The sequence below is a fragment of the Coenobita brevimanus genome, chromosome 44 (assembly GCF_032717465.1).
Source record: "Coenobita brevimanus isolate Jiangsu-jjx chromosome 44, ASM3271746v2, whole genome shotgun sequence".
NCBI classification, from domain to species: Eukaryota; Metazoa; Arthropoda; class Malacostraca; order Decapoda; family Coenobitidae; genus Coenobita; species Coenobita brevimanus.
Window position 1 is genome coordinate 13,723,775 of NC_136997.1, and position 144,179 is coordinate 13,867,953.

Genomic DNA, 144,179 nt, shown 5'->3' on the forward strand with positions numbered 1-144,179 from the left:
GCAGGGGCGGCGAGGGCAGCGAAGAGAGAGAAGCAGAGGCAGTGTTGTGTGTATGAAGGCGCCATGGCGAGTGACCACACCTGCCCTGCCACACCACCACCACACCGTCACAAACACCAGCACCTTATAGCCGGCACCAGGGGGCTTGGCGCAGGCGTGTGAAAGGAGAAAGAGGAAGGAGGAGAGAGAAGGAGGAGAGGGAGAGGAGTAAGGTGGGTGAGGAGAAGAGGGAGGATGTGGAAGTGGGGAGAAGGGCAAATTCACGAACGAACACATACGGTTGATTTCTTACTGTGTGATTTATAATATTAGTTTCTCAGTATTGTTATTGATAGTAGTAGAAGAAGTAGTAGTAGTAGTATTTCAGGGTTTGATAGACGTTTGTATATCTCGTATCTCCACCACCCACTCATGTCAGTACCACCACGTGAAGGGGTCCATCTCCACTCATGAGAAACACAAATTCCATGATAAACACGAATCCCAGTATTCCTGTTTGTCATTCTTATCAGGAGGATGTTTGTATAACCAGACAGGTGAGCCACCTAGTTACATCCGTGCCACCGCACGAAAGCCTCCCTCACCAGAGCCAGCAGAGTGGAAAACAATAAATTAAATAACTGAACGATTACTGCTGACATTTTCTTGATCGTCTGGTGCAAATGTGATCTTGTTTTGGGACACATGAGCCAAAGCAACAGCCGCATCAACTCAAAGGCTGACGTTCATATGCAAACAGCCAATTTTGTGAAGGGTTTATATGGAACACCTGCTGAGTATTTGATGGGGTGGGTTAGCCTGCATGCCACGTTTTAGACTGCTTTCAGCAGGGAGGTAGAGAAGCTGTTGCCTTCACTTAAGCATTGGATGTGGTTAGCCTGCATGCCACGTTATAGAGTGCGTTCAGCAGCGAGGTGCAACAGTCACACCTTAACACTTATCGTGGGTTCAAGCCCTTCAGTCCGAAAACGTATCACTGATTTTAATCCTGCTACCACCAAGCGAATTTATAGACGCTACTACAACTACTACTACTACTACTACTACTACTACTACTACTGCTGCTGCTGCTACGACTACTACTACTACTACTACTACTGCTGCTTCTGCTACTACTACTACTACTACTACTACTACTGCTGCTACTGCTGCTACTACTACTGCCGCCACCAGGGGGCTATAGCTAGCCACAGCTTGGAAGAAGCTCCTGCTTTTTTGCAACATTTTCCTTGTACCCTTGTGGTCTGTGATATTATGGATTATCTACATATATCGGTGAAGTATCCTGGATGACGCTCATGCAGTGGTTAAAGCGATTAATGTGAGAGACAGTGTATGTGACTCTTCTTTAGTGACGGGCTCTGATCCTAGGTACCTGAGAGGGAATATGGCGGCCATATTTTTTGGACAATAATCTGCGATAATAGTGACTGAGTGCTGTGTTGGTGTATTAGTCTTTGATGGAAATGATATGCTTGTTTTGTGAAATGAATTACTGTTGCCATTAAGTTAACTAATATTACGATCTACCAGATTTTGTAAGTGTTGTGATAAAAACTAATAGTTGCCACTGAACGAAAAACAATGGCTGAAAATGAATTTGTTGTGAACAGTCTCCTGTGTTTTCTTAACTCAGGAAGTAATGACTACCCGTATGATACTCTTTTGGACATTATTATATCCTTCTACTGTTATGAAGAAATAAACAAAGGTAAAGAATTATTAAGAGGAATTTTAAGTGAGGATGTATGTTGGAGGAGAGATCCAGACAAAAAACGTAAAGAAGTGAAAGATCTCATGGAACTCCATGAAAGAGTGAAGCAGTCTATGAAGCAAGTGAAGTTTGTAACAGACTCGCATGAAAGGATGCCACCAATCGGCCTGGAAAAGCTTGGTCCACTTCTTGCAAGCCTTACTGAGGATACAGTGAGTATTAAGGAATTTCTTCCGAAGGTTCTGGATGTAAAACCAGAAGTTATTAATATTGGTGATACGATACGCCAACTGAGTGCCGATGTAGTCGACTTAAATTCTAAATTCATGAGTGCTGTCTCGGGACTGGATGAAGCTGCTCGAGATATAACAATAAGTGAAGCAAACATTCTTGATGATCTATCTTCTCTGAGACACAAAAATGTTCATCTTATTTCTCCAACATCACAAATAAATCCTGAAAATAATAACAGTGGCAAAACGAGATATGATTCTCGAGTTAGCTGAACTCCATGTACTGGAGATAGAGAGGGCGGGAGTAACGGTAATCAGACGAAGAGTGGGGATGGGAGCGGAAGTGATGCTTATCTGGGGAGAAGCGGAGGAGATGACATGATTAATGCTGACCGAGGGAGAGATGTCGTGAATGATGCCGACCGGGGCAGAGGTGGACGCAGTGCTGGCAGGACGAGGAGAACCTACAGTGAGGTGATGCACCGGAAGAATGATGTTAAAGCTGGGGCTTCAGGATGTGACGGCGGCTCTACTGTGGTTGGCTGTGATGGTGATGGTGGTGTGGACTCTCATGCTTTGGCTGCCTCTTCGGGTATGGAAATGAGGATGGAAGGTGTGATGGGGATAAATGGGCCAGGGAGTGCCAGGGGCAGTGGTGTGCGGTTCAGTTCCCCAGTGCCACCTGTGCTTGACAGGAATACTGGTGCCATATCGAAGGTTGGTTGTTTCATCTCTAATAATATTAATTCAAAGGGCCCTCTTAATACTACCTCGGAGGATGAGGAATGGACACGTGAGTAAAAAAAGAATTAGGAAAAACAGTGATAAAGTTATAATGAGGGTGACCAGAATGGGTAGGAATGCTAGTTTTAGAATCAAGGCTGTTACGAGGTTGGCTGATATATTTATTGGGAGATTTGATAACGGTGTAACATGTGATGATATAAAGAAGTATATTTTGGATGTTTTTAAAGTTCAAGTTATGTCAGTAAGTAACCTGGTGATAAGAACTGATGAGCATAAAGCTTTTAAGGTGACATTGAAGCTTTCAGAGAGGGATTTGTTATTTAACCCTGAACTTTGGCCTGAGGACATCATTGTGGATAAATTTTTTAATAGACTTAAAGGCCAGGCCTCTTTAAGTACAGGAAATAAGTAACTTTATATATTTGTTGTAGCTTTTTCTTACCTTACTGTTTATTTGTCCATTTTAAAATGGCATCTGGTTTTACAAAAATATGTACTGATAATTGCTGCTCGCTGAAGAAAAATATAGACTCAGTTAGGAATTTGACATCATCAGGATATGATTTAATTTTCTTACAATAAACCTTTATAACTAATGATAAACTTGGTGTTTTAGATTATGTTGATGAAAATTATGAGTGTGTAGGAGTGGGTGCCATATTCTCCGATAAAGCTCTGGCCAGTATGAGTGGCCGGCCTGAAGGAGGTATAGCTATACTGTCGAGAAAGGACACTCGCATGAAAATTAATGAGGTAATTTTAGAGAAGAATATTATTGTTCTTAGTATTAATATTTTTGGTTTCAATGTTGTTTTTATGAATGTATATTTGAACAGTGATATTTGAGAAGTGGTTACTTTAAATAATTACCTGGAATCTCTTGGCAGACTAGACTACTTCCTTGATAGTTTGTATTATGACTGTATATTTTTACTTGATGATTTTAATGCTGACCCCTTTTATGGAAGAGCTTCGAGAAATCTGTCTGTTTTTATGGATAGAAATTGTTTAAAATGTTTCGACTTTGAGAATCTTGGGCATAAATCTTACAAGTTTATAGGTTATGGGAACTGGGTCTCGAGATGGCTTGATCATGTTATAGGCAGTGAACATAGGAACATCAAAACAGATAACATTAATATACTACAGAATATTATTGGTTCAGATCATTTACCATTGGCTGTGAGTTTGAGAATTACTGGTGGAGTATCTGTAATGCAGCCTCAAGTGTCCTCCAGTGAAACTGTCCATTCATCAGTCAGATGGGACAAACTTAAGGACCATGAGATAAACGAAATAAATCGTACAATTGATGTGCACTTGCAGGACTTTGGTTCATTGCCTGTACATGATTGTCATAAGACAGGTTGCCGAGCCCCTGAGCATCTATGAAATTATTACGAATACAGTTCAATATTGTAGGCAGATATATGAGGAGATGCATCAAAAAGAATAAATTTAGGGTAATCCCAGGATGGAACGGGTGTATTAAAGAAAAGCACAGTGTTGCCAGGGAAAAATATGTGAATTGGATAAAGCATGGAAGATTACGAGGCACACCCCTACATGAAGAGATGCTGTCTAGTAGAAAGGATTTTAACCCGCGGCGTCCCGTCGACGTACTTCCACGTCCTCACGTTATGTCACTGCCAATCCCGTTGACGTACTTCAACGTCCTGCAATTGCAAGGTTCATAATTTCCACAATTTTTAACATTCGAGCGAGATTTTCGATTCGCCCACGTACCCAAGCCTCCCCTACCTGCCCCCAGGCGGGCAGAGTCCCAGACCCCGTGTGATCTGCGCTCGCCCTTGTCTCGGTCACTCACCTGTTAGCAGTGACCCAGGTCAGACATGGCGCGTAAAGGTCTCTCAGACGACGAAATACAATCCGCCCTGGATGCCTTCACTGGACATAGTGATTCTCCACTTGATGATGATGTGGTGGATCGAGATTATGTGCAGCCTGAGGAGGAAATAACAAGCAGTGATGAGGAGGTCCCTTCGCCCCGGAAAAAGCGGTATGTCACGTATCGTAAGGCAAGGGAAGGCCAGCCTGCACCCAAAACACCTGCATGGACCTCTCTCCATCCCCTAGAGAGAGATTCTGATGAGGACGAGGATGAGGACGATGACGATGACGGCGGCTTAGGACGTGATGTTGCCTCGTGGTTGGGGAAGGAAAAAATCTCACCCCGAGGATCAGAAGGTGGGGCGAGAAGGCAAATAAAGTATGGCCTAGTGTTTTGTCTGGGGAAGGCAAAAGTGGTGTGGTGGGAGTGCGGGGTGAAAGGGAAGTGGTGTGAGGGAGGCAGCACGAGCACGTGGTGCACGTAGGCCTAGGGGAGAGGAGGTGGAGCCACTCCCCAGCACGTCTTTCGCCCTACAATATTCCCAAACTTCCTCCACACAGCCCCAGGATGTGGGAAAAGAAAGGAAAGGGAAGGGAAAGGGTAAAGGAAAAGGGAGAGGGAAGAGAAGTGCGAGTGATGAAAGGCGCTGCTCTCCACCTCCCCCACCACCACCAATGTTGCGTTGTGTCTTCAGCCATGTTTCAGAGAGTACCATAACTTCCTACACTACTGAAACTGTGTGGGATGGCGATATGATGCTCAGTATAATGGTAAGGCCAGTCAGTATGTGCCAAGTCTTATATAAACTTGAAACGGGTGTAATGTTTGCAGGAAAGTAATGTATAAGTTGAGAAATAGTGTAAGTTGAACGAAGTGATATGAAAACTACACCCATTGTATAAATCTGCGAAAATATGATGCTCAGTATAACACTCTGGTCAGTAAATATGTGATAGCAAGAATATAAAGTGGAAACGGGTGTAATGTTAGCATGAATAAAACGTATAAGTTGAAAAATAGTGTAAGTTGTAATAATTGATGTCACGAGTACACCCACTGTGTAAATCTGCGAAAATATTACACTTAGTAGAACATTCTGGTCAGTAAGTATGTGATAGGAATTATATAAAGTGGAATTTGTTGTAATGTTAGTAGTAAGGTAATTTATAAGTTGAATACTAGTGTAAGATGAAACAAATGATATCGCGATAACACTCACTGTGTAAGTACGCGATAATATGATGCTCAGTTGAATCGTAAGGTCTGAAATTATGTGATATCAATTATATTAAGTGTAAACATGTGCAATGTTAGTGGAGATTTATTATATAAGTACAAAAATAGGTTGTAAGTTGAAATAGTAGTCATAGCGACTTCACCGTGTGTGTTATTATGCGCTATTATTACGCTAAATATTTACATAAGGCCTGAAATTATCTCAAAACAGTTCTATAAAGCTGAAAAGTGTATAATGTTATTAGGAAAGTATTATGTAAGTAGAAAAAACACAATACGAGTTGAAACAACAGTCACAGCGAGTTCACTCACTACGTAAATAAGCGCTAACATTACGCTAAATGGTATCGAAAGGCCTGTGAATACGTAAAAACAGTTCAATAAAATGTAAAATGGTATAATGTTATTGTAGAAGTATTATGTTAGTAAAAAAAATGATATGTATCATGATTTTCGAATGTTAGCGATTCATCGTGACCAGTCTGCCCGATTTTGCTCGTTTCGCACGATGGTACAATGCTTATTTCAGCTCTATTTTTGTATAAAATCCAATTTACTCTTTTATCACATGTTTTTATGTTTGTAATAAATACATATCTACTTACTTTCATTGGTTTCCCAGACTTATAATACCATAGAAAACGTTAGAGGCTCAGACCGCCTACGGAGAACACGGGGCCAGGTGGAACCAAGGCATACCTGGTTAGGGTAATTATGGACCCCGGGGAACAATTTCTTTGCCACTGACCATTGTTTCTGACCAAGAGCAAAAGTTTTAGCAAAAAAAAAAAAGGGTCAAAAAATGGTCGGGATTGGGGGGTACCAGTGGTCAAAAAGTGGTCGGGACGGGGCGGGTTAAGAAGGCTCTTGACCCATCACGTCTCGAGGTTTTCCGCACCTCCGACATCCCCCAGTCCCGAGCCTTTTTGGAAATTTTTTTTTTCGGCTAAAACTTCCGCTTTGGTTGAGAAACGAAGGAAAATCACCAAGAAAGGGCCTACCGTGGTCTATAAGTGGTCAGAACGGGTGAGGTCCCCTGCGCCAGGTATCGTATTCTATCATTGGCGTGTCAGGTGCTCACGTTTTCTATGGTAGGGAATATTGGGAGAAACAACACACAACACCTCTATATTTATTGAATTTGAACTAATAAACAATAACAGTAGCAATATAATGGATTTCAGACACATATATATGAAAAATAAGCATTGTACCATCGCGGGAGCATAGCGAGTTAGGTCTGAGTCGTAACATGCTATATGCTAAGTTTCTTGTATCAATCAACATATCATTTTTCTACTTGTATGCTTCTGTTTCAATGACATTTTACCAATTTCTACTGTTTGTAAATGTTTTCAGATGTTTTCATTCATTATGATGACATGCAGCATAAGTTTAGTGCACATCGGCTTACTAAGCGCACTCACTATGACTCGTATTTCAACATAACCAATTGTTTTATCACTTTCCTATTATTTTTCCCTTTACATAGAACCTTTCCTCCACCACTGTAAATGTTTTCAATTATTTACATTCATTAAGAGGGCATTTAGCGATATGCTAGCACATATTCACGTAGCAAGCACAATCTTAAACACTCGTGTTTCATCTTCTACTTTATTTATTCACTCCAATTATACTTTCCCACTTACATTACACACGTTTACACCCCTATACTGCACTGTACATACTTACTGGCATTATTTATTCAAGTGAGCATCAGAATATCGCATGAAAATACCCTCGCAATGAATGTTTCAACCAACATAATACTCACACACTTATATACTAATTCTTCACATATATTACACACTTTCCCACTTGTTGACTTCTATTTTCATTATTACGGGCCTTATTCATTCAACTGAGCGTCAGGATATCGCATCTCTATACACACGCTGTGAATATTTTGACTTAGAATATATTTCAGCACTTACAATAATTTGAACTTATATTATACCCGTTAGCATTTCCAATAATAATAATTACATATTTACGGGCATTATTTATTGCACTGAGCGACAGAATATCGCATCATAAAACCCTCGCTATGTATGTTTCCGCTTACAGCATATTTATACACTTACATACAATTTTTGCACTTATGTTATACCCGTAATCACTTTATACTAATATCTGCAGATCAACATGACTGATAATTTCACTGAGCATCTGTTTGTCGCATTACTTCATAGTTTCAGCGTCCTATCGCATTCACACCATATCAGAATTGCATCAACGTGTGATATTCGCTGAAACATGGGTGAATACAGAGACCCACGTCACACTCGACGCACACATAGCGGGTGTCCTTCCTCTGTGTGGTGAGTCTCACCCGGGAATTGCAACACACGTGACACCTGCGTTGGGGCCTAGGTCTGTTTGGCTGGGGAGGGATAGGAGTGGGGAAATGGCAGCCGGATATTCTCAGGGGAGTTTGGGCAATAGGGGTAGTGCAGGTGCGATGTTGGGGCCTTTCAACAGCATACCGTGCAAACATCTCTCTTGTGAGCTTCCTCACAAACCCTTCAAAGGTTTCCTGAACTCCTGTTGTCATGGCGTGAAGGTGGTGGCAATTCAGAGCAGTGATGTCTAGCAAGTGAAAGAACAGTTTCTTATACCACTTCATCGTGGTCCTGGCACACTCTACCGTCGATATCATGGAGTCTGACTGGTCCACCAGGTGCATGTTTATGCTATAGTCCATGACACACTCAGGTTTCCAAATGTGACGCCTGTTCTCGCTCCGGTAATCAACGGAATCAGTACCGTGCATCAAGGGGCGGTGAACGATTGACAAGAGGCTTACTTCTCTATTATGGTTCCACACAGTTGCAAGGATGTTGTTGGCTTTGAAGAAGAAAACCTCATTCTTGGCAAGTTTCCGCCCTACATTGGCCATGTGACGCCAGTTCACCTTCACGGTTCCACAGACTCCTGTTTCATGCATGTGAAGATAGCGAGCGAGAAGAGGGCTAGTGTACCAGTTGTCCAGGTAGAGGACGTGACCACGATGAAGGTAGTCTTCTATCATTGTCTTTACCACTGCTCCCGACAGTCCAATACTCCGATCTTCTATTATGTCTGTCTGTGCACCAGTGTACAAGGCTATGGCTTGCACGTATCCAGTCCTACAGTCGCACATAACAAAGATCTTGAACCCAAAACGGTGCCTTTTGCTGGGTATATACTGCCTAAATGAAATATTACCTCTCCACAACATGAGGCTCTCGTCTATGACAAGGTATCTATAGCGATAAAATGACGAACGAAAAGTTTGCCTCAGGTGATCAAAGACCAACCTAATTCGCCTCATCTTATCTGTTGTCTTCGCATTTGCAGGATCATGAACATCATAGAAATGGAGGCAACTTAGAATTTGTTGAAACCGATTATGGCTCATCACTTGCCCAAATATTGGGGTAAACATAACAGGGTCCCTTGTCCAGTGAGCCAGAATTCTGTTCTTTCGTATAATACCCATCAAAAGGACCAGGGCAAAAAATAGGATCATTTCTGGAAGGGAGACAGGGTAATCATATATGATAGAATGCCTACTCCTTGTTCCCAATCTTTCACTCTCAAGGCGCTGGGTGCTTGCAAAAAGGTTGGTTTGGTAAACAATCTGCTCCACGAATGCCTCACTAAAAAACAGGTGGAAAAAATCCAACCTGGTGGAATTACGGTGAAATCTGGGAGCAATGCAGCCAGAGCGCCCCTGCTCAGTGAAGGGGTGAATGAGGGGAGAAAAATCACTCCCATCCTCCCAATTCCATCCCACAAATCCCTTGTCCCCATCATCCCCATCACCGCCTTTGTCTGGGTGGGGAGGAGATCCTGGTGGGGGAGGTTGGGGAGAAGGAGTGCGGAGGGCTTCCCCACTGTCACTCATCTTCCCTCTGCCTTTACCCTTTCCCTTTCCCTTACCCTTACGGCCTTGAGGAACATTAGGGGGCTGTGGGGATGAAGTAGGGGAATATTGGGGAGCATAAGACGTGCTGGGGAGTGGTTCCTCCCCACCTTCCCCCTCCATGACAACACCACGTGATTTTTCATGCACCCTAGCTTGACCACGTGTTAGGGGATACTGGGGAGCATAAGACGTGCTTGGGAGTGGTTCCTCCCCACCTTCCCCCTCCATCACAACCCCACGTGATACAGAACGCACACACACTCGCCCACGTGATACACTCCGCCGCCTCACACTACCTAGGGAGAGCAATGACTCACTCACTTCACTCTCACTTTCCATACTCCTCCCTGCACTTTCCCTTTCACTCCCCACTCCACGGCACTTCCTAACTCCCCAAACAAAATACTAGGCCCATACCTACTCGTCCGATGTGGTGTGCACTCTGGGCCACGATGAGTTATTACCTCACGTCCATACCACGTGGCAGCACGTCCCACGACTCCATCCTCGTCCTCGTCCTCATCATCGAAATCTGGTTCCACATCACGTTGGGGCTAGGCATAGGATGTTGCACGTGGTTTCTTGGCCGGCTGCCCCTCTCTAGCAGCACAGTAAGTCATGTACTGCCGCTTCCTGGGGGACGGGACTTCTTCATCACTGCTGGTGGTTTCCTTCTCCTCTGGCTGCACATAATCTTTATCCACAACCTCGTCATCCAGTGGGGAATCACTGTTGCCTGTAAAGACGTACAGGGTGGCTTGAATTTTGACCTCTGAGAGACCTCTCGTAGCCATGTCTGAGCAGGACAGTTGCTACCAGGTGAGTGGACGAGCCGCGGGTTAGCGCGGGTCGCACGGGGTCGCCGAGTGTCCCTGCCTCGTGGCAGGTAGGGGAAGGTCATACGAGGATACGTACCGCAAATCAAGCACGAAATTTGAAAATTGTCGAAATTATGCACTTTGCAATTGCAAAACGTACCGGTACGTCACCGGGACTGGCAAATGCAAATCGTTGCAATGTACCCATATGTCGACGGGACGGGGCGGGTTAAGGAATGTAAAATTAATGAGCAAAGAGAGACCTCCCAGTCAATAATGGAGAAATTTCATGAAAAAAAAAAAATTCTGGAATGATGTTATGGAAAAAAGGTCAATAAATAAGTTACCTAATGTTGTTGATGGTGAAAGTGGTCTATCTATCTATCTATCTATAGCCCGACGCCCTAATTCCGCAAAGGGTGGCCGCAGACAAAACACCTCCAAGTCACTCTGTCACCCACCATTTGACTACCCTCCCCCCAACTCACCCCCCCTCCCTCATATACCTCTCAACTCCATCCCTCCACCTCATCCTCGGTCTACCCCTCCCTCTCCCTCCCTCCACCTCACCTACATACACCCTCTTAGTCAATCTTTTATTCTCCATTCTCTCCACATGTCCAAACCACCTCAGTGTATTTCTCCTAATCTTCTCAACCACATCCACATCTACCCCACAACGTTCCTTCACTTCTTCATTCGTCAACCTGTAAAGTGGTGATGTTAATATTAATAATGTCTTTTACGAGAAATTTCTACTGAATCAACCCAATACCAATAATGAATCAGAAACAAACTTGTGTTGCATTAAGAGAGTTTGGCCTGAAGGAAAGAAACTGTATTTGCGTATATCCAGTGATACTCTTAGAAAACTTATACGGCGTCTTAAGGCTGGCCAGGGTCATGATTTGATTCATTCCTTTTATTTAAAAAATTCTTCTGAATATTTTTTTACGTAATCTTGCTAGTTTTTACAATTCGTGCTTTGTTCATTGTTACCTCCCTGGTAATCTTCTTAAAGGTACTATTACACCCGTAATAAAAGATACTAAGAAAAATGTTACCGACTCATCAAATACCGGCCAGTCATGCAGTCCTCATGCCTTTTAAAGATTTTAGAATTATTTATTTTAGATCTTTCATCAGAGAAGATTATAATTATTTTAGGCAACTGGGTTTTAGGACTGGTTCTTCAGCTACGGATGCTTGTTTCATCTTAAAAGAAGTCATGAGGAAGTATTTTCAAAGCAAAAGATCAGGCATGGGCACTTTTAATTATTTAAGTAAGGCATTTGACAGGGTAGACCATTTTATATTGGGGAAGAAGTTGCTTAGATGTTCTCTTCCTGTTGACTTGGTGCCGTTGATTTTGCATTACCTGAGGAACCAGCAGGTTAATATTAGATGGTTAAATTCATATAGTAATTATTGCTTCATAGAGAAAGGTGTGAGACAGGGGGGCATCTTGTCTCCGTTTTTGTTTAGTTTTTATATAAATGATATTATAAATGATATTTCGAACTCTGATTGTGGATGCTGGTTTGGGGACATTAGATGCAATATCCTAGCATATGCCGATGATCTGGTATTACTGGCAGGAAGAGCAGCTGAAATGCAGGTTCTGTATGGTAAACTTTAAAAATGTATTGATGAATATGTACTCACGATTAACAGCGACAAGACTAAATGTGTCATTTTAGTAACAGGCAAGATGAACCAAAGGAGACCATCGAGCTGAATGGTGATGTGCTGGTGGTAAAAGTATTTAAATACTTGGGCCATTATGTTTCTTTTAATTTCAAAGATAATGATGATATTTCTTTTAGACTTAGTAATTTTTATTCGTCTTTTAATAGCATTTTTAAAAATTTTAAATCTGTTGACAAATCCACCTTCTTATTTCTTTTTAACTCATACTCTTTACCAGACTATGAACTTCCATTATGGAATCATAGCATATCTTTTAATTCAAAAATTTTTAAGGCTTCTGAACCTGCCTTTAGTAAAGCCCTTAAACGTATCAGTAATGTTCCAATTTTGCCAGCAGTCACATTACGGCAGCTCGGTGTGATCAGCTGCTATTTAAGCACCACACTGCCTTGGTACAAGCGAGATACTGTAAAAGATTGTTAAAGTCAAAACACACTCTCATTAGAAACAATATTTCTTATATTAGCGAGTTTTTTTTTTTTTATGCAGTACCTGCTTAATCACTTTGAATATATATATAATGTCAGTCCAGTTCATGAAGAGCTAGATATTTTAAGATCAAGGATTGAATGGGTATAAAGGCATGAGGACAGGCTCGCTCCTTGTCTATTTTATGGCTACTAAATTTCATGTTTTACCCTGGAACGTTTTATGTTTTTATCGGTGCTAGCTTTTATATCTTATTTGCACCTTTTTATTTTTTATGGTTGTTGGCTTTTATATTTGCACCTTTTTATTTTTTATGGCTGCTGGCTTTTATATTTGGACCTTTTTATTTTTTATGGCTGCTGGCTTTTATATTTTATTTGGACCTTTTTATTTTTTATGGCTGCTGGCTTTTATATTTTATTTGGACCTTTTTATTTTTTATGGCTGCTAGCTTTTATATTTTATTTGGACCTTTTTATTTTTTTATGGATGCTGGCTTTTATATTTCACTTAGGACTTCTTTGTAGTTGTATTAATGACAACAGTTATTATTTACCTTGGACATTTTTATATAATGGACTGATGCTATTATTTTCCTAATAGGATAATAATATGTATGTGCACTGTCATGTCGTCAGGTCTTTATCATTACTTTTAATGGATATATATGTATATATGTGTATATGTGTGTATATGTGTATATATATGTTTATATTTTTTTATTTATATATATTTGTAAAGTACATCACCTACTATGTAGTATGCACGTGTACAGTCTTTTCTATATACAGTATATGTCTGCTCCTACTGTTGCTGCTTATACGGTGCTGCAGCTGCTGCTGCTGTGCTGCTGCTGCCTTTATGATGATGAAATGTATTAGTTGTTTTTTTCTATGTATCGAGAGATGAAATAAAGCCGACTGATTGATTGATTAACTACTACTACTACTACTACTGCTGCTACTACTACCACCACAACTACTACTACTACTACTGCTACGACTACTATTACTGCTACTACTACCACCACAACTACTACTACTACTACTGCTACGACTACTATTACTGCTACTACTACTACTACAGCTGCTACTACTACTACTACTCCCAATACTACCACTACTACTCCTACTTACTACTACTACTACTACTGCTACTTACTACTACTACTACTAGTACTACTACTACTACTACCACCACCACAACTAGTACTACTACTACTGCTACGACTACTATTACTGCTACTACTACTACTACAGCTGCTACTACTACTACTACTCCCAATACTACCACTACTACTGCTACTTACTACTACTACTACTGCTACTTACTACTACTACTACTGCTACTTACTACTACTACTACTGCTACTTACTACTACTACTACTACTACTACTACTACTACTACTACTACTACTACTACTTCTACAACTACTACTACTACTACTACTACACGTTTATCCACATTTATCGAATGGTGTACCTATTAACAGTGTTGTTTCCCTGTTCAGAAATGAGTATGAAGTGGATGTTCTTGGAGAAAGTTTGGATGTTTTAACCTCTCGTATAACTTGGGTACAGAGACATGAGGATAGAGGAAGGCACTGTATTTTCTATGGATTTTAGTGTACTTGTCATATGGGTGTGGAATTGATGTAGATTTTAATTTATTTATCTTTGTTAAATAGAGTTTTTATTTATTAGAGACATTAAAAAAAATAATTTAACGTAATATATATATATATATATATATATATATATATATATATATATATATATATATATATATATATATACATATTTTATATATAGTGTACCTGACATTGAACTTTTATAATTGTGCTTTTTAATATTTTTATTAATTTTATTATCTTTTATTATTTTATTGTTTTTTAATACATGACTTAGTTTTTAAAAACTTTTTTTTTTTTTTTGAAGCAAAATTTTAATGAATTGGGTACAATATTTTTAAAGCATTTTTTTTTAAATCTTGGTTTTGGGGATTATTTGTTATAATTAAACATTTCAGTATTATTTTTATTATGTGTGGAGTGATTAAAAAAATAATTGTCTTTTTATTCGGTAGCCTATTTATAATCTTATTTCTGTTATTCTTTTTAATATTATTTTTTACTGAATATTTTTAGCAGTTGTCAATCAACTTCCGCTTATGCATATATGGGTTACATGTCTTTGTAGAAAAGGAAATGAATAATAATTGTATATTGAAACAATGATGACAGTATAGAGGGATGCTGTGAAGGATATACTTTGGTACATACAGAATGTCATGGTATAAAATGATATCAAACTGTGTAATTATATTACGAAATAAAATGAATGAAATGAAATGAAATTACTACTGCTACTACTACCAATGCTACTACTACGACTACTACTACTACTACTACTAATAATAATAATAATAATAATAATAATAATAATACAATTACTACTATTACTACTACCGCTGCTACTACTACTACTATTACTACTACTGCTGCCAGTACTACTACTACTACTACTAGTACTAGTACTACTATACTGCTGATGCTGCTACTACTACTACTGATGCTACTACTACTACTACTACTACTACTACTACTACTACTATTACTACAACTGCTACTACTACTACTACTACTACTGCTACTACTGCTACTGCTACTACTACCATAACTACAACTACTGCTATTACGACTACTACTACTGCTACTATTTCTAACGCTGCTGCTACTATTATTGCTACTACTAGTACTACTACTACTGCTACTACTACTACTACTACTACTACTAGAGAGAGGGAGGAACAGCAGTGCAGGAGTTGGCATGAGTGGGGCACGAAGAGATGGTATGCATAATATGGATGTCGTTGGTGTTAAGGCCAGCAGCCCTGCAGCATGTGTATCAGATTCACGTACTGGTGCTGTGTCCAAGCGTACACAACTACGACCACAATCGGTAGTGCCACAGGTTCATTTCCCAATATGAGGCGGAAGTCCGGCAAATAACGAAAGCGATGTGGATGATGAATGGATTTTAGTTGATAGGAGGAAACAACGCACAAGGAAATATCAGTTTAAGGGAATTACAGGATCCATGAAAAGTGATTCCATGAACCTTAAAGCAGTCAAAAGAACATTAGATGTTTTCATGGAAGAGTTGATCCCGGAGTTTCAGTAGGTGGGTTAAAAGAACATGTTACAAAAGTATTTACTGTTGAAGTTATAAACATCACAAAGCTGGATATTAGGTCAGAGGAATTTAATGCATATAAATTACCGTGAATGCCAAGGATAGATAAATTATTTAATGAGGAACTATGACAAGAGAATGTAATAGTAGATGAATATAATAAATCAAAGAGGGTGACAGATAAAGAAGCTTTTTAGTATTGTTACATATACTTCACCTTTTTTAGTGTTTTTTATTTATTTATTCTATTTTTGAACACTTTTTATTTTGACCAGCTATTTTTTGATAGATCATTCCCCTTATATCATTGATTTTAGGGTAAGGTTATCTTATAGCTTGTTTTTTACTTGGTTTTTATTTTTTTGTACCATATTCTTTTTATTTGCATTGCCTTTAGTTGCTAAGGTTTTTTAAGCATCAGTTTTGTGTGTGTGTGTGTGTGTGTGTGTGTGTGTGTGTGTGTGTGTGTTTTATCTAGACCTCATTTTTTTTCCTTTTTGGTCACTGTATTTTTTTTTTTTTTAATATAATTTCATTGATTTCTGCTTCTGTAACATTTTTTAATATTTCTGAAAGGCTGATATTGCTCATTGGTTATTTTAGGAAAACTTGTTTTTTATTTATATTCCTTTTACTGGTTTTTGCTACTTGAACATTTTTGTCCTCTAATTTTTATTTTATTGTTTTAAAGTGGATACTGACTTATAGAGAACCTAACCTTTTCACTGAATAGTCTTGTTATTAACTGATTCGTGTCTACCTTTTGAAATTGTTGTATGAGTACTTTTATTGTACTTTCTTCTGTTATTTAATGTAATTTGATATTACTATTTTAGAAGCAATTCATTATATCCATGTTTATTACATTGATTTTTAATATTTACTCAGTCTTTTACCTTACTTTTTTTTTTGCCTGATACTGTTACCATTACTATTATTAGTTTTATTTTTTTGCTTGATTTATTTTATACATTTCTTGTTAGACACATGAAGATGGATATTAGGATTTGTACTTTTAACTGCTGTTCCAAAACGAAGAACATAGATGTCATCCGCTCTGTAGCAGATCAGCAATATGAATTAATTTTTTTACAGGAAACATATGTAACAGAAGACAAATTGGGTGATATTGAATTCATTGATGAAAGATATGAATGTGTAGGATCTCCTGCTAGATACTCTGAAGAGTCTCTTATTTCAAATAGAGGAAGGTATGAGGGAGGATTAGTTTGCGTGTGGAGGAAAGATCTACCTTTTACAGTAAAGATTTTATTAATTGACCCTAATCATATAGTAATGAATTTATCCATGGGACACTCTGTTATTCTTTTAATAAATACCTATATAAAAAGTGATATATGGGAGGACAGAACATTAGACCTATACCTGAAGGCACTGAGTAACCTGAAGTATATTTTAAATAATCATAAATTTAATGGGGTTTATATCATGAGAGATTTTAATGCTGATCCTTTTATTGGTAGGTCTTGGTTAAATCTTAACAATTTTATACAGAGAAATAAGTTAAAGTGCTTTGATGTTGAGGTGTTGGATGATCATACTTTTACTTTCATTCCTTACAGTGATTCCAACACAAAATGGTTGGATCATGTCATTGGAAAGGATACTATTTTGGCCAACATTTCCAATATTGAAGTGTTGTATTCTATGATTGGGTAGGATCATTTACCCATGACCGTTACAGTTAATATAAAATTCATGGATTCGTGCTTAAGTGTATGTCATTAAGATCAGAGTTCTGATGATGCTTTTCATATTGAATGGAATAAGATAAGTGATAAAGATATTTATTTAATTGAGAGATGTGTTAGTATGGAACTTAACAAATATATGAACTGTGAAGCGTTTACTTGCCAAGTGATGGATGTGTCTCAGTGGAGCACAGAGCCTAACTAGAACATTTTTATCAGTGGCCTTTTTTACACAAGGGTTTAGAAAGATGAGAAAGAAAAGATGCAAATTTAGGGTTATTCCTGGTTGGAACTGCTGTGTTAAAGAATTATATGCTAAATCAAGATATGATTATTTTAAATGGTTGGAAAATGGCCACCCCAAACTGGATTGAGGCGTCTGGCAATAGATAGATAGATAGAAAATGGAAGAAACAGAAATTCGGAGGAATACCAAAGAATGGTAGAGAGTAGAAAAACTTTTAAGAATGTGTTGTCCAGTTGTAAGCGCAATGAAATATCTGAGAGATCTAGAGCTGTGCAAGAGAAATTTCAGAGCAAGAATATTCTTTCTTTCTGGGGTGAAATAAGAAAGCAGAGTAATAAGATAAAATCATCTAAGATTATAGATGGTATGGTTAATGACAATAATATTATCCAGTTGTTTGGTGAAAAGCTGTCTAAGAATCAAGATGAAGAGGATATTCGGGAGGAAACAGAGTTTATGTCTAAATTAAAGGAAGTGTGGTATTCCAGGAGAAAAATGTGATTGGAATGTCAGTAGAAAGATTAAAACTTATAATGGGGAGGGTGAATTAAGACAGGTCATGATGGCATACACTCCACATTACTGATGCGTGGCTCTGAGGAAGTTTTAGGTGTACTGGTGCGTTTTATAAGCACTTGTTATAGTCTTTGTTACATACCAGTGGAAATGCTGAAGGGTAATGTTACTCCCATTATTAAAGACATAAAAGGAAATGCATCAGATTCATCTAACTATAGGCCAATAATGGTATCTTCATGTGTTTTAAAACTTTTAGAATTACATTTTTTAGATGTTTTAAATGGGAAAGGTGTTTTTAACTGTAGGCAGTTTAGATTTACGGAAGGACTGTCTACTGCTGATGCTTGCTTTTTATTAAAAGAAACTATCAGCGCATACACTAAAGGAGGCAGAACATCTTATGCAGTTTTTATGGATTCTGAAAAGCTTTTGATAATGTGAATCATTTTAAACTGGGGAACATTTTATTGGAGAGGGAATTTCCCCCTGTCATTATTTTAATTATTATGGATTATTTACAGAACACCGGTGCGAGAATTCTCTATCTGTCTATCTATTGCCAGACGCCTCAATCCCGTTCTGGGTCGCCACAAACAAATGGCCTCCACGTCGCCCTGTCCCCCGGCATTTCACTGCCCCGCTCCCAACACCCCCCTCTCTCAGATACCTCTCCACCCCATCCCTCCATCTCATCCTCGGCCTTCCCCTCCCTCTTCCCCCGTTCATCTCACTCATATACTGTGCACTTTCTTCGACAGTCTTTCACCCTCCATCCTCTCCACATGGCCAAACCACCTCAGTGTATTCCTCCTAACGCTTCCTATCACATCCACATCCATACCACAACGCTCCTTTATATCCTCATTTGTCAGCCTGTCTCTCCATGTGACTCCACAGGCTCCTCTTAAATAACTCATTTTCACTGCTCGCACTCTTGACTTGTGCCCTTCCAGCAACGTCCAAGCTTCACTTCCATACATTAGAGTTGGTATCACAATACTGTACTGTCATGTAGTAACTTTTTCACTTCCATGCTCACTTCCCTGTTTCTTATCACTGCTTTCAAGGAACCAACAACCTTTCTTCCTTGTTGTACCCTTTCAAGCACTTCACCCTCCAAACCTCCATCCTTACTCATCACACTACCCAAGTACTTAAATGTACTCACATTTTCCAATTCCTCACCATCCAACCTTTCTGTACATTCACTGACTTCACCTCTCTCAAAGACCATCTCTTCCCTACATTCACCTTTAGATTCCGTTTCTTACACACTCTCCCAAACTCATCCACCAAGCCTTGCAGCTCTCCTTTATCTTCACTCAACAACACAGTATCATCTGCAAACAACAGTACAGGGAGTTTCCAAACACTATCCTCTCTCACCAGGGTCACTACCCTACCTTGTACCTCTTTTATTACCCCATCCATATACAGATTGAATAACCATGGAGACATGACACATCCCTATTTCAACCCAACCTTCGATGAGAGAAATTCACTCAGTTCAACATCCACACACACTGCAGCCTTAGCACCATCATACATACTCTTCACAGCAGTCAACAACTTCCCATCTACTCCATATATTCTTAATACTTTCCACAATCCTTGTCTATCCACCCTATCATATGCTTTCTCCAAATTCATGAAAGCCATATACAACTTCTTTCCCTTCTCTAGAAACTTTTCCACTAAAGATCTAAGAATGAATATCTAATCTACACAACCTCTTCCCTTCCTAAATCCTCCCTGTTCTTCTCCAACTAATTCCTCTGTTCTTTCTCTAACTCTGTCAATAAGTATCCTACCATACACATTTCCTATTATACTAATAAGACAGATGCTCCTATGATTACCACACACGTCTTTTTCCCCTTTTCCTTTGTACAAGGGAATAATTATACCCGACTTCCAATCTTCCGGGACTCTACCTTCCTCGGAGGCCAATCTGCATATTTTCCACATCCATTCTACTACTATCTCTCCCCCATACTTCAGCGTTTCACCACACACTCCATCAATTCCTGGGGCTTTCCCCAATTTAACTTTCTTCATTGCCTTCACAACTTCTATCCTATTGATTTCTTCCTGTCTTCTCACCTCCCTCCTTCTCCCAGCCATTCCCCAGCCACTTATACTCGGATTACTTCCATCCTCTATGTTCAACAATTCCTTAACTCGCCCCGTCCCGACCACTTTTCGACCACTGGTACCCCGCAATCCCGACCATTTTTCGACCCTTTTTTTTTTTTTGCTTAAACTTTCGCTTTTGGTCAGAAACAATGGTCAGTGGCAAAGAAATTGGTCCCCAGGGTCCATAATTACCCTAACCAGGTATGCCTTGGTCCCACCTGGCCCCGTGTTCTCCCTAGGCGGTCTGAGCCTCTAACGTTTTCTGTGGTATTATAAGTCTGGGAAACCAATGAAAGTAAGTAGAAATGTATTTATTACAAACATAAAAACATGTGATAAAAGAGTATATTGGATTTTATACCAAAATAGAGCAGAAATAAGCATTGTACCATCGTGCGAAACGAGCAAAATCGGCCAACTTGGTCACGATGAATCGCTAACATTCTAAAATCATGATACATATAATTTTTTTTACTTACATAATACTTCTACAATAACATTATACCATTATACATTTTATTGAACTGTTTTTACGTATTCACAGGCCTTTTGATAACATTTAGCGTAATGTTAGTGCTTATTTACGTGGTTAGTGAACTCACTGTGACTGTTGTTTCAACTCGTATTGTGTTTTTTATACTTACATAATACTTTTCTAATATTATTATACAGTTTTCAACTTTATAGAACTGTTTTGAGATTATTTCAGGCCTTACGTAAATATATAGCTTAATAATGGCGCATAATAACACACACGGTGAAGTCGCTATGACAACTATTTCAACTTACAACCTATTTTTGTACTTATATAATAATTCTCCACTAACATTGCACATGTTTACACTTGATATAATTGATATCACATAATTTCTGAACTTACGATGGAACTGAGTGTCATATTTGTGCGTACTTACACAGGGAGTGTTATCGCGATATCATTTGTTTCATCTTACACTAGTATTCAACTTATAAAATACCTTACTACTAACATTACATCTTCCACTGTATATAATTCCTATCACATACTGACCAGAATGTGGGTGTACTCGTGACATCAATCATTACAACTTACACTAGTGTTCAACTTATGTTTTATTCATGCTAACATTACACCCGTTTCCACTTTATTTCCTTGCTATCACATATTTACTGACCAGATTTACACAGTGGGTGTAGTTTTGATAACAATTCTTTCCACTTACACTAATTCTCAACTTATACATTACTTTTCTGAAAAAATAACACCCGTTTCAACTTTATATTTGACTGAGCACCTACTGACTGGCCTTACCATTATCATGAGCGTCATTTCGCCTTCCCACACAGTTTCAGTAGTGTAGGAAATTATGATACTCCTTGAAACAAGGCTGAAGGCACAACGCAACATTGCACTCGACACACTCGTATCTTGTGTCTTTTCTCTGAGTGGATGGTCTGACTGTCGAGTGCCTACAAACATGGCAGCGATGCTGGGGTTTACGACGGTTTGGTTCGGAAGGGATTGCGCTGGGATAATGGCGTCCTGCAAGACGTAGGAGAGTCTGAGCAGCCATGGGGGTGCGGGTGCGGTGTGTGGGTCTGTCCTGGGCATGCTTGGCGATTATTTCACGTGCCAGCTCCCTTACAAACCCCTCAAAGGTCTCGGATACTCCGGTGGTCATTGCGTGCAGGTAGTGGGCGTTCAGGACCGTGATGTCGAGCAAGTGGAAAAAGAGTTTCTTGTACCACTTCATCGTGGTCCTGGCACAGTCAACACTTGAAATCATCGAGTCTGACTGATCAACTTGCCTCATGTTCAGATTATAGGCAAGTACAGACTCTGGTTTCCATACGTTGCGCCTCCTCTCGCTACGGTGATCCACGGAGTCTGTGCGGTGCATCAGGGGGCTGTGAACAGTTGATAGGAGGCAAACTTCCCTGTTGTGGTTCCACAGGGTTGCAAGGATGTTATTGGCCTGGAAGAAAACCACCTTGTTCTTGTCAAGTTTCCTCCCTATCTTGACCATATGGCGATGGTTTCTCTTGACTGTACCACAGACTCCGGTGTCGTGTTGGTGGAGGAACCTAGAGAGAAGAGGGCTAGTGTACCAGTTGTCCAGGTACAACACATGACCACGATGAAGGTACTCTTCTATCATTGTCTTCACCACGGCCCCAGAGAGTCCTATACTCCGATCTTCTATTATATCTGTCTGTGCGCCCGTGTACAAGACTATGTCTTGCACATAACCAGTCTTACAGTCACACATAACAAAGATCTTGAACCCGAAACGGTGTCTCTTGCTGGGTATGTACTGCCTAAAGGAAATGTTGCCTCTCCACAACACAAGACTCTCGTCTATGACGAGGTCTCTGTAGGGATAAAATGAGGAGCGGAACATTTCCCGTAAATGATCAAATACCAGCCTAATTCTCCTCATTTTATCGGTGTTATTTGCATTGGCTGGATCTTCTGCATCAAAAAAGTGGAGGCAGCCGAGAATATACTGAAATCGGTTACGACTCATCACCTTTCCAAAGAAAGGTGTGAGGATGATTGGGTCAGTTGTCCAGTAGGCAGGAATTTGGTTTTTCCTTACCACACCCATCAAGATAACCAGGGCCAAAAATAGGAACATCTCTGAAATAGTCACGGGATAGTCATACTGTTGGGAATGCCTGCTCGTGGTTCCCAAACGTTTCACGGCACTGTGATTGTGAAAAAATATTAGTTTGTTCAACTATGCGCCCCACAAACGCCTCACCAAAGAACAAGTTGAAAAAATCCACCCGTGACGAACCTGCATTTACACCTGGAGCCGTGCAACCTGACTGCCACTCCTCAGTGAAAGGGTGAATGATGGGAGTAAAATTACTCCCATCTTCCCAGTTCCACGTGACACCACCGTCTCCAGCCACGTCACCATCGTCCCCTTCATCAGGGTGGGGAGGTGAGGGTGGTGGGGGAGGTTTGGGAGGTGGAGAGTGGCGCCTCTCATCACTCGCACTTCTCTTCCCTCTCCCTTTTCCTTTACCCTTTCCCTTCCCTTTCTTTCCTTTCCCCACATCCTGGGGCTGTGGGGAGGAAGTTTGGGAATATTCAGGGGCGAAAAAAGTGCTGGGGAGTGACTCAACCTCCTCTCCTCTAGGCCTACGAGCACCATGTGCTCGTGCTGCCTCCCTCACACCACTTTCCCCTTCACCCCGCACTACCCCCACACCACTCTCACTTTCACCCCGCGCTGCCGCCACAACACTTTCCCTTTCTCCCAGCAATCCCACCACACCACTTGCCACTTCCCCAGACAAAGTACTTTCACCATACCTTATGTGTCGTCTCGCCCCACCTTCTGATCCTCGTGGTGATATTTTCTCTTTTCCCAACCACGCGGCGATATCACGTCCTAAGCCTCCGTCATCCTCATCATCCTCATCCTCGTCCTCATCAGATTCGGGATGGAGAGATAGCTGTGCACGTGGTTGGGGAGCAGGCTGGCCTTCCCTTGCCTTACGGTATGTCACATACCGCGTTTTTCGGGGCGAAGGGACCTCCTCATCACTGCTACTTATTTCTTCTTCTGGCTGGACGTAATCGCGATCCACCACATCATCATCGAGTGGAGAATCACTGTCTCCAGTGAAGGCTTCCAGGACGGATGCGATTTCCTCATCTGAGAGACCTTTCCGCGCCATGTCTGACCTGGGTCACTGCTAGCAGGTGAGTGACCGAGACAAGTGTGAGCGCGGGTCACGCGGGGTCTAGGACGCTGCCCGCCTGGCGGCAGGTAGGGGAGGCTTGGGTACGTGGGCGAATCGAAAATCTCGCGCGAATTTTGAAAATTGTGGAAATTATGAACCTTGCAATTGCAGGACGTTGAAGTACGTCGGCGGGATTAGCTGTGACACAACTTGAGGACGTGGAAGTATGTCGACGGGACGCCGCGGGTTAAAGTGTTCTCTCCATCTGCTCACTTTTTCTCCTTTCTCCACTAGTAATCTACCATTTTTATCTTTCACTCCCCTGCTAACTTCACTTCCACCCTGTCTTACTCTTTTCACCTCTTTCCAGAACATTTTCTTACAGTCCCTCCACTTTACACTCAAGTTCCTTCCAAATTCCTCATCCACTCTCTTCTTACTCTCTCTTACTAATCTTTTCACCTCTCTGTGTCTTTCTACATATAACTCCCTCTTCCGCCTCTCAACTTCTTCCACGCCCCTATTTCTCATCCATTAATTGTATGTTTTCTTCTTTTGTGCCACAGCCTGTCTCACCTCTTCATTCCACAACGCTGTTCCTTGCACACCCCTCCATATTCTCTTCATCCCACACACCACATCACATGCTGCACATATTTCTTCCGTAAATATCCTGCACAAACCTTCCACGTCCCCCATCTGCTCCAATTCATATTTGCCTAATCGTTCCTCCACTTCTCTCTTATACTCTGTCTTTTTCTCATCCTCTTGTAACCTTTCCACTCTCCATACAAATACTCCTTCTTCCCATCCTTCCCTTCTTGTATTTCTCCATATTAATTGGATCCTGTTATGGTAAATATTACCCTATCAATAGAGGTCTTCGACAAGGGAGAATTCTCCATTACTTTTTAAATTATACAATGATAATATAATTAAAACCTTATAGAAGGTGAATGTTGGATGTTGCCTTGGTATTTTTAGAGTAAATATCATTGCATATGCAGATGACATTGTAATTTTAGGTGATTCAAAAGAAAACATTGAGTTACTGTGTAAAACATTTGAGACTGAGGTAAATAATCTGGAGCTGAAAATTAACAGCAATAAATCAAAAGTTATGATATTTAATACAAGAAAAAATGAAAGGCACAGTATCCCTTGTATAAATCAGTATGAAGTAGTGAAGAAATATGAATATTTAGGCTAAACAATTGAAGACAGTTTTTCAGATAAATATGATATTGAGATAAGATTAAATCGTTTTAATTCTAAATTTAATTCTGTATACAGAAAATTCAAGAACATTAATTCACAAACGTTATTGTTTTTCTTTAAGGCATATTGTGTCCCTGACTATGGGTTATCATTATGGGACTTAAAGAAAACACAAAAAGGTCTGCTGTTTAGAACATTTGAGGTTGCATATGTTAATGCAATAAAGAAAATATATAATTTACCAAGAATAACTAGTAATCACAGTGTGGTCAAGGTAGCTGGTCTTCTACTAAGGCATCATGCAGCATTCACACTGGCAAGATATGTGAAATCTTTCTTAACAAAGAGGAATGTTTCACTTAGGATGAATAGTCCTGTTTTTACCGCTGGCCATCATTTTATCCAGCTTTGTAATCACGTTAATGAAAAATATGATATAAATATTATGAAAATGGAAACTGATATTATTAAATCAAGGATTGATTGCATTCAAAATCATGAGGAAACAAGAGGATTGCAAGTTACTGTGTGAACAGATAAAAAGAGGTGTGAGTTTGAGTTACTTGGGTGATATTGGGCTGTGATGTTGCTGCAATATGTAAATATGTATTAAAGTATTATGTACACTTGTATAAAGCAGTATATATGTGAAGATACTTGTGTGTATGGGAAAATAAGATAATTTAGCAACATAATAGAATCTTTTTTTTTTTTTTTTCTGAAATGATACATTAGTGGATATGTTTTTTATTGGTAAGAATGCTAGGCTGTTGTCCTTCCTACTGGTCATATGTATGTTAAATGCGAAATAAAGATGATTGATTGATTGATTGATTGATTGACTACTACTACTACTACTACTGCTGCAACTACTACTACTGCTGCTATTTCTACTGCTAATACAAATACTAATACTACCACTGTCGCTTCTGCTGCTATTACTACTACTACTACTGCTGCTGCTGCTACTACTACTACTACTATTACAACTACTACTACTACTACTACCGCTGCTGCTGCTGCTGCTGCTACTACTACTACTACTACTTCTACTACTACTACTACTACTACTACTACTACTACTACTACTGCTGCTGCTGCTACTACTACTACAACTAATACTACTACTGCTACAACTGTTCCAGCTAAACTCGCTTCACCTTAGCATGGACAGATTTTCGTCCTTCTGCAGCTGTTTTCACAAACCAGTGGAAGAAAAAGACATTGTTCAGGCTCAACATCCATTCCATGGCACATACTCGCGACTAGCAGCATGTTCTAGTAATAATTCTTGTTATAACCCACCTTTACCATGGCGGAACGATAATGTTTTTGCCAGCGTCTGTGTGTGTGTGTGTGTGTGTGTGTGTGTGTGTGTGTGTGTGTGTGTGTGTGTGTGTGTGTGTGTGTGTGTGTGTGTGTGTGTGTGTGTGTGTAATTCACCGGGTTGGTCAGGATCACTTGATGTTCGTGATCGTCAGCTTTTACCCTCCCGGAAGGGAGCTGAGAGCTCATGTAGTCCGATCTAAAGGCAAGGCTGTGACCTTCACATACGCACACACCCATCCCCTTGCTCATTGGGGACAGTAACCACCCACTTCATCAGTGAAACTTTTCGGAACCCGAGCGAGGCGTGAACTCTCGTCTACCAGATGGCAAGCGAGAACGTTAACACTGAGCCAGCGAGCGGTGTGATTGTGTGTGTGTGTGTGTGTGTGTGTGTGTTCTTACCTAATTGTATCTTTACAGGAATGAGTCAAGCTCATACTGTCCCGTGTCTTAACCCGTCACATCCCGAGCTATTTCGCACCTCTGACACCCCTCAGTCCCAAGGTATTTTTGAAAAAATTTTTTTTGGCTCAGAAACATCGAACATTCATAGAGAAATCGCTCACCTGAGGTTTAAAATACTCGATCCAGGTACCAGTACCTCCTTACCTGACTGGGTTGTCTAACAGGCTGGCACCAAAGAGAACGAGTTCTATGGGAGGGTAACTATTTCACACCACTCATAAACGGAATTTATTTATTTACTTGGTATGAATTTATATGTAGTACGAGAGTATATTGGTTTTCAAGCAGTAATATAGGCATTATAAGCATTGTTTCACTCACTAACTCATCACCATACCTGACCTTGTTTTGCCACATTACCTGATCATTATCTCTGACTGTTTCTTCCTCTAATGCTATGTAAACTTTGTCCTCCACATTGTCATCGATTGGGGAATCAGTCTGGCCCTGAATGTCTTAACTGGCCAGGTCACTGGTAACAGGTGAATTGCCGAGACAATGGTGTGAGGGGGGGAGGGGGGAGGATATGCGGTGTAAGGCATTGTCCCTGCTTGGCATCTTGTAGAGGAATAGAGGAAGGTGTCCCGTGTATACGTACGAAAAATCACGCGCGAAAATTGAAATTTGTGCAAATTAGGGACCTTTCAATTGCACGACAAACCAGTACGTCGCCGGGACTGGCAAATGCAAAATGTTGCAACATACCCATACGTCAATGGGACGGGGCAGGTTAAACTATATTTATTGTACATATCCTTAAATTTGTGAATTGTTTTGGCACATACTATTTCATTCGGTAGTGCATTCCATTGATCAGTTGCTCTGTATGGGATACTGAATTTCCTTATGTCTTTATCACCTCTCTTCTTATGCAGTTTTTTGCAGTGTCCTCTTGCTGATGCTTCCCCATATGTTAAGTAATCATTTATGTCTATTTTCTCCTTCCCTGATATGCACTTATATAGCATTATCATGTCACCTCTTTTCCTTCCCTCCTGTAGTGTTGGTAGATTCAGTTTATTTAGCCTTTCTTCGTAGCTTAGATCCCTTAAGCTTGGTATCCATCTTGTAGCGGCCCTTTGAACTTTTTCAATCTTGTCTGTGTTTTTTGAGATGAGGACTCCAGACTACTGATGCATACTCCAAGGTTGGTCTAATGAATGATGTTATTATCCTTCTTAGCATGTGTGTGTGTGTGTGTGTGTGTGTGTGTGTGTGTGTGTGTGTTGGTGTGTGTGTGTGTGTTGGTGTGTGTGTGTGTGTGTGTGTGTGTGTGTGTGTGTGTGTGTGTGTCTGTGTCTGTGTGTGTGAAATTTTAGTAAATAAGATAACTTGGCCAAATATTACCAGTTTAGGAAGCATTGTCTCTCAGGTCTATTTCTACGTTTTAAAAATCTAACTTTACAAAAAGTCCATTATACACACAAAAAAATGTTATTATGTTTGTAATAAATAAAACAAAACAAGAAAAAGGCTCCGTTGATATCTAATTTTGTATAGAAAGAAATTTTTTTTATCCATGTATTTATTTATTCCTCTTCCTGGTTAGATCGTGCATGTTGGATTAAGGTTCTTTTGTTCCGGCAGCCCTTAAAGCCTCCAAAAATCCAGTCTATTCCACTCTGGGCCACAGGATGGAGTTGGATCCTGTTAGATACCTCCCCGACCCTTATGATTTCCTCTTGAGAAAGGTGTTTAAGGGCACCCACGACCTCATCTTCTCTATTGATTACCTCGTTTATACAAGTTTTTTTTTTTTTTTGCTGTTTCTAGTCCTCCTGGGTGTCCTAATGAAGAATCTGACGGATGCCATTCTGGCACCCTTGGGCATTTGTTTTTTATTAACAGAAATTCAAAATAGCGGCCGGACCATATTTATCACTGTGGTACTGTGCAGAAGATCAAGAGGATACCTGCTTTAAATACTATGTACAAGCTGTCACTGCTATTATAATAACGTCTATAAGTTTTATTTAACATCATACACATTCATCATGACAATACATAGACATGGTATGGGCAAAAAGATACCAAAAGGTATAAAAATAGCATATAACAGCGACAAAATGTATGATGCCAGCAGTGACTAACATTCATCAGTAAGTTCTCTAGACTACCCTTCACCAAAATATTTAAATAAAGCTCTCTACACTTCACCACAATATATAAACTTTAAATATTTACATCCATAGCTCAAAACAGAGATCTATTCATCCAGATCGGATCTTGAATTTGGCTCTCTATTGAATTTTAATTTGGCTCTCTATTGTATTTTGTTTTTCTCTTGGAGGGAACTGTTACTGCGGGCTCATGGCCTTTGGTTCCTTCTTCCTCGCATTAAAAAAAAAAAAAAAAAAAATCATACTGTCTAATTCAAGAGGATCATCGAACATCTGCTTAACTGTATGTTCATTGTTGCACTTGTCCTCTGTTTGGCAGCTGCAGAATGTGGTGCAAGACATCTTTGCACTCTTACAGCCGCACTGCTTACGACTACATGATGTGCTGCTTGTGCATCCACATGCGATAACTTTCATCAGGTCTGAAGGTGCTACAGGCCTATACATTGTTACTGGATAGGGGACCCCATCTCTGTTATGCCACCCATAGTCTTCTGCATTCACATCTGGGGGTTGCTGCTCATCAGCAGCTTTCCACAACATTGCCTGAAGGTGAGCTCGCTTCATGTGGTGAGTGAGTGCCTCGTCTGTTGGCAGAAGAGAGCAGAGATTGGAACATTTTTCTCTCTTTGTGGTGAAGAGCTTGTGGCGAACTTCAGCCATGGTTGTGCAGATCTTGGCACCATACAAGAGGCAAAACAGACGACGACCAGTCTCCATCAAGACTTCTTCAGAAGTGTTGGTTGACCCGCTGGAGTAAGATCAAGGTTGTCATGCTTCATCATGACATTAATGGCAGATACTTTGCCTTTCTCAAAGGGGTATGAGGCTGTGTCACACCCGGTAATCACATGCAAGGGCAAAAGCTGCAAGCTTTTATTTCCAAGCTTTCTAGCTGTAGCAGTTATATCGATAACTGTTCCATCAAATTTCCTCATTGTGACCTTCTGGGAGAGGTGGCGCTTCCAACAAAAGTACACCAACAGCACAAACACATCTGTGTCCTCACTCAGTACCTGAATGTGTTCCCTGCTTTCCTCTCTTGCCAAAAGAAGAGTGTAGCTGATGATGTTGATATCGGCTTCTTCATGTCCAAATTCTTCATCCTCCTGACCAATCATCTTCACATGCACATCATCATCATCATGTGCTAAACAAAGAAGGCCGATGAGTTGCTTTTTGTTATTGACATTCTTCATTAGCACATTCCTAGCTGGCAGAGGAGTGGTCATTGTCATTTTGATGTCAGGGGGCAGAGCTCCAGGTGTACGTCTCTCACGTTCATGGGACCTAATGGATCCTTCCTGGTACCAGGCAAAGATAACGTACACCTCATGACTTCGAGATATTGATTTGCTGAAGTTAGCTGCCAGCTGTTCCATTGTTGCATCCTTTGGCCAGCAGACGTGGTACAGCATTGCATTACCATCAATGATTTCAACCTCGGGCTGAATGGTTGAATGCTTCAATACTGCAAGATGACTGACAAGAGAGGATTTGTTGCCTTTCCTCATATCACCATATTCATCGAATAGACTGAATGGGATGGGTGCCAGTTCATAACTGAGGACATCCTTTAAGTCAAGGCCTCTATGAGCGCTCGTCACGAGCGTTCTTGCATACAACCTTTCTGTGTCATAAACTGTCTTGTCTCCGACTCTGACTCCTTTCTTCACTGTCTCCATAGTGACCACCTCTTTTTTTCACTGGTTCATAGAAAACTCTAGGTAATTTGCCTAGAAACCTGGCAGCCATATTTTGCCCAATTGCAACAGCATTCTGGACATTGACCTTGCTGTCTGCAGTGCACCCATTGACAATGTTCACAAGCTTTTCATTGAAGGCTTTCAGAGGTTGGAAGCATTTCTGTAGTTCAGTCCGTATTTTCCGTCTGTCCATTACATCGAGCTCAACCCTTTGTGATCCTTCCTCCTTATGCCTTTTCTTTGACTGCTTCCCTTCCTCACTGATGCTATTTCATCCTTGAACATTGTATCCATAGACAAAGAAACCGTGTTGCAGACACCACATGAAAGGATCCATCGTCCCACCTGATCTGGCGAGAGGGTGATACCAACAAGTCCACCTCTTGCTTTTCCATACCGGATGTATGTCTGTTCCCCGAATTGGTCTGAAAACACAGCATTCCATGATCCTTCTTCATGGCGGCAGACATGCTTCCCTCTTAGGAACACATCTTCAATGACTTAATTTCAAGAAGATGAAACTGGGAGCAGTGTCTGAATGTTACAACGGCTGACCAAATCGCTTATAAAGGAGGGGGTACTTATTTGCCCCTATAAAAAATTTTGCCCAAGGGTGCCAGAGTGGCATCCGTCGAATACTTGTTCAGGACATGTGGGAGAGCAATAAACAACCAAAAAACCTTGTATATACCCTAAAGCAAGGTTCAGCTAAAAAACCCCACCCGTCTCCTGGACTAATAGGACCATATTCTCGTCAGTCATCCATATCCCCCTAAAACCTTCTCCGAAGCGATTGACGTCGGTCAAGGAATTCCCCTAACACCTTCTCTGAAGCGATTTATTTAGCTGATTAGTTATTATCCTCTTCTGTGTCCTTTAAATCATTCAAATATCAGCATACTCTGCATAAATAACATACAAAAGGATAGTAACCAAACATACAAAAGGATTTTCATCAGACATACGAGTATCCAAAAATATATCGCTAAGGAAAGGGTATTAGGGATCTTCCTTAACCGTTACATAATGTGAAGTCGGTGCAGTAAGAAAGCTTTTTTCAAAAAGACGATAAACAGACACTAAAACCTGTATCCTCGTCAGGTAAGGAAGCTCCCGAACACCTTTTTCATAAGGATTTATTTTTGGATGACTGGTTAGCATTCTTTTGTGCGTTATTTATGCAAAGTTTGGCGATGTTAGAAGGATTTATATAACACCGAATAGGACAGTAAGGTGTAATAAGCAAACTAAAGCGCTTAGGAAAAGGTGTTAGGGAGCTACCTTAACCAGCGAGATACAAGATTATATTGAAGTGGTGCAGTTGGTCAGAAATTTCCATTCCACACTTCGCTCGAAAAAATAAAACACAGATGATGACCATTGAAAATTCCAAATGATTCTCTCCCACGTTGATAAAACTGAATTCTTAAATTTGCTATATATAAGACTTCTTTAACATCATTATAATCTGGTGTATGATTTTTCTTATTAATTTGGTTTTCCTTCCTCTGCTCTGTTAGTATGAAAAGAGAAAGAAAGTACTGCTAACAATGCACTTTCAAATGATAACGGATTAATCATTTCGCAACATCATTAGTTTAGTGATCATTATGGATATTATAGGCCTTATCCAGCGCTATAAACATTTTCTTCTATATCGGTTGTATATTAGATTAGGTTAGAAGATAGAGAGTATTTCATATATTAAAATTTGTGAGTATATTTTGTGTACTTCTGAAGCGAGGATATATATTGTGTATCAAATCGAGATAGTGTAGTTCAAAAAACACATTTGAAATAACAATATTATGTTGTGGTATTAAAGCCTCTTCTTTAAAACTGGTAGGAGATGGTGGCGACTATCATCCACTCACTTGATGTAGTGCTGCCTACCTCTTCCTTCACCTTTTTCATTCTTTTTCTGCCTTTCTTCCTCTCTTCCTTTTCCTCCCATCTTTTCCGTTGCTTTTCATTATTCCTTTCCTCTCTTCAGGTGGCTTTACGTCGAATGACAAGCGTAATGGTTTCCTGTAAGCTAACTCAAAGGCAAGCGGCCACCCTTTAGGTGATTGTGGCGTCTGGCTATTGATAGACAAATAGATAGATTTTAAATTGTATTACCAGTTTTTGTAGCATCAAACATTCTCATAACATTTAGTAAGAAATTACTGGAGATGAATTTTAGAAGGTTCATCCCTGTTTTAAAAATTTAAAGACGAAAAAATTAAAGACATATTTTCTTTCGTGCATCTTTTACCAAATATAGGTGTACAAGAATATTACATTATTAACTGTTCTGTACGCGTAAATAGACCCAAATTTTATTACGCTCTCTCACAACTCTATTCGGCTTGATTATTTCTTGTGTTCGTATTTTACAGGCCAGTATTGTTATATAAGAGAGATTGGAATCCAGTGTTGAATTTTTATCATCATAGCTACGCATATAGGACATCCATCCATCCATCCGTCCATCCATCCATCCGTCCATCCAACCATCCATTCATCCAACCATCCCTTCATCCAACCATCCATCCATTTATCCGTTCATCCAACCATCCATTCATCCAACCATCCATTCATTTATCCGTCTATCCATCCATGCATCTATCTATCCCTCTGTCTACCTACTAATCAGCTTACTGTATATACCTACCTACCTACCTTCCTGCACACCTGCCCACATACCTACCTACCCAGCTTCCTACGTACTTAACTACCTATTTTCCTACGTACTTAACTGCCTACCTACCTACCTACCTTTCTTCCTACCTACATACTTACCTGCTTACAATTCCACCTACCTGCATACCTGCCTACCGACCTACCCACCTACCTGCCTACCTATCTTCTTATCTTCTTACATACTTACCTACCTTCCTACATACCTGCCTTCCTGCATACTTACCTACCTACCTACCTTCCTACATACTTACCTACCTACCTACCTACTTACCTACCTTCCTACATACATACCTTCTTACCTACCTACCTACCTACTTACCTAACTTCCTACATACGTACCTTCTTACCTACCTACCTACCTACCTAATCTAACCTAACTTAACCTATTCTAATCCAGCCGAACCCACACCTACTGAATCAGCGCATGTGCCTACCTTGCTACCTACCTACCTACATACATACATACTTACCTACTTACTCACCTACCTACCTACAACTTTCTCTACAGCTCTACAAGGAATACATAACGTGGTTCGTGCCCCGTAACATCCCCTACACTAGTCTCATCTCAGACCGTCTCAAGAGAATCATTGAAATTGGAATTCTGGGCAAGATATACAAAACTCACTCGGAAATCTTCACAGTTAGGAGCGCCAGGGTAAGATGGTTTTTACTCTGCTTATGTAGGGTGGTGTGTATATTGTGCTGGCTACGTTTTGTGCTCCTGGGACGGCTGGGATGGTGTAGGAAACGATATATTTCATGATTCGTGAAATTACAAGTTTGTTTGTTTGTTTTTTTTATAACAGAACAGAGAAAGGAAAAACAAATGAGTAAAAAAAATAATGTAGTCAGTTAAAAAAAAAAAAAAAAAAAGAGGGGGGGAGGGAAGGGAGGAGAGAATTTAGGAAAAAAAAAAAAAAAGGATTATGAGAAGAATGGATCCAAACCCGACCTGCTATCAGTAATGTCAGCCTTTATTCATTCCCGTAAATAGTTTCATATCGTTTTTGCAACCAATGACCGATTTTCTTTAGGTTTTTGGAAACTCCATAGAAAAGGAGTAAAACTGGCAGAATTTAATCTTCGAAATTATAACTTTCCACTTATAGGATATACAGTATATACAGGTGGTTGATTTTCTCCAAGACATACTTTTATTAACGTGATTGCAAGTTCGGCATTATATAACTTTCTTGCAGTGCTGTCTTGTTGTCTGATAGCTCGTTTTGCTTGTCTGATGGCTTGTATTGCTTGTCTGATAGCTTGGTTTGCTTGTCTGATGGCTCGTTTTGCTTGTCTGATGGCTTGTATTGCTTGTCTGATAGCTTGGTTTGCTTGTCTGATGGCTCGTTTTGCTTGTCTGATGGCTTGTATTGCTTGTCTGATAGCTTGGTTTGCTTGTCTGATGACTTGTATTGCTTGTCTGATAGCTTGGTTTGCTTGTCTGATGGCTTGTATTGCTTGTCTGATAGCTTGGTTTGCTTGTCTGATGACTTGTATTGCTTGTCTGATAGCTTGGTTTGCTTGTCTGATAGCTTGGTTTGCTTGTCTGATAGCTTGGTTTGCTTGTCTGATGGCCCGTTGTGCTTGTCTGATGGTTCATTTGGCTTGTCTGATGGTCCGTTTTGCTTGTCTAATGGCTCATTTGCCTTGTCTGATGGCTCATCTTGCTTATCTGATGGTTCGTTTTGCTCGTCTGATGGCCCGTTATGCTTGTCAAATGGCCCATTTTCCTTGTCTGATGGCCTGTTTTCCTCGTCTGATGGCTCGTTTGGCTTGTCTGATGGCTCGTTTTGCTCGTCCCTGAACCCTAGCGATGATTTCTCGGTAGACGGCCGTATCTTAGGTTCTCGTGGTTTTTGTGTTGTAGTTGTTTTACTTCGGATTCCGGAATTTATAACAAAGATTAAATTTCTGCAGAAGGGAAGAGAGACCTGGGAGGACTCTTGCTTTTTTTTTCCCTTTTTTCCTAATAAAAAAAAAAGACACAAACTGTCTTAAATTTATATGCGACACCTACAAAAACTATCTTAGCTCTCAAGGTCCCTATTCGTTCTTTAAAAATAAATCTTAGGGTCAAATAATTAAACCTGAATTCGGGAAGTAGGATGAAGACCCCCTCCCCCCATTTTTTTTGTTTAATCCTATATGGTTGCTGAGTGCGTTCTGTAATATGGGATGCAGACTAACCACACCTAATAACCAAGGGCGTTACTTAGAATGACCTTCAGTAATTAGAGCTTTGCATTCCACTTTGCAATAACCCTAGATAGGCAATCTTGATTTTGTTACTATATTGGGTAACGTGGGGTATGACGGATCCCACGGAAAAAAAAAAAAAAAAAATCTTCCGTTTGAGATATTTCAAAATGCTTCAATACACAAATAATTCAACCCCTTATCTTTAAATAGGGCCAGAAAAAATGAAGTTTAATTGAAAAAATATATATATTTTTTAAAGTTTATACAAAAATGATTAAATTTTAGGTATACAAATTTTAAATTTAAATCTTGCAAAACTGAAAAGTAATATCATGATTCCTTGGGTGGTCTGCAGTAGACCGATGTTGGGACCTTCTGTATAAAAAAAGAGAAAGACAGCAAATTGAAATAAAACAATCACAAGAGGGCTCAACTGAGGTTACATTATAGGTAATCTGGGGTCTAACATACCCCAATGGCTCTATAGAGCAAAATCAGAGCCAGATACAGCTATGACCCCATCATCCCCATGAAGAGCATCACTAGGCAGGAAGGTAATGAGACGGAGAGATCTGCAGACCTTATGCTCATATTTTTAAAAATTAAATTTCGGGGACTGGGGTTTCTGAGACCCCACATTACCTATCTAGGGTAAAGGAAGCATATGACCATATATTGCAAATTGACTGTGGTATTTTTTTTTTAATGCAAAGAAGGAGGAACCTAGGACTGGAAGCCTGCAAATTGTTCCCTCCACGAAAAAAACACAAGCAAGACAATAGAGAGCCAAATTCAAGGTCCGTTCATTTCGAGATGCCTGGACAAACTGCGTTTAAAACTCTGGAGGTCATAGGCAGTAGCAAATACAGAATATGACAGTTCCCGAGTTGACCTGTTGCATACATGAATGACTGGGGGTAACGGTTAACTCTTGCAATAGAGAGTTGGACAGAAAATGGATGAGAGTTTGCTGCTAGACAGGTGCTACATGCTCGCCTTAGTGGTGGAGGGTAATGTGCTTCATGTATGCTGTTCACTTTTGAATATCATACTTTGCACTCTTCATTAGTGGATATTAAAGTAAAATGTGCAGAATAAATCGATAAGGAAGAGGACTTAAGAGGTCTTCAGTGTCTCGTTTTTCCTCCTACAGGCTTGAGGTTATGATCATTAGTTACGAACTGACTATTCTAATGTGCGTCTTGTATGGCGCTCAGACAAGGGAATACTAATCAAATCTGCAGAATAAATCGGTAAAGCAGATGTGTTAAGGAGTCTCCAGTGCCTCTTTTTTCCTCCTACAGGCTCGAGGTACCGGAGTGCTTAGCCTAGACCATCTACAGGGGCCTTTATAGCACTGGACCTGGGTGCTGGTGCTGCTGGTGCTATGTTGGTGCTGGAGTGCTATGGAAAGGCCAGATCACCGCTGCCACATCTCCGCCATAAGAGCGGATGGTGAACAAATAACAGGATGAACAATAACAAGCAAGAACGTATAACGGGATGAACGAATAGTGTAACAGGATGAATAAGAACACATAACAAGATGAACAACACAAGCGCGAACACAAGGTGAATAACATACGCAAGAACACAACAAGAGGAAAAAGAACACATGCAAGAACAAACAGCACAGCAAGATGAACAATTACACAAGCAAGAACCTTGAACAGGATGAACCAATAGTGTAACACGGTAAAAAAAAAAAAAAAACATAATTGAACTCAGCGAACAATAACACAAGAAAGAACACGTAACAGGATGAACAACAACAACAAGCAAGGACATATAACAGGATGAACAACAACACAAGCAAGAACACAACAGGATGAACAACAACACAAGCAAGAACACAACAGGATGAACAACAACACAAGCAAGAACACAACAGGATGAACAACAACACAAGCAAGAACACAACAGGATGAACAACAACACAAGCAAGAACACAACAGGATGAACAACAACACAAGCAAGAACACAACAGGATGAACAACAATAAGCAAGAACAAATAACAGGAGAACAACAACACAAGCAAGAACACAACAGGATGAACAACAACACAGGCAAGAACACAACAGGATGAACAACAACACAAGCAAGAACACAACAGGATGAACAACAACACAAGCAAGAACACAACAGGATGAACAACAACACAAGCAAGAACACAACAGCATGAACAACAACACAAGCAAGAACACAACAAGATGAACAACAACACAAGCAAGAACACAACATAATGTACAACAAGAGACAAGAACAGAACAGGATGAACAACAACACAAGCAAGAACACAACAAAATGAACAACAACACAAGCAAGAACACAACAGCATGAACAACAACACAAACAAGAACACAACAACATGAACAACAACACAAACAAGAACACAACAACATGAACAACAACACAACCAGGAACACAACAGGATAAAAAATAAAAAGCAAGAACAAATAACAGGAGAACAATAACACAAGCAAGAACACAACAGCATGAACAACAATACAAGCAAGAATACAACAGCATGAACAACAATAAGCAAGAACACAACAAGATGAACAACAACAATAAGCAAGAACACAACAGCATGAACAACAACACAAGCAAGAACACAACAGCATGAACAACAATAAGCAAAAACACAACAAGATGAACAACAACACAAGCAAGAACACAACAGTATGAACAACAATAAGCAAGAACACAAAAAGATGAACAACAACACAAGCAAGAACACAACATAATGTACAACAAGAGACAAGAACAGAACAGGATAAACAATAAAACCAGCAAGAACACAACAGGATGAACAATAAACAAGTTGATGGTGTGTCAATGGGATCTCCACTGGGCCCCACATCAGCTAATATATTTCTAGGTTTTATGAAAGAAAATGGTTATCAGATTGTCCTCTAAGTTATAAACCAGTTTTTTTTATCGTAGGTATGTTGACGATTGTTTTTTATTGTTCAAAGAATCTGATCATGTTGTAAAGTTTCTAGACTAACAGAATTCCAAGCATTCTGATATTAAGTTCACTGTTGAAATTGAGATTAATAACTTACTCTCTTAGATATTCAGCTAACCAACTGTGGTAATTACTTAGGTACTTCTGTTTACAGGAAGGAATCATTCACTGTTTTGGATCTGAATTTCTTATCTTTTGTACCTAACATATATAAGCTGAATTCAGTTCGGACTTTACTTCATAGATGCTATGCACTTAGTTTAAACTGGACATCTTTTCATGATGAAATTGATTTCCTGAGTAAATTCTTCACCAATAATAATTACCCTACTATGTTGTTGCCTAGGATGGTAGAAGATTTTAAAAACCAGATATTATGTGGTTCTAGGAAGGCAGCAACTGCAGCTAAGGACATACATTATATTAGGTTTCCGTTTTAAGGTCACGTCAGTTATAATATTAGGAACCAGCTTTTGGAAATACTCAAGTGTGTCTATCCTCAAATCTCATTTAGATTTGTATTTGTAAATCCTTTTACTGCAGGTTCATTTTTTCGATGTAAAGATAAAATCCCAAAGCCACTATGCTCAAACATAGTATATTTATATGCCTGTTCTAGCTGTACAGCTAGATATATTGTGAGTTCAATTCGGAACCTCAAAATTCGTGTGTGTGAGCACAGAGGCTTGTCTCACAGAACATCTTTGCCACTGTCTAACCCAACTTTGTCAGAGATTAGTAACCACTGTTTCGATGTGGGCCATACTTGTGATATGGATAATTTCAATATTTTACATAGTAGTAATGACAGAATGGAACTGCGAATTTTGGAGTCTTTGTACATTCACAAACTTAAGCCTTCATTAAATAACTATGAATAATCAACAAAGTTGTATAACTTTAGTTTATAATGTTTTGTAGCTATGAATCAGCCTTTTGATACTTGGTTCATTGATTCTTTACTTGGTTCTTTTGCTTCACACTGGTTTAATGATGTCTCAGAAGCTTCATGATACTTTTCCTTATGAAACACTGTGTTCATGATTTTCAGTCTTAGCTCGACTTTGATGCATGGTCGTGAGGAGTGCAGACGTGTTTTCCATCTGCTCTCCTCTCTAGCTTTCAGGGCTGCCTCACCGGCAATTAGCTTTTTTTTTTTTCACCCTTCTGGTGACGTATAGGTTAGCTAGTTTCTAACTTTCCACCCTTCCCTATTAGTTTGGAACAGTAGGTGTCTGTTCCTATTTACTGAGATTACCTTTGCTTATCGCCCACGGAGGGTCCCCCCCACTGATCGCTCTGGGGCGTGAATTAACACGGTCGGGCCTCCCTGGAGTGGTTTGAGAGGGCAATTTCAGCTTTAGGTGTGTGGTCCCCTGTTGTTTGTCCCTTGTTCGTTTTTCCTCCTCCTTCCCACTTCCCCCGTTAGGGGGAAGTGGTCCCTATGGCGGACAACCCTACTGCCTCCCCCCCCCTTCAGGGGGGGAGGTGGTCCTGACGATACCCCGACAGATTCACGGACTGACCACCCGCAGACTGAACGGCCCCAGACACATCTCTTGGACATCCCTGTAAATAATGCCCAATATGTGACCCTACATGCTCTAGGTTCTACTCCCTTGAGCAGTCTCAATCCTTTCCTCATCAAGAAAGTGATTGATTACTGTGCTGGGGAGGTGGAACAAGTAAAAAAACTTAGTAACGGAGACCTCCTCATCAAAACAGTAAACTCATCCCAGGTAAAAGACTTGATGAAACTGAGTAAATTCCATTCATATGATGTCGAGCCGAAGATCCCGCACGCCATGAATTCCTGCAAGGGTGTCATCACCTGCAGGGATCTCATGGTTATGGAAGAGGACGAGATCATACGGGAACTTGCCCAGCAGAACGTAATCGGTGCCCGGTTTATCACTAGATTTTCCGAAGGCGTGAGGACGAAGACTGCCACCATTGTCTTGACTTTTGGAAAAGTGTCACTCCCAGACCATGTTAAAGTTGGATATGAAATTGTTAACGTCAGGCCTTATATCCCTAATCCACTTCGTTGCTTAAGGTGCCAATTGTATGGGCACGGTGATAAGACTTGTCGGGCTTCCCAGTCAGTATGTGGCAAATGTGGAACACAGGGACATGATGCTGAACGCTGCACATCGGAGACGGTACGTTGTTTTCACTGCAAGGGCGCACACTCCACTTCCTCTAGGGATTGTCCCAAGTGGAAGGAGGAGAAGGAGGTCTGTGCAGTGAAAGCAACTGAGGGCATTTCCTACTACGAAGCTAGGAAAAAGGTGAAGGAGTTGCATGCAACTCCCACGCCGAGTAGGTCCTATGCTTCGGCAGTAATGTCCCGTCCTGTCATGTGCACCGTGGAAACACAGACTGACCCTGAACCTGTTCCTCTTGCCTCACACTCTACCTCTCCATCTGAGCCTCCTGTCCAATCCACCTCTCAAACTGACACCCCTGTTGCACCTTCCTACTCTCAGGCTGCTGCTGCCTCTCAGTCAGTCAAGCCTAAGCCGAAGCCTGACAACTCTAGTAAGAAAAATATGACCACCCTCACCAAGTCACGACCTCATGTCCTTCCTGCTCCTGGTCCAGCGAGGGAGAGAAGAGTTAGCTCTTCCTCGGGGGGCTCTGGGAGCCTAGTTATTGATGAGCAACATATGGAGGTTTCCGTTAGTAAGCACCGGGATAGGTCCCCCGGTAGCCACTCGTCCGGCGGCGGGTGGCATAAAAAAGCTAAGCACACTGGCCCCTCTCGTAAATCTTAAACCGCCACGTTCACTGTGTTACAATGGAATTGTAGGACTCTTGGAAATAAATTCCACAATATAGCAATTTTGTTATCTATACACAGGCCAGATGTTTGTTTACAGGAGACGCGCTTGGTGGATCACCCAGATCCTCCACAGTTCAAACACTACCATTCGTATAGAAGATATGATGATCACGGAGTCGCCATATACACCCACAAATCACACCCACAAACGGAAGTGTTTCTAAGTTCTACTCTGGAAGCTGTCGCGTGCAGAGTAAAATTTAATAACACGTATCTGTCTATTTGTTCTATCTACTGTCCTCCCCGTGGTCCCATTGATGGTGATGCTTTCACTTCACTAATCCATCAACTTCCGGGTCATAAGTTAATTTTAGGCGATTTTAACGCCCATCGCTGTCAATGGGGAAGCTTGAGGAGTGATGGCAGGGGGGAGCAAGTAGCCGACCTCATACTGCAGTCAAATCTCTGTCTTCTAAACAATGGTAGAGAGACTCGTGTAGATGACCGCACTGGTAACATGTCATGTATAGATCTATCCTTGTCATCTCCCGATATACACACTAACATCTCTTGGGACCCATATGACGACTCGATGGGTAGCGATCATTTTCCAATCTGTCTTTCTTATGCACGCGACGATTCTCGGCCTCCTCCACCACCTAAATTTAACTTTAAGAAAGCAGATTGGGGGTACTACTCAAGGGTCGCCAATCTAGATATATCGGGAGATAACATTGACGAGAAAGTTTCACACCTACAGACTTCCATTATACACGCAGCTGAGGCTGCTATTCCCAAGACATCTACAATTCCAAACAAGCGCAGAGTTTCGTGGTGGACACCAGATTGCCGACAAGCACTCACAAAGCGCAATAGGAGATACAGGATTTTTGAGAAACAGCCAACAGAATCAAACTTTATTGCCTACAAAGCAGCTAAGGCTGAGGCAAGGAGGACAATTAAAGCAGCAAAACGGAATAACTGGCGTAGTTTTGTGTCCACGGTGAATCGCTCCACCCCACTAAGTCAGGTCTGGTCCACTATAAATGTACTAAACAACAAGTACACCCGGTCACCAATCACCACACTTGAGGTGGCCGGGAATGTCATTGACGATCCCGTGGATATTGCCAATACTATTGCCGACCATTTTGCCCAGGTAAGCAGCTCAGCCAACTATGATCCTCGCTTTCTCCACCATAAGCGTACGGCTGAGCTGCAAAACTTAGACTTTGCCACAGAAGACGGAGAGACCAGCTACAACTCCGAATTTACGTTAGATGAACTTCTCCTTGCCCTTAAATCCTGTAAAGGCTCCAGTCCCGGTCCATCCACCATTACGTACGGTATGATCCAGCATCTTACTCAGGCCAACCTGAGTAAGCTGTTAGCGGTGTACAATGAGATTTGGGCGTCTCGCACGTTCCCAAACTCATGGCACTACGCGCACGTCATACCAATACCTCGCCGAGACGGTCGCCTTACGAGTCCCAGCTCGTTTCAACCTATTGCGCTAACTGATTGTCTATGTAAGGTCTTTGAACGTATGGTTAATAAAAGGTTACTTTTTGTTTTAGAGTCGAAGGGTGTGTTAAATGATCAACAGAGTGGATTCCGTAAATACAGGTCCACTCTGGATCATTTAGTGCACCTGGAGCATTGCATAGCCGAGGTTTTTGCCAATCGCGAATTCATGATAGGAATTTTTCTGGATATTCATAAGGCTTATGATATGACCTGGCGAAACGGAATACTACGTAAACTCTACGCTTATGGTTTAAGAGGTAATTTGCCCATTTTCCTTCAGAACTTCCTTACTGACAGAATGTTTTCTGTCAGGTTACCCTGTAACGTAACTTCGGACATATTTGTCCAAGAGAATGGGATACCACAAGGAAGTGTGCTTAGCCCTACTTTGTTCAGCGTTGCCATTAATGACATTCTGTCGTCCGCTTCCGTCCCCAGGATGCTTAGATACTCACTCTATGCTGATGATTGTGCAATGTGGCACTCTTCCCGCAATGCACAATCCCCGCCACAGCAGATTCAACTGGCACTTGAATCTGTTCAGCGTTGGGCCCTGGAGTGGGGATTTAAATTTTCCGTCCTTAAGTGTGTCGGTGTTGTTTTTACTCGTAAACTTAACGTACCTCCTTTGCATTTAACTTTAGATAATCAGCCGATACCTTTTCAAAATTCAGTCAGATTCCTGGGTCTACATTTTGACAGTAGGCTCAGTTGGAGAACACACATTAATCATTTGCTTGCTTCTTGTAGTAAAAAAGTAAACGTCCTTAAGTTTCTTTCCGGTAAATCGTGGGGAGCAGACAGAACGTCTTTATTGATGGTGTATAAGTCCCTTATCCGTTCTAAGCTTGACTATGGCTCACAGGTGTATGGGTCGGCATCGGATGCTGTCCTCCGTAGACTGGATGTGCTTCAGAATGTATGCTTGCGTATATGTCTCAGAACCCTTCGGTGTACTCGTGTGGAGCGGTTGGAAGTGGAGGCTAATGTGCCTCCCCTCCGTCTAAGACGTGACCACCTGTTATTTTCTTATGGTATCACCACCCACCGTAAACGCTCACTTGGTCTTCCGACTTGTCGGATCCTCCTACAGTGGGAATACCTGCTGTATGCGGCCCTCAAGCCGGTGGCTGTGAGGCTTCACTTCCTCTGTGAGGCGTTAGGGTACGACCTTTCTAATGGGGATCAGGTTTTAACGTCAAAAATAGCGCCCTGGGAGTCACTTGCCACCACATTCAACACTGACTGGCTCCCCGTCGCAAAGTACAAGGCGCCGGAGGTGGAGGTACGACAGTTGTTCCGGATGATCCTCATTAGACACCTAGCGTCATTCCACTTGTACACCGATGGCTCTAAGATGGATGAATGTGTGGGTGCGAGTGTGTGGTCTATGGAGTGCCGCATCCGTTTTCGCTTGCCCCCCCGTACGTCTGTATTCACTGCCGAATTATTTGCCATAGATCAAGCTATAGACTTTGCTTTGCGTTCAAATCACAACAGTTTTGTCATTTTTTCGGACTCTAAGTCAGCCCTTCAGGTAATTCATTCATGTAGGACTGATTCACATGAGGTCCTGGGCCGCATTATCAATAAGCTGCATACATGTGCTAAATCCTTAACTCTGATCTGGGTGCCTGGTCATTGCGGTATTTACGGCAATGAGCAGGCTGACATACTAGCTAAATCAGCTGTAGAACTCGAGGAGACTTGGGACGTTCCTCGTGAGCTACAGTCTAGTCTCTCTTTCGGAAAGAAATCAATTAATCTTCTGTGGCAAAGTCAGTGGACCGACCTGGCAATTCCAAAAAGGACCATATGTGATTGGTCCAGTTCCTCTCGAGGAAACAGACGGGAGGAGGTCGCTTTAGCCCGCCTCCGCATGAATTCCACCCTAATAACACATATGTTACCATATATTAACAGACAATTTCCACCACGATGTACCGCCTGTGACGCGGTGTTATCTATTAGTCACATCCTTTTGTACTGCAGTAGGTATGCTGGGGAACGTACCTCTCCGGCTGCCTACTGTAGGACAAATGCGCTCCCTTTCACACTTGATTCTATCTTGGGTGATGGGGACGTTGGTGTGACTAATAAATTGATGACTTTCCTGAAAGAGACCAGATTACTCAGAGAGTTGTGATTTATTTTATGAACTTGGTTGTGGTTTCCTTATTTATTATATATATCTTTTTTTCTTTTTTTGTATATAGGGATATGGTTTTTGTACATATGTAAATACCTCAATACACTTTTATATATTTGTGAACTGCAGGAGGAGGTTACATTTATATAAATGTGTATTTTTTTTTTCTTTTGTTCAGGACCAGTAAATTTGATTGCTTTTTATTTTTTATTTTTATTTTTATTTTTTTTATTTATTTTATTTTTATTTTTCTTATTTATTTTTTTGTATATATATATATATATATATATATATATATATATATATATTTTTATATATATATATATATATATATATATATATATATATATATAAATTTGATAAGTATTTGATTATTTTGTTGTAGAATAGTAATGAGTCTACATATGATGTATAGATGGAAGTATTTGTCCTGGTACTATCCAAGTATACTGATGTATTCTTTATTACTTATTGTTTCATAATCATGAATAATAACTTAATATTGGTATGAAATAGATACAAATATTTCATATCATTATTTTGGCTTTCATGATTATCGATTCTTGCTGGCCTAATGTCCCTTCAGGGTGATGGCCAAATTTGTTATAAAAAAAAAAAAAAAAGTCTTAGCTGCCAACTCACAGAGGTAACACTCTCACTTTTATTTCTCGAGTTTGTTATATTTTAAAAATAGTTTCATATTTTGATTTTATAGTAATTAGGCATTGCCACATACTTTTTTTGGTAACCTTTTTTTTTTCTTATGGATATATTTTATCATTTGATCTAATTTGCAACATCTGTTTTAATGCTTTTAGGTCTGAAGTTGGGATATGAATCCCGAAATTAGTCACCTGGAATAAATATGAATTGGAAAATTATCTTGATTTTCCTTGGCTGGCTCTATAGTGTAGATTCCCCACGGGCACCTCAATTATTGATACATTTCTCTCTCTCTCTCTCTCTCTCTCTCTCTCTCTCTCTCTCTCTCTCTCTCTCTCTCTCTCTCTCTCTCTCTCTCTCTCTCTCTCTCTCTTCTGACAGGGCAAACATTAATTTTCTGTCTATGCCTAGCCTCCGTTTATTTACTGATCCATCCATCCATCATGCAATCCTTTGCCGCCCCATGAGGAGCGTAGGAGCCCGGGGCTAGTCAAGTTGGTCCTGACATTTGAGACGAGAGTGATCAGCCTCACTCATCCCTGAGTGACATTACTTCAGCAACAAACCCATACCACTCCTTGGATATAATCCTACACAGGCTCAATCCGATTCGAGCGCCTTAATTACCCACTAAACAACCAGGCGCCATAATTTGGGTATATGGTTACCACCCAGTGTAGAAAATGGTTTCCCGGTGTAGAGGAAACCATTTAGCTTGTCACTCAGTGTAGAGTCACCCATAGGCAGAAGGAAGAAAAAGAGTGAAGGAAAGAAAGAAGAGGGAGTGTAAAATCATCCGTAGGCAGAAGGTAGAGGAAAGAATGAGAGAAAGAAAGACAGAAGAGGAAGGAAGGAAGAGAGGAAAGGGCAGACATCCAAAGCAGCACTACATCGACTAAGTGGATGGTGAGCTCCCCCACCTACTACGTTATTTATTTTTATTTATTTATCTGGCGAGTCTAGGCGACTTCCAAATCTTAAATCCTCTGCATCTTGAATATATGAAATTCGATCAGCTGTAGATATGAGGTAAGAATGAGTCTCCTTGGTTACCAATTAAATCTGCCCTCAAAACTGACGAAATAATATGATTCGTAAAAGGTGTGGAGTGAGGAAGTCGGTGGACACCAGAACTGAAGAGAGTGTACTGAGATGGTATGGTCATGTGGAAAGAATGGATAACAACAGAGTGGTGAAAAAGGTATATTTGAGCGAATTTGAAGGAGGGAGAAGGTGAGGTAGGCCAATAAGAAGGTGGAGAGATATGGTGGATGAGTGTTTGAGGAAAAGAGGTTTGGAAGTCGGTGAGGCTAGGGAACTGACATGAGATCGAACTGGCTGGATGAATGTTGTGAGGAGAAGTTCATGATCAAGGATTTTGGCACCCCTTTTTAACGTGGCGGCTTCCGGATTGACTCAATCGGATATTTTTGTGTGAAGCTACAGAATGTGGTCAATGTTTTTGACGTATCCGATAGAGCCAGGATTCCGGGGGCTTGAATGATGAGTGAATGGAAAAATGGACCATTGGATTGAGCAAATTTGGGCTGTGTGGACATTGCTTCTCCTCACCCTGCCCTTGGGTCGGAAAGGAGGTCCTGATGATGATGATGATGTTTTTAAGTTCTTTCTATTATTCAAGTTCTCCATTGCGCTACCTGAAAATTTAGGCTACTACTTTTTCTCTTTAGTTCCGTACCTCTCTAGTGCTGTTTTGGTGCAAGTCGCATGGATTTTTCGTTCATCTGTTTTCTGTTTTCCTCTGTATCGTCCTCTAGCTGTAAGTAATATAATATATTTATCCTCTGACTCCCTATGCCCTTGCAGTTCAGTTGATGGTCTGGTGTAGTTAGATTGGAGGTTTGATTTGACTACTAACCAAGGAGATCCACTCTTAACTCGTAACACTCATTCGAATTTTATGCATCCGCGACTTGGTACTTGTCATGGGAGAGACTCAGTTCCTTTAAGTTAAAACGAACAATTAAAAAAAAAAACTTATATGAGGGAATACTTTCTGGGCAACGATATTTGCTAAAGACCCAGCAGGAATGGATTGACTAACTGTCTAATTTTTCTTAAGTTATCCAGGTACTTGACCTGTTTTCTTCTTGCCCATCATCACAGAAAACGTTTTAGTAGGTAACTAATCAATTTGCAAACTCCTCGTTCAAATTAAAAAAAAAAAAAAAATCGTTTCCCAACGGCAAGGTTAGGGTTATGGGTAAGGGGAAGTGCAAAGCCAAATTAAAATGGGGTGCCAGCCCCCCCCCCCAAGTAGCACAACACAAACTGCTACTATACCCAGTGCTGCTCCCCCCTCCCCCCCGACTGTTGTATGCCGTCGCACACACTGTACACCAGACAATGATGCCCCCCACATTTCAGCCCCGGCTATTGGTGATCCTGCTGCATCCAACGAATTGGAACAAATAAATTCATCAAGCTCGATGGTGCTCGTGGTGATGGTGATGATGATAGTGCCTCACACTTCCCAACAAAGGAGCGTGCTGAACTGGTGGTCACCAACCCAACATCCAGGCGCCAAGTTCCAAATACCCAGATCGACCCTCCACAATAAATTCCCAATCCTCATGTCCTGATGACCCTTCCCCTACCTTCACCACCCACACCCCTCCTGTGGCCCCATACCCCCCTCCCTGGCTCCAGTTGCCTCCTGTCATAACACGAGACCAATATATGCACCTGGTATTCCCCTCCACATGCACACCTGCTGCCCGTGGTGTCTGGTGCCAGTGTGCATCCACCCACCACCTCATCATTCAACACCCTGAAGCTGTTTGCCTTATGTCTCCTGCACCTAACATCTACGTCGACAAAAATTATTCCTATCTCATCCAGACCTTAATACTGAGGGGCTTTTGGGCATCAGATTTATACTTCATGATGCTCTAATTTCCTCCCAAATGATGCCGCAGTATTTATTCAAACGCCTGGCAGCTCACTATTCATTACAATCCTATTTGACATACCTGGTGTCGAGCAGGTATGTCGCCTGTACAACTCTTTGGGAGAACCCATCAACCATGCCATTGTTGTATGGGAGGGAGAGGACTCCCTCCCTCCCGGATACCACTATGAGCTACTCCTTCCCCCCTGTTCTTCGTAGAGGCCACGCCATCACAACCCTTGTGTTATCGCTGTTATAAGTTTGGCCACATGTCATGCTACTGCCGGTCTGCAAAACAGTGTGGTCTGTGCAGTGGCCCCCATTCAACCACAACCTGCAATGTCAGGCACTCCACCACTGTTCACTCTCCAAGTCACCGTGCACCTGACCCTCACTCCTCTGAGATCCTGGAACTGCCCCTACCACCCACACCACCAGCCTGGGCTAATCCCATGGCTGCCCACCCTTGTCTCTTACATTCACCGCAGTTTCAGTGCCCTCAGCGTGGGCATGTGGGTGTCACTGCTTGGCACCTGGACTGGCCAAGTCATCACTCAGCCTGCCTTGCCCCTACCCTCACCTGCACCCCTGCTCCTTATCATCATCCGATACACCCTCCCGCCGCTGGTTCTACATCATGCCCCCCTCTTCGATCCCCCTCAGCCCCTGCCCATCTCTGAGCCCCGACACAAGCTGCTCACCCCTCTCCCCCTCCCTCACTGCCCCACCCATCAGACCATCAACTGCAACTCCTGCAACAACAGTACAAGGAACTTTGCAGTAGAGAGGTGTATGGTATGTAGGTGGACTACTTGGCCTTGACAGCAGGTTGTGAAGCCTATGCCCAGAGTCAGACATTAAAAAAAATATATATATCAACTCTCTCACCTTAATATTCCTTCTTTGCCTACCCCACACCTCCCATAAACCAACTCAAGTGGAACTACCACACCTGCTGTTATCTCTGTTCCTTCCCTCCCTCCTGTCTCATCACCATCCAGCATTGTCTCTGCACCTGTGTCGCAGCCTCACCCTTTGACACAAGCCTTCTCTGGCTGGACTCCCTTACCCAATCCTTTCCCACATACATCCTCACCTCTCTGACACCCCCTCCCCTCCCCCTCCCTACCTCCACCTCCCTCTCCCCTGGCAACCACACATATGGGACCTCCCTCTCTCCTACCTCCCCATCCACTCTCCTTCTCCTTTCCCCCACTTCCCCAACCATCCATTCCCCAACCCTCTCATGGCACTTCTCCGTCTCCCTCCTCGTCCTAATGGCTCCTAAACCCAGACAATATAAAATGTTATTTTGGAACATACAGAGCGTCAACCTCCGCCTGGTTGACCTTTCTCATTGTGCTTCATCACAGCACCCTGCTGTTATCTGCCTTCAGGAGGCTTTCCCTCACTCTCGTTGCCCATGACCCCCACCCAGGCTTCGGGGATACTACTGCTGTCATACCCAATCTGGCCAAGGCCTGGTTATATACATTCGTCACTCTATTCTTCACACCCTCATTACCAAATCACATGCCTCTTCTCACTCCTCCCTCTTTCACTTTTTTTGCCTCACTGTCAACGATGCTTCTTTGTATGTATATATAACATTTATCTCAGTCCAACTGGGGGTGACCCCACCACTTTACCTAACCGCCACTCCTCACCTATCTTTTACATTGGCTATTTTAATGGTTCTCATCTGTCATTTGGTGGTTCCCGTGCTTCTCTTGCTAGTCATCATCTCAACGACTTTGCCAATAATCATCTGCATCCATTCCCCAGTCCTCATCCCACTCATGTTGGGGGAGGCTGTCTTGATCTCGTCCTTAGTAGCAACGTGGTACAATATGCTGTCACTATTGATATTGTCCCTACTCTTATCTCTGACCTCAATGCCATCCTTGCCACATATTTCATTCCCATAGTACACTCCCAGCACCGCCACGTCAGGAAAATGATAAATATCCCTGCTTTGCTGCAACCAACTTTCAAGGATATGATAACCAACTGATTTGCCAGTCATTTATTCACCAAATCAACTGAACTTTACGCCACCCTAGTTACCATAGTACAGACCTTCTGTGATCACTATGTGCTGCAACTCAACCATACGAAAACCTCTGTCCCAAGGCTGGGGATTGGGTTCGGGATTGCCGTCTATGTGACAGCGAGCTGGCAGTGTGGCGACCAGCGGCTGTGTACCATGCTGACCGCACTGCTGACAACTTACACTCTTATCTCACCACAGCCAGGTCCTCCCGTGACCTAAAACACAGTGTTTGCCAGGAGTATTGGCATGACTTTCTTCAGAATATTAACGCATACACTCCACCATCTAAGTCTTAGGGGCCTATTAACAGGTTTGCTCTGTCACGTTAGTCCCCCTCCCCTGCTATCCACCACAATCCTGAGGAATATGCCAATAACCTAGCTGACAAATGGTCAGCTCAATCTCAGTTGACATTCCTGCTTCCCCACATGAATGCTTGCCTCTTGGCTGCTCGTGGAAACAGGCTAGCACGTATTGCAGAAGCTAGCTCCACTCCCTTTCCTCTCAATGATAACTCCATCATCGGTGGTGAGTTGCACCTTGTGCTATTGCAAGGCACTGCAACTTCCTTGGGTGATGACTGGATTACCAGTGCCACACTGAAACTCATTGCTAGGGTCCCTGGCAATCCCTTTATCTCGCTCTAAACCTGAATCTTTCTGAAGGAAGTCTCCCTGCAGACTGGATCTGTGGCACTATCATTCCCATCCCTAAGCCTAATTCCTCTGATTTCTGTCCAATTTCCCTAAATTCTTGCATCTGCAAAGTCCACGAGAGAATTCCTTCAGCAAGGCTCTGCCATTTTCTTCAGGACCAGCTCTCTCCCCATCTTTTTGGTTTCCTCCCAGGCCAAAGCACACAACATTGCCTTGCAGAATTATTCACACACTTCCTGTCATCCTCCTGTGCAGCCTTCACTGACCTCAAAGCTGCATTCAACGTCACCTACTGTGATGTCATCCTTGACGAACTTGCCCACCTGGGTGTCTCTGGCCACTTGTGCTGCTGGCTGGAAAGCTACCTGTCCCATCATCACTCTCGGGTGTTGTTTTGTGTAGCGGTTAATGATTACAGACTCTTCAATCTTGGCACACCTCAGAGTGGGGTACTAGCCCCTTTCTGTTCAATCTCCTTATGAATAGACTCTGCCTTTTATGTGCTATCCCTGACTCTTCTCTGATTTGAACCTATGCAGATGATAGCTGCATCCATTCCCACTCTCCCTTTACTCTTCAATGTCTCCTAGTTAAGTTTGGTCAGGCTGCACATGCTTGTGAGTATATTACTTTCAACACGGCCAAAAATCAATCTGTTAACAAGATCCCTCACTCATAGGCTTGCTTGCACAACCATAACTCTCCTCAGCTCTCATCCTGGAGCAGTGCAGGAATATACTTACCTTGGAATTCCCCTCTTTTCCCTCTTTATCCTTTCTCAGTTTGTCTCCACTATCTGCACCCGCCTCCACTGTAGGTTTAAACTGATTGCCATGCTCACTTGTGACACATGAGTTTAGTATCACTGTCGTTCGATCATTTTTCCTGTTATATATTCGCTCCCTTGTTGATTATCATGCTATCCCTCTCTCTCTTGTCCTCTCAGCACAGCTCCGACAACTTGAAGTGGTACAAAATCGGGTAGTACGTCTCATTCTCTGCTGTCTCAGGTCTACCAGATTAGTCAACATGCTCCATGAACTCAATCTGTGTCCCATCACTGATCACATTCATATGTATAGTCTGCTTTGCCACACAGTGTCTGACCACGTTTGTCTCCTGCTTCATCCTTTTCCTCCCCAACAAGTTGACATTCTCTCAGATTCCACTCACCTAGATCGGATCCAGCCTACTCACGTGCCAGGCCTGGCATCCTTGCTAAAAAGAATTCGTTCGGCACTCAACTGTCCTCTCCAGCTTTCTGCCAGTGAACCGGCCAGTATCTGTGCTGATCTTGTCACTCCCATCCCTACTGACCCTTTGCCAGCTATCTGGATTCGTACAACTTCTGCTGTGCACTGCACACCTGCCACTGCTTCTGACCGTTTACCAATCCCGTCACAGCTCTCCATCACTGAAACCCTTAACTCCATAGCTCTCACCTATCCTTCCCATCCTATTCCCGTCTACACTGAAGGTTCTATCCTCGCTAACGGCCAGGGGGGAGCTGCTTGCATTCCCTTTACCAACTTTGCTTTCCCATTCTTGTCCACCTCCCACTGCCTTTCTAACTGGGCCAGCAATACTCTCTGTGAACTATCTGCCATACACTCTGCTCTTGATTTTCTTCGCTCTCATCACCTAGCAGGCAGGTCTCAGCATCAGCGATTCCCAAGCTGCCCTTGCCTTACTTCCCAACCTGCCCCCCCAATACACCTCCCCTCTCTTCACCTCTCTTTATTTCAGCCTCCATCAGGCTGATGTTCTTGGTCTCAGGGTTTCTTTTATATGGATCCCAGCCCATGTTGGTCACATCCGCCACGACCAGGTAGATCGCCTGGCCCGAGCTGCTTGTAACCTCCCCCTAGCTGCCATCCGCCTCTCATGTCCACGACAATTGTCAGGAGAAGCCTTCTTGAGGAGTCCAGGGAGGACCTAGACCTGCATACTGATGCTGAACGTCCCACTAGTGTCTCAATCCAGAACTATGATACCAACCGTGGCATGAGACACACATATGGCAAGGACCCCACCCTCACCTGCCGCTGTGATGTGGCCATCGCCCGTATTCACCTGGGGTATCGCTTCCCAGGGGCAATTACCGGACGACTAACCGTCAAAAGTTTATGTAATTTTTGTCACATATTGGTAACTGTCCAATTATTGCCCTCTCCAGACCCCCTGATCTCTTGTTTTCTGCTTTGTATACCTACTTCATCACACATCTTAATGTACTCGAAGATATTCTCTCTCTCTCTCTCTCTCTCTCTCTGTATATATATCTATATATCTATATATATATATATATCTATATATATATATATATATATATATATATATATATATATATGTATGTATATGTCAATATATATATATATATATATATATATATATATATATATATATATATATATATATATATATATATATATATATATATATATATATGTATATATATATATATATATATATATATATATATATATATATATATATATATATATATATATATATATATATATATGTATATATATATACTGTATGTATATATATATATGTATATATATATGTATATATATATATAATATATATATATGTATATATATATATATATATATATATATATATATATATATAGAGAGAGAGAGAGAGAGAGAGAGAGAGAGAGAGAGAGAGAGAGAGAGAGAGAGAGAATCACATTAGATAAGTCAAAAATATATTCATAAATAACATAGTAATGATTCGAACGTTAATTTAATAAATATAACTTCAGTTGAATAAGAAATTTAAACATTGTGCCCCAGTTTTAAATACACAGTTTTTATTAAATATAGTAGTAATAAGGGTAATTTTAATGTAATATCAATATAATGAGGCTAATGTAAATTCCATAAAATTATAAACTAAAGCTACTTCACCCTCTCAAAATTCTCTATCACAATCTTGTAATCAAAATAAATACTAACCAAACCTTGTTAATTCCAATTTACACTTCCGGACAGAAACTCGTTATACAGGGTAATCTGCCACTAGAGGTGAGATTAATCGCACACGTCTAACCCCCCTAACTTCCTCTCCTTACCCTCAACAAGACACTGATTCGTTAGGCTGATGGATCGGAGATATGAAGCTTCTCTCACTCACTTGCCTTGTCATCTGGACAGCCACATATGCACCCACCAACTAATCCACCTACCCACTCAACTCATCCAACACAACCAGCCGACCTCACCCCTGCCACCCACCCAGCCCATCGATCCCTGCTATTCACCCTGCTAACCCACGAATGCCACATACAAAGGTCACCCGACAATGCCACTCAACTCATTTACTCATTCACTTCTCCACCCTGAACCCATCCAGCCACCCAACCCAACTACCCACTTAGATCATCTCGACCACGCAATCGTCTCAGCCACCCTGGAGAGCAAGAGTGCCCACTCATCCTGGCGACTCACTTTGCCCACACATCCCGACAACCTATCTTGCCCTCCGACCCTCCCACCCACCCTCACCACTCACAGATTCCACTCACCCTTCCCAATCACGAATTCCACCCACCCTGATCACCCAACAATGCCATCCATCTCATCCATCCACACAACCCTCCCACCTCTCCCTGAACACTCCCCACCCACATCACCCTGCCCATCCAGTCCACCCACTCCTCCCACTAACCCACCCGCCCATCCACCCTTCTCACCCAACCCCATTCACTCCACCACGTCATTCACCTATTTGAACCCGACTTATCCATCAAATTTATCTTATCGAAACCGAACTTACCGACCCGTCCCCGACCACCCACATATCCAGCCACCTACCCACCCAGCCCACCAAACGATTCCACTCACTAACCCATTTACCCCTACAACCCACCCAAAACCACTCCACAACCAACCCCCAGCAACTGTCTCCCACCCCACCCCGCACTCCACCATTACCACTATCCACCCACCCAGGCGATGCACCGAACTACCACACCCACCAACTCAACCTCATCAACTCCACCCATCCAATCAATTGACTCACTCACTCACACACACACACACACACACACACACACACACACACACACACACACACACACACACACACACACACACACACACAATGGTAACGTTCTCGCTTGCCATCTGGTAGACGGGAGTTCGCGCCTCGCTCAGGTTGCGAAAAGTTTCACTGACGAAGTGGGTGGTTACTGTCCCCCTGAGCAAGGGGACGGGTGTGTGGGTGGGTGAAGGTCACAGCCTTGCCCTTAGATCGGACTATATGAGCTCTCAGCTCCCTTCCGGGAGGGTAAAATGCTGACGATCACGACCATCAAGTGATCCTGACCGACCCGGTGAATTACACACACACACACACACACACACACACACACACACACACACACACACACACACACACACTACCGCTACACCACACACCACCCTCACCCCTACACTGTAACGCCTGATGACCCATTACCAATAAACAAGGCTCCACAGTATTGCACCACACCCATTGGCCACCTATTTAACCCTTAAACAAAGAACCGTTGTGTTACTTCATATCCAACTTTAAATACATACTAGTATCAGATCAGTCAATTATTATTTGAAGACAAACTAATTAGATATTAACTGATATGCAAAACTAGAGAAAAACTAGCAAATTGCTTCAGAACTTCATCATATTATTTGCAAAAATAGAAGTAAAACAAGCACATTCTTTCTTTAAATCGAACCTAACTTTAAGAATCGTACAGTAAAACAAAAGTTCTGGTAACATTATATTTAATTTTCATTTTAAGGTACTACAAAAAGTAGCCATAATTATCTTTAATAATACTGTAGCACAGTATAAAAAGTTCATTAACACCATGGCCATGCCACAGTACTGTTGTCAATGCTCCAGTAGGCAGCATAAGTGTATCAGGTGCTCATGTGCAAGAAACAGGTCTCGGTGTACATACTGTAGGCTGGGACCTTTCTGTATATATGTGTTAGGGAATCACAGCCCAACAGAAGCGGCACTTGATCGCTTCCAACATGGCAGGCGACAGACTGGTGACATGGAAATTGATGGTGTGGTGACTATCAGACAACATGCACTAACCTGGGTGAACGCCACATAAAATGAAATAGTTGGATGATCGTCAAGTAACCTTTTGAACCTCCCACATGCAATTCTACAACTGACATGATCAAGGAAATCACTTGCCTGGTAGCCCATTACAAAAATAACACACCCATTCCCTCATTCTCTCTCTTAAGGTCCTTGCATTGATATCACATCTCTTCCTCAACAAGACCTGCCCAAGAGCCGGCATTGAAGAAAATATTAAGGCCATCCAAAGGCGGGTTGAAATATGGAAAAGAGGTGAAATCGACAACATACTTGAGGAAGCAAGGGCCTTGCAGATGAGAATAATCAACCGAGGCAGAGAAAAACAATACCAACGATGTGGCAGAGATTTTTGGCAGCAAGATGAGACAGGGGAAGGCCTCGATGGCAAAAGATCCGTGTCAGCTGAATCACCAAATGGAGTACTTGACCTGACAGATGAAACAATGCAACAACTCCAAGAAAAACATCCGACAGCACGACAAACAAATGCCCAGTCAAAGTTTGACGGCAATTACACTAAATCCCATCATATATGACAAGGTAACTGGCGATATGGTGTGGCGGAAGGCAATGCACACACAGGGAGGGGCAAGACCGTCAGGTTTGGATGCAAAATCTTGGGCGAGTAATCCTCATTAACATCAAGTTTGGGGAGGCAGCAACAGACCTGTGTAACACCATTGCCTCACTGGCGAGGAAGCTGGCTCCAAGTCAGTGCAGTAACACCGAAGCAATGACGGCTTGCAGACTAATCCCCCTTGATAAGAATCCTGGATGCAGGCCCATCGGGGTGGGTGAAGTCTTAAGACGGATTAAAGGAAAATGCATCATGGAGGTGGTGAAAGATGATGTGAAGCAGGCAGTTGGCAACCTCCAAGTGTGTGCAGGCCAGCAGGTAGGAGGTGAGGCAGCAGTCCACTCCGTCAGGAAAACATATGAGGAAGAGGACTGTCAGGCAATATTATTAGTTGATGCCACAAATGCATTTAATTCCATCAACCGGGAGGCAATGCTGCACAACATCAAGGTTATATGCCCAGCATTTGCCCAATATGTGGAAAACACCTACGAAGAACCAGCAGATCTCTACATTGTGGGTAAGACAGCTGCTCAATATGTCGGTGTAATCCAATCCATAGAAGGAACTACCCAGGGGGACCCTGTCGCCACGGCTATGTATGCCCTGGCTATGACAGTGCATAGAACAGATCAAATACGAGGCCACCAATGTAAAACAGGTAGCCTATGCAGATGATCTCACGGGTGCTGGCAAGATGGAGGATGTGAGGAAATGGTGGGACCTTGTAACATCTCATGGCTCTGAAATAGGTTACTATCCTAATGCAAGCAAGTCCATCTTGATCATGAAACCAGCTTACTATTAAGATGCACAGGAAGCATTTACAAGCACAAACGTGAGAGTGACCAAGGAAGGACAGGGGTATCTGGGTGCTGTGACTGGAACTAAGAAATTCAAAGACAAGTATGTGTGTCATAAGCTAAAGACATGGATAAAAGAAATTCATAACATTATCCAGCCACTCAAAAACAGAACCCGATGCAGCATACAGTGCATTTACCTATGATGTAAAGCACAAGTGGACCTTCGTGATGAGAACCATACCAGACATCGAGTTGGTGCTACAACCACTGAAGGATGCTATCAGGGATTCATCAGTCCCATCTATAACTAATGGCCAAATCCCCACACAAGAAGAGAAGGACCTTCTAGCACTACCATCCAGGATGGGAGGCCTTGGCATTATAAATCCAGCAGTCGTGGCAAGCTACGAAAACAGAATTTCACTCAGGCTCACCGAATCCTTGTCACAGAAGATCTGTGCCCAGGTTGAGACGAGTGAAATCGATCACAAAAGGCAGAAAGACATAAGGACACACATAAGCAAGGAGCATGATGTACGACAAAAAGACCAGCTCCAGCACATAATCGAACATCTAACACCAGATCAGTGCAGAAGAGTAGAAATTGCATAGGAGGTTGGGGCATCGAACTGGCTGACAACCCTGCCTCTCAAGGCAAAAGCCTTCCACTTGAACAAACAAGAATTTATTGGCGCCATAGCCTTGAGATATGGATGGCCAATAGAGAGCCTACCTCAACATTGTGCCTGTGCCAATGCCATTCACACAAATCTTGCAATGGTATGCAAGAAAGGAGGCTTTGTTTGCATCCGACGCGATGAAGTACACGACATCACTGCCAAAATGCTGCAGGAAATATGCCATGATGTCACGACTGAGCCAGCTCTGCTACCCCTGGACTGCGAGCACTTCACGCACAGACAAGCAAACAAATCAAATGATGCAAGAGTGGATGTCAGTGCTCGAGGTTTCTGGACGCGTGGGCAGAGGACGTTCTTTAACATCAGGATATTCGATCCTATGGCAGCATGTCATCGTGAACTGTCTCTCGAAGCTGCACACAAAAGGAATGAACAAGAAAAAAAAAAAACTATCAACAAAAGATCCAACATGTGGAAAAGGTCGATTCATTCCCCTTGTGTTCACAGCATCAGGTGGAATGGGTCCAGGGGCAGTGAGATTCTACTCGAGATTGGTAGAGGTTCTTTCTGAGAAGAAACGTCAACTGCGGAGTTCTGTTATGGCCTGGATGAGATATCGACTATCATTCTCCCTCATGAGGTCTGCACCGCTATGTCTCAGGGGCACAAGATCATCAGCCCTCAGGCCTGTCTCTCTTGTGGCTATGGATTACGAAGCTACAGTGGTCGAGAGTCACATAGACCAGCGACTCCAATAGTTGAATGTCTTTATTTACACTCTAATATCAATAAATGTAAAACAAAATAATAGTAATAGTAGATGGTTGGTAACCACAGACGTTGGCGTGCTTGAGACCAACGGATTGTAATATGAGGGTTAGTGTTAACCTTCATATTACAACTCCAAATGGTGAAATGTTTTAGAAAGGTTGGTTTTGATCTTCACAATATAATTCCCCAATGGATGGAGGTGATGTCTGAAAAAAAAAAAGTATTAGTATTAGTAGTAGCAGTAGTAGTAGTAGTAAAAAAAAAAAAGTATTATTAGTAGTAGTAGTAGCAGCAGCAGCGGTAGTAGTAGTAGTAGTAGTAGTAGTAGTAGTAGTAGTAGCAGTAGTACTAGTAGTAGTAGTAGTCGTAGTAGTACTGGTATTAGTATTAGTAGTAGTTGTGGTAGTAGTAGCAGTAGTGATAGTAGTCTTAGTAGAAGTAATAGTAATAGTAGTAGTAATACTAGATGGTTGGTAACCACAGCCGTTGGCGTGCCTGGGGCCAACGGATTGTAATATGAGTGTTAGTGTTAACCTTCACATTACAACTCCAAATGGTGAACTGTATTAGCAAGGTTGGTTTTGATCTTCACAGTATAATTCACCAATGGATGGAGGTGATGTTTCGAAAAAAAAAAAAAAAAAGTAGTAGTAGGAGTAGTAGTGGTAGTAGTAACACCTGAAGACCCATTACCAATATACAAGGCTCCACAGTATTCCATCACACCCATTGGCCACCTATTTAATCCTTAAGCAAAGATGCGTTGTTTTACTTCATATCAAACTTTAAATACATAACATTATCAGTTCAGCCATTTATTATTACAAGACAGACCAATAAGATATTAACTGATATGCAAAACTAGTAAAAAACGAGCAAATTGCTTCAGAACTTCATCATATTATTTGCAGAAACTGAAGTAAAACTAGCACATTCTTCATTTATGTCAAACCTAAATTTAAGAATCGTATAGTATAACAGTAGTTCTAGTAACATTATATATAATTTTCATTTAAAAGGACTACAAAAAGTAGCCATGATTATTACTATTAATACTGTACCACAGTATGAAAACTTTATTAACACCATATCCAATGTTGTCCATGCCACAGTATTGTTGTCAGTGCTCCAGAGGGCAGCATAAGTGTATCAGATGCTCATGTGGAAGAAACAGGTCACCGTGCACATACTGTAGGCTGGAACCTTTTTGTATGTATGTGTTAGGGAATTACAGCCCACCAGAAGCGGCACTTGACCGCTTCCAACATGGCAGGCGACAGATTGCTGACATGGAAATTGATGGGGCGGTCACCGACAATATGCATGATCACACAGACATGCGTGGTGGTGAAAGACGCCGTGGTGAAGCGAGGGTTAGGGATGGACTCCAAGATGCGAGAGATATGGAAGCGCTGAGTGGGTTAAATCACCATGGGGAAGTGAATAGTAGTGAAGTTGGGGGTGAGGAACATCAGGAAGTTTATAATAGAAATGAAACTCAGGATGAAGACCACCATAGAGGAGTGCATGAAAGAGGGAATCATCCAGGTATTATGCGTCCCCAGAACGGTAGTGACACAAACAACGAGGAAGCAGAACAGCCTCACAGTTCTGTGCGAGAAGGTCATCCCACATACTAGATGGGGAAATCCCGTGAAAATGCAGTAACCTGGGTGAACACCACATATAATGAAAAAGTTGGATGATCATCAAGTAACCTTTTTGAACCTTCCAAATGCAATGCTACAACTAACATGATCAAGGAAATCACTCGCCTGAGAGCCAATTACAACAATAACTCACCCATTGCCTCATTCTTTATGAAGGTCCTTGCACTGATACCACATCTCTTCCTCAACAAGACCCGCCCAAGAAAATATTAAGACCATCCAAAGGCGAGTTGAAACATGGAAAAGAGGTGAAGTCAACAACCTACTTGAGGAAGGAAGGGCCTTGCAGATGAGAATAATCAACCGAGGCAGAACAAATCAGAATACCAACGATGTGGCAAGGATTTTTGGCAGCAAGATGAAACAAGGGAAGGTCTCAATGGCAAAAAGATCCCTGTCAGCTGAATCACCAAACGGAGTACTTGACCTGACAGATGAAACAATGCAACAACTAAAAGAAAAACACCCGACTGCACGACAAGCAAGTGCCCAGTCAAAGCTTGACAGCAACTACACTCCTTCCAGTCCCATCATATATGACAGGATAACTGGAGATTTGGTGTGGCAGAAGTCAATGAACACACAGGAAGGGGCAGGACCGTCAGGCCTGGATGCAAAATCTTGGCGAGTAATCGTCAGTAACATCAAGTTTCGGGAGGCAGCAACAGACCTGTGTAATACAATTGCCTCACTAGCGAGGAAGCTGGCTTCAAGTCAGTGCAGTAACACCGAAGCAATGACGGCTTGCAGACTAATCCCCCTTGATAAGAATCCCATTGGGGTGGGTGAAGTCTTAAGACGGATTAAAGGAAAATGCATCATGGAGGTGGTGAAAGATGATGTGAAGCAGGGAGTTGGCAACCTCCAAGTGTGTGCAGGCCAGCAGGCAGGGGGTGAGGCAGCAGTTCACTCCATGAGGAAAATATATGAGGAAGAGGACTGTCAGGCAATATTATTAGTTGATGCCTCAAATGCATTTATTTCCATCAACCGGGAGGCAATGCTGCACAACATCAAGGTTAAATACCCAGCATCTGCCCAATATATGGAAAACACCTATAAAGAACCAGCAGATCTCTACACTGTGGGTAAGACAGCGGCTCACGATGTCTGTGCAATCCAGACCACAGAACGAACTACCCAGGGGGACCCCGTCACCATGGGTATGTACGCCCTGGCGATGACAGTGCTGCAACAACAGATCAAATACGAGGGCACCAATGTAAAACAGGTAGCCTATGCAGATGATCTCACGGGTGCTGGTTAGGATGAGGATGTGAGGAAATGGTGGGACTTTGTAACATCTAATGGCCCTGAAATTGGTTACTACCCTAATGCAAGTGAGTCCGTCTTGATCGCAAAACCAGCTTATTCTCAAGATGCACAGGAAGTATTTAGAGGCACAAACGTGACAGTGACCAAGGAAGGTCAGAGGCATCTAGGTGCTGTGATTGGAACTAAGGAATTCAAAGATAAATATGTCAGTGATAAGATAAAGACATGGGTAGAAGAAATTCATACACTAGCCAGCCACGCAAAAACAGAACCCCATGCAACATACAGCACATTGTGTAAAGCACAAGTGGACCTTCGTGATGAGGACAATACCAGACATCGAGTTGCTGCTACAACCACTGGAGGATGCTATCAGGGATTCTTTCCTCCCATCTCTAACTAATGGCTAAATCCCCACACCAGATGAGAGGGACCTTCTAGCAAAACCACGAAGGATGGGAGGCCTTGGCATTATAAATCCAGCAGCCGTGGCATGCTACGAACACAGAAATTCACTCAGACTCACCGAATCCTTGTCACAGAAGATTTATGCCCAGGTTGAGACGAGTGAAATCGACCACCAAAGGTAGAAACACATAAAGACAGAGATAAGCAAGAAGCGTGAAGGAAGACAAAAGGACCAGCTGCAGCACATAATCGAACATCTAACACCAGACCAGTGCAGAAGAGTTGAAATTGGACAGGACGTTGGGCCATCGAACTGGCTGACAATCCTGCCTCTCAAGGCAAAAGGCTTCCACTTCAACAAAGGAGAATTTATTGACGCTATAGCCTTGAGATATGGGTGGCCAATAGAGAACCTGCCTCAACACTGTGCCTGTGGCACTGTCTTTGATGCAAACCATGCAATGGTATGCATGAAGGGAGGGCTTGTTTGCATCCAGCACAATGAAGTACACAACCTCACTGCCAAAATGCTGCAGGAAATATGCCATGATGTCATGATTGAGCCACCCCTGATACCACTGGACGGCGAGCACTTCACCCACAGAACAGCAAACACATCAAATGATGCAAGAGGTTTCTGGACACGTGGGAAGAGTGCATTCTTCGACATCGGCATATTTGATCCTATGGCAGCGTGTCATTGCGAACTGTCTCTCGAAGCTGCACACAAAAGGAATGAACAAGAAAAAAACAGAATTTATCAAGAAAGGATCCAACATGTTGACCACGGCCGATTCACTCCCCTTGTCTTCACAACATCAGGTGGGATGGGTCCCGAGTCGGTGATATTCTACTCGAGACTGGCAGAGGTTCTTTCTGAGAAGAAACGTCAACCGCGGAGTTCTGTTCTGGCCTAGATGAGATGTCGACTGTCATTCTCCCTCGTGAGATCTGCTCTGCTATGTCTCAGGGACACAAGATCATCAGCACTCAGGCCTGTCTCTCTGGTGGGTATGGATTACGAAACTACTGTACAGTGGTCGAAAGTCGCATAGACCGGCGACTCCAATAGTTTAATGTCTTTATTTTCGTTGTACTATCAATAAATATAAAATAAAATAATAATAGTAATAGTAGATGGTTGGTAACCACAGCCGTTGGCGTGCTTGGGGCCAACGGATTGTAATACAAGGGTTAGTGTTAACCTTCACATTACAACTCCAAATGGTGAAATGTATTAGGAAGGTTGGTTTTCATCTTCACAATATAATTCCCCAATGGATGGACGTGATGTCTGAAAAAAAAAAGTAGTAGTAGTAGTAGTAGTAGTAGCAGCGGTAGTAGTAGTAGTAGCAGCAGCAGCAGCAGTGGTAGTATTAGTATTTGCATTAGTAGTAGTAGTGGTAGTAGTGGTAGTGGTAGTAGTGGTAGTGTTGTGGTTGTGGTTGTGGTTGTGGTAGTTGTAGTGGTAGTAGTAGTAGTGGTAGTAGTAGTGGTAGTAGTAGTAGTAGTAGCAGCAGTAGTAGTCATAGTAGTAGTCATAGTAGTAATAGTAGTAGTTGTGGTAGTAGAAGCAGTAGTAATAGTAGTCGTAGTAGTAATACTAGTAGTAGTAGTCGTAGTAGTAATACTAGTAGTAGTAGTCGTAGTAGTAATACTAGTAGTAGTAGTCGTATTAGCAGTAGTAGTAGTAGTAGTAGTAGTAGTAGTGGTAGTAGTAACACCTGAAAACCCATTACCAATAAACAAGGCTCCACATTATTCCATCACACCCATTGGCCACCTATTTAATCCTTAAGCAAAGAAGCGTTGTTTTACTTCATATCAAACTTTAAATACATAACATTATCAGTTCAGCCATTTATTATTACAAGACAGACCGATAAGATATTAACTGATATGCAAAACTAGTAAAAAACGAGCAAATTGCTTCAGAACTTCATCATATTATTTGCAAAAACTGAAGTAAAACTAGCACATTCTTCATTTATGTCAAACCTAAATTTAAGAATCGTATAGTATAACAGTAGTTCTAGCAACATTATATATAATTTTCATTTAAAAGGACTACAAAAAGTAGCCATGATTATTATTATTAATACTATACCACAGTATGAAAACTTTATTAACACCATATCCAATGTTGTCCATGCCACAGTATTGTTGTCAGTGCTCCAGAGGGCAGCATAAGTGTATCAGATGCTCTTGTGCAAGAAACAGGTCACCGTGCACATACTGTATGCTGGGACCTTTTTGTATGTATGTCTTAGGGAATCACAGCCCACCAGAAGCGGCACTTGACCGCTTCCAACATGGCAGGCGACAGATTGCTGACATGGAAATTGATGGAGCGGTCACCGACAATATGCATGATCACACAGACATGCGTGGTGGTGAAAGACGCCGTGGTGAAGCGAGGGTTAGGGATGGACTCCAAGATGCGAGAGATATGAAAACGCTGAGTGGGTTAATCACCATGGGGAAGTGAATAGTAGTGAAGTTGGGGGTGAGGAACATCAGGAAGTTTATAATAGAAATGAAACTCAGGATGAAGACCAATACAGATCAGTGCATGAAAGAGGGAATCATCCAGGTATTATGCGTCCCCAGAACGGTAGTGACACAAACAACGAGGAAGCAGAACAGCCTCATAGTTCTGTGCGAGAAGGTCATCCCACATACTAGATGGGAAAATCCCGAGAAAATGCAGTAACCTGGGTGAACACCACATATAATGAAACGGATGATCATCAAGTAACCTTTTTGAACCTTCCAAATGCAATGCTACAACTAACATGATCAAGGAAATCACTCGCCTGAGAGCCAATTACAACAATAACTCACCCATTGCCTCATTCTCTATGAAGGTCCTTGCACTGATACCACATCTCTTCCTCAACAAGACCCGCCCAAGAAAATATTAAGACCATCCAAAGGCGAGTTGAAACATGGAAAAGAGGTGAAATCAACAACCTACTTGAGGAAGGAAGGGCCTTGCAGATGAGAATAATCAACCGAGGCAGAACAAATCAGAATACCAACGATGTGGCAAGGATTTTTGGCAGCAAGATGAAACAAGGGAAGGTCTCAATGGCAAAAAGATCCCTGTCAGCTGAATCACCAAACAGAGTACTTGACCTGACAGATGAAACAATGCAAGAACTAAAAGAAAAACACCCGACTGCACGACAAGCAAGTGCCCAGTCAAAGCTTGACAGCAACTACACTCCTTCCAGTCCCATCATATATGACAGGATAACTGGAGATTTGGTGTGGCAGAAGGCAATGAACACACAGGGAGGGGCAGGACCGTCAGGCCTGGATGCAAAATCTTGGCGAGTAATCGTCAGCAACATGAAATTTCGGGAGGCAGCAACAGACCTGTGTATTACAATTGCCTCACTAGCGAGGAAGCTGGCTTCAAGTCAGTGCAGTAACACCGAAGCAATGACGGCTTGCAGACTAATCCCTCTTGATAAGAATCCTGGATGCAGGCCCATTGGGGTGGGTGAAGTCTTAAGACGTATTAAAGGAAAATGCATCATAGAGGTGGTGAAAGATGATGTGAAGCAGGCAGTTGGCAACCTCCAAGTGTGTGCAGGCCAGCAGGCAGGAGGTGAGGCAGCAGTTCACTCCATGAGGAAAATATATGAGGAAGAGGACTCTCAGACAATATTATTAGTTGATACCTCAAGTGCATTTATTTCCATCAACCGGGAGGCAATGCTGCACAACATCAAGGTTAAATGCCCAGCATCTGCCCAATATGTGGAAAACACCTATAAAGAACCAGCAGACCTCTACACTGTGGGTAAGACAGCGGCTCATGATGTCTGTGTAATCCAGACCACAGAACGAACTACCCGGGGGGACCCCGTCACCATGGGTATGTACGCCCTGGCGATGACAGTGCTGCAACAACAGATCAAATACGAGGGCACCAATGTAAAACAGGTAGCCTATGCAGATGATCTCACGGGTGCTGGCAAGGATGAGGATGTGAGGAAATGGTGGGACTTTGTAACATCTCATGGCCCTGAAATTGGTTACAACCCTAATGCAAGTGAGTCCGTCTTGATCGCAAAACCAGCTTATTCTCAAGATGCACAGGAAGTATTTAGAGGCACAAACTTGACAGTGACCAAGGAAGGTCAGAGGCATCTAGGTGCTGTGATTGGAACTAAGGAATTCAAAGATAAATATGTCAGTGATAAGATAAAGACATGGGTAGAAGAAATTCATACACTAGCCAGCCACGCAAAAACAGAACCCCATGCAGCATACAGCACATTTACCTATTGTGTAGAGCACAAGTGGACCATCGTGATGAGGACAATACCAGACATCGAGTTGCTGCTACAACCACTGGAGGATGCTATCAGGGATTCTTTCCTCCCATCTCTAACTAATGGCTAAATCCCCACACCAGATGAGAGGGACCTTCTAGCAAAACCACGAAGGATGGGAGGCCTTGGCATTATAAATCCAGCAGCCGTGGCATGCTACGAACACAGAAATTCACTCAGACTCACCGAATCCTTGTCACAGAAGATTTATGCCCAGGTTGAGACGAGTGAAATCGACCACCAAAGGTAGAAACACATAAAGACAGAGATAAGCAAGAAGCGTGAAGCAAGACAAAAGGACCAGCTGCAGCACATAATCGAACATCTAACACCAGACCAGTGCAGAAGAGTTGAAATTGGACAGGACGTTGGGCCATCGAACTGGCTGACAATCCTGCCTCTCAAGGCAAAAGGCTTCCACTTCAACAAACGAGAATTTATTGACGCTATAGCCTTGAGATATGGGTGGCCAATAGAGAACCTGCCTCAACACTGTGCCTGTGGGACTGTCTTTGATGCAAACCATGCCATGGTATGCATGAAGGGAGGGCTTGTTTGCATCCAGCACAATGAAGTACACAACCTCACTGCCAAAATGCTGCAGGAAATATGCCATGATGTCATGATTGAGCCACCCCTGATACCACTGGACGGCGAGCACTTCACCCACAGAACAGCAAACACATCAAATGATGGAAGAGTGGATGTCAGTGCTCGAGGTTTCTGGACACGTGGGAAGAGTGCATTCTTCGACATCGGCATATTTGATCCTATGGCAGCGTGTCATTGCGAACTGTCTCTCGAAGCTGCACACAAAAGGATTGAACAAGAAAAAAACAGAATTTATCAAGAAAGGATCCAACATGTTTACCACGGCCGATTCACTCCCCTTGTCTTCACAACATCAGGTGGGATGGGTCCCGAGTCGGTGATATTCTACTCGAGAGTGGCAGAGGTTCTTTCTGAGAAGAAACGTCAGCCGCAGAGTTCTGTTCTGGCCTGGATGAGATGTTGACTGTCATTCTCCCTCGTGAGATCTGCTCTGCTATGTCTCAGGGACACAAGATCATCGGCACTCAGGCCTGTCTCTCTGGTGGGTATGGATTACGAAACTACTGTACAGTGGTCGAAAGTCGCATAGACCGGCGACTCCAATAGTTTAATGTCTTTATTTTCGTTGTACTATCAATAAATATAAAATAAAATAATAATAGTAATAGTAGATGGTTGGTAACCACAGCCGTTGGCGTGCTTGGGCCCAACGGATTGTAATACAAGGGTTAGTGTTAACCTTCACATTACAACTCCAAATGGTGAAATGTATTAGGAAGGTTGGTTTTCATCTTCACAATATAATTCCCCAATGGATGGAGGTGATGTCTGAAAAAAAAAGTAGTAGTAGTAGTAGTAGCAGCGGTAGTAGTAGTAGTAGCAGCAGCAGCAGCAGTGGTAGTATTAGTATTTGCATTAGTAGTAGTAGTAGTGGTAGTAGTGGTAGTGGTTGTGGTTGTGGTTGTGGTAGTAGTAGTAGTAGTGGTAGCAGTAATGGTAGTAGTAGTGGTAGTAGTAGTAGTAGCAGCAGTAGTAGTTGTAGTAGTAGTAGTCATAGTAGTAATAGTAGTAGTACTAGTAGTAGTTGTGGTGGTAGTAGTAGCAGTAGTAATAGTAGGAGTAGTAGTAATACTAGTAGTAGTAGTCGTAGTAGTAATACTAGTAGTAGTAGTCGTAGTAGTAGTATTAGTATTAGTAGTAGTAGTAGTGGTAGTAGTAACACCTGAAGACCCATTACCAATAAACAAGGCTCCACATTATTCCATCACACCCATTGGCCACCTATTTAATCCTTAAGCAAAGAAGCGTTGTTTTACTTCATATCAAACTTTAAATACATAACATTATCAGTTCAGCCATTTATTATTACAAGACAGACAAATAAGATATTAACTGATATGCAAAACTATTAAAAAACGAGCAAATTGCTTCAGAACTTCATCATATTATTTGCAGAAACTGAATTAAAACTAGCACATTCTTCATTTATGTCAAACCTAAATTTAAGAATCGTATAGTATAACAGTAGTTCTAGCAAAAATATATATAATTTTCATTTAAAAGGACTACAAAAAGTAGCCATGAATATTATTATTAATACTATACCACAGTATGAAAACTTTATTAACACCATGTCCAATGTTGTCCATGCCACAGTATTGTTGTCAGTGCTCTCGAGGGCAGCATAAGTGTATCAGAAGCTCATGTGGAAGAAACAGGTCACCTTGCACATACTGTAGGCTGGGACCTTTTTGTATGTATGTGTTAGGGAATCACAGCCCATGCGGCACTTGACCGCTTCCAACATGGCAGGCGACAGATTGCTGACATGGAAATTGATGGGGCGGTCACCGACAATATGCATGATCACACAGACATGCGTGGTGGTGAAAGACGCCGTGGTGAAGCGAGGGTTAGGGATGGACGCCAAGATGCGAGAGATATGGAAGAGTTGGGTGGGTTAAATCGCCATGGGGAAGTGAATAGTAGTGAAGTTGGGGGTGAGGAACATCAGGAAGTTTATGATAGAAAGGAAACTCAGGATGAAGACCACCATAGAGGAGTGCATGAAAGAGGGAATCATCAAGGTATTATACGTCCCCAGAACGGTAGTGACACAAACAACGAGGAAGCAGAACAGCCTCACAAGTCTGTGCGAGAAGGTCATTCCACATACTAGATGGGGAAATCCCGAGAAAATGCAGTAACCTGGGTGAACACCACATATAATGAAACAGTTGGATGATCGTCAAGTAACCTTTTTGAACCTTCCAAATACAATGCAACAACTGACATGATCAAGGAAATCACTCGCCTGAGAGCCAATTACAACAATAACTCACCCATTGCCTCATTCTCTATGAAGGTCCTTGTACTGATACCACATCTCTTCCTCAACAAGACCCGCCCAAGAAAATATTAAGGCCATCCAAAGGCGAGTTGAAACATAGAAAAGAGGTGGAATCAACAAACTACTTGAGGAAGGAAGAGCCTTGCAGAGGAGAATAATCAACCGAGACAGAACAAATCAGAATACCAACGATGTGGCAAGGATTTTTGGCAGCAAGATGAAACAAGGGAAGGTCTCAATGGCAAAAAGATCCCTGTCAGCTGAATCACCAAACTTAGTACTTGACCTGACAGATGAAACAATGCAACAACTAAAAGAAAAACACCCGACTGCACGATAAGCAAGTGCCCAGTCAAAGCTTGACAGCAACTACACTCCTTCCAGTCCCATCATATATGACAGGATAACTGGAGATTTGGTGTGGCAGAAGGCAATGAACACACAGGGAGGGGCTGGACCGTCAGGCCTGGATGCAAAATCTTGGAGAGTAATCGTCAGTAACATCAAGTTTCGGGAGGCAGCAACAGACCTGTGTAGTACAATTGCCTCACTGGCGAGGAAGCTGGCTCCAAGTCAGTGCAGTAACACCGAAGCAATGACGGCTTGCAGACTAATCCCCCTTGATAAGAATCCTGGATGCAGGCCCATTGGGGTGGGTGAAGTCTTAAGACGGATTAAAGGAAAATGCATCATGGAGGTGGTGAAAGATGATATGAAGCAGGCAGTTGGCAACCTCCAAGTGTGTGAAGGCCAGCAGGCAGGAGGTGAGGCAGCAGTTTACTCCATGAGCAAAATAAACGAGGAAGAGGACTGTCAGGCAATATGATTAGTTGATGCCTCCAATGGATTTATTTCCATCAACCGGGAGGCAATGCTGCACAACATCAAGGTTAAATGCCCAGCATCTGCCCAATATGTGGAAAACACCTATAAAGAACCAGCAGACCTCTACACTGTGGGTAAGACAACGGCTCACGATGTCTGTGTAATCCAGACCACAGAACGAGCTACCCAGGGGGACCCCGTCACCATGGGTATGTACGTCCTGGCGATGACAGTGCTGCAACAACAGATCAAATACGAGGGCACCAATGTAAAACAGGTAGCCTATGCAGATGATCTCACGGGTGCTGGCAAGGATGAGGATGTGAGGAAATGGTGGGACTTTGTAACATCTCATGGCCCTGAAATTGGTTGCTACCCTAATGCAAGTAAGTCCGTCTTGATCGCAAAACCAGCTTATTCTCAAGATGCACAGGAAGTATTTAGAGGCACAAACGTGACAGTGACCAAGGAAGGTCAGAGGCATCTTGGTGCTGTGATTGGAACTAAGGATTTCAAAGATAAATATGTCAGTGATAAGATAAAGACATGGGTAGAAGAAATTCATACACTAGCCAGCCACGCAAAAACAGAACCCCATGCAGCATACAGCACATATACCTATTGTGTAAAACACAAGTGGACCTTCGTGATGAGGACAATACCAGACATCGAGTTGCTGCTACAACCACTAGAGGATGCTATCAGGGATTCTTTCCTCCCATCTCTAACTAATGGCTAAATCCCCACACCAGATGAGAGGGACCTTCTAGCAAAACCACGAAGGATGGGAGGCCTTGGCATTATAAATCCAGCAGCCGTGGCATGCTACGAACACAGAAATTCACTCAGACTCACCGAATCCTTGTCACAGAAGATTTATGCCCAGGTTGAGACGAGTGAAATCGACCACCAAAGGTAGAAACACATAAAGAAAGAGATAAGCAAGAAGCGTGAAGCAAGACAAAAGGACCAGCTGCAGCACATAATCGAACATCTAACACCAGACCAGTGCAGAAGAGTTGAAATTGGACAGGACGTTGGGCCATCGAACTGGCTGACAATCCTGCCTCTCAAGGCAAAAGGCTTCCACTTCAACAAACGAGAATTTATTGACGCTATAGCCTTGAGATATGGGTGGCCAATAGAGAACCTGCCTCAACACTGTGCCTGTGGGACTGTCTTTGATGCAAACCATGCAATGGTATGCATGAAGGGAGGGCTTGTTTGCATCCAGCACAATGAAGTACACAACCTCACTGCCAAAATGCTGCAGGAAATATGCCATGATGTCATGATTGAGCCACCCCTTATACCACTGGACGGCGAGCACTTCACCCACAGAACAGCAAACACATCAAATGATGCAAGAGTGGATGTCAGTGCTCGAGGTTTCTGGACACGTGGGAAGAGTGCATTCTTCGACATCGGCATATTTGATCCTATGGCAGCGTGTCATTGCGAACTGTCTCTCGAAGCTGCACACAAAAGGAATGAACAAGAAAAAAACAGAATTTATCAAGAAAGGATCCAACATGTTGACCACGGCCGATTCACTACCCTTGTCTTCACAACATCAGGTGGGATGGGTCCCGAGTCGGTGATATTCTACTCGAGACTGGCAGAGGTTCTTTCTGAGAAGAAACGTCAACCGCAGAGTTCTGTTCTGGCCTGGATGAGATGTCGACTGTCATTTTCCCTCGTGAGATCTGCTCTGCTATGTCTCAGGGACACAAGATCATCGGCACTCAGGCCTGTCTCTCTGGTGGGTATGGATTACGAAATTACTGTACAGTGGTCGAAAGTCGCATAGACCGGCGACTCCAATAGTTTAATGTCTTTATTTTCGTTGTACAATCAATAAATAAAAAATAAAATAATAATAGTAATAGTAGATGGTTGGTAACCACAGCCGTTGGCGTGCTTGGGGCCAACGGATTGTAATACAAGGGTTAGTGTTAACCTTCACATTACAACTCCAAATGGTGAAATGTATTAGGAAGGTTGGTTTTCATCTTCACAATATAATTCCCCAATGGACGGAGGTGATGTCTGAAAAAAAAAGTAGTAGTGGTAGTAGTAGTAGTAGCAGCGGTTGTAGTAGTAGTAGCAGCAGCAGCAGCAGTGGTAGTAGTAGTAGTAGTAGTAGTAGTGGTAGTAGTAGTAGTAGTAGTAGTAGTGGTAGTAGTAGTAGTAGTAGTGGTGGTAGTAGTAGTAGTAGTAGTAGTAGTAGTAGTAGTGTTAGTAGTAGTAGAAGTAGTTGTAGTAGTAGTAGTAGTAGTGGTAGTAGTAGTAGTAGCAGCAGTAGTAGTATAGTAGTAATAGTAGTAGTACTAGTAGTAGTTGTGGTTGTAGTAGCAGTAGTAATAGTAGGAGTAGTAGTAATACTAGTAGTAGTAGTAGTAGTAGTAGTAGTAGTGGTAGTAGTAACACCTGAAGACCCATTACCAATAAACAAGGCTCCACATTATTCCATCACACCCATTGGCCACCTATTTAATCCTTAAGCACAGAAGCGTTGTTTTACTTCATATCAAACTTTAAATACATAACATTATCAGTTCAGCCATTTATTATTACAAGACAGACCAATAAGATATTAACTGATATGAAAAACTAGTAAAAAACGAGCAAAATTGCTTCAGAACTTCATCATATTATTTGCAGAAACTGAATTAAAACTAGCACATTCTTCATTTATGTCAAACCTAAATTTAAGAATCGTATAGTATAACAGTACTTCTAGTAACATTATATATAATTTTCATTTAAAAGGACTACAAAAAGTAGCCATGATTATTACTATTAATACTGTACCACAGTATGAAAACTTTATTAACACCATATCCAATGTTGTCCATGCCACAGTATTGTTGTCAGTGCTCCAGAGGGCAGCATAAGTGTATCAGATGCTCTTGTGCAAGAAACAGGTCACCGTGCACATACTGTAGGCTGGGACCTTTTTGTATGTATGTGTTAGGGAATCACAGCCCACCAGAAGCGGCACTTGACCGCTTCCAACATGGCAGGCGACAGATTGCTGACATGGAAATTGATGGGGCGGTCACCGACAATATGAATGATCACACAGACATGCGTGGTGGTGAAAGACGCCGTGGTGAAGCGAGGGTTAGGGATGGACTCCAAGATGCGAGAGATATGAAAACGCTGAGTGGGTTAAATCACCATGGGGAAGTGAATAGTAGTGAAGTTGGGGGTGAGGAACATCAGGAAGTTTATAATAGAAATGAAACTCAGGATGAAGACCACCACAGATCAGTGCATGAAAGAGGGAATCATCCAGGTATTATGCGTCCCCAGAACGGTAGTGACACAAACAACGAGGAAGCAGAACAGCCTCATAGTTCTGTGCGAGAAGGTCATCCCACATACTAGATGGGAAAATCCCGAGAAAATGCAGTAACCTGGGTGAACACCACATATAATGAAACGGATGATCATCAAGCAACCTTTTTGAACCTTCCAAATGCAATGCTACAACTAACATGATCAAGGAAATCACTCGCCTGAGAGCCAATTACAACAATAACTCACCCATTGCCTCATTCTCTATGAAGGTCCTTGCACTGATACCACATCTCTTCCTCAACAAGACCCGCCCAAGAAAATATTAAGACCATCCAAAGGCGAGTTGAAACATGGAAAAGAGGTGAAATCAACAACCTACTTGAGGAAGGAAGGGCCTTGCAGATGAGAATAATCAACCGAGGCAGAACAAATCAGAATACCAACGATGTGGCAAGGATTTTTGGCAGCAAGATGAAACAAGGGAAGGTCTCAATGGCAAAAAGATCCCTGTCAGCTGAATCACCAAACAGAGTACTTGACCTGACAGATGAAACAATGCAAGAACTAAAAGAAAAACACCCGACTGCACGACAAGCAAGTGCCCAGTCAAAGCTTGACAGCAACTACACTCCTTCCAGTCCCATCATATATGACAGGATAACTGGAGATTTGGTGTGGCAGAAGGCAATGAACACACAGGGAGGGGCAGGGCCGTCAGGCCTGGATGCAAAATCTTGGCGAGTAATCGTCAGCAACATGAAATTTCGGGAGGCAGCAACAGACCTGTGTATTACAATTGCCTCACTAGCGAGGAAGCTGGCTTCAAGTCAGTGCAGTAACACCGAAGCAATGACGGCTTGCAGACTAATCCCTCTTGATAAGAATCCTGGATGCAGGCCCATTGGGGTGGGTGAAGTCTTAAGACGTATTAAAGGAAAATGCATCATAGAGGTGGTGAAAGATGATGTGAAGCAGGCAGTTGGCAACCTCCAAGTGTGTGCAGGCCAGCAGGCAGGAGGTGAGGCAGCAGTTCACTCCATGAGGAAAATATATGAGGAAGAGGACTCTCAGACAATATTATTAGTTGATACCTCAAGTGCATTTATTTCCATCAACCGGGAGGCAATGCTGCACAACATCAAGGTTAAATGCCCAGCATCTGCCCAATATGTGGAAAACACCTATAAAGAACCAGCAGACCTCTACACTGTGGGTAAGACAGCGGCTCATGATGTCTGTGTAATCCAGACCACAGAACGAACTACCCAAGGGGACCCCGTCACCATGGGTATGTACGCCCTGGCGATGACAGTGCTGCAACAACAGATCAAATACGAGGGCACCAATGTAAAACAGGTAGCCTATGCAGATGATCTCACGGGTGCTGGCAAGGATGAGGATGTGAGGAAATGGTGGGACTTTGTAACATCTCATGGCCCTGAAATTGGTTGCTACCCTAATGCAAGTGAGTCCGTCTTGATCGCAAAACCAGCTTATTCTCAAGATGCACAGGAAGTATTTAGAGGCACAAACTTGACAGTGACCAAGGAAGGTCAGAGGCATCTAGGTGCTGTGATTGGAACTAAGGAATTCAAAGATAAATATGTCAGTGATAAGATAAAGACATGGGTAGAAGAAATTCATACACTAGCCAGCCACGCAAAAACAGAACCCCATGCAGCATACAGCACATTTACCTATTGTGTAAAGCACAAGTGGACCTTCGTGATGAGGACAATACCAGACATCGAGTTGCTGCTACAACCACTGGAGGATGCTATCAGGGATTCTTTCCTCCCATCTCTAACTAATGGCTAAATCCCCACACCAGATGAGAGGGACCTTCTAGCAAAACCACGAAGGATGGGAGGCCTTGGCATTATAAATCCAGCAGCCGTGGCATGCTACGAACACAGAAATTCACTCAGACTCACCATTTGGAGTTGTAATGTGAAAGTTAACACTAACCCTTGTATTACAATCCGTTGGCCCCAAGCACGCCAACGGCTGTGGTTACCAACCATCTACTATTACTATTATTATTTTATTTTATATTTATTGATAGTACAACGAAAATAAAGACATTAAACTATTGGAGTCGCCGGTCTATGCGACTTTCGACCACTGTACAGTAGTTTCGTAATCCATACCCACCAGAGAGACAGGCCTGAGTGCCGATGATCTTGTGTCCCTGAGACATAGCAGAGCAGATCTCACGAGGGAGAATGACAGTCGACATCTCATCCAGGCCAGAACAGAACTCTGCGGTTGACGTTTCTTCTCAGAAAGAACCTCTGCCAGTCTCGAGTAGAATATCACCGACTCGGGACCCATCCCACCTGATGTTGTGAAGACAAGGGGAGTGAATCGGCCGTGGTCAACATGTTGGATCCTTTCTTGATAAATTCTGTTTTTTTCTTGTTCATTCCTTTTGTGTGCAGCTTCGAGAGACAGTTCGCAATGACACGCTGCCATAGGATCAAATATGCCGATGTCGAAGAATGCACTCTTCCCACGTGTCCAGAAACCTCGAGCACTGACATCCACTCTTGCATCATTTGATGTGTTTGCTGTTCTGTGGGTGAAGTGCTCGCCGTCCAGTGGTATCAGGGGTGGCTCAATCATGACATCATGGCATATTTCCTGCAGCATTTTGGCAGTGAGGTTGTGTACTTCATTGTGCTGGATGCAAACAAGCCCTCCTTCATGCATACCATTGCATGGTTTGCATCAAAGACAGTGCCACAGGCACAGTGTTGAGGCAGGTTCTCTATTGGCCACCCATATCTCAAGGCTATAGCGTCAATAAATTCTCCTTTTGTTGAAGTGGAAGCCTTTTGCCTTGAGAGGCAGGATTGTCAGCCAGTTCGATGGCCCAACGTCCTGTCCAATTTCAACTCTTCTGCACTGGTCTGGTGTTAGATGTTCGATTATGTGCTGCAGCTGGTCCTTTTGTCTTGCTTCACGCTTCTTGCTTATCTCTGTCTTTATGTGTTTCTACCTTTGGTGGTCGATTTCACACGTCTCAACCTGGGCATAAATCTTCTGTGACAAGGATTCGGTGAGTCTGAGTGAATTTCTGTGTTCGTAGCATGCCACGGCTGCTGGATTTATAATGCCAAGGCCTCCCATCCTTCGTGGTTTTGCTAGAAGGTTCCTCTCATCTGGTGTGGGGATTTAGCCATTAGTTAGAGATGGGAGGAAAGAATCCCTGATAGCATCCTCCAGTGGTTGTAGCAGCAACTCGATGTCTGGTATTGTCCTCATCACGAAGGTCCACTTGTGCTTTACACAATAGGTAAATGTGCTGTATGCTGCATGGGGTTCTGTTTTTGCGTGGCTGGCTAGTGTATGAATTTCTTCTACCCATGTCTTTATCTTATCACTGACATATTTATCTTTGAATTCCTTAGTTCCAATCACAGCACCTAGATGCCTCTGACCTTCCTTGGTCACTGTCACGTTTGTGCCTCTAAATACTTCCTGTGCATCTTGAGAATAAGCTGGTTTTGCGATCAAGACGGACTTACTTGCATTAGGGTAGTAACCAATTTCAGGGCCATGAGATGTTACAAAGTCCCACCATTTCCTCACATCCTCATGCTTGCCAGCACCCGTGAGATCATCTGCATAGGCTACCTGTTTTACATTGGTGCCCTCGTATTTGATCGGTTGTTGCAGCACTGTCATCGCCAGGGCGTACATACCCATGGTGACGGGGTCCCCCTGGGTAATTCGTTCTGTGGTCTGGATTACACAGACATCGTGAGCCGCTGTCTTACCCAAAGTGTAGAGGTCTGCTGGTTCTTTATAGGTGTTTTCCACATATTGGGCAGATGCTGGGCATTTAACCTTGATGTTGTCCAGCATTGCCTCCCGGTTGATGGAAATAAATGCATTTGAGGCATCAACTAATAATATTGCCTGACAGTCCTCTTCCTCATATATTTTCCTCATGGAGTAAACTGCTGCCTCACCTCCTGCCTGCTGGCCTGCACACACTTGGAGGTTGCCAACTGCCTGCTTCACATCATCTTTCACCACCTCCATGATGCATTTTCCTTTAATCCGTCTTAAGACTTCACCCACCCAAATGGGCCTGCATCCAGGATTCTTATCAAGGAGGATTAGTCTGCAAGCCGTCATTGCTTCGGTGTTACTGCACTGACTTGGAGCCAGCTTCCTCGCCAGTGAGGCAATTGTACTACACAGGTCTGTTGCTGCCTCCCGAAACTTGATGTTACTGACGATTACTCGCCAAGATTTTGCATCCAGGCCTGACGGTCCTGCCCCTCCCTGTGTGTTCATTGCCTTCTGCCACACCAAATCTCCAGTTATCCTGTCATATATGATGGGACTGGAAGGAGTGTAGTTGCTGTCAAGCTTTGACTGGGCACTTGCTTGTCATGCAGTCGGGTGTTTTTCTTTTAGTTGTTGCATCGTTTCATCTGTCAGGTCTAGTACTCCGTTTGGTGATTCAGCTGACAGGGATCTTTTTGCCATTGAGACCTTCCCTTGTTTCATCTTGCTGCCAAAAATCCTTGCCACATCGTTGGTATTCTGATTTGTTCTGCCTCGGTTGATTATTCTCCTCTGCAAGGCCCTTCCTTCCTCAAGTAGTTTGTTGATTCCACCTCTTTTCTATGTTTCAACTCGCCTTTGGATGGCCTTAATATTTTCTTGGGCGGGTCTTGTTGAGGAAGAGATGTGGTATCAGTACAAGGACCTTCATAGAGAATGAGGCAATGGGTGAGTTATTGTTGTAATTGGCTCTCAGGCGAGTGATTTCCTTGATCATGTCAGTTGTTGCATTGTATTTGGAAGGTTCAAAAAGGTTACTTGACGATCATCCAACTGTTTCATTATATGTGGTGTTCACCCAGGTTACTGCATTTTCTCGGGATTTCCCCATCTAATATGTGGAATGACCTACTCGCACAGACTTGTGAGGCTGTTCTGCTTCCCCGTTGTTTGTGTCACTACCGTTCTGGGGACGTATAATACCTGGATGATTCCCTCTTTCATGCACTCCTCTATGGTGGTCTTCATCCTGAGTTTCATTTCTATCATAACCTTCCTGGTGTTCCTCACCCCCAACTTCACTACTATTCACTTCTCCATGGCGATTTAACCCACCCAACGCTTCCATATCTCTCGCATCTTGGCGTCCATCCCTAACCCTCGCTTCACCACGGCGTCTTTCACCACCACGCATGTCTGTGTGATCATGCATATTGTCGGTGACCGCCCCATCAATTTCCATGTCAGTAATCTGTCGCCTGCCACGTTGGAAGCGGTCAAGTGCCGCTTCTGGTGGGCTGTGATTCCCTAACACATACATACAAAAAGGTCCCAGCCTACAGTATGTGCACGGTGACTTGTTTCTTCCACATGAGCTTCTGATACACTTATGCTGCCCTCTGGAGCACTGACAACAATTCTGTGGCATGGACAACATTGGACATGGTGTTAATAAAGTTTTCATACTGTGGTATAGTATTAATAATAATAATCATGGCTACTTTTTGTAGTCCTTTTAAATGAAAATTATATATAATGTTACTAGAACTACTGTTATACTATACGATTCTTAAATTTAGGTTTGACATAAATGAAGAATGTGCTAGTTTTACTTCAGTTTTTGCAAATAATATGATGAAGTTCTGAAGCAATTTGCTCGTTTTTTACTAGTTTTGCATATCAGTTAATATCTTATTGGTCTGTCTTGTAATAATAAATGGCTGAACTGATAATGTTATGTATTTAAAGTTTGATATGAAGTAAAACAAAGCTTCTTTGCTTAAGGATTAAATAGGTGGCCAATGAGTGTGATGGAATAATGTGGAGCCTTGTTTATTGGTAATGGATCTTCAGGTGTTACTACTACCACTACTACTACAACTACTACTACTACGACTACTACTACTACGACTACTACTACTAGTATTACTACTACGACTACTACTACTCCTACTATTACTACTGCTACTACTACCACAACTACTACTAGTACTACTACTATTACTACTATGACTACTATTACTACTACTACTACTGCTGCTACTTACTACTACTACTACCACTACTACTACTACTACCACAACCACAACCACAACCACAACCACTACCACTACTACCACTACCACTACTACCACTACTATCTACTACTACTACTAATGCAAATACTAATACTACCACTGCTGCTGCTGCTGCTGCTACTACTACTACTACCGCTGCTACTACTACTACTACTACTACTACTACTTTTTTTTTCAGACATCACCTCCATCCATTGGGGAATTATATTGTGAAGATGAAAACCAACCTTCCTAATACATTTCACCATTTGGAGTTGTAATGTGAAGGTTAACACTAACCCTTGTATTACAATCCGTTGGCCCCAAGCACGCCAACGGCTGTGGTTACCAACCATCTACTATTACTATTATTATTTTATTTTATATTTATTGATAGTACAACGAAAATAAAGACATTAAACTATTGGAGTCGCCGGTCTATGCGACTTTCGACCACTGTACAGTAGTTTCGTAATCCATACCCACCAGAGAGACAGGCCTGAGTGCCGATGATCTTGTGTCCCTGAGACATAGCAGAGCAGATCTCACGAGGGAGAATGACAGTCGACATCTCATCCAGGCCAGAACAGAACTCTGCGGTTGACGTTTCTTCTCAGAAAGAACCTCTGCCAGTCTCGAGTAGAATATCACCGACTCGGGACCCATCCCACCTGATGTTGTGAAGACAAGGGGAGTGAATCGGCCGTGGTCAACATGTTGGATCCTTTCTTGATAAATTCTGTTTTTTCTTGTTCATTCCTTTTGTGTGCAGCTTCGAGAGACAGTTCGCAATGACACGCTGCCATAGGATCAAATATGCCGATGTCGAAGAATGCACTCTTCCCACGTGTCCAGAAACCTCGAGCACTGACATCCACTCTTGCATCATTTGATGTGTTTGCTGTTCTGTGGGTGAAGTGCTCGCCGTCCAGTGGTATCAGGGGTGGCTCAATCATGACATCATGGCATATTTCCTGCAGCATTTTGGCAGTGAGGTTGTGTACTTCATTGTGCTGGATGCAAACAAGCCCTCCCTTCATGCATACCATTGCATGGTTTGCATCAAAGACAGTGCCACAGGCACAGTGTTGAGGCAGGTTCTCTATTGGCCACCCATATCTCAAGGCTATAGCGTCAATAAATTCTCCTTTGTTGAAGTGGAAGCCTTTTGCCTTGAGAGGCAGGATTGTCAGCCAGTTCGATGGCCCAACGTCCTGTCCAATTTCAACTCTTCTGCACTGGTCTGGTGTTAGATGTTCGATTATGTGCTGCAGCTGGTCCTTTTGTCTTGCTTCACGCTTCTTGCTTATCTCTGTCTTTATGTGTTTCTACCTTTGGTGGTCGATTTCACACGTCTCAACCTGGGCATAAATCTTCTGTGACAAGGATTCGGTGAGTCTGAGTGAATTTCTGTGTTCGTAGCATGCCACGGCTGCTGGATTTATAATGCCAAGGCCTCCCATCCTTCGTGGTTTTGCTAGAAGGTTCCTCTCATCTGGTGTGGGGATTTAGCCATTAGTTAGAGATGGGAGGAAAGAATCCCTGATAGCATCCTCCAGTGGTTGTAGCAGCAACTCGATGTCTGGTATTGTCCTCATCACGAAGGTCCACTTGTGCTTTACACAATAGGTAAATGTGCTGTATGCTGCATGGGGTTCTGTTTTTGCGTGGCTGGCTAGTGTATGAATTTCTTCTACCCATGTCTTTATCTTATCACTGACATATTTATCTTTGAATTCCTTAGTTCCAATCACAGCACCTAGATGCCTCTGACCTTCCTTGGTCACTGTCACGTTTGTGCCTCTAAATACTTCCTGTGCATCTTGAGAATAAGCTGGTTTTGCGATCAAGACGGACTTACTTGCATTAGGGTAGTAACCAATTTCAGGGCCATGAGATGTTACAAAGTCCCACCATTTCCTCACATCCTCATGCTTGCCAGCACCCGTGAGATCATCTGCATAGGCTACCTGTTTTACATTGGTGCCCTCGTATTTGATCGGTTGGTGCAGCACTGTCATCGCCAGGGCGTACATACCCATGGTGACGGGGTCCCCCTGGGTAATTCGTTCTGTGGTCTGGATTACACAGACATCGTGAGCCGCTGTCTTACCCAAAGTGTAGAGGTCTGCTGGTTCTTTATAGGTGTTTTCCACATATTGGGCAGATGCTGGGCATTTAACCTTGATGTTGTCCAGCATTGCCTCCCGGTTGATGGAAATAAATGCATTTGAGGCATCAACTAATAATATTGCCTGACAGTCCTCTTCCTCATATATTTTCCTCATGGAGTAAACTGCTGCCTCACCTCCTGCCTGCTGGCCTGCACACACTTGGAGGTTGCCAACTGCCTGCTTCACATCATCTTTCACCACCTCCATGATGCATTTTCCTTTAATCCGTCTTAAGACTTCACCCACCCAAATGGGCCTGCATCCAGGATTCTTATCAAGGAGGATTAGTCTGCAAGCCGTCATTGCTTCGGTGTTACTGCACTGACTTGGAGCCAGCTTCCTCGCCAGTGAGGCAATTGTACTACACAGGTCTGTTGCTGCCTCCCGAAACTTGATGTTACTGACGATTACTCGCCAAGATTTTGCATCCAGGCCTGACGGTCCTGCCCCTCCCTGTGTGTTCATTGCCTTCTGCCACACCAAATCTCCAGTTATCCTGTCATATATGATGGGACTGGAAGGAGTGTAGTTGCTGTCAAGCTTTGACTGGGCACTTGCTTGTCATGCAGTCGGGTGTTTTTCTTTTAGTTGTTGCATTGTTTCATCTGTCAGGTCTAGTACTCCGTTTGGTGATTCAGCTGACAGGGATCTTTTTGCCATTGAGACCTTCCCTTGTTTCATCTTGCTGCCAAAAATCCTTGCCACATCGTTGGTATTCTGATTTGTTCTGCCTCGGTTGATTATTCTCCTCTGCAAGGCCCTTCCTTCCTCAAGTAGTTTGTTGATTCCACCTCTTTTCTATGTTTCAACTCGCCTTTGGATGGCCTTAATATTTTCTTGGGCGGGTCTTGTTGAGGAAGAGATGTGGTATCAGTACAAGGACCTTCATAGAGAATGAGGCAATGGGTGAGTTATTGTTGTAATTGGCTCTCAGGCGAGTGATTTCCTTGATCATGTCAGTTGTTGCATTGTATTTGGAAGGTTCAAAAAGGTTACTTGACGATCATCCAACTGTTTCATTATATGTGGTGTTCACCCAGGTTACTGCATTTTCTCGGGATTTCCCCATCTAATATGTGGAATGACCTTCTCGCACAGACTTGTGAGGCTGTTCTGCTTCCCCGTTGTTTGTGTCACTACCGTTCTGGGGACGTATAATACCTGGATGATTCCCTCTTTCATGCACTCCTCTATGGTGGTCTTCATCCTGAGTTTCATTTCTATCATAACCTTCCTGGTGTTCCTCACCCCCAACTTCACTACTATTCACTTCTCCATGGCGATTTAACCCACCCAACGCTTCCATATCTCTCGCATCTTGGCGTCCATCCCTAACCCTCGCTTCACCACGGCGTCTTTCACCACCACGCATGTCTGTGTGATCATGCATATTGTCGGTGACCGCCCCATCAATTTCCATGTCAGTAATCTGTCGCCTGCCACGTTGGAAGCGGTCAAGTGCCGCTTCTGGTGGGCTGTGATTCCCTAACACATACATACAAAAAGGTCCCAGCCTACAGTATGTGCACGGTGACTTGTTTCTTCCACATGAGCTTCTGATACACTTATGCTGCCCTCTGGAGCACTGACAACAATTCTGTGGCATGGACAACATTGGACATGGTGTTAATAAAGTTTTCATACTGTGGTATAGTATTAATAATAATAATCATGGCTACTTTTTGTAGTCCTTTTAAATGAAAATTATATATAATGTTACTAGAACTACTGTTATACTATACGATTCTTAAATTTAGGTTTGACATAAATGAAGAATGTGCTAGTTTTACTTCAGTTTTTGCAAATAATATGATGAAGTTCTGAAGCAATTTGCTCGTTTTTTACTAGTTTTGCATATCAGTTAATATCTTATTGGTCTGTCTTGTAATAATAAATGGCTGAACTGATAATGTTATGTATTTAAAGTTTGATATGAAGTAAAACAAAGCTTCTTTGCTTAAGGATTAAATAGGTGGCCAATGAGTGTGATGGAATAATGTGGAGCCTTGTTTATTGGTAATGGATCTTCAGGTGTTACTACTACCACTACTACTACTACTACTACTACTACGACTACTACTACTACGACTACTACTACTAGTATTACTACTACGACTACTACTACTAGTATTACTACTACTCCTACTATTACTACTGCTACTACTACCACAACTACTACTAGTACTACTACTATTACTACTATGACTACTATTACTACTACTACTACTGCTGCTACTTACTACTACTACTACCACTACTACTACTACTACCACAACCACAACCACAACCACAACCACTACCACTACTACCACTACCACTACTACCACTACTATCTACTACTACTACTAATGCAAATACTAATACTACCACTGCTGCTGCTGCTGCTGCTACTACTACTACTACCGCTGCTACTACTACTACTACTACTACTACTTTTTTTTTCAGACATCACCTCCATCCATTGGGGAATTATATTGTGAAGATGAAAACCAACCTTCCTAATACATTTCACCATTTGGAGTTGTAATGTGAAGGTTAACACTAACCCTTGTATTACAATCAGTTGGCCCCAAGCACGCCAACGGCTGTGGTTACCAACCATCTACTATTACTATTATTATTTTATTTTATATTTATTGATAGTACAACGAAAATAAAGACATTAAACTATTGGAGTCGCCGGTCTATGCGACTTTCGACCACTGTACAGTAGTTTCGTAATCCATACCCACCAGAGAGACAGGCCTGAGTGCCGATGATCTTGTGTCCCTGAGACATAGCAGAGCAGATCTCACGAGGAGAATGACAGTCGACATCTCATCCAGGCCAGAACAGAACTCTGCGGTTGACGTTTCTTCTCAGAAAGAACCTCTGCCAGTCTCGAGTAGAATATCACCGACTCGGGACCCATCCCACCTGATGTTGTGAAGACAAGGGGAGTGAATCGGCCGTGGTCAACATGTTGGATCCTTTCTTGATAAATTCTGTTTTTTTCTTGTTCATTCCTTTTGTGTGCAGCTTCGAGAGACAGTTCGCAATGACACGCTGCCATAGGATCAAATATGCCGATGTCGAAGAATGCACTCTTCCCACGTGTCCAGAAACCTCGAGCACTGACATCCACTCTTGCATCATTTGATGTGTTTGCTGTTCTGTGGGTGAAGTGCTCGCCGTCCAGTGGTATCAGGGGTGGCTCAATCATGACATCATGGCATATTTCCTGCAGCATTTTGGCAGTGAGGTTGTGTACTTCATTGTGCTGGATGCAAACAAGCCCTCCTTCATGCATACCATTGCATGGTTTGCATCAAAGACAGTGCCACAGGCACAGTGTTGAGGCAGGTTCTCTATTGGCCACCCATATCTCAAGGCTATAGCGTCAATAAATTCTCCTTTGTTGAAGTGGAAGCCTTTTGCCTTGAGAGGCAGGATTGTCAGCCAGTTCGATGGCCCAACGTCCTGTCCAATTTCAACTCTTCTGCACTGGTCTGGTGTTAAATATTCGATTATGTGCTGCAGCTGGTCCTTTTGTCTTGCTTCACGCTTCTTGCTTATCTCTGTCTTCATGTGTTTCTACCTTTGGTGGTCGATTTCACTCGTCTCAACCTGGGCATAAATCTTCTGTGACAAGGATTCGGTGAGTCTGAGTGAATTTCTGTGTTCGTAGCATGCCACGGCTGCTGGATTTATAATGCCAAGGCCTCCCATCCTTCGTGGTTTTGCTAGAAGGTCCCTCTCATCTGGTGTGGGGATTTAGCCATTAGTTAGAGATGGGAGGAAAGAATCCCTGATAGCATCCTCCAGTGGTTGTAGCAGCAACTCGATGTCTGGTATTGTCCTCATCACGAAGGTACACTTGTGCTTTACACAATAGGTAAATGTGCTGTATGCTGCATGGGGTTCTGTTTTTGCGTGGCTGGCTAGTGTATGAATTTCTTCTACCCATGTCTTTATCTTATCACTGACATATTTATCTTTGAATTCCTTAGTTCCAGTCACAGCACCTAGATGCCTCTGACCTTCCTTGGTCACTGTCACGTTTGTGCCTCTAAATACTTCCTGTGCATCTTGAGAATAAGCTGGTTTTGCGATCAAGACGGACTCACTTGCATTAGGGTAGTAACCAATTTCAGGGCCATGAGATGTTACAAAGTCCCACCATTTCCTCACATCCTCATCCTTGCCAGCACCCGTGAGATCATCTGCATAGGCTACCTGTTTTACATTGGTGCCCTCGTATTTGATCTGTTGTTGCAGCACTGTCATCGCCAGGGCGTACATACCCATGGTGACGGGGTCCCCTTGGGTAGTTCGTTCTGTGGTCTGGATTACACAGACATCGTGAGCCGCTGTCTTACCCACAGTGTAGAGGTCTGCTGGTTCTTTATAGGTGTTTTCCACATATTGGGCAGATGCTGGGCATTTAACCTTGATGTTGTGCAGCATTGAATCCCGGTTGATGGAAATAAATGCATTTGAGGCATCAACTAATAATATTGCCTGACAGTCCTCTTCCTCATATATTTTCCTCATGGAGTGAACTGCTGCCTCACCTCCTGCCTGCTGGCCTGCACACACTTGGAGGTTGCCAACTGCCTGCTTCACATCATCTTTCACCACCTCCATGATGCATTTTCCTTTAATCCGTCTTAAGACTTCACCCACCTCAATGGGCCTGCATCCAGGATTCTTATCAAGGGGGATTAGTCTGCAAGCCGTCATTGCTTCGGTGTTACTGCACTGACTTGAAACCAGCTTCCTCGCTAGTGAGGCAATTGTATTACACAGGTCTGTTGCTGCCTCCCGAAACTTGTTGTTACTGACGATTACTCGCCAAGATTTTGCATCCAGGGCTGACGGTCCTGCCCCTCCCTGTGTGTTTATTGCCTTCTGCCACACCAAATCTCCAGTTATCCTGTCATATATAATGGGACTGGAAGGAGTGTAGTTGCTGTCAAGCTTTGACTGGGCACTTGCTTGTCGTGCAGTCGGGTGTTTTTCTTTTAGTTCTTGCATTGTTTCATCTGTCAGGTCAAGTACTCCGTTTAGTGATTCAGCTGACAGGGATCTTTTTGCCATTGAGACCTTCCCTTGTTTCATCTTGCTGCCAAAAATCCTTGCCACATCGTTGGTATTCTGATTTGTTCTGCCTCGGTTGATTATTCTCCTCTGCAAGGCCCTTCCTTCCTCAAGTAGGTTGTTGATTTCACCTCTTTTCCATGTTTCAACTCGCCTTTGGATGGTCTTAATATTTTCTTGGGCGGGTCTTGTTGAGGAAGAGATGTGGTATCAGTGCAAGCACCTTCATAAAGAAGGAGGCAATGGGTGAGTTATTGTTGTAATTGGCTCTCAGGCGAGTGATTTCCTTGATCATGTTAGTTGTAGCATTGCATTCGGAAGGTTCAAAAAGGTTACTTGATGATGATCCAACTGTTTCATTATATGTGGTGTTCACCCAGGTTACTGCATTTTCTCGGGATTTCCCCATCTAGTATGTGGGATGACCTTCTCGCACAGAACTGTGAGGCTGTTCTGTTTCCTCGTTGTTTGTGTCACTACCGTTCTGGGGACGTATAATACCTGGATGATTCCCTCTTTCATGCACTCATCTGTGGTGGTCTTCATCCTGAGTTTCATTTCTATTATAAACTTCCTGATGTTCCTCACCCCCAACTTCACTACTATTCACGTCCCCATGGTGATTTAACCCACTCAGCGCTTCCATATCTCTCGCATCTTGGAGTCCATCCCTAACCCTCGCTTCACCACGGCGTCTTTCACCACCACGCATGTCTGTGTGATCATGCATATTGTCGGTGACCGCCCCATCAATTTCCATGTCAGCAATCTGTCGCCTGCCATGTTGGAAGCGGTCAAGTGCCGCTTCTGGTGGGCTGTGATTCCCTAACACATACATACAAAAAGGTCCCAGCCTACAGTATGTGCACGGTGACCTGTTTCTTGCACAAGAGCATCTGATACACTTATGCTGCCCTCTGGAGCACTGACAACAATACTGTGGCATGGACAACATTGGATATGGTGTTAATTAAGTTTTCATACTGTGGTACAGTATTAATAGTAATAATCATGGCTACTTCTTGTAGTCCTTTTAAATGAAAATTATATATAATGTTACTAGAACTACTGTTATACTATACGATTCTTAAATTTAGGTTTGACATAAATGAAGAATGTGCTAGTTTTAATTCAGTTTCTGCAAATAATATGATGAAGTTCTGAAGCAATTTGCCCGTTTTTTACTAGTTTTGCATATCAGTTAATATCTTATTGGTCTGTCTTGTAATAATAAATGGCTGAACTGATAATGTTATGTATTTAAAGTTTGATATGAAGTAAAACAACGCTTCTTTGCTTAAGGATTAAATAGGTGGCCAATGGGTGTGATGGAATAATGTGGAGCCTTGTTTATTGGTAATGGGTCTTCAGGTGTTACTACTACCACTACTACTACTACTACTACTACTACTACTACTACTACTACTAGTATTACTACTACTCCTACTATTACTACTGCTACTACAACCACAACTACTACTAGTACTACTACTATTACTACTATGACTACTACTACTGCTGCTACTACTACTACTACCACTACTACTACTACTACTACTTCTACTACTACTAACGCTACTACTACTACTACTACCACTACTACTACTACTACTACTACTACTACTACCACAACTACTACTACTACTACTACTACCACTACTACTACTACTACTACTACTACTACTACTACTACTACTACTACCACTGCTGCTGCTGCTGCTACTACTACTACTACTGCTGCTACTACTACTACTACTACTTTTTTTTTCAGACATCACCTCCATCCATTGGGGAATTATATTGTGAAGATGAAAACCAACCTTCCTAATACATTTCACCATTTGGAGTTGTAATGTGAAGGTTAACACTAACCCTTGTATTACAATCCGTTGGCCCCAAGCACGCCAACGGCTGTGGTTACCAACCATCTACTATTACTATTATTATTTTATTTTATATTTATTGATAGTACAACGAAAATAAAGACATTAAACTATTGGAGTCGCTGGTCTATGCGACTTTCGACCACTGTACAGTAGTTTCGTAATCCATACCCACCAGAGAGACAGGCCTGAGTGCCGATGATCTTGTGTCCCTGAGACATAGCAGAGCAGATCTCACGAGGGAGAATGACAGTCGACATCTCATCCAGGCCAGAACAGAACTCCGCGGTTGACGTTTCTTCTCAGAAAGAACCTCTGCCAGTCTCCAGTAGAATATCACCGACTCGGGACCCATCCCACCTGATGTTGTGAAGACAAGGGGAGTGAATCGGCCGTGGTCAACATGTTGGATCCTTTCTTGATAAATTCTGTTTTTTTCCTGTTCATTCCTTTTGTGTGCAGCTTCGAGAGACAGTTCGCAATGACACGCTGCCATAGGATCAAATATGCCGATGTCGAAGAATGCACTCTTCCCACGTGTCCAGAAACCTCGAGCACTGACATCCACTCTTGCATCATTTGATGTGTTTGCTGTTCTGTGGGTGAAGTGCTCGCCGTCCAGTGGTATAAGGGGTGGCTCAATCATGACATCATGGCATATTTCCTGCAGCATTTTGGCAGTGAGGTTGTGTACTTCATTGTGCTGGATGCAAACAAGCCCTCCCTTCATGCATACCATTGCATGGTTTGCATCAAAGACAGTGCCACAGGCACAGTGTTGAGGCAGGTTCTCTATTGGCCACCCATATCTCAAGGCCATAGCGTCAATAAATTCTCCTTTGTTGAAGTGGAAGCCTTTTGCCTTGAGAGGCAGGATTGTCAGCCAGTTCGATGGCCCAACGTCCTGTCCAATTTCAACTCTTCTCCACTGGTCTGGTGTTAGATGTTCGATTATGTGCTGCAGCTGGTCCTTTTGTCTTGCTTCACGCTTCTTGCTTATCTCTGTCTTTATGTGTTTCTACCTTTGGTGGTCGATTTCACTCGTCTCAACCTGGGCATAAATCTTCTGTGACAAGGATTCGGTGAGTCTGAGTGAATCTCTGTGTTCGTAGCATGCCACGGCTGCTGGATTTATAATGCCAAGGCCTCCCATCCTTCGTGGTTTTGCTAGAAGGTCCCTCTCATCTGGTGTGGGGATTTAGCCATTAGTTAGAGATGGGAGGAAAGAATCCCTGATAGCATCCTCCAGTGGTTGTAGCAGCAACTCGATGTCTGGTATTGTCCTCATCACGAAGGTACACTTGTGCTTTACACAATAGGTAAATGTGCTGTATGCTGCATGGGGTTCTGTTTTTGCGTGGCTGGCTAGTGTATGAATTTCTTCTACCCATGTCTTTATCTTATCACTGACATATTTATCTTTGAATTCCTTAGTTCCAGTCACAGCACCTAGATGCCTCTGACCTTCCTTGGTCACTGTCACGTTTGTGCCTCTAAATACTTCCTGTGCATCTTGAGAATAAGCTGGTTTTGCGATCAAGACGGACTCACTTGCATTAGGGTAGTAACCAATTTCAGGGCCATGAGATGTTACAAAGTCCCACCATTTCCTCACATCCTCATCCTTGCCAGCACCCGTGAGATCATCTGCATAGGCTACCTGTTTTACATTGGTGCCCTCGTATTTGATCTGTTGTTGCAGCACTGTCATCGCCAGGGCGTACATACCCATGGTGACGGGGTCCCCTTGGGTAGTTCGTTCTGTGGTCTGGATTACACAGACATCGTGAGCCGCTGTCTTACCCACAGTGTAGAGGTCTGCTGGTTCTTTATAGGTGTTTTCCACATATTGGGCAGATGCTGGGCATTTAACCTTGATGTTGTGCAGCATTGAATCCCGGTTGATGGAAATAAATGCATTTGAGGCATCAACTAATAATATTGCCTGAGAGTTCTCTTCCTCATATATTTTCCTCATGGAGTGAACTGCTGCCTCACCTCCTGCCTGCTGGCCTGCACACACTTGGAGGTTGCGAACTGCCTGCTTCACATCATCTTTCACCACCTCCATGATGCATTTTCCTTTAATCCGTCTTAAGACTTCACCCACCCCAATGGGCCTGCATCCAGGATTCTTATCAAGGGGGATTAGTCTGCAAGCCGTCATTGCTTCGGTGTTACTGCAATGACTTGAAACCAGCTTCCTCGCTAGTGAGGCAATTGTATTACACAGGTCTGTTGCTGCCTCCCGAAACTTGTTGTTACTGACGATTACTCGCCAAGATTTTGCATCCAGGGCTGACGGTCCTGCCCCTCCCTGTGTGTTCATTGCCTTCTGCCACACCAAATCTCCAGTTATCCTGTCATATATAATGGGACTGGAAGGAGTGTAGTTGCTGTCAAGCTTTGACTGGGCACTTGCTTGTCGTGCAGTCGGGTGTTTTTCTTTTAGTTCTTGCATTGTTTCATCTGTCAGGTCAAGTACTCCGTTTAGTGATTCAGCTGACAGGGATCTTTTTGCCATTGAGACCTTCCCTTGTTTCATCTTGCTGCCAAAAATCCTTGCCACATCGTTGGTATTCTGATTTGTTCTGCCTCGGTTGATTATTCTCCTCTGCAAGGCCCTTCCTTCCTCAAGTAGGTTGTTGATTTCACCTCTTTTCCATGTTTCAACTCGCCTTTGGATGGTCTTAATATTTTCTTGGGCGGGTCTTGTTGAGGAAGAGATGTGGTATCAGTGCAAGCACCTTCATACAGAAGGAGGCAATGGGTGAGTTATTGTTGTAATTGGCTCTCAGGCGAGTGATTTCCTTGATCATGTTAGTTGTAGCATTGCATTCGGAAGGTTCAAAAAGGTTACTTGATGATGATCCAACTGTTTCATTATATGTGGTGTTCACCCAGGTTACTGCATTTTCTCGGGATTTCCCCATCTAGTATGTGGGATGACCTTCTCGCACAGAACTGTGAGGCTGTTCTGTTTCCTCGTTGTTTTTGTCACTACCGTTCTGGGGACGTATAATACCTGGATGATTCCCTCTTTCATGCACTCATCTGTGGTGGTCTTCATCCTGAGTTTCATTTCTATTATAAACTTCCTGATGTTCCTCACCCCCAACTTCACTACTATTCACGTCCCCATGGGGACGTGAATAGTAGTGAAGTTGGGGGTGAGGAACATCAGGAAGTTTATAATAGAAATGAAACTCAGGATGAAGACCACCACAGATGAGTGCATGAAAGAGGGAATCATCCAGGTATTATACGTCCCCAGAACGGTAGTGACACAAACAACGAGGAAGCAGAACAGCCTCACAGTTCTGTGCGAGAAGGTCATCCCGCATACTAGATGGGGAAATCCCGAGAAAATGCAGTAACCTGGGTGAACACCACATATAATGAAACAGTTGGATGATCATCAAGTAACCTTTTTGAACCTTCCGAATGCAATGCTACAACTAACATGATGAAGGAAATCACTCGCCTGAGAGCCAATTACAACAATAACTCACCCATTGCCTCATTCTTTATGAAGGTCCTTGCACTGATACCACATCTCTTCCTCAACAAGACCCGCCCAAGAAAATATTAAGACCATCCAAAGGCGAGTTGAAACATGGAAAAGAGGTGAAATCAACAACCTACTTGAGGAAGGAAGGGCCTTACAGATGAGAACAATCAACCGAGGCAGAACAAATCAGAATACCAACGATGTGGCAAGGATTTTTGGCAGCAAGATGAAACAAGGGAAGGTCTCAATGGCAAAAAGATCCATGTCAGCTGAATCACCAAACGGAGTACTTGACCTGACAGATGAAACAATGCAACAACTAAAAGAAAAACACCCGACTGCACGACAAGCAAGTGCCCAGTCAAAGCTTGACAGCAACTACACTCCTTCCAGTCCCATCATATATGACAGGATAACTGGAGATTTGGTGTGGCAGAAGGCAATGAACACACAGGGAGGGGCAGGACCGTCAGGCCTGGATGCAAAATCTTGGCGAGTAATCGTCAGTAACAACAAGTTTCGGGAGGCAGCAACAGACCTGTGTAATACAATTGCCTCACTAGCGAGGAAGCTGGCTTCAAGTCAGTGCAGTAACACCGAAGCAATGACGGCTTGCAGACTAATCCCCCTTGATAAGAATCCTGGATGGAGGCCCACTGGGGTGGGTGAAGTCTTAAGACGGATTAAAGGAAAATGCATCATGGAGGTGGTGAAAGATGATGTGAAGCAGGCAGTTGGCAACCTCCAAGTGTGTGCAGGCCAGCAGGCAGGAGGTGAGGCAGCAGTTCACTCCATGAGGAAAATATATGAGGAAAAGGACTGTCAGGCAATATTATTAGTTGATGCCTCAAATGCATTTATTTCCATCAACCGGGAGGCAATGCTGTACAACATCAAGGTTAAATGCCCAGCATCTGCCCAATATGTGGAAAACACCTATAAAGAACCAGCAGACCTCTACACTGTGGGTAAGACAGCGGCTCACGATGTCTGTGTAATCCAGACCACAGAACGAACTACCCAGGGGGACCCCGTCACCATGGGTATGTACGCCCTGGCGATGACAGTGCTGCAACAACAGATCAAATACGAGGGCACCAATGTAAAACAGGTAGCCTATGCAGATGATCTCACGGGTGCTGGCAAGGATGAGGATGTGAGGAAATGGTGGGACTTTGTAACATCTCATGGCCCTGAAATTGGTTACTACCCTAATGCAAGTAAGTCCGTCTTGATCGCAAAACCAGCTTATTCTCAAGATGCACAGGAAGTATTTAGAGGCACAAACGTGACAGTGACCAAGGAAGGTCAGAGGCATCTAGGTGCTGTGATTGGAACTAAGGAATTCAAAGATAAATATGTCAGTGATAAGATAAAGACATGGGTAGAAGAAATTCATACACTAGCCAGCCACGCAAAAACAGAACCCCATGCAGCATACAGCACATTTACCTATTGTGTAAAGCACAAGTGGACCTTCGTGATGAGGACAATACCAGACATCGAGTTGCTGCTATAACCACTGAAGGATGCTATCAGGGAATCTTTCCTCCCATCTCTAACTAATGGCTAAATCCCCACACCAGATGAGAGGGACCTTCTAGCAAAACCATGAAGGATGGGAGGCCTTGGCATTATAAATCCAGCAGCCGTGGCATGCTACGAACACAGAAATTCACTCAGACTCACCGAATCCTTGTCACAGAAGATTTATACCCAGGTTGAGACGAGTGAAATCGACCACCAAAGGTAGAAACACATAAAGACAGAGATAAGCAAGAAGCGTGAAGCAAGACAAAAGGACCAGCTGCAGCACATAATCGAACATCTAACACCAGACCAGTGCAGAAGAGTTGAAATTGGACAGGACGTTGGGCCATCGAACTGGCTGACAATCCTGCCTCTCAAGGCAAAAGGCTTCCACTTCAACAAACGAGAATTTATTGACGCTATAGCCTTGAGATATGGGTGGCCAATAGAGAACCTGCCTCAACACTGTGCCTGTGGCACTGTCTTTGATGCAAACCATGCAATGGTATGCATGAAGGGAGGGCTTGTTTGCATCCAGCACAATGAAGTACACAACCTCATTGCCAAAATGCTGCAGGAAATATGCCATGATGTCATGATTGAGCCACCCCTGATACCACTGGTCGGCGAGCACTTCACCCACAGAACAGCAAACACATCAAATGATGCAAGAGTGGATGTCAGTGCTCGAGGTTTCTGGACACGTGGGAAGAGTGCATTCTTCGACATCGGCATATTTGATCCTATGGCAGCGTGTCATTGCGAACTGTCTCTCGAAGCTGCACACAAAAGGAATGAACAAGAAAAAAACAGAATTTATCAAGAAAGGATCCAACATGTTGACCACGGCCGATTCACTCCCCTTGTCTTCACAACATCAGGTGGGATGGGTCCCGAGTCGGTGATATTCTACTCGAGACTGGCAGAGGTTCTTTCTGAGAAAAACGTCAACCGCGGAGTTCTGTTCTGGCCTGCATGAGATGTCGACTGTCATTTTCCCTCGTGAGATCTGCTCTCCTATGTCTCAGGGACACAAGATCATCAGCACTCAGGCCTGTCTCTCTGGTGGGTATGGATTACGAAACTACTGTACAGTGGTCGAAAGTCGCATAAACCGGCGACTCCAATAGTTTAATGTCTTTATTTTCGTTGTACTATCAATAAATATAAAATAAAATAATAATAGTAATAGTAGATGGTTGCTAACCACAGCCGTTGGCGTGCTTGGGGCCAACGGATTGTAATACAAGGGTTAGTGTTAACTTTCACATTACAACTCCAAATGGTGAAATGTATTAGGAAGGTTGGTTTTCATCTTCACAATATAATTCCCCAATGGATGGAGGTGATGTCTGAAAAAAAAAGTAGTAGTGGTACTAGCAGCAGCAGCAGCAGTGGTAGTATTAGTATTTGCATTAGTAGTAGTAGTAGTAGTAGTAGTGGTAGTAGTGGTAGTGGTAGTGGTTGTGTTTGTGGTTGTGGTTGTGTTTGTGGTAGTGGTAGTAGTAGTAGTGGTATTAGTAGTGGTAGTAGTAGTAGTAGTAGCAGCAGTAGTAGTATTAGTAGTAGTCATAGTAGTAATAGTAGTAGTACTAGTAGTAGTTGTGGTAGTAGTAGCAGTAGTAATAGTAGACGTAGTAGTAATACTAGTAGTAGTAGTCGTAGTAGTAATACTAGTAGTAGTAGTCGTAGTAGTAATACTAGTAGTAGTAGTCGTATTAGTAGTAGTATTAGTAATAGTAGTAGTAGTAGTAGTGGTAATAGTAACACCTGAAGACCCATTACCAATAAACAAGGCTCCACATTATTCCATCACACCCATTGGCCACCTATTTAATCCTTAAGCAAAGAAGCGTTGTTTTACTTCATATCAAACTTTAAATACATAACATTATCAGTTCAGCCATTTATTATTACAAGACAGACCAATAAGATATTAACTGATATGCAAAACTAGTAAAAAACGAGCAAATTACTTCAGAACTTCATCATATTATTTGCAAAAACTGAAGTAAAACTAGCACATTCTTCATTTATGTCAAACCTAAATTTAAGAATCGTATAGTATAACAGTAGTTCTAGTAACATTATATATAATTTTCATTTAAAAGGACTACAAAAAGTAGCCATGATTATTATTATTAATATTATACCACAGTATGAAAACTTTATTAACACCATGTCCAATGTTGTCCATGCCACAGTATTGTTGTCAGTGCTCCAGAGGGCAGCATAAGTGTATCAGAAGCTCATGTGGAAGAAACAGGTCACCGTGCACATACTGTAGGCTGGGACCTTTTTGTATGTATGTGTTAGGGAATCACAGCCCACCAGAAGCGGCACTTGACCGCTTCCAACATGGCAGGCGACAGATTGCTGACATGGAATTTGATGGGGCGGTCACCGACAATATGCATGATCACACAGACATGCGTGGTGGTGAAAGACGCCGTGGTGAAGCGAGGGTTAGGGATGGACGCCAAGATGCGAGAGATATGGAAGTGTTGGGTGGGTTAAATCGCCGTGGGGAAGTGAATAGTAGTGAAGTTGGGGGTGAGGAACATCAGGAAGTTTATGATAGAAATGAAACTCAGGATGAAGACCACCACAGATGAGTGCATGAAAGAGGGAATCATCCAGGTATTATACGTCCCCAGAACGGTAGTGACACAAACAACGAGGAAACAGAACAGCCTCACAATTCTGTGCGAGAAGGTCATCCCACATACTAGATGGGGAAATCCCGAGAAAATGCAGTAACCTGGGTGAACACCACATATAATGAAACAGTTGGATCATCATCAAGTAACCTTTTTGAACCTTCCGAATGCAATGCTACAACTAACATGATCAAGGAAATCACTCGCCTGAGAGCCAATTACAACAATAACTCACCCATTGCCTCATTCTTTATGAAGGTGCTTGCACTGATACCACATCTCTTCCTCAACAAGACCCGCCCAAGAAAATATTAAGACCATCCAAAGGCGAGTTGAAACATGGAAAAGAGGTGAAATCAACAACCTACTTGAAGAAGGAAGGGCCTTGCAGAGGAGAATAATCAACCGAGGCAGAACAAATCAGAATACCAAGGATGTGGCAAGGATTTTTGGCAGCAAGATGAAACAAGGGAAGGTCTCAATGGCAAAAAGATCCCTGTCAGCTGAATCACTAAACGGAGTACTTGACCTGACAGATGAAACAATGCAAGAACTAAAAGAAAAACACCCGACTGCACGACAAGCAAGTGCCCAGTCAAAGCTTGACAGCAACTACACTCCTTCCAGTCCCATTATATATGACAGGATAACTGGAGATTTGGTGTGGCAGAAGGCAATGAACACACAGGGAGGGGCAGGACCGTCAGCCCTGGATGCAAAATCTTGGCGAGTAATCGTCAGTAACAACAAGTTTCGGGAGGCAGCAACAGACCTGTGTAATACAATTGCCTCACTAGCGAGGAAGCTGGTTTCAAGTCAGTGCAGTAACACCGAAGCAATGACGGCTTGCAGACTAATCCCCCTTGATAAGAATCCTGGATGCAGGCCCATTGGGGTGGGTGAAGTCTTAAGACGGATTAAAGGAAAATGCATCATGGAGGTGGTGAAAGATGATGTGAAGCAGGCAGTTCGCAACCTCCAAGTGTGTGCAGGCCAGCAGGCAGGAGGTGAGGCAGCAGTTCACTCCATGAGGAAAATATATGAGGAAGAGGACTGTCAGGCAATATTATTAGTTGATGCCTCAAATGCATTTATTTCCATCAACCGGGATTCAATGCTGCACAACATCAAGGTTAAATGCCCAGCATCTGCCCAATATGTGGAAAACACCTATAAAGAACCAGCAGACCTCTACACTGTGGGTAAGACAGCGGCTCACGATGTCTGTGTAATCCAGACCACAGAACGAACTACCCAAGGGGACCCCGTCACCATGGGTATGTACGCCCTGGCGATGACAGTGCTGCAACAACAGATCAAATACGAGGGCACCAATGTAAAACAGGTAGCCTATGCAGATGATCTCACGGGTGCTGGCAAGGATGAGGATGTGAGGAAATGGTGGGACTTTGTAACATCTCATGGCCCTGAAATTGGTTACTACCCTAATGCAAGTAAGTCCGTCTTGATCGCAAAACCAGCTTATTCTCAAGATGCACAGGAAGTATTTAGAGGCACAAACGTGACAGTGACCAAGGAAGGTCAGAGGCATCTAGGTGCTGTGATTGGAACTAAGGAATTCAAAGATAAATATGTCAGTGATAAGATAAAGACATGGGTAGAAGAAATTCATACACTAGCCAGCCACGCAAAAACAGAACCCCATGCAGCATACAGCACATTTACCTATTGTGTAAAGCACAAGTGTACCTTCGTGATGAGGACAATACCAGACATCGAGTTGCTGCTACAACCACTGGAGGATGCTATCAGGGATTCTTTCCTCCCATCTCTAACTAATGGCTAAATCCCCACACCAGATGAGAGGGACCTTCTAGCAAAACCACGAAGGATGGGAGGCCTTGGCATTATAAATCCAGCAGCCGTGGCATGCTACGAACACAGAAATTCACTCAGACTCACCGAATCCTTGTCACAGAAGATTTATGCCCAGGTTGAGACGAGTGAAATCGACCACCAAAGGTAGAAACACATGAAGACAGAGATAAGCAAGAAGCGTGAAGCAAGACAAAAGGACCAGCTGCAGCACATAATCGAATATTTAACACCAGACCAGTGCAGAAGAGTTGAAATTGGACAGGACGTTGGGCCATCGAACTGGCTGACAATCCTGCCTCTCAAGGCAAAAGGCTTCCACTTCAACAAACGAGAATTTATTGACGCTATAGCCTTGAGATATGGGTGGCCAATAGAGAACCTGCCTCAACACTGTGCCTGTGGCACTGTCTTTGATGCAAACCATGCAATGGTATGCATGAAGGGAGGGCTTGTTTGCATCCAGCACAATGAAGTACACAACCTCACTGCCAAAATGCTGCAGGAAATATGCCATGATGTCATGATTGAGCCACCCCTGATACCACTGGACGGCGAGCACTTCACCCACAGAACAGCAAACACATCAAATGATGCAAGAGTGGATGTCAGTGCTCGAGGTTTCTGGACACGTGGGAAGAGTGCATTCTTCGACATCGGCATATTTGATCCTATGGCAGCGTGTCATTGCGAACTGTCTCTCGAAGCTGCACACAAAAGGAATGAACAAGAAAAAACAGAATTTATCAAGAAAGGATCCAACATGTTGACCACGGCCGATTCACTCCCCTTGTCTTCACAACATCAGGTGGGATGGGTCCCGAGTCGGTGATATTCTACTCGAGACTGGCAGAGGTTCTTTCTGAGAAGAAACGTCAACCGCAGAGTTCTGTTCTGGCCTGGATGAGATGTCGACTGTCATTCTCCCTCGTGAGATCTGCTCTGCTATGTCTCAGGGACACAAGATCATCGGCACTCAGGCCTGTCTCTCTGGTGGGTATGGATTACGAAACTACTGTACAGTGGTCGAAAGTCGCATAGACCGGCGACTCCAATAGTTTAATGTCTTTATTTTCGTTGTACTATCAATAAATATAAAATAAAATAATAATAGTAATAGTAGATGGTTGGTAACCACAGCCGTTGGCGTGCTTGGGGCCAACGGATTGTAATACAAGGGTTAGTGTTAACCTTCACATTACAACTCCAAATGGTGAAATGTATTAGGAAGGTTGGTTTTCATCTTCACAATATAATTCCCCAATGGATGGAGGTGATGTCTGAAAAAAAAAGTAGTAGTAGTAGTAGTAGTAGTAGTACCAGCGGTAGTAGTAATAGTAGCAGCAGCAGCAGCAGCAGTGGTAGTATTAGTATTTGCATTAGTAGTAGTAGTAGATAGTAGTGGTAGTAGTGGTAGTGGTTGTGGTTGTGGTTGTGGTTGTGGTAGTAGTAGTAGTAGTGGTAGTAGTAGTAGTAAGTAGCAGCAGTAGTAGTAGTAGTAATAGTAGTCATAGTAGTAATAGTAGTAGTACTAGTAGTAGTTGTGGTAGTAGTAGCAGTAGTAATAGTAGGAGTAGTAGTAATACTAGTAGTAGTACTCGTAGTAGTAATACTAGTAGTAGTAGTCGTAGTAGGAGTAGTCGTAGTAGTAGTAGTCGTAGTAGTAGTAGTAGTAGTAGTAGTGGTAGTAGTAACACCTGAAGATCCATTACCAATAAACAAGGCTCCACATTATTCCATCACACTCATTGGCCACCTATTTAATCCTTAAGCAAAGAAGCTTTGTTTTACTTCATATCAAACTTTAAATACATAACATTATCAGTTCAGCCATTTATTATTACAAGACAGACCAATAAGATATTAACTGATATGCAAAACTAGTAAAAAACGAGCAAATTGCTTCAGAACTTCATCATATTATTTGCAAAAACTGAAGTAAAACTAGCACATTCTTCATTTATGTCAAACCTAAATTTAAGAATCGTATAGTATAACAGTAGTTCTAGTAACATTATATATAATTTTCATTTAAAAGGACTACAAAAAGTAGCCATGATTATTATTATTAATACTATACCACAGTATGAAAACTTTATTAACACCATGTCCAATGTTGTCCATGCCACAGTATTGTTGTCAGTGCTCCAGAGGGCAGCATAAGTGTATCAGAAGCTCATGTGGAAGAAACAGGTCACCGTGCACATACTGTAGGCTGGGACCTTTTTGTATGTATGTGTTAGGGAATCACAGCCCACCAGAAGCGGCACTTGACCGCTTCCAACATGGCAGGCGACAGATTGCTGACATGGAAATTGATGGGGCGGTCACCGACAATATGCATGATCACACAGACATGCGTGGTGGTGAAAGACGCCGTGGTGAAGCGAGGGTTAGGGATGGACGCCAAGATGCGAGAGATATGGAAGCGTTGGGTGGGTTAAATCGCCATGGAGAAGTGAATAGTAGTGAAGTTGGGGGTGAGGAACATCAGGAAGTTTATGATAGAAATGAAACTCAGGATGAAGACCACCATAGAGGAGTGCATGAAAGAGGGAATCATCCAGGTATTATACGTCCCCAGAACGGTAGTGACACAAACAACGAGGAAGCAGAACAGCCTCACAAGTCTGTGCGAGAAGGTCATTCCACATACTAGATGGGGAAATCCCGAGAAAATGCAGTAACCTGGGTGAACACCACATATAATGAAACAGTTGGATGATCGTCAAGTAACCTTTTTGAACCTTCCAAATACAATGCAACAACTGACATGATCAAGGAAATCACTCGCCTGAGAGCCAATTACAACAATAACTCACCCATTGCCTCATTCTCTATGAAGGTCCTTGTACTGATACCACATCTCTTCCTCAACAAGACCCGCCCAAGAAAATATTAAGGCCATCCAAAGGCGAGTTGAAACATAGAAAAGAGGTGGAATCAACAAACTACTTGAGGAAGGAAGGGCCTTGCAGAGGAGAATAATCAACCGAGGCAGAACAAATCAGAATACCAACGATGTGGCAAGGATTTTTGGCAGCAAGATGAAACAAGGGAAGGTCTCAATGGCAAAAAGATCCCTGTCAGCTGAATCACCAAACGGAGTACTTGACCTGACAGATGAAACAATGCAACAACTAAAAGAAAAACACCCGACTGCACGACAAGCAAGTGCCCAGTCAAAGCTTGACAGCAACTACACTCCTTCCAGTCCCATCATATATGACAGGATAACTGGAGATTTGGTGTGGCAGAAGGCAATGAACACACAGGGAGGGGCAGGACCGTCAGGCCTGGATGCAAAATCTTGGCGAGTAATCGTCAGTAACATCAAGTTTCGGGAGGCAGCAACAGACCTGTGTAGTACAATTGCCTCACTGGCGAGGAAGCTGGCTCCAAGTCAGTGCAGTAACACCGAAGCAATGACGGCTTGCAGACTAATCCCCCTTGATAAGAATCCTGGATGCAGGCCCATTGGGGTGGGTGAAGTCTTAAGACGGATTAAAGGAAAATGCATCATGGAGGTGGTGAAAGATGATGTGAAGCAGGCAGTTGGCAACCTCCAAGTGTGTGCAGGCCAGCAGGCAGGAGGTGAGGCAGCAGTTTACTCCATGAGGAAAATATATGAGGAAGAGGACTGTCAGGCAATATTATTAGTTGATGCCTCAAATGCATTTATTTCCATCAACCGGGAGGCAATGCTGGACAACATCAAGGTTAAATGCCCAGCATCTGCCCAATATGTGGAAAACACCTATAAAGAACCAGCAGACCTCTACACTGTGGGTAAGACAGCGGCTCACGATGTCTGTGTAATCCAGACCACAGAACGAACTACCCAGGGGGACCCCGTCACCATGGGTATGTACGCCCTGGCGATGACAGTGCTGCAACAACAGATCAAATACGAGGGCACCAATGTAAAACAGGTAGCCTATGCAGATGATCTCACGGGTGCTGGCAAGGATGAGGATGTGAGGAAATGGTGGGACTTTGTAACATCTCATGGCCCTGAAATTGGTTACTACCCTAATGCAAGTAAGTCCGTCTTGATCGCAAAACCAGCTTATTCTCAAGATGCACAGGAAGTATTTAGAGGCACAAACGTGACAGTGACCAAGGAAGGTCAGAGGCATCTAGGTGCTGTGATTGGAACTAAGGAATTCAAAGATAAATATGTCAGTGATAAGATAAAGACATGGGTAGAAGAAATTCATACACTAGCCAGCCACGCAAAAACAGAACCCCATGCAGCATACAGCACATTTACCTATTGTGTAAAGCACAAGTGGACCTTCGTGATGAGGACAATACCAGACATCGAGTTGCTGCTACAACCACTGGAGGATGCTATCAGGGATTCTTTCCTCCCATCTCTAACTAATGGCTAAATCCCCACACCAGATGAGAGGGACCTTCTAGCAAAACCACGAAGGATGGGAGGCCTTGGCATTATAATTCCAGACAGCCGTGGCATGCTACGAACACAGAAATTCACTCAGACTCACCGAATCCTTGTCACAGAAGATTTATGCCCAGGTTGAGACGAGTGAAATCGACCACCAAAGGTAGAAACACATAAAGACAGAGATAAGCAAGAAGCGTGAAGCAAGACAAAAGGACCAGCTGCAGCACATAATCGAACATCTAACACCAGACCAGTGCAGAAGAGTTGAAATTGGACAGGACGTTGGGCCATCGAACTGGCTGACAATCCTGCCTCTCAAGGCAAAAGGCTTCCACTTCAACAAACGAGAATTTATTGACGCTATAGCCTTGAGATATGGGTGGCCAATAGAGAACCTGCCTCAACACTGTGCCTGTGGCACTGTCTTTGATGCAAACCATGCAATGGTATGCATGAAGGAGGGCTTGTTTGCATCCAGCACAATGAAGTACACAACCTCACTGCCAAAATGCTGCAGGAAATATGCCATGATGTCATGATTGAGCCACCCCTGATACCACTGGACGGCGAGCACTTCACCCACAGAACAGCAAACACATCAAATGATGCAAGAGTGGATGTCAGTGCTCGAGGTTTCTGGACACGTGGGAAGAGTGCATTCTTCGACATCGGCATATTTGATCCTATGGCAGCGTGTCATTGCGAACTGTCTCTCGAAGCTGCACACAAAAGGAATGAACAAGAAAAAAACAGAATTTATCAAGAAAGGATCCAACATGTTGACCACGGCCGATTCACTCCCCTTGTCTTCACAACATCAGGTGGGATGGGTCCCGAGTCGGTGATATTCTACTCGAGACTGGCAGAGGTTCTTTCTGAGAAGAAACGTCAACCGCGGAGTTCTGTTCTGGCCTGGATGAGATGTCGACTGTCATTCTCCCTCGTGAGATCTGCTCTGCTATGTCTCAGGGACACAAGATCATCGGCACTCAGGCCTGTCTCTCTGGTGGGTATGGATTACGAAACTACTGTACAGTGGTCGAAAGTCGCATAGACCGGCGACTCCAATAGTTTAATGTCTTTATTTTCGTTGTACTATCAATAAATATAAAATAAAATAATAATAGTAATAGTAGATGGTTGGTAACCACAGCCGTTGGCGTGCTTGGGGCCAACGGATTGTAATACAAGGGTTAGTGTTAACCTTCACATTACAACTCTAAATGGTGAAATGTATTAGGAAGGTTGGTTTTCATCTTCACAATATAATTCCACAATGGATGGAGGTGATGTCTGAAAAAAAAAGTAGTAGTAGTAGTAGTAGTAGTAGTAGCAGCGGTAGTAGTAGTAGTAGCAGCAGCAGCAGCAGTGGTAGTATTAGTATTTGCATTAGTAGTAGTAGTATTAGTAGTGGTAGTAGTGGTAGTGGTTGTGGTTGTGGTTGTGGTAGTGGTAGTGGTAGTGGTAGTAGTAGTAGTAGTAGCAGCAGTAGTAGTATTAGTAGTAGTCATAGTAGTAATAGTAGTAGTACTAGTAGTAGTTGTGGTAGTAGTAGCAGTAGTAAAAGTAGTCGTAGTAGTAATACTAATAGTAGTAGTCGTAGTAGTAACACTAATAGTAGTAGTCGTAGTAGTAATACTAGTAGTTGTAGTCGTAGTAGTAGTAGTAGTAGTGATAGTAGTAACACCTGAAGACCCATTACCAATAAACAAGGCTCCACATTATTCCATCACACCCATTGGCCACCTATTTAATCCTTAAGCAAAGAAGCGTTGTTGTACTTCATATCAAACTTTAAATACATAACATTATCAGTTCAGCCATTTATTATTACAAGACAGACCAATAAGATATTAACTGATATGCAAAACTAGTAAAAAACGAGCAAATTGCTTCAGAACTTCATCATATTATTTGCAAAAACTGAAGTAAAACTAGCACATTCTTCATTTATGTCAAACCTAAATTTAAGAATCGTATAGTATAACAGTAGTTCTAGCAACATTATATATAATTTTCATTTAAAAGGACTACAAAAAGTAGCCATGATTATTATTATTAATACTATACCACAGTATGAAAACTTTATTAACACCATGTCCAATGTTGTCCATGCCACAGTATTGTTGTCAGTGCTCCAGAGGGCAGCATAAGTGTATCAGAAGCTCATGTGGAAGAAACAGGTCACCGTGCACATACTGTAGGCTGGGACCTTTTTGTATGTATGTGTTAGGGAATCACAGCCCACCAGAAGCGGCACTTGACCGCTTCCAACATGGCAGGCGACAGATTGCTGACATGGAAATTGATGGGGCGGTCACCGACAATATGCATGATCACACAGACATGCGTGGTGGTGAAAGACGCCGTGGTGAAGCGAGGGTTAGGGATGGACGCCAAGATGCGAGAGATATGGAAGCGCTGGGTGGGTTAAATCGCCATGGGGAAGTGAATAGTAGTGAAGTTGGGGGTGAGGAACATCAGGAAGTTTATGATAGAAATGAAACTCAGGATGAAGACCACCATAGAGGAGTGCATGAAAGAGGGAATCATCCAGGTATTATACGTCCCCAGAACGGTAGTGACACAAACAACGAGGAAGCAGAACAGCCTCACAAGTCTGTGCGAGAAGGTCATTCCACATACTAGATGGGGAAATCCCGAGAAAATGCAGTAACCTGGGTGAACACCACATATAATGAAACAGTTGGATGATCGTCAAGTAACCTTTTTGAACCTTCCAAATACAATGCAACAACTGACATGATCAAGGAAATCACTCGCCTGAGAGCCAATTACAACAATAACTCACCCATTGCCTCATTCTCTATGAAGGTCCTTGTACTGATACCACATCTCTTCCTCAACAAGACCCGCCCAAGAAAATATTAAGGCCATCCAAAGGCGAGTTGAAACATAGAAAAGAGGTGGAATCAACAAACTACTTGAGGAAGGAAGGGCCTTGCAGAGGAGAATAATCAACCGAGGCAGAACAAATCAGAATACCAACGATGTGGCAAGGATTTTTGGCAGCAAGATGAAACAAGGGAAGGTCTCAATGGCAAAAAGATCCCTGTCAGCTGAATCACCAAACGGAGTACTTGACCTGACAGATGAAACAATGCAACAACTAAAAGAAAAACACCCGACTGCACGACAAGCAAGTGCCCAGTCAAAGCTTGACAGCAACTACACTCCTTCCAGTCCCATCATATATGACAGGATAACTGGAGATTTGGTGTGGCAGAAGGCAATGAACACACAGGGAGGGGCAGGACCGTCAGGCCTGGATGCAAAATCTTGGCGAGTAATCGTCAGTAACATCAAGTTTCGGGAGGCAGCAACAGACCTGTGTAGTACAATTGCCTCACTGGCGAGGAAGCTGGCTCCAAGTCAGTGCAGTAACACCGAAGCAATGACGGCTTGCAGACTAATCCCCCTTGATAAGAATCCTGGATGCAGGCCCATTGGGGTGGGTGAAGTCTTAAGACGGATTAAAGGAAAATGCATCATGGAGGTGGTGAAAGATGATGTGAAGCAGGCAGTTGGCAACCTCCAAGTGTGTGCAGGCCAGCAGGCAGGAGGTGAGGCAGCAGTTTACTCCATGAGGAAAATAAACGAGGAAGAGGACTGTCAGGCAATATTATTAGTTGATGCCTCAAATGCATTTATTTCCATCAACCGGGAGGCAATGCTGCACAACATCAAGGTTAAATGCCCAGCATCTGCCCAATATGTGGAAAACACCTATAAAGAACCAGCAGACCTCTACACTGTGGGTAAGACAGCGGCTCACGATGTCTGTGTAATCCAGACCACAGAACGAACTACCCAGGGGGACCCCGTCACCATGGGTATGTACGTCCTGGCGATGACAGTGCTGCAACAACAGATCAAATACGAGGGCACCAATGTAAAACAGGTAGCCTATGCAGATGATCTCACGGGTGCTGGCAAGGATGAGGATGTGAGGAAATGGTGGGACTTTGTAACATCTCATGGCCCTGAAATTGGTTGCTACCCTAATGCAAGTAAGCCCGTCTTCATCGCAAAACCAGCTTATTCTCAAGATGCACAGGAAGTATTTAGAGGCACAAACGTGACAGTGACCAAGGAAGGTCAGAGGCATCTAGGTGCTGTGATTGGAACTAAGGAATTCAAAGATAAATATGTTAGTGATAAGATAAAGACATGGGTAGAAGAAATTCATACACTAGCCAGCCACGCAAAAACAGAACCCCATGCAGCATACAGCACATTTACCTATTGTGTAAAGCACAAGTGGACCTTCGTGATGAGGACAATACCAGACATCGAGTTGCTGCTACAACCACTGGAGGATGCTATCAGGGATTCTTTCCTCCCATCTCTAACTAATGGCTAAATCCCCACACCAGATGAGAGGGACCTTCTAGCAAAACCACGAAGGATGGGAGGCCTTGGCATTATAAATCCAGACAGCCGTGGCATGCTACGAACACAGAAATTCACTCAGACTCACCGAATCCTTGTCACAGAAGATTTATGCCCAGGTTGAGACGAGTGAAATCGACCACCAAAGGTAGAAACACATAAAGACAGAGATAAGCAAGAAGCGTGAAGCAAGACAAAAGGACCAGCTGCAGCACATAATCGAACATCTAACACCAGACCAGTGCAGAAGAGTTGAAATTGGACAGGACGTTGGGCCATCGAACTGGCTGACAATCCTGCCTCTCAAGGCAAAAGGCTTCCACTTCAACAAACGAGAATTTATTGACGCTATAGCCTTGAGATATGGGTGGCCAATAGAGAACCTGCCTCAACACTGTGCCTGTGGCACTGTCTTTGATGCAAACCATGCAATGGTATGCATGAAGGGAGGGCTTGTTTGCATCCAGCACAATGAAGTACACAACCTCACTGCCAAAATGCTGCAGGAAATATGCCATGATGTCATGATTGAGCCACCCCTGATACCACTGGACGGCGAGCACTTCACCCACAGAACAGCAAACACATCAAATGATGCAAGAGTGGATGTCAGTGCTCGAGGTTTCTGGACACGTGGGAAGAGTGCATTCTTCGACATCGGCATATTTGATCCTATGGCAGCGTGTCATTGCGAACTGTCTCTCGAAGCTGCACACAAAAGGAATGAACAAGAAAAAAACAGAATTTATCAAGAAAGGATCCAACATGTTGACCACGGCCGATTCACTCCCCTTGTCTTCACAACATCAGGTGGGATGGGTCCCGAGTCGGTGATATTCTACTCGAGACTGGCAGAGGTTCTTTCTGAGAAGAAACGTCAACCGCAGAGTTCTGTTCTGGCCTGGATGAGATGTCGACTGTCATTCTCCCTCGTGAGATCTGCTCTGCTATGTCTCAGGGACACAAGATCATCGGCATTCAGGCCTGTCTCTCTGGTGGGTATGGATTACGAAACTACTGTACAGTGGTCGAAAGTCGCATAGACCGGCGACTCCAATAGTTTAATGTCTTTATTTTCGTTGTACTATCAATAAATATAAAATAAAATAATAATAGTAATAGTAGATGGTTGGTAACCACAGCCGTTGGCGTGCTTGGGGCCAACGGATTGTAATACAAGGGTTAGTGTTAACCTTCACATTACAACTCCAAATGGTGAAATGTATTAGGAAGGTTGGTTTTCATCTTCACAATATAATTCCCCAATGGATGGAGGTGATGTCTGAAAAAAAAAGTAGTAGTAGTAGTAGTAGTAGCAGCGGTAGTAGTAGTAGTAGCAGCAGCAGCAGCAGTGGTAGTATTAGTATTTGCATTAGTAGTAGTAGTAGTAGTAGTGGTAGTAGTGGTAGTGGTAGTAGTGGTAGTGGTTGTGGTTGTGGTTGTGGTTGTGGTTTTGGTTGTGGTAGTGGTAGTGGTAGTGGTAGTAGTAGTAGTAGTAGCAGCAGTAGTAGTATTAGTAGTAGTCATAGTCGTAATAGTAGTAGTACTAGTAGTAGTTGTGGTAGTAGTAGCAGTAGTAATAGTAGTCGTAGTAGTAATACTAGTTGTAGTAGTCGTAGTAGTAATACTAGTAGTAGTAGTCGTAGTAGTAATTCTAGTAGTTGTAGTCGTAGTAGTAGTAGTAGTAGTAGTAGTAGTAGTGGTAGTAGTAACACCTGAAGACCCATTACCAATAAACAAGGCTCCACATTATTCCATCACACCCATTGGCCACCTATTTAATCCTTAAGCAAAGAAGCGTTGTTGTACTTCATATCAAACTTTAAATACATAACATTATCAGTTCAGCCATTTATTATTACAAGACAGACCAATAAGATATTAACTGATATGCAAAACTAGTAAAAAACGAGCAAATTGCTTCAGAACTTCATCATATTATTTGCAAAAACTGAAGTAAAACTAGCACATTCTTCATTTATGTCAAACCTAAATTTAAGAATCGTATAGTATAACAGTAGTTCTAGCAACATTATATATAATTTTCATTTAAAAGGACTACAAAAAGTAGCCATGATTATTATTATTAATACTATACCACAGTATGAAAACTTTATTAACACCATGTCCAATGTTGTCCATGCCACAGTATTGTTGTCAGTGCTCCAGAGGGCAGCATAAGTGTATCAGAAGCTCATGTGGAAGAAACAGGTCACCGTGCACATACTGTAGGCTGGGACCTTTTTGTATGTATGTGTTAGGGAATCACAGCCCACCAGAAGCGGCACTTGACCGCTTCCAACATGGCAGGCGACAGATTGCTGACATGGAAATTGATGGGGCGGTCACCGACAATATGCATGATCACACAGACATGCGTGGTGGTGAAAGACGCCGTGGTGAAGCGAGGGTTAGGGATGGACGCCAAGATGCGAGAGATATGGAAGCGCTGGGTGGGTTAAATCGCCATGGGGAAGTGAATAGTAGTGAAGTTGGGGGTGAGGAACATCAGGAAGTTTATGATAGAAATGAAACTCAGGATGAAGACCACCATAGAGGAGTGCATGAAAGAGGGAATCATCCAGGTATTATACGTCCCCAGAACGGTAGTGACACAAACAACGAGGAAGCAGAACAGCCTCACAAGTCTGTGCGAGAAGGTCATTCCACATACTAGATGGGGAAATCCCGAGAAAATGCAGTAACCTGGGTGAACACCACATATAATGAAACAGTTGGATGATCGTCAAGTAACCTTTTTGAACCTTCCAAATACAATGCAACAACTGACATGATCAAGGAAATCACTCGCCTGAGAGCCAATTACAACAATAACTCACCCATTGCCTCATTCTCTATGAAGGTCCTTGTACTGATACCACATCTCTTCCTCAACAAGACCCGCCCAAGAAAATATTAAGGCCATCCAAAGGCGAGTTGAAACATAGAAAAGAGGTGGAATCAACAAACTACTTGAGGAAGGAAGGGCCTTGCAGAGGAGAATAATCAACCGAGGCAGAACAAATCAGAATACCAACGATGTGGCAAGGATTTTTGGCAGCAAGATGAAACAAGGGAAGGTCTCAATGGCAAAAAGATCCCTGTCAGCTGAATCACCAAACGGAGTACTTGACCTGACAGATGAAACAATGCAACAACTAAAAGAAAAACACCCGACTGCACGACAAGCAAGTGCCCAGTCAAAGCTTGACAGCAACTACACTCCTTCCAGTCCCATCATATATGACAGGATAACTGGAGATTTGGTGTGGCAGAAGGCAATGAACACACAGGGAGGGGCAGGACCGTCAGGCCTGGATGCAAAATCTTGGCGAGTAATCGTCAGTAACATCAAGTTTCGGGAGGCAGCAACAGACCTGTGTAGTACAATTGCCTCACTGGCGAGGAAGCTGGCTCCAAGTCAGTGCAGTAACACCGAAGCAATGACGGCTTGCAGACTAATCCCCCTTGATAAGAATCCTGGATGCAGGCCCATTGGGGTGGGTGAAGTCTTAAGACGGATTAAAGGAAAATGCATCATGGAGGTGGTGAAAGATGATGTGAAGCAGGCAGTTGGCAACCTCCAAGTGTGTGCAGGCCAGCAGGCAGGAGGTGAGGCAGCAGTTTACTCCATGAGGAAAATAAACGAGGAAGAGGACTGTCAGGCAATATTATTAGTTGATGCCTCAAATGCATTTATTTCCATCAACCGGGAGGCAATGCTGCACAACATCAAGGTTAAATGCCCAGCATCTGCCCAATATGTGGAAAACACCTATAAAGAACCAGCAGACCTCTACACTGTGGGTAAGACAGCGGCTCACGATGTCTGTGTAATCCAGACCACAGAACGAACTACCCAGGGGGACCCCGTCACCATGGGTATGTACGTCCTGGCGATGACAGTGCTGCAACAACAGATCAAATACGAGGGCACCAATGTAAAACAGGTAGCCTATGCAGATGATCTCACGGGTGCTGGCAAGGATGAGGATGTGAGGAAATGGTGGGACTTTGTAACATCTCATGGCCCTGAAATTGGTTGCTACCCTAATGCAAGTAAGTCCGTCTTGATCGCAAAACCAGCTTATTCTCAAGATGCACAGGAAGTATTTAGAGGCACAAACGTGACATTGACCAAGGAAGGTCAGAGGCATCTAGGTGCTGTGATTGGAACTAAGGAATTCAAAGATAAATATGTTAGTGATAGGATAAAGACATGGGTAGAAAAAATTCATACACTAGCCAGCCACGCAAAAACAGAACCCCATGCAGCATACAGCACATTTACCTATTGTGTAAAGCACAAGTGGACCTTCGTGATGAGGACAATACCAGACATCGAGTTGCTGCTACAACCACTGGAGGATGCTATCAGGGATTCTTTCCTCCCATCTCTAACTAATGGCTAAATCCCCACACCAGATGAGAGGGACCTTCTAGCAAAACCACGAAGGATGGGAGGCCTTGGCATTATAAATCCAGACAGCCGTGGCATGCTACGAACACAGAAATTCACTCAGACTCACCGAATCCTTGTCACAGAAGATTTATGCCCAGGTTGAGACGAGTGAAATCGACCACCAAAGGTAGAAACACATAAAGACAGAGATAAGCAAGAAGCGTGAAGCAAGACAAAAGGACCAGCTGCAGCACATAATCGAACATCTAACACCAGACCAGTGCAGAAGAGTTGAAATTGGACAGGACGTTGGGCCATCGAACTGGCTGACAATCCTGCCTCTCAAGGCAAAAGGCTTCCACTTCAACAAACGAGAATTTATTGACGCTATAGCCTTGAGATATGGGTGGCCAATAGAGAACCTGCCTCAACACTGTGCCTGTGGCACTGTCTTTGATGCAAACCATGCAATGGTATGCATGAAGGGAGGGCTTGTTTGCATCCAGCACAATGAAGTACACAACCTCACTGCCAAAATGCTGCAGGAAATATGCCATGATGTCATGATTGAGCCACCCCTGATACCACTGGACGGCGAGCACTTCACCCACAGAACAGCAAACACATCAAATGATGCAAGAGTGGATGTCAGTGCTCGAGGTTTCTGGACACGTGGGAAGAGTGCATTCTTCGACATCGGCATATTTGATCCTATGGCAGCGTGTCATTGCGAACTGTCTCTCGAAGCTGCACACAAAAGGAATGAACAAGAAAAAACAGAATTTATCAAGAAAGGATCCAACATGTTGACCACGGCCGATTCACTCCCCTTGTCTTCACAACATCAGGTGGGATGGGTCCCGAGTCGGTGATATTCTACTCGAGACTGGCAGAGGTTCTTTCTGAGAAGAAACGTCAACCGCAGAGTTCTGTTCTGGCCTGGATGAGATGTCGACTGTCATTCTCCCTCGTGAGATCTGCTCTGCTATGTCTCAGGGACACAAGATCATCGGCATTCAGGCCTGTCTCTCTGGTGGGTATGGATTACGAAACTACTGTACAGTGGTCGAAAGTCGCATAGACCGGCGACTCCAATAGTTTAATGTCTTTATTTTCGTTGTACTATCAATAAATATAAAATAAAATAATAATAATAATAGTAGATGGTTGGTAACCACAGCCGTTGGCGTGCTTGGGGCCAACGGATTGTAATACAAGGGTTAGTGTTAACCTTCACATTACAACTCCAAATGGTGAAATGTATTAGGAAGGTTGGTTTTCATCTTCACAATATAATTCCCCAATGGATGGAGGTGATGTCTGAAAAAAAAAGTAGTAGTAGTAGTAGTAGTAGTAGTAGTAGTAGCAGCGGTAGTAGTAGTAGTAGCAGCAGCAGCAGCAGTGGTAGTATTAGTATTTGCATTAGTAGTAGTAGTAGTAGTAGTGGTAGTAGTGGTAGTGGTAGTAGTGGTAGTGGTAGTAGTGGTAGTGGTTGTGGTTGTGGTTGTGGTTGTGGTTTTGGTTGTGGTAGTGGTAGTGGTAGTGGTAGTAGTAGTAGTAGTAGCAGCAGTAGTAGTATTAGTAGTAGTCATAGTAGTAATAGTAGTAGTACTAGTAGTAGTTGTGGTAGTAGTAGCAGTAGTAATAGTAGTCGTAGTAGTAATACTAGTAGTAGTAGTCGTAGTAGTAATACTAGTAGTAGTAGTCGTAGTAGTAATTCTAGTAGTTGTAGTCGTAGTAGTAGTAGTAGTAGTAGTAGTAGTAGTGGTAGTAGTAACACCTGAAGACCCATTACCAATAAACAAGGCTCCACATTATTCCATCACACCCATTGGCCACCTATTTAATCCTTAAGCAAAGAAGCGTTGTTGTACTTCATATCAAACTTTAAATACATAACATTATCAGTTCAGCCATTTATTATTACAAGACAGACCAATAAGATATTAACTGATATGCAAAACTAGTAAAAAACGAGCAAATTGCTTCAGAACTTCATCATATTATTTGCAAAAACTGAAGTAAAACTAGCACATTCTTCATTTATGTCAAACCTAAATTTAAGAATCGTATAGTATAACAGTAGTTCTAGCAACATTATATATAATTTTCATTTAAAAGGACTACAAAAAGTAGCCATGATTATTATTATTAATACTATACCACAGTATGAAAACTTTATTAACACCATGTCCAATGTTGTCCATGCCACAGTATTGTTGTCAGTGCTCCGGAGGGCAGCATAAGTGTATCAGAAGCTCATGTGGAAGAAACAGGTCACCGTGCACATACTGTAGGCTGGGACCTTTTTGTATGTATGTGCTAGGGAATCACAGCCCACCAGAAGCGGCACTTGACCGCTTCCAACATGGCAGGCGACAGATTGCTGACATGAAAATTGATGGGGCGGTCACCGACAATATGCATGATCACACAGACATGCGTGGTGGTGAAAGACGCCGTGGTGAAGCGAGGGTTAGGGATGGACGCCAAGATGCGAGAGATATGGTAAATCGCCATGGGGAAGTGAATAGTAGTGAAGTTGGGGGTGAGGAACATCAGGAAGTTTATGATAGAAATGAAACTCAGGATGAAGACCACCATAGAGGAGTGCATGAAAGAGGGAATCATCCAGGTATTATACGTCCCAAGAACGGTAGTGACACAAACAACGAGGAAGCAGAACAGCCTCACAAGTCTGTGCGAGAAGGTCATTCCACATACTAGATGGGGAAATCCCGAGAAAATGCAGTAACCTGGGTGAACACCACATATAAGAAAACAGTTGGATGATCGTCAAGTAACCTTTTTGAACCTTCCAAATACAATGCAACAACTGACATGATCAAGGAAATCACTCGCCTGAGAGCCAATTACAACAATAACTCACCCATTGCCTCATTCTCTATGAAGGTCCTTGTACTGATACCACATCTCTTCCTCAACAAGACCCGCCCAAGAAAATATTAAGGCCATCCAAAGGCGAGTTGAAACATAGAAAAGAGGTGGAGTCAACAAACTACTTGAGGAAGGAAGGGCCTTGCAGAGGAGAATAATCAACCGAGGCAGAACAAATCAGAATACCAACGATGTGGCAAGGATTTTTGGCAGCAAGATGAAACAAGGGAAGGTCTCAATGGCAAAAAGATCCCTGTCAGCTGAATCACCAAACGGAGTACTTGACCTGACAGATGAAACAATGCAACAACTAAAAGAAAAACACCCGACTGCACGACAAGCAAGTGCCCAGTCAAAGCTTGACAGCAACAACACTCCTTCCAGTCCCATCATATGTGACAGGATAACTGGAGATTTGGTGTGGCGGACGGCAATGAACACACAGGGAGGGGCAGGACCGTCAGGCCTGGATGCAAAATCTTGGCGAGTAATCGTCAGTAACATCAAGTTTCGGGAGGCAGCAACAGACCTGTGTAGTACAATTGCCTCACTGGCGAGGAAGCTGGCTCCAAGTCAGTGCAGTAACACCGAAGCAATGACGGCTTGCAGACTAATCCCCCTTGATAAGAATCCTGGATGCAGGCCCATTTGGGTGGGTGAAGTCTTAAGACGGATTAAAGGAAAATGCATCATGGAGGTGGTGAAAGATGATGTGAAGCAGGCAGTTGGCAACCTCCAAGTGTGTGCAGGCCAGCAGGCAGGAGGTGAGGCAGCAGTTCACTCCATGAGGAAAATATATGAGGAAGAGAACTCTCAGGCAATATTATTAGTTGATGCCTCAAATGCATTTATTTCCATCAACCGGGAGGCAATGCTGCACAACATCAAGGTTAAATGCCCAGCATCTGCCCAATATGTGGAAAACACCTATAAAGAACCAGCAGACCTCTACACTGTGGGTAAGACAGCGGCTCACGATGTCTGTGTAATCCAGACCACAGAACGAACTACCCAAGGGGACCCCGTCACCATGGGTATGTACGCCCTGGCGATGACAGTGCTGCAACAAAAGATCAAATACGAGGGCACCAATGTAAAACAGGTAGCCTATGCAGATGATCTCACGGGTGCTGGCAAGGATGAGGATGTGAGGAAATGGTGGGACTTTGTAACATCTCATGGCCCTGAAATTGGTTACTACCCTAATGCAAGTAAGTCCGTCTTGATCGCAAAACCAGCTTATTCTCAAGATGCACAGGAAGTATTTAGAGGCACAAACGTGACAGTGACCAAGGAAGGTCAGAGGCATCTAGGTGCTGTGATTGGAACTAAGGAATTCAAAGATAAATATGTGATGGATAAGATAAAGACATGGGTAGAAGAAATTCATACACTAGCCAGCCACGCAAAAACAGAACCCCATGCAGCATACAGCACATTTACCTATTGTGTAAAGCACAAGTGGACCTTCGTGATGAGGACAATACCAGACATCGAGTTGCTGCTACAACCACTGGAGGATGCTATCAGGGATTCTTTCCTCCCATCTCTAACTAATGGCTAAATCCCCACACCAGATGAGAGGGACCTTCTAGCAAAACCACGAAGGATGGGAGGCCTTGGCATTATAAATCCAGCAGCCGTGGCATGCTACGAACACAGAAATTCACTCAGACTCACCGAATCCTTGTCACAGAAGATTTATGCCCAGGTTGAGACGAGTGAAATCGACCACCAAAGGTAGAAACACATAAAGACAGAGATAAGCAAGAAGCGTGAAGCAAGACAAAAGGACCAGCTGCAGCACATAATCGAACATCTAACACCAGACCAGTGCAGAAGAGTTGAAATTGGACAGGACGTTGGGCCATCGAACTGGCTGACAATCCTGCCTCTCAAGGCAAAAGGCTTCCACTTCAACAAACGAGAATATATTGACGCTATAGCCTTGAGATATGGGTGGCCAATAGAGAACCTGCCTCAACACTGTGCCTGTGGCACTGTTTTTGATGCAAACCATGCAATGGTATGCATGAAGGGAGGGCTTGTTTGCATCCAGCACAATGAAGTACACAACCTCACTGCCAAAATGCTGCAGGAAATATGCCATGATGTCATGATTGAGCCACCCCTGATACCACTGGACGGCGAGCACTTCACCCACAGAACAGCAAACACATCAAATGATGCAAGAGTGGATGTCAGTGCTCGAGGTTTCTGGACACGTGGGAAGAGTGCATTCTTCGACATCGGCATATTTGATCCTATGGCAGCGTTTAATTGCGAACTGTCTCTCGAAGCTGCACACAAAAGGAATGAACAAGAAAAAAACAGAATTTATCAAGAAAGGATCCAACATGTTGACCACGGCCGATTCACTCCCCTTGTCTTCACAACATCAGGTGGGATGGGTCCCGAGTCGGTGATATTCTACTCGAGACTGGCAGAGGTTCTTTCTGAGAAGAAACGTCAACCGCGGAGTTCTGTTCTGGCCTGGATGAGATGTCGACTGTCATTCTCCCTCGTGAGATCTGCTCTGCTATGTCTCAGGGACACAAGATCATCGGCACTCAGGCCTGTCTCTCTGGTGGGTATGGATTACGAAAGTACTGTACAGTGGTCGAAAGTCGCATAGACCGGCGACTCCAATAGTTTAATGTCTTTATTTTCGTTGTACTATCAATAAATATAAAATAAAATAATAATAGTAATAGTAGATGGTTGGTAACCACAGCCGTTGGCGTGCTTGGGGCCAGCGGATTGTAATACAAGGGTTAGTGTTAACCTTCACATTACAACTCCAAATGGTGAAATGTATTAGGAAGGTTGGTTTTCATCTTCACAATATAATTCCGCAATGGATGGAGGTGATGTCTGAAAAAAAAAGTAGTAGTAGTAGTAGTAGTAGTAGTAGTAGCAGCAGCGGTAGTAGTAGTAGTAACAGCAGCAGCAGCAGTGGTAGTATTAGTATTTGCATTAGTAGTAGTAGTAGTAGTAGTAGTGGTAGTGGTAGTGGTAGTGGTAGTAGTAGTTATAGTAGTAATTGTAGTACTACTAGTAGTAGTTGTGGTAGTAGTAGCAGTAGTAATAGTAGGAGTAGTAGTGATACTAGTAGTAGTAGTCGTAGTAGTAGTAGTAGTAGTTGTCGTAGTCGTAGTAGTAGTAGTAGTAGTAGTTGTAGTAGTGGTAGTAGTAACACCTGAAGACCCATTACCAATAAACAAGGCTCCACATTATTCCATCACACCCATTGGCCACCTATTTAATCCTTAAGCAAAGAAGCGTTGTTTTACTTCATATCAAATTTTAAATATATAACATTATCAGTTCAGCAATTTATTATTACAAGACAGACCAATAAGATGTTAACTGATATGCAAAACTAGTAAAAAACGAGCAAATTGCTTCAGAACTTCATCATATTATTTGCAAAAACTGAAGTAAAATTAGCACATTCTTTATTTATGTCAAACCTAAATTTAAGAATCGTATAGTATAACAGTAGTTCTAGTAACATTATATATAATTTTCATTTAAAAGGACTACAAAATGTAGCCATGATTATTACTATTAATACTGTACCACAGTATGAAAACTTTATTAACACCATATCCAATGTTGTCCATGCCACAGTATTGTTTCAGTGCTCCAGAGTGCAGCATAAGTGTATCAGAAGCTCATGTGGAAGAAACAGGTCACCGTGCACATACTGTAGGCTGGGACCTTTTTGTGTGTATGTGTTAGGGAATCACAGCCCACCAGAAGCGGCACTTGATCGCTTCCAACGTGGCAGGCGACAGATTGCTGACATGGAAATTGATGGGGCGGTCACCGACAATATGCATGATCACACAGACATGCGTGGTGGTGAAAGACGCCGTGGTGAAGCGAGGGTTAGGGATGGACGCCAAGATGCGAGAGATATGGAAGCGCTGGGTGGGTTAAATCGCCATGGGGAAGTGAATAGTAGTGAAGTTGGGGGTGAGGAACATCAGGAAGTTTATGATAGAAATGAAACTCAGGATGAAGACCACCATAGAGGAGTGCATGAAAGAGGGAATCATCCAGGTATTATACGTCCCCAGAACGGTAGTGACACAAACAACGAGGAAGCAGAACAGCCTCACAAGTCTGTGCGAGAAGGTCATTCCACATACTAGATGGGGAAATCCCGAGAAAATGCAGTAACCTGGGTGAACACCACATATAATGAAACAGTTGGATGATCGTCAAGTAACCTTTTTGAACCTTCCAAATACAATGCAACAACTGACATGATCAAGGAAATCACTCGCCTGAGAGCCAATTACAACAATAACTCACCCATTGCCTCATTCTCTATGAAGGTCCTTGTACTGATACCACATCTCTTCCTCAACAAGACCCGCCCAAGAAAATATTAAGGCCATCCAAAGGCGAGTTGAAACATAGAAAAGAGGTGGAATCAACAAACTACTTGAGGAAGGAAGGGCCTTGCAGAGGAGAATAATCAACCGAGGCAGAACAAATCAGAATACCAACGATGTGGCAAGGATTTTTGGCAGCAAGATGAAACAAGGGAAGGTCTCAATGGCAAAAAGATCCCTGTCAGCTGAATCACCAAACGGAGTACTTGACCTGACAGATGAAACAATGCAACAACTAAAAGAAAAACACCCGACTGCACGACAAGCAAGTGCCCAGTCAAAGCTTGACAGCAACTACACTCCTTCCAGTCCCATCATATATGACAGGATAACTGGAGATTTGGTGTGGCAGAAGGCAATGAACACACAGGGAGGGGCAGGACCGTCAGGCCTGGATGCAAAATCTTGGCGAGTAATCGTCAGTAACATCAAGTTTCGGGAGGCAGCAACAGACCTGTGTAGTACAATTGCCTCACTGGCGAGGAAGCTGGCTCCAAGTCAGTGCAGTAACACCGAAGCAATGACGGCTTGCAGACTAATCCCCCTTGATAAGAATCCTGGATGCAGGCCCATTGGGGTGGGTGAAGTCTTAAGACGGATTAAAGGAAAATGCATCATGGAGGTGGTGAAAGATGATGTGAAGCAGGCAGTTGGCAACCTCCAAGTGTGTGCAGGCCAGCAGGCAGGAGGTGAGGCAGCAGTTTACTCCATGAGGAAAATAAACGAGGAAGAGGACTGTCAGGCAATATTATTAGTTAATGCCTCAAATGCATTTATTTCCATCAACCGGGAGGCAATGCTGCACAACATCAAGGTTAAATGCCCAGCATCTGCCCAATATGTGGAAAACACCTATAAAGAACCAGCAGACCTCTACACTGTGGGCAAGATAGCGGCTCACGATGTCTGTGTAATCCAGTCCACAAAACGAACTACCCAGGGGGACCCGTCACCATGGGTATGTACGCCCTGGCGATGACAGTGCTGCAACAACAGATCAAATACGAGGGCACCAATGTAAAACAGGTAGCCTATGCAGATGATCTCACGGGTGCTGGCAAGGATGAGGATGTGAGGAAATGGTGGGACTTTGTAACATCTCATGGCCCTGAAATTGGTTACTACGCTAATGCAAGTAAGTCCATCCTGATCGCAAAACCAGCTTATTCTCAAGATGCACAGGAAGCATTTAGAGGCACAAACGTGATAGTGACCAAGGAAGGTCAGAGGCATCTAGGTGCTGTGATTGGAACTAAGGAATTCAAAGATAAATATGTGATGGATAAGATAAAGACATGGGTAGAAGAAATTCATACACTAGCCAGCCACGCAAAAACAGAACCCCATGCAGCATACAGTGCATTTACCTATTGTGTAAAGCACAAGTGGACCTTCGTGATGAGGACAATACCAGACATCGAGTTGCTGCTACAACCACTGGAGGATGCTATCAGGGATTCTTTCCTCTCATCTCTAACTAATGGCTAAATCCCCACACCTGATGAGAGGGACCTTCTAGCACAACCACGAAGGATGAGAGGCCTTGGCATTATAAATCCAGCAGCCGTGGCATGCTACGAACACAGAAATTCACTCGGACTTACCGAATCCTTGTCACAGAAGATTTATGCCCAAGTTGAGACGAATGAAATCGACTACCAAAGGCAGAAACACAAAGACACAGATAAGCAAGAAGCGTGAAGCAAGACAAAAGGACCAGCTGCAGCACATAATCGAACATCTAACACCAGACCAGTGCAGAAGAGTTGAAATTGGACAGGACGTTCGGCCATCGAACTGGCTGACAACCCTGCCTCTCAAGGCAAAAGGCTTCCACTTCAACAAACAAGAATTTATTGACGCCATAGCCTTGAGATATGGGTGGCCAATAGAGAACCTGCCTCAACACTGTGCCTGTGGCACTGTCTTTGATGCAAACCATGCAATGGTATGCATGAAGGGAGGCTTTGTTTGCATCCAGCACAATGAAGTACACAACCTCACTGCCAAAATGCTGCAGGAAATATGCCATGATGTCATGATTGAACCAGCTCTGCTACCACTGGACGGCGAGCACTTCACCCATAGAACAGCAAACACATCAAATGATGGAAGAATGGATGTCAGTGCTAGAGGTTTCTGGACATGTGGGAAGAATGCATTCTTCAACATCAGGATATTTGATCCTCTGGAAGCGTGTCATCGCGAACTGTCTCTCGAAGCTTCACACAAAAGGAATGAACAAGAAAAAAACAGATATTATCAAGAAAGAATCCAACATGTGGACCATGGTCGGCTCACTCCCATCAGGTAGGATGGGTCCAGAGGCGGTGAGATTCTACTCGAGACTGGCAGAGTTATTTTTGATAAGAAACGTCAACTGCAGAGTTCTTTTATTGCCTGGATGACATGTCGACTGTCATTCTCCCTCGTGAGGTCTGCATTGCTATGTCTCAGGGGCACAAGATCATCGGCCCTCAGACCTGTCTTTTCGGCGGGTATGGATTACGAAGCTACTGTGGTCGAGATTCGCAGAGACCAGCGACTCCAATAGTTTAATGTCTTTATTTACACTGTAATATCAATAAATATACAATAAAGTAATAATAGTAATAGTACATGGTTGGTAACGACAGCCGTTGGCGTGCTTGGGTCCAACGGATTGTAATATGAGGGTTAGTGTTAACCTTCACATTACAACTCCAAATGGTGAATTGTATTTGGAGGGTTGGTTTTGATCTTCACAATATAATTCCCCAATGGATGGAGGTGATTTTGGTAGTAGTAGCAGCAGTAGTAGTGGTAGTGGTAGTAGTAATAGTAGTAGTAGTAGTAGTAGTAGTAGTAGTAACGTCTATAAATTCGCTTTGTGGTAGCAGGATTAAAATCAGTGACACGCTTTCGGACTGAAGGGCTTGAACCCACGATCAGTGTTAAGGTGTGACTGTTGCACCTCGCTGCTGAACACACTCTATAACGTGGCATGCAGGCTAACCACATCGAATGCTTAAGTGAAGGTAACAGCTTCTCTACCTCCCTGCTGAACGCAGTCTATAACGTGGCATGCAGGCTAACCCACCCCATCAAATACTCAGCACGTGTTCCATATAAACCCTTCACAAAATTGGCTGTTTGCATATGAACGTCAGCCTTTGAGTTGATGCGGCTGTTGTTTTGGCTCCTGTGTCCCAAAACAAGATCACATTTGCACCAGACAATCAAGAAAATGTCAGCAGTAATCGTTCAGCTATTTAATTTATTGTTTTCCACTCTACTGGCTCTGGTGAGGGAGGCCTTCGTGCGGTGGCACCGATATAACTATGCGGGTCAACTGTCTGCTTATGCAAACATCATCCTGATAAGAATAACAAACTGGGATCCTGGGATTCGTGTTTATCATCGAATTAAAGTCCCTCGGGGGGTGGAGATGGACGCCTTCACGTGGTGGCACTGATATGACTGCGTGGTGGAGATATGGGATATACAAACGTCTATCAAACCCTGAAATACTACTACTACTACTACTTCTACTACTATCAATAACAATACTGAAAAACTAATGTTATAAATCACACAGTAAGAAATCAACCGTATGTGTTCGTTCGTGAATTTGCCCTTCTCCCCACATCCACATCCTCCCTCTCCTCCTCACCCCCCTTACTCCTCTCCCTCTCCTCCTTCTCTCTCTCCTCCTTCCTCTTTCTCCCTCCACACGCCTGCGCCAAGCCCCCTGGTGCCGGCTATAAGGTGCTGGTGTTTGTGACGGTGTGGTGGTGGTGTGGCGGGGCAGGTGTGGTCACTCGCCATGGCGCCTTCATACACACAACACTGCCTCTGCTTCTCTCTCTTCGCTGCCCTCGCCGCCCCTGCTGAAGCCCTGCTCAGCTTCCCAGTGCCATCCGGTGAGAGAGAGAGAGAGAGAGAGAGAGAGAGAGAGAGAGAGAGAGAGAATATGTAACGCCAATACAAGAGATTATTTTTCGAAACTAAACATGATCGTTTAGCCGAGGTTTTGTAACACCACTTCCTTAGCGATTTAGTCTGCTACACCTCATTTTCCTCTTGTATGTTACAGGTGCAAACTACATGGAAATTCAAATGGCTTAAATAACATATAAATAGTGCAAGGTGTCATATGAAAAATAAATCGCTATGGAAGTGCTACAGAACCTCCTATGTCACTTAGAATTCGACTCAACTGTAATAGTAGTAGTAGTAGTAGTAGTAGTAGTAGTAGTAGCAGTAGTAATAGTAGCAGCAATAGCAGTAATAGTAGTAGTAGTGGTAGCAGTAGTAGTTGTAATAGTAGTAGTAGTAGAAGTAGTAGTAGCAGTAGTAGTTATGGTGGTAGTAGTAGTAATGGTAATAGTAGTAGTAATAGTAGTAGTAGTAGTAGTAGCGGTAGCAATAGTAGTAGTAGTAACAGAGGCACTAGTAGTAGTTATAGTAGTAGATGCAGCATTAATTAGTTGTAGTTACAGCAGCGCAGCAACAGCAGTAGTCGCAGTGGTAGTGTTCGAGGTGGTGGTGGTAGCAGCAGCAGCAGCAGCAGCAGTAGTAGTAGTAGTAGTAGTAGTAGTAGTAGTAGCAGTTATATCGTCAGGTTCATGTGAAACGTGAACCCAGTGGAGTGCAGGCTGAAATCGCCTTCCTCCTGCATTCAACCATCTGCCTGTAGGGGAACATTGAAACAGTTGAGGGACGTATGTATAACCTGGCAATTGAGCCGCCTGGTTATATCGGTGCCACCACGTGAAGGCGTCCCTCTCCAGCACCACGACATAGGAGTATAAAGAGTAAAAATGACCCAATATGTTAACGATCTCGGGGAGATTTTCATTTATCAGATTTTTTCCCGTAGCCCATGGGTAGAAAAAGGCAACACTGCGGCTTAACATCTCGTTTGAAGCACTTCTTTGTGACTAGCACCATATTCTAGTGTTAATCTCTTGTTACTGCTCTGTACTGAGAATGGAGAGAGGGCAGTTTTACGGTTATTCACTGTTCACTTCAGCTAAGTGTAAAATGGCCATCTCTTCATCTTGAATATTCAGCTGATACGACAGACTGACCCTAGACTATGATGCTAGTCACGAAGAAGTTCAATGGAAGGGATGTAGAGCCGTAGTCTTGCCTTGGTCTGTTAGTGAGTTACAGGAAATAAATGCAGAAAGGACGAAATATCCGCCAAGTTAAAATGAACGAAGTACAGGCCAAGATATTATAATTTCTCCTCCTCCTAACTTCAGTCTTCCCTCTTGAGCTTCAGATGCTTCAGCCTCCTTCAGAAAGTATCTGGTGACAGTGGGACGTATTCTAAGTGGTGCAGGAGGTTTCTTAACACCTCTTCTTTAGCTATTTAATTTGAAAATCACACAATATTTTCTTTCGTGCTATTTTTTCTCATCGACACAGGAGCTGGAAAGGGACGCCTTCCTGTAGTGGCACTGATATAACATTGCTCTGGAGCTGCCCGGTTAAACAAACTTTCCTCAACTCTCTTCCTATCCCACCAAAGGAGGATAGTGGACTGCAGGAGGGCAACTTAAGCCTGCAGTCCACTGGGCTTACATTTCTGATGAACCTAGGCCAACAACAACAACTACTACTAATGCTACTACTGCTACTACTATTACTATTAGTACCACCAAGAGGATACTCAGGTACTATGTGCAAAACAAATCGCTATTAAAAAGGTGTTACGGAATCACCAAAGCCACTCAGAACACAGTCAGGGGTGGGATTAAAGGTATTTCGTGGTGGATTCCCTGTCGTATCTCGGATTAGTTTTTGCAGGATGGTTAACGACATTACAGTGTTTCCCTGGCTGGCGTTCTTTCGTCGAAAACAATTCCTGGTTACTTGAGGGAAACTGTTACATCTGTTGTCCGTTATGTGTTGTCTGTTATGTTATCTGGGGTCTGTTTTCTGTTATGTTATCTGGTGTCTGTTTTCTGTTATATTATCTGGTGTCTGTTTTCTGTTATGTTGTCTGTTTTCTGTTGTCTATTTTGGGTGGAAAGACAGAGAAAGAGAAAGTTTCCATGTCTCCAGTTCCTTCTGTCAAAACCCATCACAGTTACGACAGGGCCTGGATCGTAAATGTGTTTGAGTGTCCCACCCCAGTGTTGTATTTTCTTTTGTAACTTCCTCGGTGCTGGCAAGAGACGCCTTCATGTGGTGGCAGCGATATAACCAAGTGGCTCAACTACCTTATTCAAACCTCCCAAAACTATCCGTTATATTACCAATATGCAGGAATCGAACCCGGGACTCTCAGGTGAGAGCCAGGCAGCATACCGGGTTCGATTCCCACCATCGGTGTAATATATTGAATGGTTTTTCCTATGTAAAGTATAGGTTTCTCCCTTCACTTCCTCAACTACTTCCCTATCCACCGAAAGAAGGATTGTGGACTGCAGGAGAATGACAGTTTAAGCCTGCAACTGACAAGGTCCACATTTCATAAGGGACACCTTCATGTGGTGGGACTAATATAACCAAGCCGTTCAATTGCTAAGTTAAACAAACTTCCTACAACTACTTCCCTGTTCACCGAAAGGAGAAGGGTGGACTGGGGAAGACGAGCAAATTAAGCCTTCAGTCCACCAGGGCCACGTTTCAGATGAACTTCAGGCCACAAAAACAACCCCTTCCGCATAGTGAGATCAACTTATATACTCATTTAAATATCCTCTTACCGGATGATTTTATTGAGTTTAAGAGAGTTCCCCCTACTAGAGGAGAAAATATACTCTTATCCTAACTTGGTCTAGATTTTCGTCCACTGGTAGCTTATTTCACGCAGCTCAGTGGCAGAAAGAGGCAAAAATTGGCTCTACATTCTTTTCATATCACTATATGACTAGCATCATATTTTAGTGTTAATTTATCGCTACAGCTCAGCATTCAAGCTGGAGGGTTGTTAATTTTCGGCCAAGTTAGAGTAAAAAGAGAATAACTATTTTAACCTGGCCTAGATTTTCGTCCATGGCTAGTTTTACAGTGGCTTTGCGTCCTTTTCATTGAACTTCTTCGTGACTAGCATTGTACTCTAGTGCTAATCTACTGTCACAAATCAACAATCAAAATGGTGAAATGACAGTTTTAGGTCAACATTACCTACAATGGGTCCTCAAAATCCATGCAGCCACAATTTAGTACTCAATCAACAGAAGTGACCCAGTTTCCTCAGACGAAAACCAGCCAACTATAGTTCATTCTTTTTCTCACCCAGACAGCCACACCCTTCCAACCAACACTCTGTCATCGCTGGTTGGGGGTCCTTTGTGTGGGCAGGACCTCCTGGTGGTGAGCGAGGACCATAGCCATCGGCTACTAGATCTGAGTCAGGTGGTGTCAGCAGCGGGACTCTCCCTCACTCCCGTCTACCTCACCAGCCAACATTCACTCCTTCATACTCCACGCCCGCAACACCACATCAGGGGATCAAGACTTACAGCTGTCATCATCTTCTACAGTGATCCTACTTCATTTCTCCTCCTCCTGGCAGGCAACAAAGACTGGAATCCTTGCTACTTGGTCCTCTTCTGTCTGGACCCGTATCTCAACACGACCTCTATCTTGAGTCAACCTGTCGTCCAACGTTCAGAATTCATCCTACTTCTGCAGTCGGTCGTTCAAGCAGGAAAAACACACATATATTTCTACACCAGCCTACCCACACAGCGCAACAGACAAGGACGCTCACTTACAAAAGCTCCATTGGAAGTTTGGAACCCTAGTAAACTTTACACGGTCAAGTCTCTTTTCTTGCCTCGCTTCCTGGATTTCGGGGGCAAGATTTTGCAGGTTTCTGGCCTGTGCTACGATGTTCCTTTTGTTTACTACGGCAAAAAGGATGGCTGCATCGGAGGGAATGTAGACGTCTTGAACATCATAGGAGACAAGTATGGGTTTGGAGTGAACGTGATTCCCCTTCCTAATATTGAGTTCGCTCGTAAAGTAAATGGCACCTACACAGGCATGCTTGGCGAAGTGATGTACCATGGGAAGGACATGACTGTCAACGTTCTTCAGCCGAATAGAGATCGACTTCATGACTTTGATCTCACCTATCCTCACTGGGACACGAGTTTCGCCTTCCTTATACGCGTCCCGCAGCCACTGCCGCGTTGGAGGAATGTTCTGTACCCTTTTTCAGGGTTTGTGTGGGGACTGCTGGCCGCTACAACCTTTGTAGTGGCTTCATCTCTCGCCTCGCTTCTGTATCAACGACGAGTTATCAGTGATCCTGTCAACGTTGCCCTCAAGGTGACTATATTGGTGTTGATTGATGGATGGATAGATAGATATAGACAGACATATAGACAGACAGATAGAAAGACAAATAGATTGTGTGTGTGTGTGTGTGTGTGTGTGTGACATGTCTCACACACACACACACACACACACACACGCACACGGTTCTTGATTTGATTTGAATATATATATATATATATATATATATATATATATATATATATACAGTACATCCCCACAGTATGTGAGTTCCGAGTAAGTGATCCCCCTTGTACGCGAGGACCTATTTTTTTTTTTTTTTTTTTAGTGTATTTTCTATTACTACACGAATTGAACTCCTTGTAAGTGAGGACGGAGCGAAGAGTGGCCCAAATCCAGGGTTACCCCGACTATGCAACATTGCCCCCCCAAGAAGGGATAACAGGTAAAGGTCCATCAATCTATCTATCTATTGCCAGACGCCATAATTCCGTAAGGGGTGGCCATTTGACTTTGAGTTATTTGTTTTACTGGGAGGGGAACTAACCCTCCACCAACCCACTTGTTGACACGTAGGGACGCACGTATGGGTTGGTTATATGGTTGCCACCCAGAGTTGTAAATGGTTTCTTGGCTTACAGGAAACCATTTGACTTGTCACTGAATGTAAAGCCACCTGCAAAGGAAAGAAAGCAATAAGAAGTGACAGAAAAGATGGGTAGGAAGAGAGGAGGGCAGGCACAGAAAAAGAATGATAAAGGCTAAGGAAGAAGTAGGCAGCACCATATCAAGTGAGTGGATGATGGTTGCCACCACCCAACACAAATGATCCTGTAGGTTTACTTTATCTTAGGTAATATGTCGTAGATAGTTTCCCTGTGTAGTACAATACTTAGGTCTGAAAGGAGTCTCAAGGGTTGCCAATAAAGGGGGGTGCTGCCCGTATGTAATTTTTTCTATATGTTTATGTATTCACACTACATGAATTCCTAGTATGCGACGTCCTCTGCCGCCCATATAACTGCGTACTAGGGGTATGTACTGTATGTGTATATATATATATAAAACGTTGACTTTCACTATAACGGACTAATGGGGGAAATCCAATAAAGTGAATACCCCGTTCTAGCTGATGGTCCACACTTAAGTGGGATTTTAAGTACATGTTAGAATATGAATTAGTAATACTAAATGAAAACTATACCCCTTTAAAACTAACCTGGTTCATAATTTCACAGCCTTCACATAGCACTATTTCATGACTAGTACGATATTACTAGTCTGTTTTCATAACTTAGCAGTTATGATGGGAAGATGGTAATTTCAGGGCAGGCTGCGGTGAAAAGGGTAGGAAACTCATGCATTGTGCCTTTCACCTGTATAGATGGATGCAGAGTGCTCGCACTTCCATTCTTCTTGTATGCTTCAAACTGAATTAAGTATTATTCATCGTCACTGTTAGCAAAGATGATTTCTAGTGGCTCTGGTGTCACATCTGATACAGAGTTCTGAGGTGTTGGGGTTTGGGGTCCTGAAGGCTGTACTGCTGGATCCTGAGGCTATGTGGAGGCTGGCTTAGGATGTTGTTGCCACGGGCACGTTGGAGGGTCTCTGACTGTGCAGAGCCTCTTGGCAGCAGTTGGCACAAACTTGAAAAACTGGAAGATCTTATTCAGAATTTTTCTTGGCTCCTGCAGCTGTATTAACCCGCCCCGTCCCAACCACTTTTTGACCACTGGTACCCCCCAATCCCGACCATTTTTCGACCCTTTTTTTTTTTGCTAAAACTTTCGCTTTTGGTCAGAAATAATGGTCAGTGGCAAAGAAATTGGTCCCCGGGGTCCATAATTACCCTAACCAGGTATGCCTTGGTCCCACCTGGCCCCGTGTTCTCCGTAGGCGGTCTGAGCCCCTAACGTTTTCTATGGTATTATAAGTCTGGGAAACCAATGAAAGTAAGTAGATATGTATTTATTGCAAACATAAAAACATGTGATAAAAGAGTATATTGGATTTTATACCAAAATAGAGCAGAAATAAGCATTGTACCATCGTGCAAAATGAGCAAAATCGGCCAACTTGGTCACGATGAATCGCTAACATTCTAAAATCATGATACATATCATTTTTTTTACTTACATAATACTTCTACAATAACATTATACCATTTTACATTTTATTGAACTGTTTTTACGTATTCACAGGCCTTTTGATAACATTTAGCGTAATGTTAGCACTTATTTACGTAGTGAGTGAACTCGCTGTGACTGTTGTTTCAACTCGTATTGTGTTTTTTATACTTACATAATACTTTTCTAATATTATTATACACTTTTCAACTTTATAGAACTGTTTTGAGATTATTTCAGGCCTTACGTAAATATATAGCGTAATAATACCGCATAATAACACACGGTGAAGTCGCTATGACAACTATTTCAACTTACAACCTATTTTTGTACTTATATAATAATTCTCCACTAACATTGCACATGTTTACACTTGATATAATTGATATCACATAATTTCAGAACTTACGATGGAACTGAGCATCATATTAGCGCGTACTTACACAGGGAGTGTTATCGCGATATCATTTGTTTCATCTTACACTAGTATTCAACTTATAAATTACCTTACTACTAACATTACAACAAATTCCACTTTATATAATTCTTATCACATACTTACTGACCAGAATGTTCTACTGAGCATAATATTTTTGCAGATTTACACAGTGGGTGTACTCGTGACATCAATTATTACAACTTACACTATTTTTCAACTTATGTTTTATTCACGCTAACATTACACCCATTTCCACTTTATATTCTTGCTATCACATATTTACTGACCAGAGTGTTATACTGAGCGTCATATTTTCGCAGATTTATACAGTGGGTGTAGTTTTCATATCACTTCGTTCAACTTACACTATTTCTCAACTTATAAATTACTTTCCTGCAAACATGACACCCTTTTCAAGTTTATATAAGACTTGGCACATACTGACTGGCCTTACCATTATATTGAGCGTCATATCGCCATCCCACACAGTTTCAGTAGTGTAGGAAGTTATGGTACTGTCTGAAACATGGCTGAAGGCACAACGCAACATTGGTGGTGGTGGGGGAGATGGAGAGCGGCGCCTTTCATCACTCACACTTCTCTTCCCTCTCCCTTTTCCTTTACCCTTTCCCTTCCCTTTCCTTCCTTTCCCCACATCCTGGGGCTGTGTGGAGGAAGTTTGGGAATATTGTATGGCGAAAGACGTGCTGGGGAGTGGCTCCACCTCCTCTCCCCTAGGCCTACGTGCACCACGTGATCGTGCTGCCTCCCTCACACCACTTCCCTTTCACCCTGCACTCCCACCACACCACTTTCGCCTTCCCCAGACAAAACACTAGGCCATACTTTATTTGCCTTCTCGCCCCACCTTCTGATCCTTGGGGTGAGGTTTTTTCCTTCCCCAACCACGAGGCAACATCACGTCCTAAGCCGCCGTCATCGTCATCGTCCTCATCCTCGTCCTCATCAGAATTTCTCTCTAGGGGGTGGAGAGAGGTCCATGCAGGTGTTTTGGGTGCAGGCTGGCCTTCCCTTGCCTTACGATACGTGACATACCACTTTTTCCGGGGCGAAGGGACCTCCTCATCACTGCTTGTTATTTCCTCCTCAGGCTGCACATAATCTCGATCCACCACATCATCAAGTGGAGAATCACTATCTCCAGTGAAGGCATCCAGAGCGGATTGTATTTCATCGTCTGAGAGACCTTTACGTGCCATGTCTGACCTGGGTCACTGCTAACAGGTGAGTGACCGAGACAAGGGCGAGCGCAGGTCACGCGGGGTCTGGGACGCTGCCCGCCTGGGGGCAGGTAGGGGAGGCTTGGGTACGTGGGCGAATCGAAAATCTCGCGCGAATTTTGAAAATTGTGGAAATTATGAACCTTGCAATTGCAGGACGTTGAAGTACGTCAACGGGATTGGCAGTGACATAACGTGAGGACGTGGAAGTACGTCTACGGGACGCCGTTGGTTAACTCGAACCTGATTAACCGTATGACCTCATAATGTTGAGCCAGAGGCCCTCCAACTTTGTCTTCACGGCCAGGATGGTGTTTGCTACATCAATGGCTGCATCCAGAGACGGTTCAGATGTCTTCTTCTTTTCTTCGTCATCCTCCTTTGCCAGTGTCCAGTCTTGTAGTTCATTCACAGTCTCCTCTTCTGTCTGATGATGGTAGCTAGGCACACCAGCCTCCTCATCCAGCCACTTTTGCAGCCTCTGCTCAGCAGGATCTCTCTGCCCTGCAGCTACTGACATTTCTGTCATCATCAGTGGCTCAAACCCCTACAAATCATGCAGTGGTGCTCGAGTCTTGGGGGCTCTGAGGAGTCTGCACCACCTACTCTTGATTCTGGCAACAGACACTCTCTTCCACGCCTCTGCCAGGTTGATGAAGACGTCTTTGATGTATATCTTGAAATTGTACTAGGTTTTCTTGCCTCTGGTGTCTTCATAGTCTTCCTGGTCCATCCCATCCACAGCCACAGTGTTGCACTGGTGCAAGTAGAGCTTCCTGAAGCCCCTCTGCAGTCTCTGTAACTCCATGGTCCATGGTCTGGGTAAGGTCAGTGATGCTACTGACAGGATCAAGGCTTGATTTGTTCATCCTTGCTGCAGAGTTTAGCAGAGGAAGAATGGGCTAATGCACTGTACAGCAGCAGCACTGTCTTCATGTTGTCATGATTGATGCTACAATTTTTTTGGTGGTGCTCTGCCCAGAAGGGTCGTAGCTGTGGTGGAACCAACCATGATTGATATCTTGGTTAAACCAGGTTAACTTGTTACCATGGCACTACACAGGAAGCTTGGCAATGATGTCCTTCAGTTAACTGGGTCACTTGCTCTTACCTACTATGACTGGCTATAGGTGATGAGAGCCATTAGGACTGGCACAGGCCAAAATGGTGAAACGCTCCTTCGCTGATTTGTGCCCTGGAGTCCTGCCAATATTATTATTATTATTATTATTATTATTATTATTATTATTATCTATCCATCTATCTATTGCCAGACGCCTCAATCCCGTTTGGGGTGGCCACAAACAAATCGCCTCCAAGTCGCCCTGTCCCCCGCCATTTCACTGCCCTGCTCCCAGCTCACACTCCCCTCTCTCATATACCTCTGCACCCCATCCCTCCATCTCATCCTCGGCCTCCCCCTCCTTTTTCCCCCCTCCACCTCACTCACATACACTCTCTTCGTCAGTCTTTCACCCTCCATCCTCTCCACATGGCCAAACCACCTCAGTGTGTTCCTCATAACGCTTCCTATCACATCCACATCAACACCACAACACTTCTTTATATCCTCATTCGTCAGCCTGTCTCTCCATGTGACTCCACAGGCTCCTCTTAATTAACTCATTTCCACTGCTCTCACTCTTGACTTGTGTCCTTCCAACAACGTCCAAGCTTCGCTTCCGTATGTTAGAGTTGGTATCACAATACTGTCATGTAGTACCTTTTTCACTTCCATGCTCACTTCCCTGTTTCTTATCACTGCTTTCAAAGATTCAGCAACCTTAATTCCCTGCTGTACCCTTTCAAGCATTTCACCCTCCAAACCTCCATCCTTACTCATCACACTACCCAAGTACTTAAACATACTCACATTTTCCAATTCCTCACCATCCAACCTCGCTGTACATTCACTGACTTCATCTCTCTCAAAGACCATCACTTTACTCTTCCCTACATTCACCTTTAGATTCCGTTTCTTACACACTCTCTCAAACTCATCCACCAAGCCTTGCAGCTCCGCTTCGTCTTCACTCAACAACACAGTATCATCTGCAAACAACAGTACAGGGAGTTTCCAAACACTATCCTCTCTCACCAGAGCCACTCCAACATCCACTACCCTACCTTGTACCTCTTTTATTACCCCATCCATGTATAGATTGAACAACCATGGAGACATGACACATCCCTGTTTCAACCCAACTTTCAAAGAGAAAAATTCACTTAGTTCACCATCCACACGCACTGCAGCCTTCGCACCATTGTACATACTCTTCACAGCATTCAACAACTTCCCATCTACTCCATATATTCTTAACACTGTCCACAATCCTTGTCTATCCACCCTGTCATATGCTATCTCCAAATTCATGAAAGCCACATACAACTTCTTTCCCTTCTCTAGAAACTTTCCCACTAAATATCTAAGAATGATTATCTGATCAACACAACCTCTTCCCTTCCTAAAGCCTCCCTGTTCTTCTCCAACTAATTTCTCTGTTTTTTCTCTAACTCTGTCAGTAAGTATCCTACCATACATTTTTCCTATTATACTAAGAAGACAAATGCCCCTATGATTACCCCACGCTTCTTTTTCCCCTTTTCCTTTGTACAAGGGAATAATTATACCTGACTTCCAATCCTCCAGGACTCTACCTTCCTCCCAGGCCAATCTGCACATCTTCCACATCCATTCTACTACTATCTATCCCCCATGCTTCAGCATTTCACCACACACTCCATCAATTCCTGGGGCTTTCCCCGATTTAACATTCTTCATTGCTTCCACAACTTCTATCCTACTGATTTCTTCCTGTCTTCTCACCTCCCTCCTTCTCCCAGCCATTCCCCAGCCACTTATACTCGCATTACTTCCATCCTCTACGTTCAACAAATCCTTAAATTGTTCTCTCCATCTGCTCACTTTTTCTCTCTTCTCCACTAGTAATCTACCATTTTTATCTTTCACTCCCCTGCTAACTTCACTTCCACCTTGTCTTACTCTTTTCACCTCGTTCCAGAACATTTTCTTACAGTCCCTCCACTTTACACTCAAATTCCTTCCAAATTCCTCATCCACTCTCTTCTTACTCTCTCTTACTAATCTTTTCACCTCTCTCTTTCTTTCTACATATAACTCTCTTTTCCGCCTCTCAACTTCTTCCACGCCTCTATTTCTCATCCATTCATTGTATGCTTTCTTCTTTTGTGCCACAGCCTGTTTCACCTCTTCAGTCCACCACGCTGTTCCTTGCACCCCCCTCCGTCTTCTCTTCCTCCCACACACCACATCACATGCTGCACATATTTCTTCTGTAAATATCCTACACACACCTTCCACGTCTCCCATCTGGTCCAATTCATATTTGCCCAATCGTTCCTCCACTTCTCTCTTATACTCTGCCATTTTCTCATCCTCTTGTAACCTTTCCACTCTCCTTGCAACTACTCCTTCCTCTCGTCTTTCCCTTCTTCTATTCCTCCATCTTACTTGAATTCTAATTCTGGCCACCACCAAGTAGTGGTCAGAAAGTCCACTCCCCCAACCTCTATAAACTCTTGCATCCATTACACATCTTCGCATCCTTTCATCCACACACACATAATCAATCATTGCCTTCCTTTCATTCAGTTCACCACCCACCCTTCTCATCACTCGCCATGTATACCTGTGGATCATTTTATGCCTGAAGAGGGTATTGACTATCACCAACCCCCTTCCAGTACAAATGTCCACTAATGCACTCCTATTCTCATCTATCTCAGCAGGCACACCCCACTCACCAACTATTCCATCCACCTTCACATTCCCAACTTTACCATTCATATCACCAATCAAAAACACTCTCTCATTCCTTCCAAACTTATCCATGCACACTTCTACATTTGTCCAGAACTCTTCTCTCACTCTTCTAGCATGATCTTGCGTTGGTGCATACACACACACAACCACCCACATTTGTATTCCAACTTTCAACTTTACCCACACAATCCTTGACCCAACTGATCCATACTGTCTTATACTCCTCTTCCATCTTTTACTCACAACTATACATACTCCTTCCTTTGCCCTTTCATTCTCACCTACTCCTGCACATATACCCCATCCATACTCCCATTCTCTCACACTTTCTCCTCTCCATTTTGTTTCAATTATTCCACATACATCCACTTTCGCACCCTCAAGCACCTGGACAATCTCTCTCTCTTTCACCTCATTCTCTCCCCTTACATTCCAGGTTCCAATAACCATGTCCTTTGTCCGGTCCTTGGTCGTCATCGTTTGGTCAGTCCTTGTCCGAGGCTTATTGTTTGTTTTTTTAGTTAGTTGTTTTCCGGGGAGGGGCACTAACCCTCCGCCAACCCTTTTAGTCGCCTTTTACGACAAGCAGGGATACTGGGGGAGTATTCTTGAAAAAAAATAAACCTACCCCCAGGGGGTGGATTTAAAATGATACTCTCATCTTGAATGTCGGGACCAACTTGCCTACGCCCGGGTTCCTTTGCTCCTCTATGGGGTGACTTAGGATTGGATGATGGATGGATGGATTATTATTTATTATTATTTACTATTATTATTATTATTATTATTATTATTATTATTATCATTACTATTATTATTGCCCGCCTTGCGGGGCGATAATGTAACCGCCTGAGTCTGTGTGGGTCTGTTTGCATATGCGTGTTACCGGAATATCTCAAAATCAAGAGGGCAAATTATAATCAAACACTATTATTATTATAATTATTAGTTATTTTTATTATTACTATTATTATCATTATTGTTCCTGTTATTATTATTATTATTATTATTATTATTATTGTTATTGTTATTATTATTATTATTATTATTATTATTATCATCATCATCATCACCATCGCTATTTTCTTCTCCCTCTTCTTGCAGGTAGGGTCTGGGTTGGTAGGACAGTCCATGCCGGATAAGGAGATAACAGTGTGGTGGGCGAGGGTGTGGTTGGTGGTGTGGTGGATTGCGGTAGACATCTTAGCGGCCGGATATACAAGCAACCTCGTAGTCATTCTGACAGTGCCCGTCTACCCTGCCAAACTTGAGACCGTGAAAGATCTGGCGGAATCCCATCTTACGTGAGTTTCATTGTAAGCTTCTGTGTGTGTGTGTGTGTGTGTGTGTGTGTGTGTGTGTGTGTGTGTAATTCACCGGGTCGGTCAGGATCACTTGATGGTCGTGATCGTCAGCTTTTACCCTCCCGGAAGGGAGCTGAGAGCTCATATAGTCCGATCTAAGGGCAAGGCTGTGACCTTCACACACGCACACACCCGTCCCCTTGCTCAAGGGGGACAGTAACCACCCACTTCGTCACTGAAACTTTTCACAACCTGAGCGAGGCGCGAATTCCCGTCTACCAGATGGCAAGCGAGAACTCCACCACTGCGCCAGCGAGTGTGTGTGTGTGTGTGTGTGTGTGTGTGTGTGTGTGTGTGTGTGTGTGTGTGTGTGTGTGTGTGTGTGTGTCTGTCTGTCTGTCTGTCTCTGTCTCTGTCTCTGTCTCTCTCTCTCTCTCTTACGTAAGACATTTTACAAGCTCTATATACTCGCATATGTCTAAGTTTCATACAATGCTAATCACGAAGAAGTGCTATGGAAAGGAAGCATTGCCAAAGTTTTGTCAAACTCCACCACTGAGCTACGTGAAATAAAGTGGAAAAAAACGAAAATATTTGGCAAAATTGAACAGGCACAGTTTACTAAATATTGGCTGGAGGATTTTATGGAGGGTAGTCCGGAAATAGCGCTGCACAAGTAACTCATCTGATTATTGTGTTGCGGGGATGGCTCAGTCTGCTGGCGTGGGCGTTACAGTGGGGGTTGGAAATAAATAATGGAGGATGGATGTAGCGATGACTGAGCCGCCCCCATAGCACACGAGAAATGGCCCGGCGAGGTGTAAGAGGAGCGCTACATATGGACTACCCTGTATTTTGCGTATTATATCTTAACACTGGCTTATATGATTATTTATAAAGCTTCATTGTCGACGTAGTTTACAGCAATAACATACAAGGTGATATTAATGGGTAAAAGGCAGAATAAATCGCTAGGGAAAAGGTGTTACGAAGTCCTTTAGGTATGACATGAAAGTGAAAAAATAGTATGATGATGGTGGTGGTGGTGATGGTGGTGTTGATTGTGATGATTATGTTGGTGATGGTGGTGATGGTGGTGATGATGGTGTTGGTGATGGTGATGATGGTGGTGGTGATGGTGATGATGGTGATGATGGTGATGGTGATGGTGGTGATGATAGTGATGATGATGGTGATTTTCATGGTGGTGATGATGGTGATGATGGTGGTGATGATGGTGGTGATGATAGTGGTGATAATGATGATGGTGGTGGTGATGATGGTGGTGGTAATTATTATGGTGGTGATGATGGTGATGATGATGGTGGTTGTGATTGTGGTGATGATGGTGGTTGTGATTGTGGTGATGATGGTGGTGATGATGCTGGTGGTGATGATGGTGATGATGCTGGTGGTGATGATGGTGATGGTGATGATGATGGTGGTGATGGTATTGATGATGGTGGTGGTAGTGATGATAGTGATGATGATGTTGGTTGTGATGTTGGTGATGATGGTGGTGATGATGGTGGTGGTGATGGTGGTGGTGATGGTGGTGATGATGGTGATGATGATGGTGGTAATGATGGTTATGATGGTGGTGGTGATGGTGGTGATGATGATGGTGGTGATGGAGGTGATGGTGGTGGTGATGGTGGTGGTGATGGTGATGGTGATGATGGTGGTGGTGATGATGGTGATGGTGGTGGTGGTGATGATGGTGGTGGTGATGATGAGGGTGATGATGATGATGGTGGTGGTGAAGGTGGTGGTAATGGTGATGGTGATGATGATGGTGGTAGTGATTGTGGTGATGATGATTATGATGATAAAGACTAAGTTAGCAAGTGGAGCAATAGAGAACACTGAACTTATAAGACTGGAGGTCATAGGCAGTATGAAATACAGAGAAAGGCAAGTTCCAGAGTTGACCTGTTACATACAAGGACTGGGAGTATAGATTAGCTTCTGCATTAGGGAACTGGAGAGAATAGGGATGAGAGTTTGCTACCAGACGGGTGCTACGTGTCCGCCCAAATGAAGGTGGAGGGGGGGGGGGATGCAAACAGACAGTTATGAAGATCAGTGACTATTAAAGCAGCAATAGAAAGGTAAAAAACGCAACAGGCAGTGGAGAGACAGAGGTTGAAGGAAGCCAGTACGAGGAAGAGAGTTAATGAGACGAAATTCCTTTGACTCCACTTTGTTTAGAAGAGTTGTATGTGGAAAGCCTCCCCATTCATGAGAGCTGTATTTGACAAAGAGACGAATAAAACCCCTGTGTAAAATTAACATCTGTACAAGGAAAAAGGAGGCATGGAGCCGGCTTAGCATACATAATCTTTTAGTAGATTTTACAAGAGAGGTAATATAAACTTTCGAAGCTAAATTCCGAGAATGAAGCTCCACATATGTTCAAAGATGATGAAAGATTGAAATAAATATTGTTAAAAAGTAAGACATTCTCCTGCAGATGATTTTGACGGGTTGACAGTTGTAAGAACTGGGTTTTTGACGCATTAAAAACAAGATTACTTTTACCCCAATCAGAGATATAAGCCAAGTCAGACATTAGGTGTGCCATAGCCTCGTCCTGTGTTTGCAGAAGTAACTGCTAAGATGGATGCTGAGGGATGCAGATGGAAAGGTGAAGGGTGGAGTCATATGTGTGTGAGTGGACAGGGTTAGATGTACAGCTTAGTAAGTCACTAATGAATAGGAGGAGAGTTGGTGATAACACAGACTCCTGAGGAGCACCATATTGAAAGCTCCAAGAGAAGATCGGTGGTCGTCTACAACAAAAGCTGTAGAACGACCAGAGAGGAAGCTAGAGATGAAGGCACACACAGAAGGATGGCAATCGGAAGAAGGTTGTTCGGAAATTAAGATTTATGCCAAACTCGATCGAAATCTTTTGAGATGTCAAGTGCAATGGCAAAGCTTTCGCCAAAGTTCCAAAAGGAGGATGACCAGGAGTCTGAGAGAGAGGTGAGAAGATCGCCAGTGGAACGTCCCTGGCGGAACCCATGCTGGTGATAGGCAAGGTGCTTGAAGTTTATTGTTAAAAATAGATTCAATACAGGATGTTACAGCAATTGAGCGATAGTTAGAAGATTGAGAATGGTCACCTATTTTAAGGACAATCTGAACGAGAGGAAACTTCCAGCAAGAAGGAAAGGTGTGAGTTGACAAAGGGAAAAGAGATTAACTAGGAAGGTAGTAAGCAGAGATGCAAGGTTCTTGAGGACAACAGGAGGGACCCCAGCTCGTTTATGTGCCTAGTTGGTACTGTGGTTAGTGAGAACAGAAAATATATCAACTGAAGAAATTTCAATACCAGTCATGAGGAAGTCAGACGAGGAAGAGATGGAGGAGCAGAACCAGAATCATCTAGGGTGGAACTGGATGAGAGTGTTAGGGCACAGAATTCTGCTCTTCAGTAGAGGGAACAGCTACAGAGTCATCAGAGAGGAAAAGAGGATGGAAGAAAGATGAATTACAGTTGTTAGAAAGGTATTTGGTAAGGTGGCTGGAGTGAGAAGAATCTGAATCAGAGAGTTCAGAGCATTTTGTAAGAGTGAAATTAATCTTAGCAGAGTGGAGAACAGACTTAGCACATTTCCACTCGGAGATATAATACAGGCAAGATTCAGAGTGCGTTAACTCCGGTACTTTTCGTAGGCCTTCTCCTTGTTGTGGACAGCATTAGAACAAGCGTGATTAAACCTCTTTTTTTTTTTTTTTTTTTGCAGTCAAAAGATAAAAGAAAGGTATGTTTGCTTCCATGCCCAAGAGAACAACTTCCATAATGTGCAAGGTAAACGCAGATGGCTCTCGGCCATGGATGCAATAATCATTCTAGGGAAAATCATACTGTAGAAGTACTACCTTAAGGGCTCCCAATCAGCAGCTCCAAAATGCCAATGCTGCCTCTTCTTGGGACGGTCCACAGGCTTTACTGGAGCGATAGGGCAGATTAAGGTGATAAGGTTGTGGTCGGAGGAGCCAAACGGAGAGGAAAGATTGACAGAATAAGCATTAGAATTAGTTGTAAGGAAAGATGGTCAGGGATACTCGTAAGGTGCTGTGCGAGTAGAAGCCGCTCTGTCATTAGGGACAGAAAAGATACAGGTCGTTCACCATGGTGATCAGCTGATTTGTACGAGAGCTTTAGGTGGTAGTGAACATTGGAATTAAGCAGAATGGAGATTTCAGAGAAAGAAGAAACTGACAGAATGTGATTCCATCTTAAAGTAAGATAGTCAATGAATATTTCATAGTCGGTAGAATTAATGGATATGTACACAACGTACTAGTCTGAGAATGACAGGGTAGCCGAAACCAGAGAATAGAGAATCCAGAGGAATGAAGTTCAGGAAAACGAGTGAATTAGAGCTTTGCTACATCACTGTCTGCTTATGTCATTTTAATGGAAAGGAAACTGCTAAAAAAAAATATCAAGGCAAAAGGTGCACCTACAGAGAAAATGGTGAATTAGAATAATATTTGTGTTTAATATCCTCCAATCTTATTTTATCTCAAGAGGTACTCCACTCCACCATGTTCCATACCTTGCTGTGGACACTTATTACCTATATTTATGTCACTTTAACCTGGCCCAGATTTGTGTCCTTTTGCAGCATTTTTCACGTAACTTAGTGGCAGAAAAAGACAATGCCACGGCTCTACATATCACTTGTTCGTGATTATTATCAGTTTCTCAGGTTAATTTATTGCTACAACTCAGCATTCAAAATGACTAGATGACAGTTTTAGGCCAAGTTAGAATAAAAAGACTCGGTTCCTTTTCTTTTGTTCGTTTTACGGAATGAGGAAGAAGTCTAGAGTGGTAATGGTGATATTGGCAATGACAATGATGATTCATGATGATTCTCTCTCTCTCTCTCTCTCTCTCTAGGCCCGTGATGCACGAATATGGAAGCTTCGTACCAGACGCCTTAAGGAGCTCAGAGAACCCACTCCTTGCCGAACTGGGGAGGAGGCTATACATCGACACCAACATGACCCGCCACGATCCGTATGGGCGCCCGGTGAAGCTGGTGATGAAGAGGACCCATACTTTGATTATTCCTATTGATTATCTGATTTACACGCAGCATCGCAAGAATTTGACTCGGGATACTTATATTTTGAGAGAGCAGGTGGGTGGTGTAGAGATAAACACACAGCCAATCATACAGACAAGAAGGATAAAGGAATGGACAGATGGACAGATTTTACACACACACACACACACACACACACACACACACACAATAAGAAAGACATTTAGATTGATAGACAGATAAACAGGCTGACATGGATACAGACTGACAGACAGAATTATACAGACATAGACAAATAAACATAGATACATAGACAAATAAACATAGATACAACTAATCCTTCTGCTTACTCTGTTAATCATTTCTCTCCGTTGGGCTCCTCCGATCACAACCTTATTACCTTAACCTGTCATATCACTCCGGTACGGCCTGTGGACCCTCCAGGGAAACGTCGTCTGTGGCATTTTGGAGCCGAGGACTGGGAGGCCTTCAGGCAGTACTTCTTTGATTTTCCCTGGAATGATTATTGCTTTCATGGCCGGGAGCCATCTGAGTGTGGCTTGCGCATTACAGAGGTTATTCTCTCGGGCATGGAAGCATACATTCCTTTCTCATATCCTTTGACTAATGCAAGAAAGCCTTGGTTTAATCACGCTTGTTCTAATGCTGTCCGCAACAAGGAGAGGGCCTACAAAAGGTACCGGAGCCAACCCACCTCTGAATCACATCATCTTTACGTTTCTGCCCGGAATCGTGCTAAGTCAGTTCTTCGCTCTACTAAAAATAATTTCATCCATACTAAATGCTCTCAACTCTCCAACTCAAATTCTTCCCGCTCCTTCTGGCACCTTGCCAAAAATCTTTCTAACAACTTTACCTCATCATCCTTCCCTCCTCTTTTATACTCTGATGGTTCTGTAGCTATTTCTTCTACTGATAAAGCAGATCTCTTCACACAGACTTTCTCCTCCAATTCCACCTTAGACGATTCCGGTGCTGTTCCTCCATCACTTCCCCCCTCTGACTTCCTCATGGCTGACATTAAAATGTCTTCAGTTGATGTATTTTCTGCCATCACTGGCCTCAGTAATAACAAGGCATATGGGCCTGATGGGGTCCCTCCTGTTGTTCTCAAGAACTGTGCTTCTGTGCTTATGCCCTGCCTAGGCAAACTCTTTCACCTTTGTCTGTCAACTTGTACCTTTCCTTCTTGCTGAAGTTTGCTCTCATTCAGCCAGTCCCAAAGAAGGGTGACCACTCCCAACCCTCTAACTATCGTCCAGTTGCTTTAACGTCCTGTATTTGAAAAGTTTTCGAGTCAATTCTCAATAGGAAAATTTTAAGGCATCTTTCCTATCACAACCTTCTTTCCGATCGTCAGTATGGGTTCTGTCAGGGACGCTCAACTGGCGATCTTCTCACCTACCTTTCAGACTCTTGGCCATCCTCCTTTCGGGACTTTGGCGAAAGCTTTGCCATTGCACTTGACATCTCAAAGGCTTTCGATCGAGTCTGGCATAAATCTATAATTTCCAAACTGCCCTCCTACGGTTTCTATCCTTCTGTCTGTGCCTTCATCGCTAGCTTCCTTTCTAGTCGTTCTATAGCCGCTGTTGTAGACGGCCATCGTTCTTCTTCTAGATCTATCAACAGTGGTGTTCCTCAGGACTCTGTCCTATCACCAACTCTCTTCCTTTTATTCATCAATGATCTTCTAAGCTGTACATCTAACCCTATCCACTCTTACGCTGATGACTCCACCCTTCACCTTTCCATTCGGTTCCCGCAACGCCCATCTCAACAGTTACTTCAACAAACAAGGGATGAGGCTATGGCACACCTAATGTCTGACTTGGCTCGTATCTCTGACTGGGGTAAAAATAATATGGTTGTTTTTAATGCATCTAAGACTCAGTTCTTACACCTATCAACCCGACAAAATCTTCCACAGGTATACCCACTAATGTTTAATAATATTCAGCTTAATCCTGCATCATCCTTGAACATGCTTGGGGTTTCATTCACTCGGGACTTATCTTGGAAAGATCATATTACATCTCTTGTAAAATCTGCTTCCAAGAGATTGGGTGTGCTAAGCCGACTTCGCTCTTTCTTTACCCCTGCACAATTGTTGACTCTATACAGGGGTTTTATCCGCCCCTGTGTGGAGTACAACTCTCATGTGTGGGGAGGCTCCCCACATACAGCTCTTCTCAATAGGGTGGAGTCAAAGGCTTTTCGTCTCATTAACTCTCCTCCTCTTACTGACCCCCTTCAACCTCTGTCTCTTCGCCGCACTGTTGCATCTTTATCTCTTTTCTATCGCTACTTAAATGGTCACTGCTCCTCTGAACTGTCTGCTTGCATTCGTCCACCTCTACGACGGGCGCGTAGCACCCGTCTGTCAGCAAACTCTCATCCCTTTTCTGTCCAACTCTGTAGTGCAAGAGTT

At 43.1% G+C, this 144,179-nt stretch overlaps 1 protein-coding gene and 6 pseudogenes across 1 annotated transcript; 6 read left to right on the plus strand and 1 right to left on the minus strand.

Annotated features, from left to right (window-relative positions):
* Positions 1-53,467: 53,467 nt before the first annotated feature.
* LOC145397980 (uncharacterized) lies at positions 53,468-63,898 on the plus strand (annotated as a pseudogene).
* A 1,280-nt stretch (positions 63,899-65,178) lies between these two features.
* On the plus strand, positions 65,179-68,330 carry LOC145397981 (uncharacterized; annotated as a pseudogene).
* A 1,042-nt stretch (positions 68,331-69,372) lies between these two features.
* On the plus strand, positions 69,373-72,726 carry LOC145397982 (uncharacterized; annotated as a pseudogene).
* Positions 72,727-76,311: 3,585 nt separating this feature from the next.
* On the minus strand, positions 76,312-95,065 carry LOC145397983 (uncharacterized; annotated as a pseudogene).
* Positions 95,066-95,456: 391 nt separating this feature from the next.
* LOC145397984 (uncharacterized) lies at positions 95,457-104,437 on the plus strand (annotated as a pseudogene).
* Positions 104,438-107,233: 2,796 nt separating this feature from the next.
* On the plus strand, positions 107,234-108,839 carry LOC145397986 (uncharacterized). Its single transcript, XM_080270954.1, has 2 exons — positions 107,234-107,237; positions 108,175-108,839. The coding sequence occupies exons 1-2, from the start codon at positions 107,234-107,236 to the stop codon at positions 108,837-108,839; spliced, it is 669 nt and encodes a 222-aa protein (XP_080127080.1).
* A 1,081-nt stretch (positions 108,840-109,920) lies between these two features.
* Positions 109,921-117,731, plus strand: LOC145397987 (uncharacterized; annotated as a pseudogene).
* The last annotated feature ends 26,448 nt before the right edge of the window (positions 117,732-144,179 follow it).